The sequence below is a fragment of the Cibotium barometz genome, chromosome 8 (genome assembly GCF_041138505.1).
Source record: "Cibotium barometz isolate CiBa-2024 chromosome 8, ASM4113850v1, whole genome shotgun sequence".
Lineage (NCBI taxonomy): Eukaryota > Viridiplantae > Streptophyta > Polypodiopsida > Cyatheales > Cibotiaceae > Cibotium > Cibotium barometz.
The window spans coordinates 38,450,984-38,582,464 of NC_141053.1; the positions used below are offsets into that span (position 1 = coordinate 38,450,984).

At 43.5% G+C, this 131,481-nt stretch overlaps 2 protein-coding genes across 3 annotated transcripts; one reads left to right on the forward strand and one right to left on the reverse strand.

The window, feature by feature from the left end:
- Window positions 1–30,625: 30,625 nt before the first annotated feature.
- LOC147636229 (selenoprotein O) lies at window positions 30,626–109,424 on the reverse strand. Of its 2 annotated transcripts, XR_015266504.1 has the most exons (9): window positions 108,718–109,246; window positions 94,747–94,856; window positions 63,548–63,604; window positions 63,148–63,447; window positions 62,076–62,335; window positions 32,451–32,757; window positions 32,087–32,360; window positions 31,164–31,591; window positions 30,626–31,074 (listed from the first exon to the last, which is right to left on the reverse strand). XR_015266504.1 is itself a non-coding variant. In XM_086801661.1 (8 exons), the coding sequence occupies exons 1-8, from the start codon at window positions 109,144–109,146 to the stop codon at window positions 31,337–31,339; spliced, it is 1,992 nt and encodes a 663-aa protein (XP_086657787.1). In that variant the 5' UTR covers window positions 109,147–109,424; the 3' UTR covers window positions 30,626–31,336. The 2 variants fall into 2 exon arrangements, 1 of the variants encoding a protein (XP_086657787.1); XM_086801661.1 differs by having other exon boundaries at window positions 30,626–31,591; window positions 108,718–109,424.
- LOC147636230 (uncharacterized) lies at window positions 90,253–92,893 on the forward strand. The gene is made up of 4 exons (XM_086802023.1): window positions 90,253–91,160; window positions 91,312–92,115; window positions 92,155–92,343; window positions 92,465–92,893. The coding sequence occupies exons 1-4, from the start codon at window positions 90,321–90,323 to the stop codon at window positions 92,891–92,893; spliced, it is 2,262 nt and encodes a 753-aa protein (XP_086658149.1). The 5' UTR covers window positions 90,253–90,320.
- Window positions 109,425–131,481: the final 22,057 nt, after the last annotated feature.

Sequence of the window (131,481 nt, forward strand, 5' to 3'; positions counted from 1 at the left end):
AGGCGGAATGGTGGCGGTAGAGGGTGAAGAGGATGAATGGACGCCCGGACCTGTAGGCTCCTCCTGCGGCTCTCTCTGCAGATGACAAGTCGACGTGCCCTTCAAGGAGTCCCCAGTCGGCTCCTCCTGAAGGACACTAAATCTGTTCCCTGTGGGAACCCACTGCTGCTACGGGGCCTGCCGTCCTCGTGGGATAGCTGTCTCTCTCTCAACAGTAGGATGACGACGCCGAGTAACTCTCTGCCAATCAGGACGAGCCCGTGCTGTCTCTGGGTTGCCTGGCTGGCCTGAGAGCTCCTGCCAAGCCATCGGGGTATCTGTCGTCTCCGAGTCAGTGTCCCCCGACGTTTGCTGTGGGTCAGAAGCCTCCTGTGGTGTCACTCTAGCCTATCTGGACTCCTGTTGGGCCCGTCGCTGAGCCTGCCTCTGAGTGCACCTAGGGCAGGCCTTCGCTAGATGTCCTACCTGGTGGCAAATGAAGCACTGGTTCGGGAGGCCAAAGTATTCCACCTTCTGAGCCAGCCATTCACCTGCCAAGGTGGGAAGCTATATCTCCGTCGGTAGCTGCGCCGGGTCTGAAACAAGAACTCTCAGAGAAGGAAGACCCCTGCCTTGGCAACCATTGAGGCTGCCGTGTGAGGTGACTCGATGTACGTCTCTAGGGCCTTCCCAATTTGTGGCAAGAGGTGTAAGTACTCCCTGCAGAGTCCCAGCAGACAAGCTCACTGGAAAGCCCCTCTCCTCCTTCGGGATGAAAGAGGAGGAGGTCTCTGCTCTACTGGATCAAAACCATGGATCCACGGTCGAAAATGAGCCCTGGAGGAGCGCAAAGCCAATGGAGACATCTGTAGAATGCGTGCGGCTATCTCTTGGGACTCGAACTCAATCTGGTAAAAACCACGGCCAAGCAATTGTATATCAATGATTTTGCCCACATCAGTGAGCAAACGGCTCTGAAGAAGATCTCGAAGCTTGCCGCGCGGCTGGGTCTGCTTCCGACGACTTTTCCAATGACGGAATATTGCTGGAGTTGTTCAATCTCGGTGATGGAGCCCGCTCTCTCCTCGCCGGTGAGAGAGAGTTGAACAGCGGGGGCGGGCGAGGGGGCTTCAGTAGAGTCCCTCTGCGAAGATGATGCCTCCGCCATTCGTGTCTGCTGTGCTGAGAGAGAGAGGAGGCGAGAGGGAGGAAGAGCAGCGGGGGGAAAGAGGGGGGGATCGTCGCGAAGCAGCAGCGGGTGGTCGAATGCCTTCCTCATAGCAGCCCAACTCTTTACTTCATCATCAGTTCACATCGTTGGGACAACATCCCTCTTTGCTCATCAGTTCACATCGTCGGGACAACAGCCTTGTCCACTCATTATCATGATCGGGATGGTAGCCCTCTGCCCATTCGACACTGACCACCTCACAGAGTGCCTTTTCCTCACATCGACGTGAGCCTTCATCACCGACCGTGCTTCAGCTCTAACCTCATCTTTGCTTCTTCGTCGGTCTTCTACTCAAAGTCACCTCACATTAGAGGGCCTCTTGTATTGGATTTCATTCACCATGATACATACACTCATGCACCCATTTCATCCATTTCATGCTGTGTTGATTTTTTTTCTCTCTCTCATTCGTCTGGTCCCTTCGTCCTTTTGCCCTCACATAAGCTTCTATGCGTACCAGCCCAAATGTGAGCCTCTTATCATGGTATCGGGAAAATAAATCCCAACCATAAAATCAGTAGCTTTGTTTTTAAAGAATGCTCTATAGGATATTGACACATCAATGGGAATTTTCCTCAAATTAGTGAGAATTTTAAAAAATAAAAGGCCAATAAAACCTTGAGACATGAGCAAATGGAATGTTAAAAAAATAGAGAGCTAATAAAAATTTATGACATCAACAAGGAGAATTTAAAAAAATTATTCCACTCCCCAAGACCATGATGGTTGGGCAAGGCCATGGGTTGTTGGCCTTTCCCTAGAAAAATGGGTCACTGGCTCTAGCGCTAGCTCCCCATTTTCCTCTAGGGAAAGGCCTCCCCATGGCCTTTCCCTACACCTTCAATGCGAGCAAAGAAGAGACCGTGCATCTATAGCCCACGACAAAAAGGTAGATTTAACAACGCATAACCAGCCATCGTTAATGGGCTCAAACTGCACTAAAGGATTCTAGATGATCTATAGCAAAGCAAATGAGTTTGATTGTGCACACATCACAAGTTCAAACTAGTCTTAAGCATGGCCAACATGCCTAAATTCTTGACAATCTCGTAGCCTTGCATGCTCTGCAACTTTCCACACAATCCTCATGGCTCATACAAGGCAAAGCCTTTTTTACATGCTCATAACATAAGCTTGCACAATGACTGAAAAAGAAATTATTTTTTAAAAAAAGTAGAACCTTTGGATTGTTCAATGAAAGAGCTTGGATTCTAGATCCATGTAACATGGATCTTTTGTAATCTTATGATACAAGATCATAGATACTACTAGGGCTTTATTTCAAAAAAAGAGAGAAAAGTGAGGTTTACCTCTTTAAATAACTTAGGTATGATAGTATCTCATTTGAGTATTGTTTTATGTATAACAAGTGTATACATGGAGTATTATAATGGTTAAGTGCACATTTTATATTTCAATCATCTCTGGTAAAATATGGGTTCTCTTTTATTACTCTAATGGGAGATATTCAACATTATTATACTCTTGAAGCTTCTATGTGATAGTCTGATGAAGGACAACCAAAGGTTAGTGTATATTATTTGTTTAGAGATCTCTTTAAATGATATTTTTCTTCTACTTACTTTAGGGATTTCTTATCCTTATCTCACATTAATTTTTTGTTCTGGATGTCTTAAAGAAGAAACTCAAGATGTATATCCACACCATGGAGGTTTCGAACAAAAAAGGTGATGAGAGGGAGTGGAGTCCACAATATTACTCATGGGTGTTTATGCAACCAAGTGCCACTCATTTAGGGTTATGTCCCAAAAAAAACAATGATCTATCCAAGCATTAGAAAGGTAGAATCCTAGATCTTAGACGTTGAAGTAATGTTCCATGTACTACTATGGAGGCTCTTATTCAACATATTTACATGAACAGAGATAACCGCTTGCATTGTACCCAACAAATTAGCATGCATAAGCTAACCAAAGTGAGTACATATGTTATCTATTTTTTAGTGAAGGATTGTGAGGTTTTTTTAAAAAAATATTTGTGTAACGTATGTTTTTTATTTGTTCAACTCTATATCCCTTTAATTTAAAGAATGGGAACCATTAGAGTGCTTGACTAGAAAAATCACTATTTTTCATGCTCAAATCAATTCTCTCCCATATGAGAACAAGAATGCAAGTGCTTTGGCTACTTTTTTTTTCTTTCTATTATTCATAGCCAATGTTTTGCCTAGGGGAAGTAGTGATTTTGGCAGACTACAAAGTATACCACTACCATCATTGTCTAGTCTTGAGTGACAATAGGGAGAAGTGGTAGAGAAAGAACTTGCCCTTGACTAAAAAACCAACTAACAAAGGAAAGGAAGTAGTAAAAGAAGACAAGGGAAGAACTATAAGAACATAGCACAATGGAAAGATGGATAGCAAACAAAGTGCAATAGATAGAGAATGGAGAGAATTCTAAATTATGAGATAGGTGTGATGGTACTGTGATGTCCACTTGTGCACTCTCAAACAAGTAGAGCTTAGATGTGGCACTTCCACCATCTTAGACCTCATTTGCAAGACCTCATTGTCTAGTCTTGAGTGACCTATTCACCAGCTTAAACCTTGTTTGCGAGACCTCATTGCTGCCTAGGGAAAGTAGTGATTTTGGCACACTACAAGGGATACCTCTACCACCATCATTGTCTAGTCTTAAAGTAGCCTATCACCAACTTAGACCTCGTTGTTGTAAGACCTCATTACAACATGCAGCTTAAGCTTGTTCATAACGTGCAAGCCTCAATGAAACCAAGCATTGGCTCAAATAATGTTCACTTAAGCTTGCTTTTTTCTTTGTTGTGTTTTATGTTCCCAATTTTCTTCATGGGATAATATGTACAAAACAAGAATCACTTACTGCCATAGAAGTACAACTAAAGATTAGATGAAGCATTTCTTACACAGTGAAACTAATAATGATATCATAATTGAATGCCGAGTTACTAAGATACATGTTATGTTTTGGTGAGTGTATATCTTTTTTGTAATGAAAATAAAAAACAAATTGTATGGTATTAATGCAATCTATTTTATGAACATGTACTTCATGAAGTACATGTTTTATGAAGATGTACTTCATTGGCCCAACATTACGTGTGGTTTTTAAGTATAGAACATTGTCAAGGATATTGTACATGGAGATTTGATCATTCCAATTTACCATCACACAAGAGAATTCACTTCTTGGAATGGAATATCAAAAATTACTAGAACCAAACATATGCATAAGACATGAACATAATTAAAAATAACTTGACACACAACATTGGGTGCAATCTCCCCCTGAAATAAGTGGCTCTAACTCCCTCACGCGGTATTTTAATCATGTTATCAAAAATAGCCCTTACATCCATTAATAGAATAACTTTTTCAAAATTTGGCTTCTTTTATAAAAAGTAATCAATGTCCAAAGTATTAAAGTAAAAATAATAAATGCTTTGTCGAATAACTATGTACAATGGCCCTAACCATATTAATTCTAAAATGGTCCACACATGTACACTAAGCCAAAAATAATGGTGGTGCCTAGGTAGGAGTTCACATCCAGTGATGCCCATCATTGTCATCCTCATGATCATCGCCTATACTCATATAATCCACAATGTTAAGTCACAATTAAATTGGATTCACTCAAAAAAATGATATTAACATGTGGTAGCAATTAATTGGACTCACTTACAATCAAGTACTATCATGTGAATATGAAATTGTTTAGACTCACTTAACAAATGATCATCGCCTATGCTCATATATGATCATCGCCTATACTCATATAATCCACAATGTTAAGTCACAATTAAATTGGATTCACTCAAAAAAATGATACTAACATGTGGTAGCAATTAATTGGACTCACTTACAATCAAGTACTATCATGTGAATATGAAATTGTTTAGACTCACTTAACAAATGAGCGTTCACATGTATGGTACAAGCAAAAACAAAAAAACCTCAAAATCCACACAAGAATATATTTAACGTCAAGTATTAAATAGAATCACCTTATGACACTAAGCTAAATATAATGACACTAAGCTAAATATAATGACACTAGTCATCCCCAATGCACCATAGAGAGAGAGAGTACATATCACATGTTACAAAGATGGAGGCTTTTGAATAACCAATGGATCATCTTTGACCAAGTGTTAATCCTATTTAAGTATGCTCTTCCATTTGAGGACATTAATAAGTGTTATGCAAAGCACTATAAAAGTTGTACATTATGAGATGTTGGCCACCCAAGGCCTTAGTTAAGTAAGTTTTGGGCGCCCAAGTGTGAATAAAGGCCAATTGTAGGCATTTTCTCATAATGAATGGACGCAATCCCCCTTTGTGCTATTGAGATCTCTTGCTTTTGTCTTAAGAGAGAGAATTATAGCACTTGTGCCTCCTATATACTTGTATGTTGCATGCTTGTGTTCAGGAGTGAGAGAGAGTGATTGCCTTATGTGGTGGCGTGAGCGACTCTACGGTGACAATATAAAGGTGGAGCTTCTCAAGTGAGCTCAGAGACCTCAAGGGACACAAGTTCGAAGCATTGGTAAGTACCCTATGACTGTTGTGTTCTATTGCTCTTCCTAAGGTGAATGCATTGAGTTCCCTCTTGGAGGTGTGGTAGCCCATAAAATTTTTGGCACCACTGCTGGGGGAAAATTATGGTCTTCTTTATGAGTATGGTAAAGGCTTGGATATACATAGCTACACAGATGCAGATTGGGTAGGTGCGGCCGTATTGTCCACTTCTATGCAAATGCCATTGGGACAATTGCTACGCAGTTCACCAACATTATGGGCAGACATAAAGGAATGGGTAGAAGGTGAACTAAGACCAGCCGACACTACAGAGGATGTCCTGCCGCCTCTGGCAGAAAGAACCTTAAAACACACAAGGGAAAGAAGAACCAGAGTCGTTAAGATACCGGTTAATCAATTGGGGCGTTATTACAAAAGTGATGACACTAATGCTACAATCCCAATTCATCATAATGGGTACAAGGCATTGGCTATCCTAGATGGTGGGGCGAGGGTTAGCATTATCACAAAAAGATGTTGGGAGAACTGGGAAAAACCCAACCTAAAAAGAACAAATCTTATCGTTAAATTGGCAGACGGAACATCTTCAAGGCCCATTGGGCTTTTGGAGAATGTGAGACTCAAACTCTTTATGTTTCGCTACCATCATGCATTTGTAGTAATGGACTTTTTGTGTCAACCAGACTCATATGACATAATATTAGGGAGACCCTTCATGAGGGAATCCAAATTGGTACACGATTGGGCATTAGACCATGTGTATGTGCGTAGGGATTCGCAAATTCTAAACATAGATCTGAGAACGTGGAGAGCATACCCCATGGAAGGGCAACTGTTTGGTAATGATTCGATCACAACCGAGTGGACCACATCCGTAAAAATATGCCATCCCATGGTGGAAAATTCCAAAGGAAGAGGAAATGAAAATGTATACATCACTTCCTCCTCCGAATTTCAGTGAAAACTGGATGCATGTGCTAGCTACCCCATAGATGTGATGAAACCTCGAGGAACCCAATATGTGGAATCTAGAACTATTCCCACTACCTCTGTCTATATGGTAAATTGGCAAACCATTGATGAGGAATCAAAAGAGGAGGTCTATATGGTCCATAGATGTGATGCAACCTGGAGGAACCCAATATGTGGAATCTAGAACTGTTCCCACTACCTCTGTCTATATGGTCAATTGGCAAACCATTGATGAGGAATCAAAAGAGGAGGTCTCTAGCATAGAAGGGACTGTGTCAGAGGGCTGTACCAACGCCCAACGCTTTAGAAGATGGTGAAAGCAAAAATGATATATTGCTTGACAAATTGCCCTACTACGAAGAAAACCCACAAATGCCTAATGGTTGAGATACCTCGAAGCCACTAAGGTACACGACAAGTTTTCTAAGGATTGGGGTGAGGAATTGAGTAAGATATCACTTGAAGAGAAACATAGGGAGGAAGTCATCCTTTAAGAAACATAGGGAGGAAGTCATCCTTGAAGAACCGGAAACTTCTAAGCTTACAAAAGTTGGGCACCGAAAATGATACAAAACTTTGGCAGAAGCTGAGCGAGAGGCCATGAAAGTTATGGCTAAAGCAAAAAGTGAGAATGAGAAGATGGGTTGTTTACATCATACGATGGCCTAGCTGAACTCAAGAAAGTTGATATTGCGAGACCAGGGGATGAAGCCAAACTTGTTTATATCACTAGGACTTGACTTCGGTTTGAAGAAAATAAACCTGTTTATATCACTAGGACTTGACTTCGGTTTGAAGAAAATAAACTTGTTACTCTCCTTAAGGAGTTTAAGGATTGTTTCGCCTGGAACTACAAAGAGATGAAGGGTGTACCACACCTGAGATAGTGCAACATACGATCCCAATCATGGAAGGAGCAAGACCAACCAGGCAAAAATCATACCAGAGGAATCCTAAATATGCGGCAATTGTAAAGGAGGAAATCGATAAACTCCTATGGATTTCATTGATGAGATAGAACATATGGATTGGTTAGTGCTAAAGAAGAATGGGAAACTTAGGGTATGTGTCACTCTTAAAAGGGTCAACGCAGCTACTAGGAAGGACCATTATCCATTGCCCTATATGAAACACGTTTTGGAGAGAGTAGCTGGTGAAGAAGCTTACAGCTTCTTAGACGGATTTTCACGCTACAATCAGTGTCTATAGCACCATAAGGCAGCCTTCAATACAATGTGGGGGATGTTTGCTTACAAAGTCATGCCTTTCGGCCTCATCAATACCTTAGCAACATTCAAAGACTACTTACAGAAGTGGTTGGAGGTATTCATTGATGATCTGTGTGCACATTCTCAATGGATAGTCCATCTAGCATGCTTAAGGAAGGTGTTTGAACGATTTCGATTGTATTGGATATCCTTAAATCCTTTAAAGTGCCAATTTTGGGTCAAACACGGTGTGATATTGGACACATTGTCTCTAAGAATGGTATATCCACAGATGACAGCAAGGTCAAGTTGATCTTGGAACTGCCACCACCCACTAATTACAAAGGTGTGCAAAGATTTATGGACCATGTTGGGTATTACCGCCGCTTCATAATCTTCTATGCTGAAATCGCTAGGCCATTATATAGGATACTCATTGTGTCTTTGAATGGACTGAGGAATGCCATGAAGCATATGATAGATTGAAGCAAGTACTAACTAGCGCACCAATTCTAAGACCACCCAATTGGGACCTTATATTTCATGTGCATATCGATGCATTGAACTTTGCTATTGGATGCGTATTGGCACAGCCTGGGTGACTTCAAATAGGACTACCTAGTCTACTTTGCTAGTCGCCAATTGAATGATGCGAAGGTGAATTATACTACCACATAGAGCGAGAAGGGTTGGCCATGGTTTATTTAGTCAAGAAATATCGACATTACCTATTGGCCAGCAAATTCGTGTTCTTCATGGACCATTAGGCCTTATTAGATTTTGTGAACAAGCCTTGCACCATGGGAAGAATCACACGATGATTACTATTACTATTGGAATTTGACTTCATAGTTACGGTGAGAAAGGGGACATAGCATGTGTTGGCCGAGCATATGTCGAGAATTCCAAATGGGGAACCGATAATTGGTGTTGATGATGACCTCCTCAATGCTTGTTTGTTCAAACTGGACATGGTGCCCGAATGGAGCACAAAAATATCCGATTGTCTAGCTTATGGTTTTTTGCTAGAATGATCCTTGAACAAAGATAAAATGTGGTGGCTTATTAAGCTTACTGCACCTTATCAATTAATTGCGGGAGAACTATACAAGCTAGGTAAGGACAATGTCCTAAGAAGATGCGTGAGAGAAGATGAGTTCGTCCGATATTGGATGAAGCACATTCAAGGATAGCCGGAGGACATTTTGCTGGAGAGATTACGGCTCACAAGGTGCTTCAAGCAGGACTATGGTGGCCTACGTTGTTTGGCGAGAGGACGCCATAGAGTTTGTCAAAAGGTGCGAAGAATGTCAGCGATTTGATATCCCGGCAACAAAGGGACAGGATGCCACTCACCCCTGTTATTGTAAGAAAACCTTTAGAGAAATGGGGGATTAATTTTAATGGACCTATTGGTCCAGTGACACATCCATCACAAGCCCAATATGTAATCTTGGCCACATACTATTTCACAAAATGGGCAGAAGCCAGAGCCTCTAAACGAGCTGATGCACGAACAACAGCAAAGTTCTTATATGAGAAAATTATTTTGAGATTCGGCTGCCCATTAGAGTTAGTCAATGATTGTGGCTCACATTTCATTAATGAGGTGATTGATCACTTACTTGCTGGATTCCTAGTAGTCCACCAAAAGTCATCACCTTATTACCACAAGCTAACGCTCAAGCTGAGAGTACAAACAAGTACAAGCTGAGAGTACAAACAAGCTGCTCAAGCAGAGAGTACAAACAAGATTTTGTGTACTATCTTGACAAAAACATTGGAAGCAAGTCGAATGGATTGGGAGCATAAGCCAATAGCAGCCTTATGGGCATATCAAACATTAAATAAGGTAGCGACGTGATATACTCCCTTCCATCTAGTTTATGGTGTTAAGGAAATAATGCCTATGGAATACTTAGTTCCAAGCTTGAGAATTGTAGTGCAAGAATGTTTGACGAAAAATGCATTAGCTGAAAGGCTAATCGGTTTAGAGAAGCTTGATGAAACCAGAGTAATTGCATCGCATGGACTTATGGTCAACAAACTATGAAGAAAAATTAGTTCGACAATAAATTAAAACAAAAAGAACTGGAAACAGGGGACCTTGCCCTCATGTATGGTGTAGAGAGCACCAGAAAAAAGAAACTCAAGTACAGAGGTCTAGGATCCTTCCGAGTGTCCAAGATCACACCTCAAGGGTTGGTTAAAATTGAGACAATTGAGGGCATACAAACGGAGGGTTATGTCAATGGGAGCAAACTTAAAAAATATCTTGGACCACTGATCCAAGAGATGCTCTGGCAAGAACATCTTTTGAAACAACGAAAGGATCTCACAAAAGAAAAAATCTAGCAACCTCAAGAAGAGGCTAAGGCAAGGGAGGCTAAGGCCAAATAGATACTCCATATAAGAGGATGTTGCATGTGAACATGGCTTCACTAACTCTCCTAGACAAAGATGAACTAAACATTGAGCTAACACGAGTCAAGGTGGGACTCTCTACGGCTAAAGGCCATGCAACGAGCATTGCATTGATAGACATGGGATCAAGTCATAACCTAATCTCATATGAGACATGGGTAGCCTTAGATAAACCACACCTTGAAACCACCAATGCATAAGTACGGACTGTGCACTTAACAACTACGAAAGCTGAGGGATTTATACGTGTTAATTTTTTCATCAGAAATAATTCCTTGGTTGGAAAGGTGTTTGTCATGCCTGCGGGTTTGATGGAGGAGGAAATGATTCTAGGACAATCTTGATTTTGTGCTAGTAATTGTAATATCCAATGGGAGAAGAGGACAACACTACTGAGCGAGGGCAACAATGTTATTTATGTACCCTTATGGAGCCCGATAAACATAGGAAAGCACGCCATGATTGAGAATATAGAAGCACGAAGCATGGTGACATCAGCTCAGGTAAAAAGATATTAATTCCGCAATCCGTATGTAAAAAGTAGCCCAAGTCATAGGGTACACAGCAGTGGGTGCCTAAGGGTAAACTTGGAAACCAGATCTACAAGGATGAGAAGGGCGCAATGAGGAATCAACAAGAAAGATTCAAAGAGGAGACAAGAGACAGAAATGGTCTTCACAGGTAAGTTTGCAATACTCCAAACAAAACAACACTCCACAAAGCCTTTGTAAAAGAAATGGACTCGAAAGGACTTGCTAATGGCACAAGGTTATTACCAAGGCAATACAACAGTACGGGTGCCCAAACTCCACCCAATGGCCACCATTGCAAACACCTCCGAATACAAAGAAAAGGGAAGGAAAGGCATTCAAAAACAACTCCCAACTAAAACCAATGCTAGGAGTGCACAAACACTAGTGTGGAGGAAGAAGCCAACCCAACAAGATGGGTTAAATTATCGTTCTCGACAATGCCTTTCATTATCATCCTTGCACAAACCTCGCTCTGCGGTGGTTCAATAACATCATGCATTCATTAAAGCAAATTAATCAAAAATAAAACTTTACTAATGCATGGCTCAAAACCTGCAAGTTCACGGCTAAAAGCCAAACACCTGCAATTTTACGGGCTTAAGGCAATAACTACGATTTCATGGCTAAAAGCCAAAAACTTGCAAACTCACGGAATTCCATTTCACGGAGTTCCATCTCACGAAGTTCTCTCACGGAATTTCGCTTCACATAATTCCATCTCACGGGTTACCATTTCACGAAACTAACTTTCATGGAATTCCACCATTTCATGGAACTTGCTTTCATGGGTTTACCCCATTTCATTTCACAAGATTACCCTTCACGGCCTGCACTTTCATGGAATTCCATCTCACGGGTTACCATTTCATGAAACTAACTTTTATGGAATTCCACCATTTCACGGAACTTACTTTCTCCGGGTTTACCCCATTTCATGGGATTACCCTTCACGGCATGCACTTTCACGGAATTCCATTTCATGGAACTCCACCATTTCACATGACTAACTTTCACACAACTGAACTTCACTACCCCAGTTCACAGAACTGAACTTCATGGGTTTACCCCATTTCACGGGATTACCCTTCACGGCCTGCACTTTCACGAATCTCCTTTTCTCAACGGCCTTAACAACTACATTTTCACGGCGGTGCTTAACCCAATCACGAGAATTTGGACCCTGTCATGTCACAACACTTATACCCCGTTGATTGCTCACACCACTAACACACTTCCCATGAAAATCACCCTTGATTCTGCCCAAAAAAGAAGAAGAAAACAACAAGGCGTGGCACTTGCCCCCACCATTCTATGGACTGACCTTTTTCTCAATGTACAGATGTCGACCTCAGACCCGAAAGCCAAAAAGACCCCCGTGGTGATATAAGCCACTGCACAACGGGATCCCCAGTGAGCAGAAAGAAAATACCAACACGGGGCCCAAAGCTAAGCTACCTGGGTCAATACGCTCAGGCATTCCATGATGCAATAATCATCAGAGAACTCCACACGGTGCATGGAAAGGTGGCATTACAGTACCACAACCCTAAGTGCCTCTAAATTTTGGAAGATGTCGAAGTCAAAAACAAGCTGGAGAAGGTGGCTCGGGCGGATGGCACAGATTCTCCCCCAAAACATAGACACAGAGCTATGTGCGGAGTACATAAAGACATACGACAAAGCTATCAAGAGGGGGACAATGACTAAAGCTAATGGCACCACGGAGCAAGTGTTGATCATGGAGGACTTGATATGTGAGGCTCTGCAACTCCCACCACTAGTGAAAATACATACACATACCTTTGAAAAGATGCCCCTAGATGCAATGCTGAAGAAGAGCTTGTACAACTCTAATGGAGCAGAATATGAAAATATCAGGGATGAAGTCACATAAAAAGCATGCATGGCAATGTCACTAATAATGCAAGTGAAGCTAGTGGACAAGTACAACAGGGTGCCACTAAACAGAATAGCCAAGGTGGATGAGGAAAAGGAGGATGATTGGGCTTACTACATCCACATGGAGATGGAAAATTATTTCAAGGCCCATTAGTCGAAGACCTGCAACCCGTACCTGATGACACAGGTACTAAATCATGTGGCTCAGAGGCCTCTCCCAGATCCAAAACCAGAAGTAAGAATGCAACTGGCACTCCTGACATAACAACCAACACTGACTACTGTAGAAATGCAAGAAGGACAAGCTGTGCTCATGGAGACTAAGGAGATAATGAAGGAGATCAAGAGAGGACGGAAAAAGAAGATTGAAAAAAAGATGAGGAGATTCATACTAGATGTCACAGAGGGTTGAGGCCAAACTCGCTCAAGAAATAAAGTCGTACCAAGAAGTACTAGGGCAACAAGAAGCCAGTATCACAGCAGTGAGGCAACACATCAAGAGAGGATAGAAGTACAACACTTGACTCCTCCTCAAAGCGCCCAGCACAATTAATCTTCAAGAATCTGTCTCCCCTAAAGAATTCCACAATGTTAGACACACTTGCGGGGTTGCAAACAGAGCCTGAACCAGAAGCATTACCAGCAGCAGAGCCCTAAGGACTCAAAGAAACTACATCACTCCTAGTGCAACTCACAAAAGAGACACTGGGGATACAGGAAAATGACCACGGGCTGCTGAAGACACACCAAGTCCTAGCAGAGCAAAAGGAGACGTCTGGAGGATGAAGAGGTGATACCAGAAACATCCTACTGGATACAAGAAAATGACCATGCTAAAGACACACCAAGTCCCAGTAAAAGGAGAAATCTGGAGGATGAAGAGGTGATACCAGAAACATCCTTCCTACATAATTTGGATTATGAAAGATTCTTTCAAGAAATTATGGAGGGACTGGATGAGCTCCTGACTTTGCTACAAGCTAGACTAGAAGGGTTCGCAGAGCCACAAGTGCTTCCCTTTGGGAGCAAGAACAACGGCTATGGCGGTGCCATCTCCTCATGACCAACATGCTTCATGATCACAATGCCACACTGTGGAAGCAGGTTCAAGAGGCAACCAACCCGCTAACACTCTCGCCCCTAAGGAAATACCAGCACCTGACCCGTCTCCCCCCCACGGCAAACTCAAGAGGCACGTTACACTCTCCCACAAGACACCATTGAATCTTTTACTGATGATACTATTCTTGATTCCTTGTTTGTTGCAAAGTACGAAGGATTAATAAGAGCCGAGAATTCACTAACTAAAACCAAAACTCATGTTCAAGGTGTTAATGCAAATAACACCCCGTGAACCAACATGGCTGATTCTACCAAAAGCATACTCAGATGTCACACCAACAAAGCAACCCTATGTACCATAGCCCTCTCTGAGCACCTAGACCGGAATTAGAAGAGCTCCTGCCTTTGGCTGGAGACGGCACTTTATGGTCTAATGGGGCACGACACACCAAGCTAGCAAATCCACACTTGGAAGATCTGTTGGAAATAAGAATTGTGACATTTATGATCACTTACTGCTTCCACGGGTGGAGGAAGGCTCATCCAATCCACACAAGAGGGGGTTATATAGCAATTATCACAAATGATGGCAACCCCAAGCTGGAAGATTTCAGAATATAGCCAGATTGGAGAAAAGAGTACCTCACAATCCCAGAATATAGCCATGAATATGTGTGTGTGCCACCAACTTAAAGAGTAGATCCCTTGTACATGCCACTGAAGAGAAGATGGAAACCTTTGGAGTTTCAAGAGACAAAGCAACGGGATTCACATGTATGTTATAACTTCCCCATCTTCATGCCATCCACATTTACAGATATAGGAGAGAAAAGGAAGCAGATGCTAAATAGGATACAAGCATGGCATCGTATCCCGGACCCGGCAATAGTGGCCAGCGTGTTCGATTCTTAAAATTGCTCGTGGTCTTGATAAATAAACCCAAGGAAAGGTATGATGGATATGATACTGAACCAACTATAGTTTGACATGAATCAAGGACCATGTGATAGAGGCATGATGTATTATTATCATGGCCTAAGGTATCTACCATCCTATATGCATGTTACATTCAAAGACATGGTCGACACTGGATTCTGGAGATCACACGCTGCCTTTAGAAGAACCCTAAAAAAGCTTCAGTCACGTCATAACTTCTATCTTAACAAGTTTGGCGACCAGGTTTTTTGACCTCAATTAACAGGTTCTGAGGATAGAACCTACATCAGGTGGGGGGGTGTTAATCCCATTTTGGATTAACAAATATGCTCCTCCATTTGAGGACATTAATAAGTGTCATGCAAAGGCACTATAAAAGTTGTACATTATGAGATATTGGCCACCCAAGGTCTTAGTTGAGTAAGTTTTGGATGCCCAAGTGTGAATAAGGGTTAATTGTATATAAGGCATTTTCTCAATGAATGGACACAATCCCCCTTTGTGCTATTAATTGAGAGCTCGTGCGTGAGTGAGAGAGAGTGATTGCGTTATGTGGTGGTGTGAGTGACTCTACGGTGACAGCTTGGAGGTGGAGCTTGGAGAATTGGAGCTTATCAAGTGAGCTTGGAGACCTCAAGAGACACAAGTTCGAAGCATTGGTAAGTACCCTATGACAGTTATGTTCTATTGCTCCTCTTTCCTAAGGTGAATATATTGAGTTCCCTCTTAGAGGAGTGGTAGCCCATAACACCAAGACACTCGAGATGGTACACATTCTACACTACATAGTGACGTTCCAAAGTAGAGAGTGATTGGCCTCTTGCCTTTATCAGGAAAAAGGTTTCATTGATGATAATAAATCTTCCTACAAACTTTTATTTCAAGATGGATAGTAGAAAGATAAGGGATAGAAATGAAAGCTATGTAACTTGCAAGCAATGTTTAACCCCACACATCATAGACATGGTGGAGTCATTGTAATTCATGACACGAAACTCTAAAAGATTGCCTTTAATTAAAAATATTATTATTTTTTGTTGAAAAAAATGTGTTTCAAGTGAACTTTAAAGTGTGGGATTTTTTAATAAAATTGTTATAAGTACTTATAACTTATTTCAATTTCTACATTATTTCTCATTTGGTTATCCTTTCTCTCCACTCTCCCTAGTGTCCCTTGTGCTCTAGCCTCTTTGTTGTGCGTTCATTCCTCTCACGCATTACTATGGCTACTCGCACTACTTTTTGACGAGTGGATCAGCAAAGCAGCACTAGCTATGCTCATTTCAATATCCAAATTTATCCCACGTTTGCAAAACTATAGAGCTATAGTGTTTTTTGTGAATCCTAGAGCTAAACAATTCAATCATGGATGCATTTTTCTCTCTGTGTGACAGCATCACATTCTCTATAGTTAAGTCTACACTTACACTTAGGTGGGTCCCGCTAGACATCTTGGTTTCTATAAAGGCTGGGGATAGCCATAAGAAGGCCATCAGGAGAGCTCTATCTCTTTTGACCACCTCTATTCCACTATGGAGTTATGATTCATCTCATTGAATGGAATATCACATTAGCTATTTTCATCTTAGCTACGTGTATCCATTTATATGGTAGTGATGTGTAAACGTAGGCTAATAATGAGTTGGGACACTTTTTTCCTCCTTACGAGGTTTCTTCATCATTAGTGAGATCAACTAGTAGAGCCATCTTGGTTGCATTCAATGGACATTCATAGGACCTCTGCATGTTGTTGGGGTATTGCATTTTGTGTTCAAAAATCTTGATTTGCAAGCTTCGTATAAATCAAGGATATGTCAAAAGAGTTTCATACATATATGTTTGAAAAAGAGACATAAAAAATCAACGCACTTACACACCTCAACAAAACGGTGTGACTGAGAGAAAGAATAGATCTCTCATGGAGATGGCACGTTGCATGGTTAAAGGTCAGGATTTGCCTCATGTTTTTTGGTTGGAGGCAGTTATGTATGCCACTTGTGTGTTAAACATGTACCCCACCAATGCCTTATAGACTATTATCCCCTATAAACTTGGGATGGCATGAAGCCCTCTATGGCTCATTTGTGTGTTTTTGGTTGTCTTTCTTATGCTCTATTGTGCTTGAGCAACAACAAGGCAATAAGCTAGATGATGAGGTAATAAAAATCAATTTTGTGAGGTACAACTCAGAAAGCAAAGGGTATAGACTCTACCATCCAACCATAAGGCTAATTTTGGTGAGCAAAAATATTGTCTTTGTTGAGAATTTAGTTTAGCCCATGCTTTTATGCAAAAATTGTAAATGTATGCTCACATGAGACATCTCCTACCTTTATACAATGCCAGACATCTATATGTGGAGAAAACAAAATGCTCAATAAAATATTGGGGGGGTTCACTCAAAAATATATGTCTACTATGTGCAATCATTAGGAGGGGTTTTTAAAACCAAGATTTTAAGAAAAATTTACAAAAATCTACTCACATAAGAGGATTTTAAATGCCATTTTGAAAAAAAAAAACACGTTTCTAAAGAAAAAGGGATCATTTTACTAAGTCAAAATTCACAAAAAATGGTATTTTTAATACCCTACGTTATATGTAGGCCTTCCTAAAAGCACAATCCCTGAGATTAGGTGCCGCAAAACGTAGCCCGTAGTCTATTAATGAGGCAATTGTGGATGATGTAGTGGATGAGGAAAGGGCGGCCGTACATGCATCCAAGAGTATGCCAAAATGGGTGGTGCAAACATTACGGGATAGAAAATTAGTTACTCCTTTATCTAGCAAGACATGTGCAGGTTCTCACCATGCATCTTATTCTTTTGTGGATCATGCTCTCAATGTCAGTATATATAATGAAGAGGAACGTGTTTCCTTTGAGGAAGCACATGAGAGTAATCATTGGATGTCATACTCATCACGCAAGCCATTCAAGATGAGTACGTCTCAATCCTTAACACTAGTTTGGTAGCTCAGCAGTACATAAATGTCTTTTTAGGGGTTTGCTATAAAATTCATGTCTTGTGAATGGGAGCAATGTTTTAGCATTTCTCTTCTAAGGCATGTCTTCATGAATGTGGCAACCTTTGAAAATTATTAAAATGATAAAAATGATATTAAATACAATTGATAAATCACCATAAATAGAGATATATCCAACATTATAATCCAAACAGGTTACGAATTTACAAAGTAGGTTCCTACATTCAAGAAAAAAATGATCTCGACTCATTATAAATTTATCCTAAACCTTACATAGTATTTAGAAGATAAGAAATAGTTTTTTCATGATGAAAAAATATTACATTAATAATTAATTCAATTAAATTTCCTTCTTAGAATCTCTTTTTAGTTGTTGAGTCTTTGGCACCCAAAATACGACAATAGCGTGTGGCTTATATGGTGATTTACTTTAGTTATAATAATAAATCAATGTCTCCACTAAAGTAATCAGTGAAGAATTCATATCTCAACATGGTTTGAACTTTCAAAACTGGCATAGAAGTGTGTCTCAGCCTCATGGTTTTATTCACCAGGGGGTAAAAGTCTAAAGTATGCTAGTTAAGAAAAGCTTTACATAGCCTTAAGCAGGCTCCTAGAGCATGGAATGAGAAGATAAATACATAGTTGGTTGTTGCAAATGGTTTTTCCAAAATTTCAATTAAGATTACCCCCTCTATGTAAAGAGGAGTAAGAATTGTTCTTTGGTCACCGTTTTATACGTTGATGTCATGCTACTCACATAGGCCTTGATGAGGAGAAGATTTTAGCCCTCCCAAGGATAGGATGAATTATGTGTCATTTGAGATGGTAGATTTGTGCTCGTTACATTATTATTTGGGCACACAGTTTATGTAGCGTGATGATGGTATTGTGATGTTATAGCCAAAATATAGACTGCTTGCACGATTTGGTCTTGAAGATTATAAGTGTGTTGCTATACTAGTGGTTGGTGGAGGATACACACTCAGCCTCTAGGATACATGTGAACGATTTGATGCATCACTTTACTATAACAGGCTATTGAGCAGGTAGTTGGGTAGGTTTATGCACAATCCCAAAAGTAAGTATTTACATTTTTGCATCATCATTATTACGACGGGATTATGGCCATCTATATGGTAGTGATGGGTCGAGACACTTTTCCCTCCTTAGGAGATTTTTTCCCCATGTGTGCACACTCTTATAAGTGAGAGTGTAAGTGACCTTACCATGTCACTCACTTGTACTTTAGTGATTCTAGGAGTCCTGATTCCATATGCTATATTCCTCGCCTCACTTGTACTTTAGTGATTCTAGGAGTCCTGATTCCATATGCTATATTCCTCGCCTCACTTACCTAGATCAAAAGCCACTAGAGACACTAGTGGATTTTTAGTAAGAGGCTATGGAGAGTTCTTGCTTATTATCTATCCTTGCCTCACTTATCTAGATCAAAGGCCACTAGAGACACTAGTGGAATTTTAGTAAGAGGCTATGGAGAGTTCTTGCCTACTATTATCTATCCTCCTGTACCACCTCCATGAGCCGTTGCCTTATAGAAATCACATTAAGCCTACGCCATTGAGATCACTCCATGCCATTTTTAGGACCATATTGTCAAACTTATGTGGTTTGCACAGTAAGGGACATACACCTTTAAGACGATGTGTTGCATTGGAAAGTGTTAGCTTCATTGTACCAGTAGTAGATGAAATATAATAAAAAGAAGTCTTACTATGAAGTCCAAGCACAGTCCAAGATTCTACCATGGAATCATTAAAAATAGTGATAATTGAAATAAAATCTTTTGCATCTTCCTTCTGAACCTTCATCTTTTGCACTAATTGGTCAAGTGCAATCCACACATTTGCCTTGGATGACCTCTTTTGACCTCCATTGCTATAATCAAGAACAACCATATGTAACTTCTCTCCACCATGCACATCATACTTCTTTGGTTGTTGCTAAACTAATAGTTCATCACTCTTTGTACTAGCATGCAAAATTGTATGTTTTTTGGCCGAAGCCACCAAAGCTCCTCAATGAAGCTTGAATGTTGCTACACACCCTGCACAAATTTATTCAGCACTATGACCAGATGTTTACTAACCCTAACATCATTATCACCATCCGCTTCTTGAGGATCATGGTTAGTTGACAACATGGGTGATGATTTTGGCCCAAAGAATAATAATCTTGGGGGATGAAAGGATAGGGGGAGGGGTGTTGTAATATTTGTGCAAGTGTGTCGGTGCAAAAGCAGGTTTACATGATAAATTTAAACTTGCCCCTGATTGTTTTGCATCCTTATTTATCAGAGATCATATCACCCTTAATGAAATCCGATCTTTGATAAAACTTGTTCTACTTTTTTACATGTGGCTTCACATCTTATATAAGAAAATTCTACATATTCAAATACTAATTTCTCTAAAATTCTCACCATAGCATGCAAAGAGTATAAATAAACTCTTGACAAGGGTATGTCAAGTATAGGATCTGACTTTGGATCCACTCGTTCTATTTCACATCCTTCCAATACAAATTGGTTAAGTTGGGGCACCATTATTGCATGTCCCTTCAATCCAAATAATCTCTTGTGGGTCATGTTATAGAACTTTACCATTGCTTATTGTACCTTGCACACTTCCAGCATAAAGTTCAACTTAAAGAATATTTCCTTCGAGTATTTCTTATGTGTGTATAAGTACAGAGGCTCCCCAATGAGTTCCAAGGCCTCAACAAGCGACGTGATTTTGCTACATAATTTTGGGCTTGCAAGATGATATGTGGAATGTTAGGATCAATGACACTTAGAGGGAAAAAACACGAAAAAATCTCATCACTCCTAAATGAGTATAGGATGTATTTTCATGGAGTTATACTACCATGGAAGGCATCAATCCTAGTTTCTACCAACATCGGATCAATCTCAAGAAAGATGCATGCTAATATGATCACACAGGTATAGAAAGAAAGAACAACTACACCAAGCAAGGCAATGAAGAAATTGGCAATCCAATCGTAGAGGTACAAAAACAACCCCAACTATGCTAGTAAGCAAGTCAAGGAGGACATTGACAAACTGCTCAAGGTTGGATTCAGCTATCCAATCAAGAAGGCCACATGTATATTATCACTTATAGTAGTGCCAAAGAAAAATATGAAGATCGAAGTTTGTGTAGATTATAGGAAAATGATTTGTGCAACAATCTTGGATATGTTTCCTTTTTCCTTCATAGATTTATTGCTAGATGAGTTCTTAGATGGTTTCAATGGCTATAATCAAGTCCACATGGCACTAGAAGATAGGGAGAAGACTACAGTCACCACAAAATGGGGGGTATTTGCCTCCAACATAATGACATAGGTCTAAAGGGCATACCTTCAATATTCAAAAGAATGATCCAATAAATCTTTTATATATCTAATAGATTTCATGAAAGTATTTGTGGATGATTTTAGTGTGTTTGGGTAGAAGAACGATACACATCCCACCATTTGAGGCTATGCCTGCAAATGGACGATTTTAGTGTTTGGGTAGAAGAGCAATACACCTCCCACCATTTGAGGTTATGCATGTAGAGATGCAGATAGACCAAGATCAAACTAAATCCAATAAAGTCCTTATTAGGAACACTGATGTGGGCGATATTATGTCAAAAGAAGGGCTGACCATAAATCCATAAAAAGTGAAGTAATCTACACTATGATGTCACCAAAGAATTTGAAGATTCCTAGGGAAGGCAAAATGGCACACAAGATTTCTAAGATATTTGGCCTATGTGGCATATCCAATGACAAAGAATAATGCAATATACGAATGGTAATAGAGCATTCGGTTGGTTGAAGAAAATGCTAAATGCAGCACCCGTATTGATCATGTCAGATTGGAATAAACCATTTCATGTAATCGTGGATGCAATGTCTTAATGTAGAAATCAAAGGAAGATTGATATCAACCAATTCATTATGCAAGAAAAAATTCTCTCTAAAGTAGAATGCTAACTGTAGAGCAGGCAGTAGCCGTTTTTACTGATTGCCCTAGATTGGAATAAATTATTCCATATATTGGTGGATGCATCCAATGTGGCAATAGTAGGTAGTGTCTTAATGCAGAACTCAAAGGAAGGCTTAATGTAGAAATCAAAGGAAGACTGGTATCAACCAATTTACTACGCAAAGAAAATGCTCTCCAAGGCAGAACACAACTACAACATAACTAAAAGGGAATCCCTCAGACTATTCAGGCAATACCTAGTGGAAAGAAACAAATTCAAATTCCATATAAATCAAGCATTGTTGTAGCTTGTCAACAAGCCAAATTTGATGGACAAGTTGGCTAGGTGGTTGTCCTACAAAAGTTTGATTTCTACATTAAAAAATGAAAGGAAAACTTTATCTGCACAATCTCTCCAGTGGATGCGCAATTGAAGGACCTTCAATAGAAGATTTTATAGATGCAAGAAGAACAACAGAATGAAAAGGCAAGTACAAACTCAAGGAGGCTGATGTTGCAAGGAACAACACAATGAAAAGGCAAGTATAAGCTCAAGGCTAATGTTTGTAAGGAACAACGCAATGCAAAGGCAAGTACAAGCTCAAGGCTAATGTTTGTAAGGAACAACTTAGAATATGCAGCACAATGTCTAACAAAGCTAGCAAAAGATTATGACAAAGATGATTTGCCAATGGCAATTTTACCAAAGAGAACCCTCTAGAAATTTATTTAGATGTACAAACCCAACAATCATGCATAACAAGGTGCAATGTTGACACAAACGCATCAAAGCCATTCTGTACAATCCAACAGTCACATCTGGTGACCACCACATGACATTACCTTGGGTGTACAAAGTAGTACTACTTCTACAACAAACACACCAACAGAATACTATTGCATAAAAAAGCAGATGAACCCCACACTGCCTCAGTGGATCATGAACATGGCTCAAAGCCTAAAAGCATGTCTCAGAGGTTCATAAAGCATGGCCCAGTGTGCAAAGGACTCAAAGATCAAGTCTTGCCTACTGGGGGGCAAACACTACTTACATCAACATGCCAAAACAACCTACCCCCTGCCCCAAAGTAGGGAAAAAAGGGAATAATGAAGAGGAGTCTTTTATAGAACAAGGCATTACAAAGTCAAAAAGGATCCAAAAATATATAACTTAGATCTTGGGGGACTACCCGTGAGTAGAGAACCCAAGACTACAAAATAAAAAGGGACGAGAAGTAGGGGAAGAAGAGTCTTCCCTCGATGCCAATGATCCATTTGCATCATCGTTTTCCAAGATTTCGACACTTGATGGTCAAGTGTGGAATGTGTACTTGCAAGGAGAAGATGCTTCACGTGATGGTGCTTGGAGTACTTCTAGGTAAGTTCCTTTTCGGCGCATGAAGGTCAGGGTAGAGGACCCGAGGGAAAGGTTAAACTCCTCCATGATATTTTATCTCAATTAATGATATGAGCACTAAGTACCTTACTGACATATACTTCTAGGTAAGTTCCTTTTGGGCATGAAGGTCAGGGTAGAGGACCTTAGGGAAAGGTTAAACTCCTCCATGATATTTTATCTCAATTAATGATATGAGCACTAAGTACCTTACTGACATATGATGTTGCAAAAAGGAGTACCACCACAAGGTCAAAGTCGGGGCGGAGCTGAATAGAAGCCAGATGTTATAAAGACAGGCTAAAGCACATCACAGGTAAGGAGTCAATGGCGAGGCGGAGAAGCCATAGAAGGACAAGCAGGATGTCGCCAAGCAAAAATGTAGGAGGGCAAAAAAGGGCTTCCAAAGTCTCTAGCCCCAAACTGGCCATGCAAAAGCTAGTAGTCAAGGAGAGAGGTGGCGTAGTGGAGGAGCCTCCAGTGAGGTGCTGCCGGCCGACATGTTTTTGAAGGCCCGGAGTAGGGTAGGTAATCGCCTTATCCCATAGTAAAAGGATGTTCTCATGTGTAAAGAAACACACTTGTAAATCGTGAATTTTATATTCTCCTTGGGGGGCTTCGTAAATGATCCTTCAATATACTTTTCTAGTGAAGGAGAGAAAGGAGAAAAACAAGTTCTTTTCTAAACTATGGTGAAAGAAAGCACCACCTCTCTTGTGCAGTGTTGGTTGGACCGAGGCGAGCTTGCCAATGTGGGCTGCGATCTAGGTAGATTCTAGATAAAGGATGTCATCCATATACATGAGAAGAATGCAGGAGAGAGGGTGAGCTTGAGCTGCTTACAAAGCAAACACACACACACAAGCATAGAGAAACACACAACATAAGAGAGATGGGTCGATGAATTTTCTTCTTTTCTCTTATCTTATGTTCTCTACAACTATGACATAAAGAAAAGAGTACATACTATAACGAAAAATACTCTCCTACTAAAACATACAAAAGTAAGAGTACATACCATAAACTCTCCTACTAAAACATACAAAGGTCAGTCCATAAGGAAAGCACTCTCCTACTAAAACCTGACTATATGAGATGGCATTATATCTATGGCACCATAACTCTAGTAAATCAAAGTGGTTCACATAGCGTGTAAAATGTTGAAATCCATGGTACCTTCACTATTTCTAGTGGATTCATGCTAATGATGAGTGATTACACTAAGCTAAGGCGGATGGTGTCTAATTGCACCCATGATAATGTGTATGTGCAATAGACTCAAATCAATTAGGTTCCCAAATAGATTAGCTTTAACTCATAGAGAGACTTGAGAAATGTGGAAGTGCTTGTTATTTTCATTGCTTGAAAATGACCCATTTTATAAGGGTAGAGTACATCTTTGCTTGTTCCATACATGTGGGATAATCCAGTTTGCCATATCGCTTCATGCTCACCTGCTCACTTCCTGTCTCTACTACATGTGCTCTATGGCACCACGCTTCTCAACACCCCTCCCTTGGTGCCATATCTCTATGCTTCGCAAGGTGGTCGGATGAGAGTTACAACAAACATTCTCCCCTCTGGATGCTCAACTGGCTAGTCTTGGGTGGTCAAGTGGATATACACAGCAATAAACAAGATGAAATGATAAGATGGGTGTCTGCTTATATGGTGACCCCTCTTTTTCAAACAGATGGCTAGGGTAGTGGTGGTGTTTGCCTCCTTGCTCTTTAGAAAAGTTGATTCTAGGAATATCTTCGTACTGGGTGGTCACAATAGTCTCCATAAAGTTGCCTTTGCTTTTCTTCAATCTGCAATCTTCATCTTTGTGCAGCACGAACTTGTTGCAGTAGTTACACTTTGTCTTGTCTTTGAACCTGCATTCATTTTGAAAGTGTCTTTTCTTGCCACACACAATTGTGACACTTCACATTACTTTTGTTGAACAATGCACGCTCAACGATACTAAGATTGCTTCCTTTTAATTCTCTCTCCTTCTCCAAGAGGGAGGAGACACGTCCTAGCTCTGGCAAATTCTTCAAGGTTGTGACAAGTGCATTATATTCCTTTGGCATACAACTGCATCTTTATCTCCAATCTTAGCATCTATGCCATCTAACTAGGTCGTGATGCTTTTCATTTTGAGCCAAAGACTCATTAAAGTTCATTTGTAGACCACAGAATTCAATTTTTTAAGTGAATTTAGTGGTTCTTTGCCTTAGTTCCAAACACGAGGTTCAATGTATCCCATGCATCCTTTGCGTGCTACTTACAACCAATGTGATAAATAAGACTACTACCCAGGTACAAACCAATAACTGATAATTCTTGCTTATCTTTTCAACCCACAGTTCTTTGGTTCATCTGGCACATTTTCCTTAATGTTTTTCCACAATTTCTTATGCATTAGAAGGTACTTCATCCGTGTAGCCTATGTGTGGAACCCTTCCCCATTGAACTTCTCTATATGCAAAGTGATGCTTATGTTGATGTTGCCATAATGAGAAAGTCTTACCAATGAGCTTATGATGCTTCAATTATTAGCAGTGTCTATTCTCATACAACCGTGGGTGTTTTAAACAAGATGAAATGCAAGTAGTGCATGTGCTTCCAATGCTTCTAGAGCTTCTTGAGGGTAGCCCAAATACAAAGTTGTAAACACACTAAATGAAACCCTAATTTCTCAATTGTATCTCCAACTGCACCTAATTACTACTAATTGCTTGTTAATTATAGTGATGATTAGTGCCTAATATAGTGATTAGTAGGCTGAAAACTTGGAGTCTTCACTTGAGCTAATTGAATTAAAATTTTATGGGTCTTTTTGCATAGTCTTATTGCTCTTGATGAGGATTAAGGAATAGAGCCCAAGAATCAGGTCAAAACATGCAAAAATCGCTACGATTTAATAGAAAGGCCTCAACTCATAATGCGCTTGCTATGGCTCATTTGACATGAGACTTGGGCTATGGATAGCTCATATCCCCTAAGAGAAATTAGACCAATTGTGAGTAGAGAGAGAGGATGGATAAGAAGAAGTAAATTGCCATTTTCGGTTGTGCTGGCTTAATTGGGATTGAATCCTCGGAGGTGTGGCTTAGCAGCAATAGCATGAACAATGCTCCTAAAAGGTTTTGGCCAATGCTACAGACAATAGAGGGCAATCAGCTCTGCAAATTTGGGTCACAAGAGGTGAGAAGAGGATAAGATGAGATTAGTGTAACTAATGGAATATTAGTGCTAATATAAGCTGAGATTAATGTAATGAAAGGTTAGGGAAGCTCATGGAGTGAGGAAAAGCTCTGATACCATGTTAAAATCCATGGTATCTTCACTAATGTAAGTGAATTAAGCTAATCACATTCTAATTATGAGTGATTATACTAAGCGAAGGTGGGTGGTATCTAATTACACCCATGATGACGTGTATATGTAAGACTCAAATCAATTAGGTCCCAATATAGATTAGCCCGGACTCATAGAGAGACTTGAGATATGTGCAAATGCTTGTTCTTTTCATTGCTTGAAAATGACCCCTTTTATATGGGTAGAGTACATCTTTGCTTGTTCCATACATGTGGGATAATCCAATTTACCATATAGCTTCATGCTCACCTGCTCACTCCCTACCTTTACATGTGCTCTATGGCACCACACTTCTCAACATAAACCACTAGCGACATATTACCCATAATCTCACCAACCATGCCAGTGGCATAAGTGCGGAGCTGTCATCCTAGCGTGTCAGTCATATCCACACTAGTTGAGCTCGATATCTCAACACTCCCTCTCAAGCTCAACTACATACCTTGCACTCCAAGTAAGCTCTTGAATCTATGGAGCTTCTTTGTACCCAATGCCTTTGTGAAGATATCAACAGCTTGATCCTACGCGCTGACATAAACCAAATCCACATCATCTGCTAGAACCTTCTCTCTCACAAAATGATAATGCATATTAATGTGCTTCGTCCTAGCATGATACATTGGGTTACTTAATACTCATGTTGTTACAATAAATGACAACATTCTATCCTCCATAGACTCACCTATATCTACTAGTAGCTTCTGCAAACCAAGCTACCTCACATACTCTCATACCAGCTCCCTTATACTCCCAAAAGAAAACATACAGCTACTGGTAGATCTCATGTCTGAGACACCACCAATTCAATCTATATCTATATATCCATACACCAATACTTTTACTCCATCCTCATATAAAAGCCCATAGTATAGTGTGGACTTTATATACCTAAGTATCCGCCTAGACACATCCAAGTCCTCGAGGCTTGCATAAATACATACATACATACATATACACGTGTATATACATGCATACATACATACATATACATGTGTATATACATGTACATACATATTTATATATATGTAAATGTATAAACATATATATATATGTATGTATGTATGTATGTATGTATATGTGTATGTGTATGTGTATGTGTATGTGTGTGTATATATATATATATATATATATATATATATATATGTATGTATGTATGTATGTATGTATGTATGTATGTATGTATGTATGTATGTATGTATATATATATATATATGTATGTATATATGTATATATGTATATGTATATGTATATATATATATGTGTGTGCGTGTGTGAGTGTGTGTGTGTGTGTTCTATTCCCATGTGTATAAATACACACACACACATTTGTAGCAAACAAAGAACCAATCTTGTCCATATGGTGAAGATTTGAAATCGTTTTTAGATTTTCACCTACACTTTACCAATAATGGTCTCTCTCTCTCTCTCTCTCTCTCTCTCTCTCTCTCTCTCAATGGCCAATGTCACTATGTTGATTTTCACCTACACTTTACCAATAATGGTCTCTCTCTCTCTCTCTCTCTCTCTCTCTCTCTCTCTCTCTCTCTCTCTCGAAATGGCCAATGTCACTATGTTGGGTTATGACGATTTGTTGAGTGTTGTGGTTTCAAGATACATACAAACCCGTATGACACATGCCATGCATATTGTGAATGACCAGGATGTCTTCTCACTACCGCAAAGTGGAGTGCTATTGTTGATGATGCCCCACACAAGGATCGGTTTGCACAATATACACATGATAAGTGGAAGATAAGACTCACTACATGCTTAGTTGCCCAACACCTACTATGAGGTACATGAGAGATTCCACTACCTCTTCTGTGATGAGGGGTTTTGGTTAACTCACACAGGGGATGTAGTTTGATGATCGGAGATGCCTAGGCATGTACTCATTGGAGCTCAGACATCATAGGATGGATTACTGAGACAGCGCACCGAGAAGTAGACCCGATGTGATACTTCCTAGAGGGTCATCAATATTTCTTTAGTCGACATGCATCCACATGAGCCCCTTGGCCACAAGTGGTCCGGCCCTGCGCCCTAGAAGCATCCTTAGTGATTGAGCTTAGTCTATTTTGCTAGCCAAAAATCCACGACCCAAGCATCATGACTCCACGAGATAGATGTAGATCCAAGAGGTCCGTGCACACCATTATATGCTTCCATCACAAAGGCTAGTTATTCTCTCAACCATCAGATCCATATTGCTTGTGGAGGGTATCATTATTAGCTGATCATGGCTAGTTTCTCCCATAAATGGTCCCATGTTGATATCACATATGTATACACTAGTCATAATCATTTTTCATTTTCTCTCAATTACATTTTCCATGACTCAAATATCATGTGCATCGCTTATGGTTTGGTAGACCCTTCCTTGGGATCTTTTGTAGATGTTAATATGAGAGAGAGAGAGAGGTATTAACGTCGGTAGATTGAAACAAGGGCATATACGACCAACGGCCGGACTTGAACTCAGGTAGATCATGAGAGAGAGAGAGAGAGAGAGAAGTTAGCTCGGGCCGGGCCTTCGCACTCCAACGTGCCCAACGCCCCCAATCCCCCGACCGTCGGCCACGATCCCCTCATCAGCTTCAAATCGAGGACATGCTCCACCGCCATCAAGCTACCTTTCCACGTGGCATCGCTGAGGGAGACCTCTCGACCATACTCATTAGCCCCATGCTTGATATTTTGGAGTGGTATACCATCTACTGGGGGCGAATTCTCCTCTCATGTTTCTATGTTCCTCGCATTCCATGATGAGTTTCCATGGATAGTTTTGTATCACCCCAATGAGATATGTATGTTTTTATTTTATTTTCCATTCCACCATGAGATATGCCATGTACATTATGGTCTCATAGGCACATTGGCTCTTTAGTAGACAATCTCTCCCTCTCTCCCTCTCTCTCAACTCTCTGTCCAACAAACCTGAACTTAAGGATAAAAAGATCTAGATGGCTAAGAAACTCACCAATGCAACTCAACCATAAGAATATATATCATTAGAACAGGTTAGAAGAGATCCGAAAGAAGTAAAGTGGGTAGTTTCCATAAACCCTATAAGTGATCCAAAACCCAAAGAAACCCAATAATAGATTGGTTTTAGCGAATGAGATTAGGCCAACTTTGGCCTCTCGTAGACGTTAACATATCTTTCTCTCTCTCTCTCTCTCTCTCTCTCTCTCTCTCATATCTCAATTTCCAACAGCCTTTAAGGGTACAAAGATATGTATGGCTAAGGAACCTACACCATTGAACCTCAATCAGAAGAACACAACATTAGCCAAGGTTAGAGGAGCTCTGAAAGAAGGCAAGTGGGTGAATGTAGAGTTTTCATTGACATTTTCCCTAAACCCTATCAAAAAAGCGATCCAAAACCCAAAGAAAACCAATATTATATGATTTTTTGCCAATGTGATTGTACTTGATTCTTGACACATGTCAAAATTACTAGTTGATTAGTAGTATGTTTTCATGTAGGTTTTTGTTTTCGCGACCATAGATTTGACTCAATGTCGACATGGTCTATCAGCTATGTATTGTGTCTCATGCCATTTTTGGCTGGCGAACATTGATAATTATTTCTCTGAACACATGGTCACGATTCTTTAATTGGAGGCCACCTACTCAATGAATCAGCCGAAACAAGGTACATGTTCAAATTCACCTCCAAGGCAAAGACCTCAAGGTTGTGCATGTTAGCTATGGGAGACTAAGCCAATACCAAAATTCTGCACTTTTTGTCACGTGATGAGGGCCTTGATGCAAAGTGATGTCTCAAAGTGGTCCTCATACTGACCTCACACAAGCTTCTAGTCAATAATTCCAAAGCATGACAAAAGACAAACCATCAAGTGTAAACTATGTGGTGGGCATGAATAGTGAATACAATTGTGAAGATCGCCATTTCTCCCTTTCCAAAGAAGCCCCTCCAGATGGCAACACCCATATTACGAAATCAAATAAACCAAAAAACCTTCACGACTTGCAATTTGACACAATTAGGCTTCAATACCCCGCCAAAGTCCAACATAGAGCCTATAAGATTTTGCACCACCACAAAAGGAGGATACACCAGAGCACCTGGTTCACATTATAACTCTTATTATGTAGAATATTTTATGGCATTGAGCATGCCATCATAGGTCAGCACTGGCAGCACTTTTGAGAGACGGAAAGCATGTCCCTCTTTCATGTTGCATACACATCAACCTAAAAAATGTAGTCCCAGTCAAAACTCATAATTACAATTTCTGAAATTTTCTTGTTGTGAATTTTAATTTTTAAAAAAGAGAGCACGACTTGCTAACTTGAGAATAATACAATAAAAGGTTTCTCTTTGGGTCCTTTGAAAGGCATACCAAGTGCATTAGACACAACTCTGAAGTGTGTGTGTGGAGGTCTTGTGAAGCTCTCTCTGGAATCACTTGTCAAGATCACAAACACAGGCTTACATTTTTTTTCCCTTCTGAATGTGAAAGTCATTCAAAAGAAACTGCTTACTATAAGTTTGCTATTTAAATACAACCTCCGCACCTGTGATCAACCATTAACCGGACAACAATTGTGTCAGAAATGAGGGGTATGAATGCTTGCTCTATGGAAGGGGGCGCTTCAGTATTCACCTGCACACATGAAGTGACGCATTGCTGTTTGCAACAGTTTCTTTCTTGTTCAAGCTTTCACCTTCACTGGCCAGCTGCCGTGGTACACATCTGTTAAACTATTCATTGCCTCGGCCCAAGAGCCATTGTACAGTCTAACAAATAGTCTTAATAGTGATAAGCTTGGCACTTCTCTAGGAGGAGCAAGAAAGCATGCAGACTCCGGGGCGATATGCCCATGCTGGTGGGAGCCTTGCATATTTCTCCATCTCTGGTTGTTCATTATATGGATTTTCCATTACTTTCAGTAGCTTATTCACTTCACTGTAGTCCCCCTGCTCAGCTGCATCGATAGCCGTCTGGCATAGATAATTGCGTAGGATGTACTTTGGATTCACCAAATCCATGCTTGCTTTTCTAGCCTCGTCGGGCACGCCTTCAGCAGTCAGCTGCGTACATAAATTCTCTCAGAAGTGTTCAAGGAGACCAGCCTCATAAATTTGAGGCATGCAATGTAGCATCATAGTGTTGGATGGTGGTAAAAAAACAAGATCTAATCCCGATCATTGGCCACACAACACACCGCGCCCCCCCCCCCCCCCCCCCCCCCCGCCGCGGTCCACCTGCACCCGCCCATACCCCACACACAAAAAAAAGCAAGGTAGGCAAGACAGCAAATTCGATCCCTATGCTACTGGATGGTGGTAAAAAAGAAGCTAAGGAGGTGAGATCGCAAATTCGATCCCCACACTATTGAATGGTGGTCAAAAAGCAAGATCTACTCTTGATCATTGAATGGTAAGTGAATCAAACATATGAAGTCATAATTATAAAAATCATTTCTAAATGAATTGCTTTCATGCTTTGAACAGGCTATTACACTAGTTAATTTTTAGAGGCAATAAAAGGAAACAACACATGCAATAGGGGCTTGCTTGTCGTACCTGCTGAGTGTACAGCTTCATCCAGTCAATCCATGCTTTCTTGCGTTCTTTGCTCGTTTCCAACAAAACACATTTAATTGGCTTGAGAAGATCCTCATCAACAACATCCTGAGACGATTTGACATTCCCTAAAGCACGAAAGCAGTTTGTGTAGTCCACTTTATCAAAGGCCATGTTACTTAAAAGCTTGTTGATAAGTTCACGATTGTACTCCTTCAGACCAAGCTTTCTGCTCATTAGTTGCTTATATTCATCCATGAACCTCTCTCCGTACCTGCAAAAGAAGCACCCAGACGTGGAAATCAACTCTGAACTTGCACGTACGCAGAACTGTGCATTATGTCATGGTGGTCATGCCAGATACCTGTTGAGTCCAAACTGAGCTTCATCTTCAGAGATGAGTTCACCTTCCTTCAAAGTGGTTGCAAACTGCGTGAGATTCCATAATCCAATGTCCGGCTGATTTGCAAAACAGTACCTTCGTCCTGGCAAGTCTGTTGTATTCGGTGTAAACTTTGGATCAAAAGCATCCAAAAATCCAAAAGGACCATAATCGATAGTCAAACCAAGAACACTCATGTTGTCCGTGTTCAAAACACCATGAGTGAATCCAACACCCTGCCACTTAGCAATAACAGCAGCAGTCCTTTCGGCCACCTCGATAAACCATGCTGCAAAGGAGCAAGCAGTTTTCAATTTGAAATCAATCATCATTCGAACTTAATATGCAACAGCAGTTCTACAAAGACATAAGAAACATTCCATAGCATAGTCACAAGAAGCGTTTTGATATTTGACGTTTGAGGTTTGAATTTTTGTTTCAAGAGGCTTCGTCCCTCGGCTAAAAACCCACAAGACATTGAAAATATAATATTTTCAAATGGCATTACTATAAGTGATTGCCAATGGCTGTGGTGGTATGCTCGTCTATCTATCTTTCCCCAATAGTTGGTAATAGATCAAACTGATGTCCCCTATAGATAAAAGTGATAATGAATCATGATTCACTATTTACAATGTTGTCATGTGTAGGACAATAGATCAAGATGATCTCCTCTGCATGTAACTTCTCTCTGATATAGTGATAATGAATCTCTATATGCTTGGTGCGAGCATGGAAAATTGGATTCCTTGCCACAGCCATAGCACTCTGATTGTCGGTGAGAATGGGAGTGGGTGTCGCCTCAGTTGGTTGCTTTTTGCTCAACCAAGATATACATGAGCTGCCAAGGAAAAAAAAAATTCCCACTTAAAGACTCTAGTGTCATAATCACCAACCCAATCTGAGTGGACAAATCCCTCCTAGAGATGATGTGTCTGTTGGAATCCATGGTTGATTCTAAAGATGATTAATCACTAGGCAAAGGACAAGACCTATACATAGGCATGAGTACATGGATAAAAACAATGATTAACTCCTAATTGTCCACCACCCTCACCACCTTAGAATAGAGCACCATCAAAATGAGGACCTCCTGCCTAGAACTGAGTGTAAGTGGATCCTCCACTATGGAGATTCTCCACGAGTTGCATAAACTAACGGTTAACCTAGAAAGCTAACTAGACCGAAATCCTAACATAACTAAGGACATCCTGCCTAGAACCAAGTGTCAGTGGATCCTCCACTTGATTCTGCACGTATTGACCTAGAAAGCTAACTAGGCCAAAATCCTAACATATCTAAGTTGGTGTAAGATCCTTTGAACTCAATGCCCATAGCCCCAATGTCATATGCTATATATTTTGGTATATTTTAACACCCTACCTCAGCAAAATATCCATGGCTAAGCTGATGACAATGCTAGTCCCTAGTTACAACTTACAATGCCGGCTATGATGACCATCCTGAAGGGAGCTAAAGAAGCTCAGCTGAAACAGTTAGGGTTTCATGTGGGAGACACACACAGAGAAGAAGGGAGAGAGAGAGAGAGAGAGACGTGTGGGGATAAGTCAACTCACAAAGTATGAGTGTGTGACTCCCCTATCACACATGTATATTTGCTCTAGTGCACATAGTGCACTTAGTACATTAAAAGTACTAAGTGTACTATGTACTATAAAACTTATGGGCTTAAACACACTATAAGGGTGGGCATAATGCCTTTACCCCAACAACCTCCCACTTAAAGGCAATGTGCCCTTAAGTGAAGGAAAAGAAAAAATCAGCATGTACATGATAATATACAAGGCCATATCAAGGCTGAAACTGGCCTCATCCAATGCCCATCAAGTGTCTGCAATGAGCAAACCGCTCTGGAGGCAAACTCTTTGTCAACAAATCAGCCGGGTTGTCATCCGTATGAATCTTGACAAGCTGAATCAGCTTGTTCTCTATCACCTCTCTGATGAAGTGATACTTCACATCCACGTGCTTCGTCTTTGCATGAAAGACAGGGTTCTTTGCCAACTGGATGGCACTCTGACTGTCACAATGCAACAATGGAATATCCCCTGTATAACCCAAATCAACCACTAACCGAGATAGCCATAATGCCTCCTTGCAAGCCTCTGTGGCTGCAATATACTCGGCCTCTGTAGTAGATAAGGCAGTGCACTTCTGCATCCTGGATATCCACGACACAGCACCTCCTGTGAATGTAAACACATAGACTTCCGGTTATCTGGATGACCGGCATAATCCGAATCCGTGTAACCATGCACTAATGCATCCTGTTTGCCAAAGCAGATGCACATATCCTGTGTGCCCTTCAGGTATCTCATGACACCTTTCACTGCTTCCCAATGCTTCTTGCCAAGGTTGGCCGTGTATCTAGTAACCACTCCCACTGCAAATGCAATGTCCGGCCTGGTAGCAACCATGGCATACATGAGACTGCCACAAGCTGAAGCATACGGAATCTTGGCCATATCAGCCCTGTCACTATCCGACTGTAGGCTGTCCATAGCACTGAGTTTCACATATGGAGGCAACGGAGTACTAGTCTTCTTCCCCCCTTCCATATTGAACCTCTGCAAGACTTTGCCAATGTATTCCTTCTGAGACAAATACAACACATGCTGATTTCTGTCCCGAAGTATCCGCATACCCAAAATGTGATTTGCATCACCCAAACTACAAGATGAGGATCAATAGACTGCCATCCAAAGCTTTCTTGGTGTATAAGCAGTGATCTATGTCACTCCTCCTGAAATCCTGGGATTTCATGAATGTATCAAATTTATGATACCATTCCCTTGGTGCCTGTTTGAGCCCATAAAGACTCTTTTTCAGCTTGCATACAAGCTTCTCCTTTCCATTCACTGCACAACCCTCTGGCTGTTGCATATATATCTCCTCATGGAGATCACCGTGAAGAAAAGCAGTCTTCACATCCATCTGAATCAAATCCAGATCATCATGAGCAACCAAAGCTAATACAGCTCTAAGTGTGGTCATTTTGACCACTGGAGAGAAGATCTCATCAAAGTCCACACCATATTCCTGCTTGAAGCCCTTAACCACTAACCTAGCTTTGTATCTTGGCTTTGCATCAGGTGCAACTTTGAGCCTGTAAACCCACTTGCATGGCAAAACCTTCTTGCCTGTAGGCAAATGCACCAACTTCCATGTTCCATTTTTGTGCAGAGAATCCATCTCTGACTTCATAGCACGCTCCCAAAGAGCCTTATCTGCCCTCTGTAAAGCCTCCTTATAACATGAGGGCTCCCCACAGTCAGTGAGCATCAAGTAGTCAACCCCTGGAACAAACCTATCAGGGGGTCTGGAGGGTCTTGTGGACCTCCGTACCCAATGATCATCATTTGCAGGTTGCTGTCCAGCCTGCATATCACCTATCGGTGGCTCCTGTTCCATGCCATAAGGTTGAAAGATTATGCCCGGTATCTCCTCTAACTGTGGGATATCCATAGGGATATCTTCTGCCAACTCTGGCTGTCCATTTGGACCATTTTCAGCACCATTTAAGGGCTAGTTTTGTTGCTGTAATGGCTGATTTACAGCCCTTGGTTGTTGTCCATGATGTCCATCATCATCAAAGATGACTCTGCCAGGCTCCTGTTGCCTTGCAGGCTCCTTATACATGCATGTTTCCTCAAAAATGACATCATTGCTGCGTATAATCTTTCTATTCACTGGATCCCAAAGTCTATACCCCATTTCACCTCTGTCACCATATCCTAGGAATATGCATTTGTGAGACTTAGGATCAAGTTTGGTGCGTATTTCCCTGCGTACGTGCACGTACGCAACACAACCAAACACTCTCAAGTGCTTGTAGGACGGAGGCTTCCCTGTCCATACTTCCTCTGGCACTTTCCCACCAAGCCTCGTGTTAGGTGACCTGTTTATAAGATGAACGGCTGTCATAACAGCTTCAGCCCAAAAACCATGAGGTAACGCAGCATGTGACAACATGGAACGGACCTTCTCCTGAATGGTCCTGTTCATCCTCTCTGCTGTCCCGTTTTGTGGAGGATCACCTGGATCTCCTCTGGGAGACTGCAGAAAGCTTGCCAGTCTCCAAAACTGCGTGCTGGGCCTGCCACCAAGGTCCCCAGGCTAGACGAGGCCGAGAACCCAGCATATGACCCTACTCTGTGCGAACCGCTGGGCTCCAGATGAGCGGCTGTCTGGCTCGCTCCTCAACACAAGAAGGAGGTCGCTGAGAGAGCCCCGGTCTCAGCAGCTCCCAAGCTCTCAGGATGCTCAAAGCAAATCTGTCCTCCCATCCTCTACTGACTCTTGTCCTCCTCATCTCTATGAAGATCCATCGAATCTCTGGTGCCCAAGACTCAAGTGCCCCCTGCTGGGGGGGCCCGACCCTGCAGCCGCTACAAGAGAAGCTCTTTCCAAGGCTCAGCGCCTGGAAGCAGCCCCTGAACAATAAGCTTCCCCAATAAGACTCTACTCTAATCGACTGGATCTATAATGCCCAAGCCTCCCTGAGCCAGCGGAAGCGTAATAACTGCCCATGCAACCTTTGCCCGGGCTGGCTGACCGTCCCGCCCAGACCACAGAAAGTTCCTGATCAAACTCTGTACCTGGCTGATACAAGAGTTCGAGAAGATCCAGCAAGACGTAATGTACCACATGGTCGCTAACAGCACCTGATTTGCCACCACCACCCTCCCAGCCAAGGATAGTCGAGCTGTACTCCAATACAAAAGCTTCTTCCGAATGCTCAGAAGAAGCGGGGCAATCTGCTGCTCAGGTGACAAATCTAGTCTAATCTGGCATCCCAAATACCGCACTGCAGCGCCAGGAGGAATCCATCTAAAACCGGGGTCCGGGCTCCATGCCGGAGTGGGAGCGCTGCTGATCCAAAAGGCCACTGTCTTGCGCCAATTGATCAATGCTCCCGAAGCTGCACTAAAAACCTGGAGCGACTGCTCTGCCCGAAGAAGATTGGCCTCTTGGCCATGCAAAAATAACCCCGTGTCGTCAGCAAACTCAGCATTGAGCAGGTCCTCCCCCCGGACTGGGGGCTGGAGTCCTCTCAAACCAACCTCCTCTGCCGTCAAATACATGCTCATGGCCTCCGCAAAGAAGAGAAAAAGAAAAGGGGCCAAGGGACACCCCTGACGGACTGATCTGGTCAGCTCAAAACTCGGCCCCCGTCCTCCTGCAATCAACACCTAGCTACGAGCTGTGGAATACAGAGCCGCCACCCCTCTAATCCAGCTTGGCTCAAAGCCCAAGCGAAGCATAGTGCCCTCTAAGAAACCCCAATCGACTCTATCGTATGCCTTCTCAAAATCGAGAAGCATCACGACCAAGTCCTCACCAAGAAATCTAGCTCGGGCCGTCGCCTCCCAGAAGCTGAAGATGTTGTCAAGGATACTGCGCTCCTTGACAAATCCTCTCTGGGTAGCATGAATAACCTCCCCCAAGAAGGGCTCGATCCTCAAACTCAAGGCCTTTGCTAAGACCTTGTAGACAGTATTGAGGATCGTAATAGGTCTCCAATGCCGAATATCATCTGATACTCCCTCGCCCTTGGGGATAAGAAAGATCAAGCCCTCTGAAAAGCTCTGTGGCATCACCCCAGTGTCCAAAACATACTGAAAGCCCCTGCGGAGGCCTGGCCCCAAAAGGTCCCAATAGCGCATAAAAAAGACAGGCGTCAGTCCGTCCTCCCCTGGGCAACTATGTCGCGGCAGGACCCTCAAGGCCTCAGCAAGCTCAATCTCTGTGAGAGGCGCACCAAGAACAGTACGCATCCGATCTGTGACCCTCCTCTGCACATGGGCCCATACAGTCTGTCTGCAAGCATCCCGATCCTCAGTGGTTGGCTCCGCTGAAAGCAGGTCTCTATAGAATCCAATGGCAATGGCTCTGATCTCTCCAGGCTCAGTAGCTACCGATCCATCCGGCCTCCCAAGCTGACGGACTCCCGCTCGAGCATGGCGGGGTCCAGTAATCTCAAAGAACTCCCCAGTCACTCTATCACCAAGCTGCGTCCACTGAGAGACCTGACGACGATAGTAAAACTCATGTCTCTGCTCCTCTGCCTCTCTAACCTCCTGGCGTGCCTGGCTAAGCTGGGATGCCACCCACTCACATGCAGGCTGCTGCTCCTGAAGACGCTGAAGCGAAGCAAGGCTGCGTCTCAGCCGATGCTCACGCTCGCGAATCTCTCCCAGCCGTGTCAAAGCTGCAGCGTGCAGAAAAGAGCTAAGCTCGCAGAGTCCCTGGGCACACTGGCCTGCTGCATCCTGGTCAGAGCACTGACTATCATGCCAGATCCTCTCAATGTCCTCAGCGAGACTAGGATCTGTAAGTACCCTCTCTGGGATCCTCAACTGCAAGCTGGGCTCCCGTGTCCTCTCCTCCAATGTCAAGATAACTGGCGCATGATCTGAAAATGAGGTGCCAGCGAGAATGCCGACGGAGCCCCCTCGCTCCCCTAACCAGTCGCCCACATAAAAGCAATCAATCCGTGATAGATTAGTCCCTCCCTGCCGGCGATCCGACCGAGAGAAACTAAGACTGTCTTGAGAGCGGGAGAAGGCCCCATGCTGCCATGCATCAGTGATCCTCAGTGACATGCAAAACCGGTCCCAAGCTGCAAGCTCCGTGCCGTGCACTGTAACATGACTGCCTCCCACCCTATCGGCCGGGTCCTCAAGCATGTTGAAGTCTCCCCCGACACACCAATGTGCGGCCTTTGGCAATGCATCCGTAACCTGGGTCCAAAACTCTGCTCTGGCACTAGCATGGTTGGGCGCATAGACGTTGAGCACGCCCAATAGCTCATCATGCATCCTCAGAATGACATACTGTGCTCTACCAGGCACAATGATCCCTCGATCCACAATGGCCTGCCGCCATATATCTGCAATGACCATGCATACTCCTCCCTGTCCACCCAAAGGACCAAACCCTGCAGACCAAAAGGTGTCCCATCTACCAGGCATCACCGAACCATATCTCCGGATCCTGCTCTCACCCAAGTGGTGCTCCTGCATCATCAAAATATCAATGCTGCCACCAACCAGGCATCTCTAAAGCTCCTGCCTCAGGCAACCATGATAGCGTATAAAATGTGCTCCGCCGAGGCCCTGTACATTCCATGAGATGATCCTCATGGATGACCTGCTGAGGTGGATGCTGTCTCAGCCATACGGCGGGCCTTTGCAAGCGGCTTGGATGGAGAGTAGTCCCCATCCGAGCGGTTGCGAATCTGCCCACCCGGTGTAGTGCAAGAATCACGGATCAGGCGCCAGTGGCTGTGGCCCATGGCTACTGCCTCCCGCTCTGACAGAGCCACCTCGTGTATACATACATATCCAGGGTCGCGTGCTAAGTCTGCCACTATGCGAACGACCAAATGACGAATCCCTGAGGCGTCCACACTCTCGGGATCCAAGAAAAAATGAGCCAACTCCCATAGTCGGCCTATCACATCTGTCACCTCCAGATCGCTCACATGGTGAGAAAACTCAACTGCCTGAGTCTTCAAGGTGCTAAGAGCGAGCTCCAGAGTCCACTCCCGGTCACATGGGCCACAGAGAGGGAACGAGAAGGCCACCGCTGAATCAAGTGCCTCCTCCCCGCGGGCCGGAGGTATCACTACATGAACTCGGATGGGTGCTGGCTCATGGGGGTCCTCTGCTCCAAAAAGTCGTGTGAAGGAGTAATCAAAAGCCTCCGAGCGCTGTCTAGTGCCGAGGCGACTCGGCCGACTGCGGATAGATGATATCCGTGAAGCCCGAATCGGCATGGTAAGTCTCCTCTGCGGTGCTCGATCAAGATCGGTGCTCAAAGCTCTCCTGACTGCAGGTGAACGCTAGGGGACTGCCAGGGCCTCCCGAGGAGCTGAGGCGGGCGGGGGGAGGAGGAGGGGGCGAGGGAGGTGGGGAAGGAGCCGCTGCCGAATCCGGAGCGGGGACGGGAGGCGGCGAAGGTGGAAGCGAGGCAGTACAGGGGGATGGGGGTGGGGGGGTGAAGGAGGGGGTGCTGGCATCTCCTGGTCCTCAGTCGTCGCAGGGGTCTCCTCCTGGAGGGGAGCAAAGCTGTTCCTCACGGGAACCCAGTGATGCTGAGATTGTGGCTGCTGCTGCAACGGTCTCTGGGCGTGTTGCTGTGGCTGTCTCCCTCGACGGCGCCCCTGTCCAGGTTGCCACTCCGAGGTCTCTGTGGCCTGAGCAGGTGTCCCGGAGGCTGCCTGCCGAGCCGCATCTGTGGGCGGGCCATCAGGGGTCTGCTGCTGCGGTGAAGGTCGGGGTCTCCTGCGAGGGCAAGCCTTGGCCAGATGACCGACCTGCCTGCGAGTGAATGGACATCAAGTGAAGACATGAATAGGACTTCATCCTCACTGACACCTGCATGTGACACATTGACTTCTTCAATCTTGACTCCACTTTTGCCCTTTGGCTTTGCATCTTTGGCTTCATCTTTGTCTTTGTCTTTTCCTTTGCCCTTTTCCTTTTGATCATTCTTCCATTTGTAGCATTGCTTTTTGAAATGTCTCTTCTTGCCACAATAATGGCATTCCAAGTCCTTTTTGGAGCGGGACTTGCTCCTTCCCCGTTCTTGGCTTTTACCCCTTTGCTGGGATCTCCCACGTGCATTCATTGCATTGGACTTTCCAACAGAGTTGTTCTTCCTGTTCGTCTCCTCTTGAAGGAGAGCACCCTCCACATCTGCATATGACAGCATAGCATTTGAATTGCTAGTGGCTGTCCTGAATGTGTCCCAACTCTCTGGCAAAGTGCATAAGAGAAAGGTGGCTTTGAACTCATCGTCCATTGCCAACTTTTGATCGATGACCTGGCTGACAACACCATTAAAGTCATTTAGATGGGCTGTCATAGACGCCCCTTCCTTCATTTGAAGACCTATGAGTTTCTTTAACCAATACACTTTGCTTGAGGCACTTTGCTGGGCATACAAGTCCTGCAATCTTTGCCACATTCCCCAAGCTGTCTTCTCTTCACGTATGCTGAAAAGTAAAGGGTCTGACATAGACAACATGATGGTGGATCTTGCCAGCTCATCCATATCTTCCCATTCTTCAGCAGTAAGAGAAGCGGGCATTACACCCCTTTCTTTGATGGGCTTGTGCTGCTTCTTCTGGAGCAACACATTATAGCACTGGGTTTGCCAAATGTCATAATTATGTGAGCCTTTAAGCTTTTTGATGTGAAGCAATGAAGAGCTCTCACTTGTTCTTGCCATAGCAATATGCAACCTTTGACACAGTCAATGCCTGACTCCCTGCAAGATGTGCAAACACTGCACCAAAAGCACACAAAGTGCTCACAGTTGTTCTCCCAAAGTTTATCTCCCACTGCGGAAGCACGAATGCAACTCTCCTCCCACTGAATGTGATAAAACCACCAAAATCTGGTTACTGAACATTTATGACAGCACCTTAGATGTGCTCTGTTCCCCTTCCAAAATACTGTACAACAGTACTAAGTGCTCACCAATGATGTACCAAATCTGTACCGGCAAGTACAGCAGCTGAAAATGAGCCTTTTCCTCACTCAAATCAATGTACAGCCATGCCAAAACTTGTACAAAGTTGTACCAAATCTGTACCAGCAAGTACAATAGCAATAAATGCTCTCCTGGCTGTCTAAATGAGTGAAAATCAGAACTTGACAGTCCTCACCACTGCATACAACAGTCCCGGACAGAAATTGGGCAAAAGCCCCTTGACTGCAAGTGGATTACTGAGGGTTCAAGGCATAAAAGTCTTCCCTGCTGCTTTGCCAAGCTCAACAAACACAAAATCTTGAAAAGCCCCTTGATTCAAGATCAATTTTTGATCATGAATGGTACATTAATGCACATGAAAGGCATCCAGAGTCTTCACAATGCTTCCCCCTGGCCACATATACATCCAATACATAAAAGCCCCTTGATTTACTGGCACATTGAGTGCTTGATAGGCATCAACACATTGCCCAAAGCATCAAATGCCAGTGCCTGCATGCAAATCAACCCAATTGGCACAAAAGCCCTTTGATTTGCACTCCAATTTCCTGCAATTTAGCCCCGAATGTGAGATTGCTCACATCATACAGCATGTATGAATGCCCAATGGCACAATTACATCAAAAGCCCAAATGTTAACACCCAATTTCCTGCCAATTGACCCGGAATGTGACCAATGTCACCCAATGTTGCCAATTGTGCTCAAATCTGAGCCATTAGGACCTGTACCTGCTCAATTGATGACAAAGGACATGCAAATCCCAAAATTGAAGCAAACATCTCTGAAATCAGCTCGAGCAGCCGAATGTTAGCACTCAGTTGTCGCAATGATGAACTTAGCGAGCACAGAACCGAAGAGGGTGTCCTCCTGGATCGCTTGCCAGAGGTGATGATCGGGCATGAAAGAGGCCCACCAGCCAAAGAATGCCGGAGGACGAAGATCAGGACCTGCACAGCAGGACGTAGCCGCCCACCAGTGATGGCACCACCACCGCGTACTGCAGAGTCCTCGACTCCCCCGCCACCGTTAGACCCACGAACGGGTACGCCGCTACCAGCGACACGCATACCAGCACCAGACCCGCCACACCGCCCGCCGTCTTCGACAGATCCTCTACAAGCCGCTTCCTCTGTGCCGCTATGGAGACGAACCTGTTAACGTTCTGCAAAGAGAGATAATGCGACACGGAGACCAGGAGGCCTGCGATGCAACAAATCAAAGCCAAGCTATTGAAGAAGAAGAAGATATGCAGGGATGGTGAAAAAGATTGGGATTGAGGCTCTGATACCAGGTGAAGGGAGCTAAAGAAGCTCAGCTGAAACAGTTAGGGTTTCATGTGGGAGACACACACAGAGAAGAAGGGAGAGAGAAAGAAAGAAAGAAAGATTTTATTAACGTCTTCCAAAAGACCGAACTCGGCCTATGAGACAAATCGGAGTACCTATATGGGGTATCCTCTGTCATCCCAACAAAATGAAAAAGTACTGAACAAAAAAAAGCTGAATCTGGGTGTGCAGGGGATGGAGCTCTACCACTAGGAGAATGCAAAGCTACATGCATGGAGTATACAATCATGATATGCAACCTAGCTAGCTCCATCCTGTACCATACTGGGGGTATAAAATGGTATACATCAGTGAAGGGGGTGTCCACAGCTCCCTGAAGAACATGCCTGGGGATAAGTCAACTCACAAAGTATGAGTGTGTGACTCCCCTATCACACATGTATATTTGCTCTAGTGCACATAGTGCACTTAGTACATTAAAAGTACTAAGTGTACTATGTACTATAAAACTTATGGGCTTGTACACACTATAAGGGTGGGCATAATGCCTTTACCCCAACACATCCTGGTGACCATAAATCTTACTCCAGTAGGCTTATAGTGCCAGTTATGATGGTCAATACTGGAAAGCTAGTTGTGTTTACAACAAGCTTAGGATAGAGGGATGACCACAGGTGGGGAGGTTCTAGCTGGTCTAGAAAGCCCATCCATCATGAACAAAATTGGCCTCCTGACTTTATTCTGCTTCACCTGCAAGAAAAACCTTTTGACCTTTGTTTCTAAAGAAACCGTCTTTTTCGTCATGGTTTGGTTTTCCACTTAAGCTACAAGACTTCTTTGGAAATTCCTTCTTCCAATAAGCTCCTTTGTGTGGTGCCTTTGTCTTTAACCAGCTAAAGCCTCCTTTTCTATAGAAAGCACCATGAGTTTAATTTTGTTGAACTCATCCGGTAAAGATGCTTAAAAATCCATGAGTTTAGGTGCTGACAAGTTGGTAAGAGTAGTAACCATGTTACTATACTCCTCTTGAGGGAGACTCTTCAAAAGAGTTGCTATAATGATGTCTTCCTCAATGGTTTTCTTGATACTTGCAAGTTGTGTATGGATACTCTTCATGTAGTTAAGATAAGTTGGAAGAGACTCATCTAAATTCATCTTAAGTTCAAAAAACTTTATGAGCAGGCTGATCTTTGAGTTTTTGGATTGAGCTCCAAACAATGTATCAAGGGTATTCCACACCTCTAGGGAAGTTCCTTTTCCATCTATGTGATGGATATAAGTGTCACTAAGGCCCAAGGCAATGATTGCCAGTGCCTCTTCATCCTTGCTTACCCAAATGGCCTTATCCTCCCTAGAGGTGGGCATTCTCTCCTTCCCATTTGTGACACCCCATAGTCCCTTCCCCATCAGTGTAAACTTGATTTTGGTTTGCCACGCATGAAAACCAGAAAATAGGCTTCAATGGAGCATGCAATTGAAGACCTTCCAGTAAGCCATTCCAAAAATGCTTTCAGAGGCACTTATAGCACTGAGTGAAGATGAGATTAGAGCCTTTAAACACCTCATTAACCACAATAATCAAACATTAAAATGTGTCTCCATAGGATGTACAGAGCTGGACTGGTTGAATCATGCCATGACGCGAGGAATGAACCCCGTTGACGTGTTCACCATGCTGGAAAACCCCCGGGGTTGACTCGAATTAGACTCCTTTATGTCATGTGCACAGTGTGTATCTACCGTGTGCTACACGCACGCAAGACTAGCTTCGAGGTTTGGGGAAGCTTGGAGCTAGGCAGGCCGATTGGCGAGCTGAGTTAGGGATAGACTAACAGCCGGGTGCCCAAGTGTGGACGCCCGATGACCGGCCAAGAGCCTATAAAAGGATGGCCAAGGTTAGTCATTAGTCATATAGAGTCTCGCGAGATTTGTGAGAGCTCTATGGTCTGGAGCCTGGATCTAGTGCAGACGTGCACCTGCTTTGCGCAGCCGAGGCCGGCTGCAATCTCGAGGCCCGCAAGGGTAGCTTCGTGGCGGTATGGGACGTCAAGAGGTGGAGATTGGTCGGTACGTCAACCTAGTTAGCTCAGCTCGTGGCTCGGTGGGGACAGCCAAGACTGTGGGCTTGCCCACGGCTGTCATGGTTGGGAGGTGAGACAGGCCTGCACCCCCTTCTTGTTTATTTGTTTGTTTGCAGGTTTCGAGTCTCGAACCAGGAGCGTTCTACGAGGAGATCCTATGGGGATCTGACACTTTACAAGGTAGAGCCTGGCATTGCAAAAACCGCCAAATTTGAAGCCAATTATGAACCCCGTAGGCGTGTTCACCAAGCTGGAAAACCCCTGCGGTTGACTCGAATTAGACTCCTTTACAAGGTAGAGCCTGGCATTGCAAAAACCCCCAAATTTGAAGCCGATTCGGCTTCAAATTTGGGGGTTTCTGCAATGCCAGGTCTGTTAACAGGGAGCTCCCGGCGACTTCAAGCAATGACTGATGGGGAGAAACCTGAATTAGGGTTTAGAGTTCATTCATGGGAGACATACACAGAGAAGCAAGGGAGAGAGAGAGAGAGAGAGAGTTGTGGGGATAAGTCAACTCATGAAAAGCATGAGTGTGTGACTCCCCTATCACACATGTATATTGCACTAGTACACATAGTGCACTTAGTACATTAAAAGTACTAAGTGTACTATGTACTATAACTTATGGGCTTGTACACACTATAAGGGTGGGCATAACGCCTTTACCCCAACAACCTCCCACTTAAAGGCAAAGTGCCCTTAAGTAAAGGAAAAGAAAAAATCAGCATGTACATGATAATATACAAGGCCATATCAAGGCTGAAAATGGCCTCATCCAATGCCCATCAAGTGTCTGCAATGAGCAAACCGCTCCGGAGGCAAACTCTTCGTCAACAGATCAGCCGGGTTGTCATCCGTATGAATCTTAACAAGCTGAATTTGCTTGTTCACTATCACCTCTCTGATGAAGTGATACTTCACATCCACATGCTTCGTCTTTGCATGAAAGACAGGGTTCTTTGCCAACTGGATGGCACTCTGACTGTCACAATGCAACAATGGAATATCCCCTGTATAGCCCAAATCAACCACTAACCGAGATAGCCATAATGCCTCCTTGCAAGCCTCTGTGGCTGCAATATACTCGGCCTCTGTAGTAGATAAGGCTGTGCACTTCTGCATCCTGGATATCCATGACACAGCACCTCCTGTGAATGTAAAGACATAACCGGTAGTAGACTTCCGGTTATCTGGATGACCGGCATAATCCGAATCCGTGTAACCATGCACTAATGCATCCTGTTTGCCAAAGCAAATGCACAAATCCTGTGTGCCCTTCAGGTATCTCATGACACCTTTCACTGCTTCCCAATGCTTCTTGCCAGGGTTGGCCATATATCTAGAAACCACTCCCACTGCAAATGCAATGTCCGGCCTAGTAGCAACCATGGCATACATGAGACTGCCACAAGCTGAAGCATACGGAATCTTGGCCATATCAGCCCTGTCTCTATCTGACTGTGGGCTGTCCATAGCACTGAGTTTCACATATGGAGGCAAGGGAGTACTAGCTTTCTTCCCCTCGTCCATATTGAACCTCTGCAAGACTTTGCCAATGTATTCCTTCTGAGACAAATACAACACATGCTGATTTCTGTCCCGAAGTATCCGCATACCCAAGATGTGATTTGCATCACCCAGATCCTTCATATCAAAGGTCTCATGCAGCCTCTTCTTCAAGGCATCCATCTCTTTACGAGATTTCCCGGCAATCAACATATCATCAACATACAAAATGAGAATCAATAGACTACCATCCAAAGCTTTCTTGGTGTACAAGCAGTGATCTATGTCACTTCTCCTGAATTTCTGTGATTTCATGAATGTATCAAATTTATGATACCATTCTCTTGGTGCCTGTTTGAGCCCATAAAGACTCTTTTTCAGCTTGCATACAAGCTTCTCCTTTCCACTTATTGCATAACCCTCTGGCTGCTGCATATATACCTCCTCATGGAGATCACCGTGAAGAAAAGCAGTCTTCACATCCATCTGAATCAAGTCCAGATCATCATGCGCAACCAAAGCCAACACAGCTCTAAGTGTGGTCATTTTGACCACTGGAGAGAAGATCTCATCAAAGTCCACACCATATTCCTGCTTAAAGCCCTTAGCCACTAACCTGGCTTTGTATCTTGGCTTTGCATCTGGTGCAACTTTGAGCCTGTATACCCACTTGCATGGCAAAACCTTCTTGCCTGCAGGCAAATGCACCAACTTCCATGTTTCATTTTTATGCAGAGAATTCATCTCTGACTTCATGGCACGCTCCCAAAGAGCCTTGTCTGCCCTCTGTAAAGCCTCCTTATAACATGAGGGCTCCCCACAGTCAGTAAGCATCAAATAGTCAACCCCTGGAACAAACCTGTCAGGGGCTCTGGAGGGTCTAGTGGACCTCCGTACCCAATGACCATCATTTGCAGGTTGCTGTCCAGCCTGCATATCACCCATTGGTGGCTCCTGTTCCATGCCATAAGGCTGAAATATCATGCCCGGTATCTCCTCCAACTGTGGTATATCCATAGGGATATCTTCTGCCATATCTGGCTGTCCATTTGGACCATTTTCAGCACCATTTAAGGGCTGGTTTTCCTGCTGTAATGGCTGATTTACAGCCCTTTGTTGTTGTCCATGATGTCCATCATCATCAAAGATGACTCTGCCAGGCTCCTGTTGCCTTGCAGGCTCCTTATACATGCATGTTTCATCAAAAATGACATCATTGCTGCGTATGATCTTTCTATTTGTGGGATCCCAAAGTCTATACCCCATTTCACCTCTGTCACCATATCCTAGGAATATGCATTTGTGAGACTTAGGATCAAGTTTGGTGCGCATTTCCCTGCGTATGTGCACGTACGCAACGCAACCAAACACTCTCAAGTGCTTGTATGACGGAGGCTTCCCTGTCCATACTTCTTCTGGCACTTTCCCACCAAGCCTCGTGTTAGGTGACCTGTTTATAAGGTGAACGGCTGTCATAACAGCTTCAGCCCAAAAACCATGAGGTAATGCAGCATGTGACAACATAGAACGGACCTTCTCCTGAATGGTCCTGTTCATCCTCTCTGCTGTCCCGTTTTGTGGAGGATCATAAGGAGTAGAGAGCTCCCTCTTGATGCCTTTAGCATCACAAAAGTCCTGAAACTGTTTGGACGTATACTCTCCACCATTGTCGGAACGCAAAGCCTTCAGTGTTTTGCCAGTTTGATTCTCAACAAGAGCAACAAACTTCTCAAACACTGAGAATGTATCACTCTTCAAACGAAGAGGATAAACCCACACCTTGCGTGTGGCATCATCAATGAAAGACACAAAATATTTTGCCCCTCCCAAAGAAAGCTGAGGCATCTCACATACATCTGTATGCACAAGCTCTAACTGAGCATCTTTCTGTCCAAGAGCTTTCTTGTGGGGGCATTGTAGTTGCCTACCATATATACAATGCTCACAAAACTGAAAACTTGAAAACTTTAGAGAAGGCAAGTAACCCAAACGAGACAATTGCTCCATTCCCTTGACACTCATGTGTCCCAACCGGCTATGCCACATAGAAATTTCCGGCAGCTCGGTTGCATTTACATTAGCATGGTGACAAACACCTGCATGCATAAAATAAAGAGTGTCCACTTTAGAGCCTCTGGCAACAACCAGTGAGCCCTTACTAATCTTCCACTTTCCACTACCAAATGTGGTTACATAATCAGCATCATCAAGCTGTCCAGTAGAAAGCAGATTCTTCTTGATCTCAGGCACATGCCTGACATCATGGAGCATAAGCTGTGAGCCATCTGAAAACACAAGCCTCACATCACCTCTGCCAAGAATTTTGCATGCATGGTTATCACCCAAATAAACCACTCCTTCATTGCCAGCAGTATACCTGACAAACAAGTCTCTGCAACCTGTGACATGAAAGGAGGCACCTGAATCAATGATCCATGAGTGCATACCATGACCACCTGTAAGAAGTGAATGGGCATCAAGTGAAGACGTAAAGAGGATCTCATCCTCACTGCCACCTGCATGTGACACATTGATTTCTTCGATCTTGACTCCACTTTTGCCCTTTGGCTTTACATCTTTGGCTTCATCCTTCTCTTTGTCTTTGCCTTTTCCCTTTTCTTTTTGATCATTTTTCCATTTGTAGCATTGCTTTTTAAAGTGTCCCTTCTTGCCACAATAATGGCATTCCAAATCCTTTTTGGAGCGAGACTTGCTCCTTCCCCTTTCTTGGCTTTTCCCCCTTTGCTGGGATCTCCCACGTGCATTCATTGCATTTGACTTTCCAACAGAGTTGTTTTTCCTGTTCATCTCTTCTTGAAGAAGAGCACCCTCAACATCTGCATATGACAGCATAGCATTCGAATTGCTAGTGGTTGTCCTGAATGTGTCCCAACTTTCTGGCAAAGTGCATAACAAAAAAGTGGCTTTGAACTCATCGTCCATTGCCAACTTTTGATTGATAACCTGGCTGACAATACCATTAAACTCATTTAGATGGGCTGTCATAGAAGCCCCTTCCTTCATCTGAAGACCTATGAGTTTCTTCAACCAATACACTTTGCTTGAGGCACTTTGTTGGGCATACAAGTCCTGCAATCTCTGCCACATTCCCCAAGCTGTCTTCTCTTCACGAATGCTGAAAAGTAATGAGTCTGACACAGACAACATGATAGTAGATCTTGCCAGCTCATCCATATCTTCCCACTCTTCAGCTGTAAGAGAAGCGGGCATCACACCCCTTTCTTTGATAGGCTTGTGCTGCTTTTTCTGGAGCAACACATTGTAGCACTGGGTTTGCCAAATATCATAATTATGCGAGCCTTCAAGCTTCTTGATGTGAAGCAATGAAGAGCTCTCACCTGTGGTTGCCATAGCAAAATGTAACCTGTAATGCCTGACTCCCTGCAAATGTGCAAACACTGCACCAAAAGATGTGCAAACACTGCACCCAAAGCACACAAAGTGCTCACAAATGTTCTCCCAAGCTTTATCGCCCACTGCGGAAGCAAGAATGCAACTTTTCTCCCACTTTATGTGATGAAAACACCAAAATCTGGTTGCTGCAGATTTTGGACAGCACCTTAAATGTGCTCTTTTGCCCTTCCAAAGTACTGTACAACAGTACCAAGTGCTTACAAATGATGTACCAAACCTGTACCGGCAATTTCAGCAGCTGAATTTGAACCTTTTGATCACTCAAAACAGTATACAGCCATGCCAAAACATGCACAAAGCTGTGCCAAATCTGTACCAACAGGTACAATAGCAATAAATGCTCTCCTGGCTGTCCAAATGAGTGAAAATCAGACTTTTACAGTCCTGTACACTGCATAAAACAGTCCCGAACAGAAATTGGGCAAAAGCCCCTTGACTGCAAGCTGATTTTTGAGGATTCAAGGCATAAATGTCTTGCCTGCTGCTTTGCCAAGCTCAACAAGCATACAAACTTGAGAAGCCCCCCCCTTTCTGCAACGGCCATCCAACATCAGCTTCAGCCCAGCACCCGGCAGCAGCAGCCCAGAAGCTAGCCAGCAGCGTGGGTCTGCAGCATAGCAGGCGCATCTCCATCAACATCAGCAAGAGCCCTTAGGTTATCCCTCCTTCTTCCCTCTTCTCCTTGATAGCAGGCGTTGGCGCTCAGCAGCCAGTTGATGCAAGAGAGTCTCTCTGATCATCGACTGTGAGAGATCAACTGCTGGTCGCCCTTGTGCAACACTGGTTACGTGGAGCTTTTCGTGGGCAGCAGAAAGAGTCAAGTGCCGTGCGTGACAGGCTCCGTTTCAGTCGGTAGCTGCAGCTTGTTCCGGAGCCTAAGAAGGACACGTGCATCGCTTCCCTGTAGCGCCGTGTAACGCTGGCCACAAGGCGAATAGAGCAGTCGACTCCAAGTCGTCAGCTTGGCGCTAGGCGAAACAGGTGAATACACAAGGCCGGACAGCTCATAGCGAATACGTCTACACAACTGGTTTGAGAGAGGCGGCAGTAGGCTTTGGGGCAGCGGAGCTCACACAGAAGAAAACGCAGGATGATAATGGTGATGCGACCCAAGCTCTGATACCAGTTGATGGGAGAAGGAACCAGAATTAGGGTTTAGAGTTCATTCATGGGAGACATACACAGAGAAGCAAGGGAGAGAGAGAGAGAGAGAGAGTTGTGGGGATAAGTCAACTCATGAAAAGCATGAGTGTGTGACTCCCCTATCACACATGTATATTGCACTAGTACACATAGTGCACTTAGTACATTAAAAGTACTAAGTGTACTATGTACTATAACTTATGGGCTTGTACACACTATAAGGGTGGGCATAACGCCTTTACCCCAACAATGACCTGAGCCATTGAGGCTGCAGCAGGTGCACCTTTGTGTTGGGAAGAGGCCCCAAGAAGACCCACAGCCTTTGGTTGAGTGTTGAGGGAGAAATCAACACTCCATGAGGAGGCGGTTTCTCCAGAGCATGAGAAGAGGCTTAAAAAATGCTTTAAAATGAGATTAATGCTAATTATCATTAAGACTGGTTAATACTGGAGTTAATAGAGGCTTAGGGGCTGGAGACCCCAGCTCTAATACCATGTTGGAATCCATGGTTGATTCTAAAAGAGGATTAATCACTAGGCAAAGGCATTATGGCAAGCTAGAAATGAGATTAGTGATAATCACAAAGATTTGGCTAAAACACCAAAATAATGACAAGCTGAGAATACGAAAATAGAAGCATTAAGTTGCATTAGATCAGGGCCTATAGATAGGAATGAGTACATGGATAAAAATGATGATTAACTCCTAATAGGCTAATCCTCCACCCTAACCACCCTAGAATAAAGCACCATCAAAATGAGGCCTAGAACTGAGTGCAAGCACTATGTAGATTCTCCACGAGTTGCATAAACTGACCTAGAATGCTAACGTAACTAAGTTGGTGTAAAACCCTTTGAACCAAATGCCCATAGCCCCAATGTCATGCTAGATATTTTGGTGTTTTTTAACAGTGTCTAGAGGCCCTGCTATCAAAATACCATACAGCCTGTTTCTCATCCACACCGAGAGATTGAGAAGCATCCTAACTACATACAATGAAAGCCCAATCATCCTGCATATAATTTGCTGATGCATCATCTTTACCTGGAGGAGTAGTAAAAGAGTCACCCACAATCGTACCAGATTCTTTCTTCTTCTCTTTGGCTATCCTCTTCTGCATTTATCAATATAATGCCCTCACTTCTTGCAATAATGACACTTGCCAAGATCCTTGAGAGTAGAGATGTTGTATTTGCTGAAAATTCAGCACCACCACCGAATGAATTCAGTAGACATTTCCAAAATGGCTCACGGGATATGTTTGAAGGACTACTCCCATTGGGCATAGATGTCAGAGCAGACCAGCCACTAGAAATGCCCAAAATCAGCCCATTGCAGATCATGACATAGAGGAAGCACTTCATGAAGAACGAACAGCTTTGGAAGAGGCTAGAACACTGCCTCATTGGCTGGTCCATACTTTGCAAGAGAGTACACTCTCAGCTCATCTTCATAGGAGGACATGGGTTGGTTCCAAAAATGCTAGAGAACATGAAGAGGTGGCCTGCATGAGTAGTCTTTATGACACAGATAAGCCATAAGCCACACTCTTATGAGGAGGCTCAAGAGGATAAGCATTGGCAAGAAGTCATGCAACAGGAATTCAATGCTATTTAGAAAAATAGCACATGGGATCTAGTGGACTTGCCTCATGGCAAGAAGCCAATTGGTACAAAGTGGGTTTATAAAGTCAAGACAAAGTCTGATGGTAACCATTGACAGAAACAAGGCCAGACTTGTTGCCAAAGGTTATAACCAATAGAAGGCATAGATTATGATGAGACCTTTGCACATACTTCACGGCATAGATTATGATGAGACCTTTGCACCTACTTCACGGTTGTCCACTATCAGATGTGTTGTTGCTTTGGCTGCCCATCATGGATGGAAGATGCATCAATTGGACATTAAGACAGCCTTTCTCAATAGGGACTCGCAGGAAGAAGTTCATGTGAGTCAACCCATTGGTTTTGTTGTGCCTGGCCATGAAGGCAAAGTATATAAGCTCCGGAAGGCTCTTTATGGTCTCGAACAAGCTCCCAGATCTTGGTATGAGAAGATACACTCTTATTTGGTCAACCAAGATATCATAACAGTCCAATAGAGAGTACCCTCTATGTTAAAGAGGATTCATGTTTGTACTTTATGTTGACGACATGCCGCTAACTAAGAATAGTGAGGATGGAGTTTTAGCTTTCAATTGAATTAAAGACCTCATTTCAGGTGTCAAATCTCGGTCTCCTGTACTTCTGCTATCTTCAGAGCACCCTAGATCTTGGCTTGTTTTATCCCAAGGGAGGCATCTTGCAATTATATGCTTATAGTGATTCAAATTGGGCTAGAGACTATTGGCCATATCTTGGTTGAATAAGAAACAACCCACTGTTGCCACATCTACCTGCGTGGCTACGTACAAGGCAGCCTTCGATGGTACAGTAGGTTGTGTTGTTAGAAGTCATCTCCTGTCTATTTGTATACACCAGGGCCTCTGTTGTGGGTGTGCCCGCCCGTATATCATTTTTCCACACTCCCCGTATTTTTTCCCTATTTTTTCCCATTTTTCCTGGTGGAGGGAGGGCTGCCAGATGATGCCAGGAGCACCCCATTGCTGGCCGACTGGTGCTTGATCAGTCGTGGGCTTCAAGGTTGCTGGCCGACTGCTTTTCCATCAGTCGTGGGCATCAGGATGCTGGCCGACTGCATTTATGCAATCGTGGGAGTTTTCTCCAGTCGTGGGCACTCTCTGCTGCTGGCCGACTGCCCTCTAGGAGTTGTATATATAGCCCCTCAGCCCCCACCACTTTCTCATTCAGTTTTTCCGGGATCTTGTGTATAGAGAAGAGTTTACACACCTATCTCTCTGTGTTTCTTGTGCTGATTATTTTCTGCAGTCTACTTGCTCTTGTCTACCCAAGTTTGGTTATCATTTCCGCTGCATATTCTGACATGGTATCAGAGCCCTAGGCTCGTGATAGATCTTGGGAGTTTTCTGAGCAAGAGGGGGAGCAACAAGTTGCTGATTGGTGGACTGTTTCGGGCTGATCGGGAAGAGAAGGTGCAAGAGGAAGGCGGGCAAAGGTGCTGGACAGCCACTTGCAGATTTTCAGATTTTTTCCCACCCACCCACCCTTTCAGGTTACTCTCCGCGATGGCAGATTTACTAGAGATGGCTGAGAAGCACGTGAAGATTCCGACTCTCCCCACGTTCCCAGTGGATCGTCAGTTGGACGGGTCCAATTACGGCATCTGGAAGGTCATGATGGAGTCAGTTTTGGAGTCATATGACCTTGCTGATTTTATTATCATCCACGGCCGGAAGCTGAGGAAGGGGAGTTATTATCGACGAGGAAGGACCGCGAGGCACAGGCACACATGTGGGATCGTGTCAACGCCAGGGTCCGGTCGTTTATTTTCCTGAATTGCACACCACATGTGATCAACCATGTGAAGCACGACGCTGGCGAGAGGCATATGGGAGCACTTGGCTTCTTTGTACAACAGGGTGTCACCCATGAAGCGGATATCCTTGGAAGTGCAGATGCGGGTTATGAACCCTGCAAAGTCTTCGACGATGCGGGAACACATTAACAAGCTGCAGGCCCTTCAGCAGGAAGTCCTTCAAGCAGGGAAAGAGATATCATCTGAAGATATGGCCATCACGTTACTTTCCCACTTGCCTGGTCAGTATTCCGCTTTCTATTCCTCGTTGATCACGAGTGGCAGGCTCAGCACCATTACTTGGGAGGAGCTTGTGCCAATGGTCTTGGACCAAGAGGAACGTTTCACGAACCCTCCTCACGGCGGAGGTTCGGAGGCCTTATCTGGCCAACGGTCGAAAGGCCGTAATACCAACAAGGGCAAAGGGAAGGCTTCACCGGAGAAGTCTTCTGAGAAGAAGCCTGATCCAGAACGAGAGATGAATGTGGCGAGAAAGGCCACTACTAGAGGAAGTGCCCTAAGCGGACAGGGAAGAGTGCTGATTCCTCAGCCTCAGCTGCGGAGACTCCGGCATTTGTGCACTTGGAGATGGTGGACTCCGATGCTTCATCATCTTCGAGCGAGGAGGCAGTTTGGCTTCACCGCGAAGGATACCCGGGAATGGATTCTCGACAGTGGTGCTTCCAGGCACATGACTCCATCCCGTGACTTCTTTCTGGATCTGAAACAGCAGTCAAGTCGTATCTTTATTGGCGATAACTCCACTATTCCGATACATAGTGAGGGCCGGATGGAGATTATTCCCGACGGCAAGGGAGGCAAGCATGCTTCCCGTGTTCTTTATGTCCCTGCTCTGGGTTTTCATCTTCTGCCAGTGCATGAGGTATGCAAGACTGGCTTTCGGGTGGAATTTGAGGAGCATTCAGTTGCTCTAAGGGACCGTGAGACAGGCAAAGTTGTTTGGGAAGGCGTTGTGGAGAATGGCATCTACAAGCTCTCTGCACTCTCCTCATTGACACGCTCTCAGGTCGGAGATTTGTGGCACTTTCGTTTTGGCCACTTAAATGTGGATGCTTTGCGGCGCGCCTTCCGGGACCAGATGGTGGTTGGCTTGCCAGATGTTGGTAATAGGCAAGGACGTTGCAGTTCTTGCATACGTGGTAAGCAGCACAGGGAATCCTTTCCGAAGCAGGCTTCCAGGCGGGCTTCGAAACCATTGGAGTTGATTCACACTGACTTGTGTGGACCACAGCCGATACCATCCTCAAGAGGATCTCTCTACTTCATGCTGCTTGTTGATGATTGTACCAGATTCACGTGGGTCTACTTTCTTTCCCAAAAGGACCAGGCTTTTGCTCGGTTCAAGGATCGGCACGTGATGGTGGAGAAAGAGTCTGGATTTCAGGTCAAGACTCTCAGGGCTGACAAAGGAGGTGAATTCTCCTCGACTGTATTTTTCCGGTTTTGTGCAGATCATGGCATCAAGAGGGAATTGGCCAATACCGGATCGCCTTCGAAATGGAGTTGTTGAACGTAAGAACAGGATTGTGGTAGAGATGGCGAGGACCATGCTGGAGCATCGTGATCTTCCTCGTCCACTTTGGGGTGAGGCTGTGGCAACGGCTGTCCATACCATTAACCGCTCTCCGACGACTTCTGTACCCCATATGACTCCATTTGAGGCATATTTTGGCAGGAAACCCGATGTCTCGCACTTCCGTGTCTTTGGGAGTGACGTGTATGTACATATTCTGAAGAAGCAGAGGGGGAAGCTTGACTCCAAGTCCCGCAAGCTGGTATTTGTGGCGTATAACTCTCTTTCCAAGGGATACATAAAACCGGTCTATGGACACATAAAGCGGTAATTCATTCACAAATAACCTGGTCTTACTCAGACACACAATTACAGAATCCTCGCTCCCTCGCTCAACAACACATTGGCCCCAAAGTCCGGCGCCCCTTGCGGTATTTCTTTATTGTTAAAAGGTTGGAAATTACAAAGCACAAGTGCAACAAAGCACTCTACTTGCATCAGCTGAGTTTTACAAATTCTGGGAGAAATTTGCCAACATAACTGCACTAAAACTGTTCCATAACATCTCAGAATGAGCCCCAACTGACAGGCTCACTTCGATAGGCATCAAGCTACTCAATGGAGTCCAAAACATCACAATTCAGCTTGCTGTAATTTTCTGCACAGACCTGTTTTCAGCCCAAAATAACCCTTGTACTGTCGTGGAGGACTAAAGCAAGGTCCTACTGCATTTTGGCATCAACCGGGCAACATAACAGCCCAAAAACAGCACCTAAACAGTGCTGAAACAGCATTGTTTTGAAGAGGTTATTACCCTCTTCCGTCCCTGCTTTGGTGTAGGAACCAACTACACCTGTTCCTGTTCAAGGAGGCAACTAACCTTTGCATATAAGCATGAAATTCACACAACTGTACCTGATTTTATCTGATGAGAGCATTTCCATAGTCTGCAAGAGAGAGAAAGAGAGGGAGAGGCTGTGGGAAGCAAGCTCCACCCTCAATTCATGAGTTGTAGGGCAAGGGAGTGCACCACCATAGCTGTTTTTCCTTCAACAAAACCACACGATTGCTGCAAATGAGCCTCCTTTTCCCAAATTCCCACGCTTCCCTCTTCTCAATGAGGAAAATGCACCAAAATTTGACACTTGGCACATTTTTAAGCCTTTTCCACATGCAATCTTCCAGGCTAAAAATCTCCTGACTGGTTCACATTCTCACAACAGTCCTTTGTCAACTTTTGGTCCCCTTGACATTCCGCACAAACTGACGCGAACACTTTTCAATTCCGACACTGCCAAAAATAGCAGTTCCCTAGATTTTAGGGATGATGTCATCTGCATTCCTTCTGGTCTCCTGACCATCTTTGACCACTATGGTCACTTCAAAATTTGCTTAGAATTCAAGATACATTCACATTTCGGTGGCAGCCACTTACTAGTGTAAACTGGCCTATACCCTCATTCAGTGGCCATGTCCTGGACACTGTCTTTCATCTTTCAGTGCCCATGTCCTGGACACTGTCATTCATCTTTCAGTGCAGTTCTCAGGCTTAGCCAACCACTGGTCCAAAGTCCCACTGGCTGACCCATTCTGACATTGCAATGGCCCAAGCCCTTCCAAGAGATCCCGGGGGAAAGCAACAGCAACCAAAGAGAAAGAAAAGAAAAATATATATTTATAAAGAAATGTAAATAAAGAAAACAACTGCAAAAAGTTTCACCTCCTGGTGACAATACAGGTTGTATGATCCAGAGAGGAACGAGATTGTTGTCAGCCGGGATGTGGTCTTTGACGAGCATGTTCCAGCATCCACTGTCGAGGAGCCGCCACTTCTTGGAGATCCAGAGGAGTCTGATGATGATTCCCAGTCTACCACTCCAGTTGATCCACCTCAGTCATCAAAGGAGGTTGACCCCGCAGCTGGAGTTGAGCCCCCGCGACCACAGGAGGCTCCACGATCTGTTCGAGTACCTAGGTGGTTGTTAGACACCCTTCGAGAGTCAGGTGTCACGGAGCTACCCTCCGAGTGGACCACAGAGGACGGCCCTCGAAGATCACATCGAGTCCGAGATAAAAGCAACACGGTGGAGCTTCTTCAGGTGAACTATGCTTTGATGTCTCGTATCATGCGGGACAAAGAGCCCACTTCCGTAAAGGAAGCCCTTTCACAGGATACTTGGAGGGAAGCCATGCAGGTGGAACTTGATGCCATCGAGAAGAACAACACTTGGGAGTTGGTACCGAGGCCGTCGAAGCGGTCAGTCATTGGTGTCAAATGGGTCTTTAAGACCAAGTACGCGGCTGATGGGTCGGTGGACAAACACAAAGCCAGGCTTGTGGCTAAAGGTTATGCTCAGCGGCCAGGCATCGACTACGAGGATACCTTTGCACCGACAGCGCGGATGACCACGATTCGGACCGTTCTTGCCCTTGCTTCTTCTCAAAGGTGGCCCGTGTACCAGATGGATGTAAAATCTGCGTTCCTAAATAGTGACCTGCAGGAGGAGGTGTACGTTGAACAGCCTCCAGGCTTTATTGTTCCAGGATCGGAAGGGATGGTTTACAGGTTACGTAAGGCCTTGTATGGTCTTAAGCAGGCTCCTAGGGCTTGGAATCAGAAGATTGATTCCTTCTTTATTCGGACTGGATTTCAGAGATCGGCTGCAGATCCGAACCTGTATCTCTTTCAGGAATGCGGCATGGTCACACTTATCATCCTTTATGTGGATGATCTCATTCTCACCGGCGGTCATGTGGAGCACATTGGAGTGACGAAGGCTGCCTTGTCAAAGGAGTTTGAGATGATCGACTTAGGCTTACTCCACTTCTTCTTGGGATTGGAGATCTGGCAGACCCAGAGGGGGTTTTTCGTCTCTCAGCAGCGGTATGTTCATGAGTTGCTTGAGGCCTTTGGGATGGAGAACTGCAAGCCTATTACTTCGCCGATGGACCCGAACACAAAGTTAACCGTTACAGATCCTTGTGAGCCAGTTGATGCCTCGTAGTACCGGAAGTTGGTTGGTTCATTGATCTGGTTGCTGAACACCAAATTGGACTTGAGCTTCTCCGTGGGGCTGTTGAGCTCTTTTATGCAGACGCCATTGAAGACTCATTGGGACGCAGGATTGCGGATCTTGCGATATCTACAGAGTACGAAGGATCTGGGACTCTTTTACACAGGAGGGAATGGAGTCAAGCTCCAAGGTTGGAGTGACTCAGATTGGGGAGGAGATCCAGACACAAGGAGATCTACTTCAGGATACACTTTTACCCTCGGCTCAGGAGCAGTTTCTTGGAGCAGCAAGAGGCAGTCAACTATTGCCCTTTCTTCGACAGAGGCAAAGTATCGGGCTGCTTGTGGTGCTCCTTGTGAGGTTGTATGGCTGCGGAGGCTGCTAGGCGAGATTGGGTTTCCACAGAGGGAGCCCACAGTCATCCAGTGCGATAACCAGAGTTGTATAGCTATTGCTCAGAACCCGGTTTTCCATGCCCGGACCAAGCATATAGAGATACAGTATCACTTTGAACGTGAGAAGATCTTGGCGGGTGACATCTTGCTACTTTATTGTTCGACGGAGGACAATGCGGCGGACCTCTTCACGAAGTCTCTACCTCAGGCTACGCTCAGGCGGCACTCCAGCTCCCTTGGGTTGGTTTCAAGGCCAGGAGCTGAGAGGGGGTGTTAGAAGTCATCTCCTGTCTATTTATATACACCAGGGCCTCTGTTGTGGGTGTGCCCGCTCGTATATCATTTTTCCACACTCCCCGTATTTTTTCCCTATTTTTTCCCATTTTTCCTAGTGGAGGGAGGGCTGCCAGATGATGCCAGGAGCACCCCATTGCTGGCCAACTGGAGCTTGATCAGTCGTGGGCTTCAAGGTTGCTGGCCGACTGCTTTTCCATCAGTCGTGGGCATCAGGATGCTGGCCGACTGCATTTATGCAATCGTGGGAGTTTTCTCCAGTCGTGGGCACTCTCTGCTGCTGGCCGACTGCCCTCTAGGAGTTGTATATATAGCCCCTCAGCCCCCACCACTTTCTCATTCAGTTTTTCCGGGATCTTGTGTATAGAGAAGAGTTTACACACCTATCTCTCTGTGTTTCTTGTGCTGATTATTTTCTGCAGTCTACTTGCTCTTGTCTACCCAAGTTTGGTTATCATTTCCGCTGCATATTCTGACATGTGTATGGCTGTAGAGGTTACTTGCAGATCTTTGTGAGTGTCAGCAAACACCCACTACCAAACTCACTGACAGCAGAAAGCTATGGCCGTGGCATAGAATCCAATTTTCCATGCACATACAAAGCACATAGAGATACATTATCACTATGTCAAGGAGAGGCTCCAAGTAGGGGAGATCACTTTAACCTACTGCTCTACAGACGATAACATTTCTGATTTGTTTACAAAGGCATTGCCTCGAGAGAAGTTGAAGTTGCTTTAGGCTTACTCTCCTACAGAGAGTAATATGCATCCTTGTACATATTCACATAACCACTACATGGGGGATTTGAGGGAATATGCTTATATGTAGTGCTACCATGTGAACAGGCACTTTTGTCCTACAGGTTTATCCCCCTGGACATTTGGTGTAAAAGGACACCTAGACTAGGTTTGTTGTTATCACTTGTACTTCTCACACGGATCATTATTGTGTGAATATACGAGCAAGTACTTCTCCCTCTCTCTCTCAATCGACTTGCTTCATGTGTGTGTGTGTGTGTGTGTGTGTGTGTGTGTGAGAGAGAGAGAGAGAGAGCTTCCATTGCTCTACAAACCCGAACACTAGGTTCTTGTGTACCACCAACAATAGCATTCATCCCATGCTTTTCCCAAACACGCTTTTCGGAGAGCTAAAATTAACCCTCAGCTCTGTAGCTCCCTTTTTCTTTCTTAAAATAGAGAACAGATCCATAAATGCACAAAAATCAGGAGTTTGCTTTTGCTTTTTTCAGTGTATGCTTTTTTGATGAATATTATAAAATAACCCACACAATTGTCCAAGCCATGCCACTTTATGCTTTTAAGCACATTCACATGTCGTATACGATTTCCACAAAAAAAAAGCGTACCTGTCCATATACAAATCTCATGCATGTTTTTTTCTCATAGAAAACTTAATTTAGAACAGTATGTTTTTTTAACATACATGTACTTTTCACATGCACCCATCAAAATAGATGCATGTAAAAAAGAACCATCCTTTTTTCCGGTGCGTGTGCTGTTACATGTGCACCTTATCAAAAATAGGTGTGCAATTTTCACACGCAGGTGTGCTTTCATGTATGCACAATCTGCCCGCCCCCCCCCCTCCTCTCTACAGCTACTGTGGTCTTTTCTTAAGACCTCAAGAAAACTTTATGTTTACTTTCAATTTTTTCCTCTTTCAAAAATCTCACACAAGCCGGAAACCCAACACGTACAAGTAGACATGCATCACATCCTAGAAACTAGGTACCAATGGAAAGTCAAAGTTATTTCCCAAAGTTAAAAAAAACCAAAGTGTGATCTGGACTCCATGAGAGACTAACTCACAAAGTTTTGAATCATCAACTCAATCATGAGTAGCATAAACTATGGCATCCCCACTCACGTCATCAGCGCCCAAGAGTAGATGCAGGTTCATACATAAAGACTTATTCTAGAATTCTTTAGCCATACCTAAATACTTGTTCTTCTCCAACAAAACTTTGGAAGCATCTGCCATTTCTCCTGAATCTGAACCACTTTGATCTGTCTGCGGCCTTGCAGGTAGATTTTCCAAATGTTGAAAATGATGCCGGATCGCATAGTCCGCCAATGTGCGAACAATCTGTAAATCTTCCTTCGTTCTTGCTGCATGTATTTGATAAGACCCAATTCGGAGGAATGACTGAGCCACACGGCAGACTACAGCCCCTGGCTCCTCTTTGGGATTTCCACTACATAATAAGAAAAAATGAACGTTCATAAATGTATCATATCCAGGCATCACTTCTGTGCTAAAAATTGTTATAAGATAGCCTAAATTGCTGAATTAAAAAAGCATGTTTGGATGGTCCATGACAGATTTTATTTCCTAAGAGATACCCTTAGCTCTCATGACACAAAAGTCACATACTGCTCTTGACATGGGCATAATGTGCATGCCCAAGATAGTTGCATGATCTCAGACTATCTACTAGTTGTGTGAAGAAACTTTCAGCTGCCCCATCCAGATCTGAAGTGCATGGGACTTGTATTGCAGGTATGTCCATGGTTGAAAAAAACCTCCAAGTGGTAAAGGAATGACTTTTTTGTAGCTGCATCCTGATCCCATAAGTATGAGGTAGATGTTTCCATCTTCAGCTGCCTGTACCCCTTTTAACAACTCTGTGAAGAGTTGTCACCATCCCTTCTTGCAGGCAACATGATGGCATGTACTCTTGTCCTGTTATATCGTTGGCATGAACTGGCTATGGGGTATAGTTGATAACTCAAGGGTGACGGTAGATGTAATATAGGTTTGCAGATTGCTGAGAGGGAGTTAGTTAATAATCCCATGGAAGTAGCGCTATCAATAGGGCCTGGGCTATATCACCAAGTGTTGACTTTTGTACAGCAAGATCCAATATGATATCTATGAACTACATAGAGGAATGTAGTATTACGTAGTAACAAACTGAATACAAGCAGTTACAAACATTTCACAAATGATAACTCCAGAAAGTAATTAAAATTCTTATATGAAAAGAGGCTAAGACGAGGAACCTACTCATAAAACATGTCTCGTATAACACCATTGCCTGTAGTCACAAGGCAAAGAGCACGTGTGGTTGGAACCCCAAGGAAATGCATAGATTCACTGCACAAGAACTCCCGTACGCTACTGCGGAGAACTGCAAGCCCATCAGCTGAGCGACTATATGGAGTCCTTCCTGCACCTTTTAGTTGTAGCTCCCACCGCTCCCCTCTTTTATTTAGTAACTCTCCTATAGTAATCGCCCTTCCATCTCCAAGCTGTCCTGCCCAGAATCCAAACTGATGGCCACCATAGCATTGAGCATACGGCAAACTACACAAAGCAAAACCGTCAATATGGCAGTTACACAAAATACCACCATAAAAATACTTGCTTAAGAGTCGCATCTTATAAACCACAAGACCTCCCTTACCTGCCTTTCAACTGCGCGGCACCTGAAAAAATCACTGGCAAATCTGTTCTCTCGAACCTGTAGAAAAGAAAACATGGGCTTAACGAAATCATGCACAAGCCTCAGCCAAATAGCCAATTCACTAAGAAATTAATCATGCAACACACAGCACCAAAACCAGGGACAAGCCTTAATTGACAAGGCAATTCAACACTGAGACTGACCTACATCTGCCCTGTTGTCACTTTCTTGCATTGCAAACATAGAGGTTTTTTCTTGACAATATAGACAAAGCATGGGAAAAATCAACTTATCCGGTTCCTTTGCCATCTTCTTGCATCTTTCTTCTATGTGACCAAGCTTCTTGCAGTAACTGCATCTGATTGTCTTGCCCCCTTTCTTTCCTTTCCATTTGGTTGCCATAGCTCTGTTTGTATCAAATTACCTTTTCACCTTGCTCCTTAAGACAACGGTCTTCTTCTATTAACACTAAAAACATGTCATTAAAGGGTGTCTCTCCGGCCACTCTCAGAAATGTCAAATCTTTGAAAACATGGGGACTTCTATGGAAGAACAACCTTCTTATCGTCTTCTTCAACATTCACTCCTAGGCTTGAGAGTTGTTGCAGAATGGAGCCAAGTTTGCTCACGTGCTCTCCCAAGGTCTCTTCTTCATTCATTTTTAGACCTTCAATTTTTTCTTCAAAAAAACCTGAAGAGTTATTTATTTTGTTGCCAAACAAATTTTCCAATGTGTCCCATACCTCACTGGCACTCTTGTTGAAGTCCACATGGTGAACAAGATGGTGAGACAATGCAAGGCCACTGTAAACGGACCAAAAGTTGTCCTCATCGGATAAAGGCAAAGCTTTGTCTGCCAGGTTGAGAAGTGGATGCCATTAAACTTTTTTCTCCTAAAACTTCCCTTGATGCTCCTCATATTTCTGAAAAGCCCCAAATTTTTGCAGATCCACAAGCTTCGATGTTGCCCTAAAGCTGTAAGACTATTGTGCTATGAATGTGTGAACAGACTGCATAGAGGCAGCGGAAGGCTTAGAACACACTGTACACAACACACGTATCGTAACCCTAAACTACTTTGTATAATGTACAGATTCTGTAAATACATAATATTACAAAATAATCCTTGCAGAAGATGACCCAAAATATCAACTTCTACTTCCCAGCCCTTGATAAACACCCTTTTAAGTGTAAAGGATGGCTGAATTATGATCTACACAGTCTTCTCGTGCCTTTGCTCCTCTTCTAAGACTCCAAAATTCCAAATCTGTTAGACGAATTATAAGGGAACCCAACTAGTGCTTAAATATCTCTCTACATGCCCATTCAGCTGATTATAGAGCTGTCGGCCTGTTTTTATGCTCCACGACTGCTTCGTGTGAGCCCACGACTACCCAAGTGCTGCCTAGCCTATCATGTGCACAGTGTGTATCTTGTTAGAAGTCATCTCCTGTCTATATTTATACACCAGGGCCTCTGTTGTGGGTGTCATGGCCCTGTGAAAATGGAGCAGGACAAGTGTGGGCATGGTGGTTGCAGGGTCAGAATATTTTATGATTCACATGGGGGGTGCCCGGACAGTGTTTAAGATGTGTGGACATCCCTAGGTGTGAAGGGGGAAACTAAAAACATTAAGTTTTAATGTTTATTGAAGTTTGCCCCTAGGCCTTAGTGGCCCTAGGAACTTATTTAAGTTGGGGCCCTAGGGATTAAATTGGGGAGGAGTTTTCTCTCTCTTCTCTCTCTCTCTTCCCTTTTTGGGGAATCGTGTAGCAAAAGGAGAAGTTCCCTCATGCGCTTGAATCCTAGCGTGGAAAAGCTCAAGAGAAAGGAGAAGGCGGCTGATTTGCTGTGTGCGGGAGCTGTTTTTCTGAGTAGAATCAGCCGTACAGCACTGTACGGCCAGAACTGGGCACACTCTCTCTCTCTCTTTCTCCTCTGTTGCTGGCGGCGCACAGAACTGCTGCTGGTTTGGCTGCGCAGAAGCCCTGTACAGGCTGTACAGTCTGTTTTCCAGCAAGTACACATTGTACAGCTGCCGTACAGTGTACGGGCAGCAAGGTACAACAAGTACAGTCGCTGCAGAGGTGCTGACAGGTGGCTGGACAGACCTGAATACACAGATTCAGGCAGGTACAGAAGTGGACAGCAGGCTGTTTGTGCAAGTACAACTCCTGGCACGTATCCCGAGGCGGTACAGACGGGTACTGTGCTGAATTTCAGATCTGTATTTTCAAGGACAGCATAGGAGTGAGCATCAGGAGGAGGATACAGGCAAGTGCAAGCACACGTGTGAAGCAGGGTTGTGGATTCAAGTGCCTGCAGGCACAGATTGGTGCTGTTGCTTCCTCCAGTGTTGTTTCAAGAGCTGAACTTGGTAAGCTCTGTTTCTGTTCATCCATCTCTCTTTCTACTGCTTGATGTCTGCTACAGGTATGTGTTATCTGGCTCCTTGTGAGAGGAGGGGTATGGCAGATTGACAAGGGATTAAGACAGAGATTGGACAGCACATGTATGTTTGAGCTGAGAAGATGTATCATGCTCTTGAGTTATGCCAGATGTATGCCCATGGCTGGCCTGTTTTGTGATCTTGGCCGATCAGAGGGAGGCACAGTGTGTTGCTTGAGGACACAGATCTGTGTGCATAGATCCTCTGTGCTGAGAAGGATTTGTGGGCCATCAGATTGGACTTACAGGTGTAAACTCTTGGCTGGTCTTTGTGTTGTACTCAGCCATACATATTATTTTAATTGAATAAAGAAATACCGCAAGGGGCGCCAAGCTTTGGGGCCAACAGGTGTCGTTGTGTTTTCAGATTTGGGCACTCTAGCTCCAATCTGTGTTTTGTTTCTCATTTAGACTACAAGTGGACGGGTGATTGCTCCTACCGCACTCTGGTTTTCTATCAGAGGCCGGTTTCAAGGTTCCGTCCCCGGGACCAATCATCAACTTTCTGAAGGGGGTGAGCTCGTGGTTGCTTTGAAGAAAGCCATCGCTGAAAATTCAGCAATCGTGTCTGATACAGAGGAAGAGTACTTCTATCATGAAGAAGAAGAGCAAGAGACTTCTCCTGAGAGAGATGTATCTGAGGATATCTTTGCAGGAGAACAGGCTGCAGATGTTGAGCCTTATGAGGATGTAACACAGCCAGAAGATGTGCATGGTAAAGAGGATGATGATGCTCGGTTCAAAGATCGATTGGCTAGTGTTATGGATACTTTTATGCAGCTCACACAAAGCGAGAGATTTGCTGAATTTTTGAGATCTCGCACAGAGCCCCGCACAGAGCCCCAGAAAAAGAAGAAGAAGGTTCGTTCAAAGAATCTTTCTCAGGGTCATAGTGGTACCACTCCACAGGATCCATCTCCTGCCCAGTTTCCGAACATGCAGCATGCTTTTGGTGCTAACCCACAGAGTTCCTTCTATGGACAGCCACCTATTCCTCAGCAGAACATGCATCCAGGGTACTTTGGTGGTGGCTCGGTGTTCCAATCCATGACTGGGGGTTATCCTCAGGGAGGCATGGGTATGTGTGGGCCTTTTGGAGCCAATTTTCAGCCTGGCATGCAAGGGAATATGTATGGTGGTATGCAGTCCGGTATGGCTGGAAATATGTTTGCAGGCATGCAACCTGGGATGCAAGGCAATATGTTTGGTGGCATGCAGCCAGGTATGCATAATGGAATGTATGGAAACATGGCTGGAATGTATGGTATGCCTGGCATGGGAATGGGAAATGTTGACCCAATGATGGGTATGAATGTTGGGGGCAGCAATCTCACGAAACCACTTCCATATGATAATCTAACGCCTATGGGAAAGGCGAAGGATTACAAGGAAGGGGGAGCTGCAGTGAAGTTTGACACTTTCAGTGGGGCCAAGGATAAATTGAAGGCACTTACCTTTTTACAGCAGTTTGATGCTGCTTTTTCTGGTGGGAATTACACAGAGTCCTCAAAGGTGAGGAAAGCTCCCACTTTTCTCAAGGGCAATGCTTTGCAGTGGTGGTCTACTCTTCTTTTGCAGGGCATAGCACCCACCACATGGGTTCAATTCAAACAGGTTTTCTCTTCCGTATGGCTCACATCTACATTTGAGGTGGATGTTATGACAGCATGGCACAAGCTGGATGCTTCAAAGTGTGATAGTTTGGAGGATTATAACAAGAAGTTTTGGGAAGCTCTACTCCCAGTGACTTCTTATCGTGCCGTGCCATTATCTGAGCAGGTTGAGAAATATTGTTGTGGGCTGCCCAAGGAGGTACGAGATTACTGTATAAAGACAAGAGTAACGAACATGTCACAGATGATTGAAAATGCCATGACAGCTAATGCGTTACTCACAGGTGGTTCATCTGGGTTTAAAGGCAGTAAGAAATTGGGCAAGAAAGCTGAAAAATTTGGGCATGCTTCTCGTGATGCTAAAGGGTCTACAGAGACAAAGTATAAGAAGTTGCCAATGCCCAAGAGGACTTCTGAGGAAAGACAGGCTTTGAGAGATGCTCAAAAGTGTTTTTACTGTACTGAAGAGGGACATATGTCATTCAATTGTCCCAAAAGAACGTCCAAGAAGGACCCTGACAATAAAGGAGAGCCCAAGCCAAAGAAACAAAAGCCTTCTGCAGGCTTAGTTCCTGATCTTGTGGGGGAGCAGCTAAGTGGTGAAGCTACAGAGTTGTGCAGGGCATGGGGCAAAGTGAGAGATCAGAATGCTTTGATCTTCTTTGACACAGGTGCTCGAGCCAACTTCATTTCACCAGATTTGGCTGGCCGATTGGGGATTCGCGCAGAGGAGATGGGGCCGTTACATGAGGCTAATATGGCTTGTCCAGGGTATGCAGAACCCGTTACTCCTATCATTGGGAAGCTTCGGCTTCATTTGCAGGGTTATGTGGACAGCGAGGAGTTCTTCATCATGCCTTTGGATGGCTGTGATGTTTTGTTGGGGATGCCATGGTGCCACAGGGTACATGTGGTGGTGGATACTTACAATAGGAAAATTACTCTAACTCATAGAGGAAAAGAGCATGTATTGGATGTAAAACTCAAAGGGGAATCTGTTCCTATTGTATCCGCTTCGGCGATTTCATCAATAATCAAAAAGCATCTTTCCGCGTACTTGATTTATGTAAAGGATGCACAGGATGATGAGTCTAAGTCTAATTTGTCAATGTTAGATAAGGACAGGGCTGATTTCTTAAGTGGGTTTCAAGACTGTTTTTCCGAGTCATTGCCAGGAGAATTACCTCCTGAGAGGCCAGAAGATCATGCCATAGATCTGATTCCTGGTAGTACTCCACCGAATAGACCGCCGTATCGTGTTAGTGCAGCCCAACAGGAAGAGATTATGAGTCAGGTGCAGGAGCTATTGAATAAGGGGTTGATTCAGCCTAGCTCATCACCCTTTTGCTCACCTGTGCTCTTAGTGCAGAAGAAGGATGGTTCTTGGCGCATGTGTATAGATTACAGGGCGCTGAATAAGAATACCATCAAGAATCGATTCCCCATACCGAGGATCGATGACATCTTGGACCGCTTACAGGGCTCCACAGTTTTTAGTCGTATTGACTTGAAAAGCGGGTATCATCAGATACGCATTAGACCCGAGGATGTGCATAAGACAGCATTCCGAACCACGTTTGGGTTGTATGAGTTCTTGGTTATGCCCTTTGGTTTAACGAATGCGCCTGCCACATTTAACAGAATGATGGACAGGATTTTCAAGCCTCATAGAGAGTTTGTGGGCACATTCTTTGATGATATGATTGTGCATTCACGAACTGAGGAAGAGCATAGAAGGCATTTGGCCATTGTGTTTGCAGAACTCAGAAACCATAGATTGGTGGTTAATGGCAAGAAGAGTGAGTTTTTCTTGCAGGAGATACATTTCTTGGGGCATATTGTGTCTGGTCATGGAGTCCGTATGGATCCAGCAAAGGTGGAAGCAATACTTAATTGGCCAGCTTTGAGGACCGTGCATGATGTACGCAGCTTTTTAGGATTGTGTTCCTATTACAGGCGTTACATACGGCACTTTGCCGAAATTGCTTCGCCTCTTCATGCTTTGACGAAGAAAGCAACTCCGTTTAGATGGGCTGATCGGGAAATTACAGCATTCAAAAGGCTCAAAGAAAAGCTTACTTCGGACCCAGTATTGGTGTTACCGGATCTCCGAAAGGCTTTTGTTGTCCAGTGTGATGCATGTGGAAGTAGCATTGGTGCAGTTCTCATGCAAGAGGGACATGTGATAGCCTATGAGAGTAGAGTTTTGCAAGATGCTGAGAAGCATTTACAGGTGTATGAGAAAGAGATGTTGGCTGTAATTCACGCTCTTTCTACATGGAAACACTACTTGCTTGGGGCTGATTTTACTGTACAGACAGATCATCAGACCTTGCGTTACTTCCTCACGCAGACTAAGCTTTCAGAGAAGCATATGCGTTGGGCAAACTTTTTGTCAATGTTTCACTTCCAGATTGTGCATGTGGAAGGCAAAAAGAATGTAGTGGCAGATGCTTTGTCACGCAAGCCACAGGTCTCTGCAGTTTCACTTGCTTATCATCATGAGCTTGATGAAATGAAAGAGCAGTATGTCCATGATGAGGATTTTGAAAGGTTGTATGATCAGATGTCTGAGGGTCAGCGGCATGAGCATTACACTCTCAGAGATGGGTTTTTATTGATGCATGGCAGACTGTGTGTTACCAGGCCATTGCGACTCAAGGTTATGATTGAAAGTCATGCTCCACCGTATGCAGGTCATAGAGGCGGTCAAAGCAGTGGAGACTTTCTTTTATTGGCCAACCTTGAGAAGAGATGTTGATGCCTTTGTGAGGCAATGCATCGTATGTCAGAAGGTAAAGTTTGACCGTCAGAAGACACCAGGGTTATTACAGCCTTTACCTATTCCGGATAGACCTTGGGAGAGCATTGCCATGGATTTTGTATTTGATCTTCCACGGACACAAACGGGAAATGATGGCATCTGGACTATCATATGCAGGTTCAGTAAGCAGGCACATTTCATTCCCGTGAGGAAGACAATTAAAGTGGATCATATGGTGAAGTTGTTCATGGCGAACATCTTCAAGTATCATGGCTTGCCTACGTCTATCATTAGTGACCGTGATCCACGGATGACGAGTTTGTTTTGGAGAGGGTTGTTCGACAACATGGGTACAACTCTCAAGTTTTCATCGTCATTTCATCCACAGACAGATGGTCAGTCAGAAGAGGCTAACTCTACAGTGTTGGATCTTCTCAAGTGTTATGTGTCAGAGCACAAGCAACAATGGGAAAAGTATCTTCCTCTAGTGGAGTTTGCATATAACAACACTGTACATAGCTCGACAGGCAAGGCGCCTTTTGAGATTGTAGAAGGAGGGAAGAAGATACCACCCATTTTGCATACAAAGGATAAGATCTTTGAGGCTGATCAGTATGTGGAGAGCTTGGATGAAGCTTATCGGAGAGTTAAGTTGGCCCTCCAGAAAACTCAGCAAAAGCAAAAGAAAGCCGCAGACCGTCACAGACGTGATTTACAGTTTGCATTGGGTGATTGGGTTCTTTTGCGTTTTGAAAAGGCTAGACTCAAGAAGATGAAGGGTAAAGAGCGCTTATTCCCTAAGTTGAGTATGCGATATTATGGGCCTTTTCAGGTTTTGGAAAAGATTGGTGAGGTAACCTATCGTTTGAAGTTACCAGATCACTGGAGGATTCACAATGCTTTTCACGTGAGTCTTCTTAGACCTTTCCGTGGGGATGTGCCTGAGGATGTATCAGATGAGGCTCAGCCGGAAGTTGAGGAACTTGATGAGGTTCTGATTCCAGAGCAGATACTGGCACATAAAGAAAGGAAGGTACGAGGTAAAGTTTCCCGTCGCTATCTTGTGAAGTTCAAGAACTATTCACCGATGGATGCGAAGTGGATGGAGGAAGGTGACTTAACAGATTCACCTCAGGTTTTGCAGCTTTATCTCGATGCCTTTGAGTTAGAGCCGACTCTTATTGTGGCTCATTCAGGTTCAGCAGAGCATGGGTCTGGAGCATTACCTGATGCTCAAGAGGGGGGTAGCACCTCCACTCCCTTGATACAGACAGGCTCAGATGACATCTAGAGGTCGCTTGGTGCAGATTTTCTCTCACCCGAAGGTACTGAGGCTGACAGTACATCTGTTTATGGGACTTCTATGATATATGTGTACTAGTCACATGAGATTTTTGTGGATATGTATGGTTCACAGTGGTATACAACTTGGACTATTACTATGCCATTGGATTGCAGTGAATGATGATACATGTGTATGGCTCAGAGAGATTGGGACGCTGATCTTGCCATATTGTATATTTCACTTTGGATATTTTGATGCATCACCAGAATGCAATCGAGGACGCTTGCCATTTTTCAAGAGGGGGGTATGTCATGGCCCTGTGAAAATGGAGCAGGACAAGTGTGGGCATGGTGGTTGCAGGGTCAGAATATTTTATGATTCACATGGGGGGTGCCCGGACAGTGTTTAAGATGTGTGGACATCCCTAGGTGTGAAGGGGGAAACTAAAAACATTAAGTTTTAATGTTTATTGAAGTTTGCCCCTAGGCCTTAGTGGCCCTAGGAACTTATTTAAGTTGGGGCCCTAGGGATTAAATTGGGGAGGAGTTTTCTCTCTCTTCTCTCTCTCTCTTCCCTTTTTGGGGAATCGTGTAGCAAAAGGAGAAGTTCCCTCATGCGCTTGAATCCTAGCGTGGAAAAGCTCAAGAGAAAGGAGAAGGCGGCTGATTTGCTGTGTGCGGTAGCTGTTTTTCTGAGTAGAATCAGCCGTACAGCACTGTACGGCCAGAACTGGGCACACACTCTCTCTCTCTTTCTCCTCTGTTGCTGGCGGCGCACAGAACTGCTGCTGGTTTGGCTGCGCAGAAGCCCTGTACAGGCTGTACAGTCTGTTTTCCAGCAAGTACACATTGTACAGCTGCCGTACAGTGTACGGGCAGCAAGGTACAACAAGTACAGTCGCTGCAGAGGTGCTGACAGGTGGCTGGACAGACCTGAATACACAGATTCAGGCAGGTACAGAAGTGGACAGCAGGCTGTTTGTGCAAGTACAACTCTTGGCACGTATCCCGAGGCGGTACAGACGGGTACTGTGCTGAATTTCAGATCTGTATTTTCAAGGACAGCATAGGAGTGAGCATCAGGAGGAGGATACAGGCAAGTGCAAGCACACGTGTGAAGCAGGGTTGTGGATTCAAGTGCCTGCAGGCACAGATTGGTGCTGTTGCTTCCTCCAGTGTTGTTTCAAGAGCTGAACTTGGTAAGCTCTGTTTCTGTTCATCCATCTCTCTTTCTACTGCTTGATGTCTGCTGCAGGTATGTGTTATCTGGCTCCTTGTGAGAGGAGGGGTATGGCAGATTGACAAGGGATTAAGACAGAGATTGGACAGCACATGTATGTTTGAGCTGAGAAGATGTATCATGCTCTTGAGTTATGCCAGATGTATGCCCATGGCTGGCCTGTTTTGTGATCTTGGCTGATCAGAGGGAGGCACAGTGTGTTGCTTGAGGACACAGATCTGTGTGCATAGATCCTCTGTGCTGAGAAGGATTTGTGGGCCGTCAGATTGGACTTACAGGTGTAAACTCTTGGCTGGTCTTTGTGTTGTACTCAGCCATACATATTATTTTAATTGAATAAAGAAATACCGCAAGGGGCGCCAAGCTTTGGGGCCAACAGGTGTCGTTGTGTTTTCAGATTTGGGCACTCTAGCTCCAATCTGTGTTTTGTTTCTCATTTAGACTACAAGTGGACGGGTGATTGCTCCTACCGCACTCTGGTTTTCTATCAGAGGCCGGTTTCAGTGGGTGTGCCCGCCCTGTATAAGGTGTTTTATCATTTTTCCTCACTACTCGTATTTTTCCCCTATTTTTCCCATTTTTTCCATGGTGTGGATGGATGCCAAATGGTTGGCAGGAGCACCTAGTGGCTGGCCAACTGCATATTCAGCAGTCGTGGAGGTGCTGGTGGCTGGCCGACTTACTCCTACAGTCATGGAGGCCATTTACTGCTGGCCGACTGCTGTATGCAGCCGTGGAGAGCTTTTACAGCACGCCGACTACATGCATGGGGCATATAAATAGGCCCCATGCCCCCCACCATTGTATCATTCAGTTATCTGCGGGATCTTGTGTATAGAGAAGAGTTTACACACCGATCTCTCTGTGTTTCTTGTGCTGTCTATTTTCTGCATTCTACTTGCTCTTGTCAACCCAAGTTTGGTTATCATTTCCGCTGCATATTCTGACATGGTATCAGAGCCCTAGGCTCGTGATAGATCTTGGGAGTTTTCTGAGCAAGAGGGGGATCGTTAGGTTGCTAATTGGTGGACTGTTTTGGACGCTTTGGGAAGAGAAGGTGCAAGAGAAAGGCGGGCTAAGGTGCTGGACAGCCACTTGCAAGTTTTACAGATTTTTTTCCCCACCCACCTACCCTTTCAGTTTACTCCCCGCGATGGCAGATTTACTAGAGATGGCTGAGAAGCACGTGAAGATTCCGACTCTCCCCACGTTCCCACTGGACCGTCAATTGGACGGGTCCAATTACGGCATCTGGAAGGTCATGATGGAGTCTGTGCTGGAGTCATATGACCTTGCTGATTTCATCATCATCGGGGTTCCACGGCCGGAAGCAGAGGAAGGGGAGTTACTGTCGATGAGGAAGGACCGAGAGGCACAGGCACACATGTGGGATCCTGTCAACGCCAGGGTCCGGTCATTTATTTTCCTCAATTGCACACCACATGTGATCAATCATGTAAAGCATATGACGCTGGCAAGAGGCATATGGGGGAAAGAGATATCATCTGAAGACATGGCTATCACTTGCTGTCCCACTTGCCTGCTCAGTATTCTGCTTTCTATTCCTCGTTGATTACGAGTGGCAGGCTCAGCACCATTACCTGGGAGGAGCTTGTGCCAATGGTCTTGGACCAAGAGGAACGTTTCACGAACCCTCCTCACAGCAGTGGTTCGGAGGCCTTAACTGGCCAACGGTCGAAAGGCACGAATGACAACAGGGGCAAAGGGAAGGCTTCACCGGAGAAGTCTTCTGAGAAGAAGCCTGACTCAGAACGAGAGAAGCTGAAGGCCGAAAGATTCTGCAATGATTGTGGCGAGAAAGGCCACTATTGGAGGAAGTGCCCTAAGTGGACAAGGAAGAGCGCTGATTTCTCAGCCTCAGCTGCAAAGACTCCGGCATTTGTGCACTTAGAGATGATGGACTCCGACGCTTCATCATCTTCGAGCGAGGAGGCAGTTGGCTTCACCGCAAAGGATACCCGAGAATGGATTCTTGACAGTGGTGCTTCCATGCACATAACTCCATCCCGTGACTTCTTTCTAGATCTGACACGACAGTCAGGTCGCATCTTTATTGGCGACAACTCCACTATTCTGATACGTAGTGAGGGCCGAATGGAGATTATTCCCGACGGCAAGGGGGGCACTTGCCAAATGTTGGTAGTAGGCAAGGGAGTTGCAGTTCTTGCATACGTGGTAAGCAGCACAGGGAATCCTTTCCGAAGTAGGCTTCCAGGCGGGCTTCGAAACCATTGGAGTTGATTCACACTGACTTGTGTGGACCTCAGCAGACACCATCTTTGGGAGGATCTCTCTACTTTATGCTGCTTGTTGATGATTGTACCATATTCACGTGGGTCTACTTTCTTTCCCAGAAGGACCAAGCTTTTGCACGGTTCAAGGATTGGCACGTGATGGTGGAGACAGAGTCTGGATTTCAGGTCAAGACTCTCAGGGCTGATAAAGGAGGTGAATTCTCCTCGACTGTATTTCTCAAATTTTGTGCAGATCATGGCATCAAAAGGGAACTGGCCAATACAAGATCGCCTTCAGAGAATGGAGTTGTCGAATGCAAGAACAGGACTGTGGTGGAGATGGCGAGGACCATGCTGGAGCATCGTGATCTTCCTCGTCCACTTTGGGAAGAGGCTGTGGCAACGGCTGTCCATAGATCTCCGACGTCCTCAGTACTCCATTTGAGGCATACTTTGGCAGGAAACCTGATGTCTCGCACTTCCGTGTCTTTGGGAGTGACGGATATGTACATATTCCAAAGAAGCAGAGGGGGAAGCTTGACTCCAAGTCCCGCAAGCTTGTATTTGTGGGGTATAATTCTCTTTCCAAGGGATATAGATTGTATGATCCAGACAGGAACGAGATTGTTGTCAGCCGGGATGTGGTCTTTGACGAGCATGTTCCAGTATCCACTGTCAAGGAGCCGCCACTTCTTGGAGATCCAAAGGAGTCTGATGATGATTCCCAGACCATCATTCCAGTTGATCAACCTCAATCAGCACAGGAGGTTGAGCCCGCACCTGGAGTAGAGCCCACGCGAACACAAGAGGCTCCACGATCTGTTCGAGTATCTAGGTGGTTGTTAGACACCCTTCGGGAGTCAGGTGTCACGAAGCTACCCTCCGTGTGGACCACTGAGGATGGCCCTCGAAGATCACACGGAGTCCGAGATAAAAGCAATACAGCGGAGCTTCTTCAGGTGAACTACGCTTTGATGTCTCATATTATGCGGGACAAAGAGCCCACTTCCGTAAAGGAAGCCCTTTCACAGGATACTTGGAGGAAAGCCATGCAGGTGGAACTTGATGCCATCGAGAAGAACAACACTTGGGAGATGGTGCCGAGGCCGTCGAAGCGGTCAGTCATTGGTGTCAAATGGGTCTTTAAGACCAAATATGCGTCTGATGGGTCGGTGGACAAACACAAAGCCAGACTTGTGGCTAAAGGTTATGCTCAGCGGCCAGGCATCGACTACGAGGATACCTTTGCACCGACAGCACGGATGTCCACACTATTGTATCTAGTGGATGATTTACTTGTGCTAAGACTGTAGACTCTCCAACTATGAGTCAGCAAGACGAGACTTGCAAAGCATAGGGCCCAAGAGGAGCCACCTTCCTCTATGGAGATGACGCTTTCCAACCCGTTGGCAAAAAGCACACTTTTCCTAAAAGCTCATTGGCAGGCAATGGTGCAGCAACAAGCCCACTTGCAAGCGATGATGCAATAATCGTTGCCTACAACAGAATTTGCAGCCAATGCTCTAGTTTGCCAATTGTAAAAAACCTCACAGGCCTATCTAATCAAGATCTCCTATACACAATCCAAACAAAATTAGAGAAACCAAATAAAAGGGTTGCAGGTAAACTCACCACCCAACCATAGGATCAGTACTTCGATCCTCCCCCGAGCCAAAGGCTAAGGCTCCACTCCACATAAACATGCTAGTCAGCATTGGTGTCCCATACCACCAATGCTTGCCCACAAGGGCCCTCGGCAAGACTATATATGATCTACCATGTCCACGGCAGGAGTAGAAACTCTCGTCTAGGCACAGACCCATCATAGGTGCACCACAGGACTGACTAAACAATAATAACCCAAGGCATCACTTATATAGTGATAATTGCCACTATAAATTGAAGGTATGCAGATATATAGTGAAACTGGCCTTTAGTAGAAACCAAAGTGCGGTAGACTAGCAGTCACCCAAACACAACTGTAAATCAGCAAATAGGACAGAAAAAAGGGCACTAGAGTGCTCCTACACGAAAACAACGACACCTGTTGGCCCCAAAGCTTGGCGCCCCTTTCGGTATTTCTTTATTCACATTCATGGAAGAGTTTAGTTGAATACATCATGGCCATTCATGGCTTATACATATGCATGTACAATCTGCCAGTCCTCTTGTCCTCTAAGCATAGAGGTTTCACACAGCCCTGTGCCTATGCACATAGCCAAAAACACAACCATACATCAGCCCGTAGCCTCTTCCAAAAACATGCTAGATATGCTCGTGTTTCTGCCCTCTTAGGCTGCAAATCCCTCCTCTCACAAGGGACCAAGAGTAGCACTCCCGAACAGCCCACGAGCCGAGAAAGAAGAGCTAAGAACTCCTTAGTTGAGTCGCCGTCGAAGCGACGCTCGCATGCCTATGATCAGAGCAGCCATCGTCCCTGTCTCCGTTTGTTATGTCCGCCTCCTACAGCCCTGTGTGCGCCTGCGCATGAAAGAACCCTGCAACCTGCCACTTGTGAAGAGAGAGAAAGAGAAATCAAGAGTGGTCGACTGTCCCTGTTGCGCCTCAGCACACCTGCAATCCTACGCCTCCGTGGCCGCCTACAGTCCTCAACTTCTTCCAAAATAAAGAGAAATGTTCGACTGTGTGCTTCTGTGACCGCCTGCAAGCTGCCCGCCTGCGTGTGAGTTGCAGCCCAGCTAGTCGCCTAGAGAGAGAAGGAAAGCGTGCAGCTGCAGCCCACGTACAGTGTTCAGCCCTGCTCTCTGTCCAACCAACGTACAGTCCAGCCCTGCTCTCTATCCAGCCTACATACAGTTCTGCCCCCCTATAACCAGGAGAGAGAGAGAGAGTAAGAACTCTTGCACGTGTACCTACAGCCAGCCTCTTGCAAGGAGATAAAAAGCCCCTGCGCACCACCTTCCAACAGCCCACAGTTGCCAAAAAGAGAGAGCAAAATTTACACATATGGTGCAGCCCAATTTTTCCCAAAGAAAAAGAGTCCTCCAAAAATAATGTGGAGCCTTCCAAAAGGACCACGACTCTCTAAAAAGAGTATTCTTTTATTTTAAAGGTTTTTAACCCTTTGTTCCCTCTTGTGGTTTTAATAAAACCTTAGTCCCCTCTTGTTAATCCCATTTTGGATTAACAAACATGATCCTCAATTGAGGACATTAATAAGTGTCATGAAACGACACTATAAAAGTGTCACGTGCCCACCAGTCAAGTGTACAGTGACATGGCATCATCATATGGCATCATTAGCATCATAGATCAGGCATTTAATCAGCATTTTACAGGCATTTTTAGGCATTTATGAGGCAGCCGACTGGTTATATTGGGATTTGATGGGAATATGTACTGGCCGACTGCAGTCCACCTGGCCGACCAGCATCCTCTCACCCATATATATATCCAGGCGCCTCATCCATTCAGTCATCAAGAGGCTCATCAGTGAAGCGCATCCTCCTCAGGATCATGTGGCGTTTCAGCATATTAGCATTAGCCCTCATCATCAGCAGCAGCAGATAAGTTAACGCATCACTCTCAGCATCATCTACAGTTAACGCATCAACCTCAGCAGCATCCACAGTTAACGCATCATCATCAGCCATCATCATCAGCAAACGCAGCCAGTTCAGCCCAACAGGTCAGCGTTTCAGCATATCCTCAGCATTCAGCATCTGTTCCCTAAGCTTCCCTTCAGCGTTTCCCTCCAGGAGACAAGGGAGAGAGTGGACAGCAGTTCAGCCCGCATTTACAGCATATAGGCAGCATATTCAGCTTTACAGATCCATTTGGATCATCATTGTAACATCTTTCATTCATCTAATATAGCTGCATTGCATTGACACATATCTGTTTGTCTCCTAAACATCATTAAGTGCAGTTAAGTATAGACTAAGGTTGTGATTACTACGGTCTTAACCTCTCACATGTCACATTGGTATCAGAGCGTTACAGGGTAACCAACCTTAGAGCATGTTCCGTTCATCAGTCATTCAATCAGTCATCATTTTTATCGCTTCCGCACAGTTAAACCCAGTTCTGAAAATTTTGCAAGCTACCCTTAGGGATTTTCCCTTAGGTCTGCATCAGTAACCCATCCATCTGCATTCTTGCACAGCATATAGGGTTGCACATGGTTTGTATAGCAGTCATCTTAGCAGTCAGTCTTGCATACATGTTACCCATGATCTATCAGGAAAGAAGGACATCCATCATCAAAGGAGCACATAAGTTTTGGCTTCAAACAACTGGCAGCAGCAGGGAGTTTCTCTTCCAAAGAAGCCGGAAGTTTGCTCCAACATCGCCTCAGGAGGTTCAGAGCTTCAGGTACGACGGAGATGGTAGGTGAAAGGTTTCCGGGAACAGGTCAGGGTGACTCAGGTATTTGCCATTCAGTTCCCGCAGTACATAGCGTCTTGGCTCAAGGATTTCACTCCTGCAGACGGCCTCAGTCCCAGCAGAAGACAGAAGGGGGCAGTGGTTTGGAGGAGAAGGATCGCAGAAGAGTCGAAGGTTGCCAGGTTTATCACCCAGCAACAGTTTAGCAGCGGGGAATGTCACGTGCACACCAATCAGGTGTACAGTGACATCATATGGCATCATTAGCATCATAGATATGATCAGGCATTTAATCAGCATTTTACAGGCATTTTTAGGCATTTATGAGGCAGCCGACTGGTTATATTGGGATTTGATGGGAATATGTACTGGCCGACTGCAGTCCACCTAGCCGACCAGCATCCTCTCACCCATATATATATCCAGGCGCCTCATCCATTCAGTCATCAAGAGGCTCATCAGTGAAGCGCATCCTCCTCAGGATCATGTGGCGTTTCAGCATATTAGCATCAGCCCTCATCATCAGCAGCAGATAAGTTAACGCATCACTCTCAGCATCATCTACAGTGAACGCATCAACCTCAGCAGCATCCACAGTTAACGCATCATCATCAGCCATCATCATCAGCAAACGCAGCCAGTTCAGCCCAACAGGTCAGCGTTTCAGCATATCATCAACATTCAGCATCTGTTCCCTAAGCTTCCGCATTGACACATATCTGTTTGTCTCCTAAACATCATTAAGTGCAGTTAAGTATAGACTAAGGTTGTGATTACTACGGTCTTAACCTCTCACATGTCACATTGGTATCAGAGCACATAAGTTTTGGCTTCAACTGGCAGCAGCAGGGAGTTTCTCTTCCACAGAAGCCGGAAGTTTGCTCACCCATATATATATCCAGGCGCCTCATCCATTATATCCTCTCACCCATATATATATCCAGGCGCCTCATCCATTCAGTCATCACGAGGCTCATCAGTGAAGCGCATCCTCCTCAGGATCATGTGGCGTTTCAGCATATTAGCATCAGCCCTCATCATCAGCAGCAGATAAGTTAACGCATCACTCTCAGCATCATCTACAGTTAACGCATCAACCTCAGCAGCATCCACAGTTAACGCATCATCATCAGCCATCATCATCAGCAAACGCAGCCAGTTCAGCCCAACAGGTCAGCGTTTCAGCATATCCTCAGCATTCAGCATCTGTTCCCTAAGCTTCCCTTCAGCGTTTCCCTCCAGGAGACAAGGGAGAGAGTGGACAGCAGTTCAGCCCGCATTTACAGCATATAGGCAGCATATTCAGCTTTACAGATCCATTTGGATCATCATTGTAACATCTTTCATTCATCTAATATAGCTGCATTGCATTGACACATATCTGTTTGTCTCCTAAACATCATTAAGTGCAGTTAAGTATAGACTAAGGTTGTGATTACTACGGTCTTAACCTCTCACATGTCACAAAAAGTTGTACATTATGAGATATTGGCCACCCAAGGCCTCGTAAGTAAGTTTTGGGTGCCCAAGTGTGAATAAGGGCCAATTGTATATAAGGCATTTTCTCATAATGAAGAGACACAATCCCCTTTGTGCTATTGAGAGTTCTCCCTTTGTGTCTTGAGAAAGATTGAAGGAGTGAGAGCATTCTAGCATTGTGCCTCTCTTACGCTTGTATGAGAGAGTGAGAAAGAGAGTGATTGTCCTACGCAACGGTGTGAGCAACTCCATGGTGATAGCGTGGAAGTGGAGCTTGGAGTTTGGAGCTTAGCAAAGCGAGGTTGGAGGCCTCAAGGGACTCAAGATCGAAGCATTGGTAAGTACCCTACGATGGTTGTGATCTATTACTCACTCATTAGGTGAATGTCTAGAGTTCTCTCTTGGAGGTGTGGTAGCCCATAACATTTTTGGTGCCGTTGCCGGGGAAACACCTTTGTTTCTTCCAACCTCTTAGAGTCTTAGCTTATTGCATAGGATTCATTATTGCCTTTGCATTCTGGTAGTGCATTGTGTGGAAAATAAATGGATAAGATGTGTGGTAGAAAAAAAATTGTGAGAAATTGGTTGTGATGTTGTGGGTATTTGTAGTGGAGTGTTTCTAAGATAAGGCTTCACTGTTTGTTCTTGTTAATTTTTATATTTGCATCTTTCAAACCACCAGCGTGAATGAGCAGGTTGGTGTGTTGTTTTCTTTCTGTTTCAAAAAATTCATAAAAATCAAAAACATAAGGGACCATTGAGAGTGCCAAGAACTTGCATTTCGTTCTTTAGGAGTGGCACTGTCGATTTGCTATCAATTGGATAAGTATTACACACCCAAAGTCACCAAATTCGACGCGGAAAGTTTCACGTAAAAGTGCAGGAAAGTTGTTCACGTCGTGAAACGATTTCCTGCAGTTTCACGCCGCTAATCGTTCACGAAATCAGTGCCGTAATTAACGTCGAAAATCACGGGATTCCCCATCTTGATTTTTACTTTTTTACCAAGAAAAATCAAAATGCAAAGCTAACTTGTATACTAATAAAGCCTTGCATCTATCCTTTTCTAATCTATAGGCAAAACCTCTTGTCATAAGGGATCTAATCCTTACACGTAAGTCTTCTAAGTCTAGTTTGATGTATAAGGTTGTGAAGTCGAAGGTTTGTAGGCATAAAGGAGACAACTTTTCAGCCAGGCTCCGAGAGGAGTTTAAGTATTTCAAGACGGGAAATACTCCTACAAAGTCTTTTATCTGTAGGCACGTCAATATCTTTAAGAAGATTTTTCCAAAGGTCATGGACACTAGGTAAAATGGCTCTAAAGCAATGATTAAGCCATTTAGAATCATCCGTCAAAGATGTATTGCAAGAAGCAGCTATAAACCTGGCCTTTATAGGATTCTTATGAAACTTCCAAACTCTATACAAAAAAGGCAAAGTAGGGTTGCACTTGAAACCAAACGATTTACAAAAATCTTGGTGTTTCAAGATAACGCCTTGAGAAGAAAGTGAACTGCTAGAATAAGTCTGAGAGGAAGAATTCACTTCACTTAACAAACATTCTAAGTAAAACTTTTTACAAGTAAAAACAAAATTGTTAGAACACTTGTCTACATAGGAAATAACAAAATCTTGATGAAATTTCTTGAGAGCAACTAAATCGCTAGAAGATAAAGAATGGCTAACAGAGGGAGTACTCTTTGAACAGAATTTCGTGAGTTTCTCAGAGGCCTTTCTCAAAATAGTAGCTTTCCAATGAGAAAAAATGTCTTGAACTCCTAAAGATTTTTCTAGCTTGACTACAAAACTAGATATGCCCTTTTCTATGGCCTTAAGAAGACAAGAGTCAACTGAAGAAGAAAGTCTAAATTTAGTGCCTTTAGAAAAGAGCTCTTTGAGCGAATGAGAAGGAAGAATGGAGCAATCTGCAGTGACCACATGTCCTAAAGATTCCTCTACAAACGAAAAGAAGAATGGAGCAATCTGCAGTGACCACATGTCCTAAAGATTCCTCTACAAACGAAGAGAAGACGGCCTTTCTACAAGGGCATTCAATTCTAAGAATGGCTAATTTATTGTGCTCTTTCAAGTTTCTCCCAATATCACTATAATTGAAAGCTTTTTGACCTAAGGTTTTTACATATTTGAAAGCTACTAAAGGATGATTCCAAACTTTTCTAACACAAGGGGGAAGAGCTCCCATAACCTCAGGGGATTGTAAAATAGAGCTCAATCCTATTTTATCTAGATCAGGAGAGGTAAAGATAGTAATCAACAAAACTTTTCTTAAAACTAAGGAATGACTTAAGACTTCAAAAACTGACCTAACAGTAATCTTAATTGGATACTATGAGAACTACTAATATCTAGATCAATAAAAGAAAAATTTTTGAGGATATAAAAGAGTTTAAAAAGAATTTTGACATTATACATGTCAAAAACTCGAAAAGAGAACTTGCCCAAACTCATGAGCTTGTCTAAGAACACCAATCTCTGTTTATAGTCTCTATAGGCAAAAATTCTATTGTTAGATGACCTAATCTCGCCTATCCTAGAGTTAGAAGTGTTTGCTATTTCTATGCTAGGAGTATTGACTTGTTCTAAGGTTGACATGCTAGGAAAGGTCAAGGAAGGAAAGGGATGAGAAGGGGTTTAGAATGCCTTCTCCACAACATAGGAGTTTTATGAGAGGCTTCCTTACTTTTTCATAAAGAAGACTTGCCGTCCAAATTATACCCTTTCGGAAAGAAGGTATGCAAAGTTCTCATCCAAAAAAGCTCTTGAGGCCAAGCTACTTTGTAAAACTCTCTAGAGTTTCTAAAAAAGCCTTCAATATGCTCAATAGGAAAGCAAGGGAAAGATTCAAACCCAAATTTAGCAATGGCTGCATAAAGCTGTCCATGATCTCCAACCCTTTTTGGACTCTATATTGATGAGAAGGCTGCTTTTATTCACTTCACTCTTGAATGGCAGACTTTAAACATTAGTTACTTAAAGCTCCGTTTTTAATTTCTTAAGCAACATGTCAAATGCAAACTCAAGATTATATCATAGTAACAAAAAAAACCTGTTTCTAGCTTTCAAAACCTCGAAATGGTTTTTAAAAACCTCGAAACAATTTTTAAACGACAGTTTCACCCAAATTTCAAGTTTCATTTTTTTTTCTCCGATTTTTTTGGGTTTTTTACATTTTTGTTTTTCTTCCATATCCTCCTCATCACCTTCCTTCCCTCTTCTTCTCCTACCTCCCTCCTTCCCTTTTCCATCTTCCGCTACTTCTTTCACCTCTACTCCTTCATTCTCTTCTTCTCTCCTCTTCTTCTTCATTTCTCTTCTTCTCTCCTCTTCTTCTCCCTTGCTCTTCTTCTCCTTTTCTCTTCTTCTCCTCTCTTCTTTCCCCTTTTTCTTCATGCACCATCCTTCAATGTCTTAAATCTTTCCTAATTTCTACCTTCTCTTCTTCAATTTCTTAAGAGTCCTTGATTGAACCACTTGTGGCATCTAATCAACCAAAATCGCCATAATGCCTCACCAAAATAAGGATGGTTTCCCAAGATGTGTGAGAAGACACCATTTGTGTGAGAAGACACCATTTTTTCATCAATACACTATGTTTTTAGATGGCTACTATAAGTTCTTTAAGTATTTATACTTTATGAAATTATTGATTTTTCGAAACCTTGCGGCTTCTTAGCCAAGGGACGAAACCTTTCAAAACAAAATCCAAAAAACCTCGAAACGAAAAAAACCTCGAAACGTTTCTTGTGACTATGGATTATATGTCATACAAATTTATCAGGTTCAAACCCCTTATCCCTTCTTTAAAACCCTTAGCCGATTGCTGATGCATCAATCCCCCATGTTGCCACATCAAGAACATCATTTCCCAGTCTCCCGTAATTATGCAAAAATTGTTTGCAGCAGTTTATATGCCCCATCTAAGCTGTAATGTGACATCTTGGAAGGCTGTTTTCCTCATCTTAAGTGTTACATAACACTTTGCAGTGTTATTTTCTCTCCACCCATATGCAGGTTGTGGTCCACTTAGTTTGTGTGTGCTTGGTTGGTTTTCTGTACAGCATCCCCTGGTGAACTTTAGGACATCTTGGTAAAATCATTATTTTGCCAAAACAAGATTTCAGTCACTATTTCCTCTCACTGCCGACAATCTCTCCTTTGCTTCTTATGTTTAGATGCTCCTGTGATTCTTAAATCATCGACCTCATGATCAGCCTTCAGATCACCTGCAAAAACTCACTTCTGCATCTTCTTTACAAGTGCCTACTTCAACAAATTGCTTTTTTGAGGCCAAGACTGTCATCTTCGCTTCCAATTTACTAAGTTGTTTATTCCTTCACCGGCTTTGCATCTCATCTTGTTCTTGGGAAACTCCACCCCATGCAAAGACTGCGCTTAGCAACAAGATGCTAGTGCACAATAGGTAGGTATAACAGTGCTATCCAGTAGGTCACAGAAGGACATTGCTTTTTCCTGTCTATGTTATTTTTGGGACAAAAAGAAGTGAGAGCATTGATGTTGGGTTTTATGCTACGTATGCACCCAGAGGAGTGCTAGTGATCATCAGTAGATTACTGGGGCACTTTTTACTTCAGTTAGTGGAGGTTTTTTTCCCCAGTTTAGCTTAGTTTCACTTATAACAGTTTATAAGTGTTTTGGTCCACCTGGCACACTTTATGGCCGGACATGTGAACACATCTTTTAGGTCACTTCATTATGCGGCTATTGTACTTCACTTTTATTACAACTGAATACAAGAAGAGTCGTGTTCTCTCTCTGCCTTCTACGTTTTCTATTTGCAGTACCTCCAAACCCTAACCCTAACTGCAAAGAGCCTTCATTTGGTATCAGAGCTTCCAGGTTGGTCTGCCCTGCCCGTACTGTTCCACCCCACCAGCCCTTGCCGTCAACTGTCCGTACACACCTGCGCAGCCAGTCAACTGTGTCCGTACAGACAGCGCCGCCTTCAGTCGTACATTCAGTACGGGCACCTGTCTTCTTCCGTACTCTGCTCCGTACAGTACCAGTCAACTGCATACAATCGACTGAATACTGTACCTGCTCGCTCTGCTCAGTACTGTGATCCGTACAGTACCACGACTACAGCTACTGTGTACCTGCTCGCTCTGCTCAGTACTGTGATCCGTACAGTACCACGACTGCAGCTGCTGTGTACCTGCTCGCTCTGCTCAGTACAGTGCTCCGCACAGTACCACGATTGCAGCTCTGTACATCCGCCGTACAATCATCGTACCTGCAGTCTGCTCCGTACAATAATCCGTACCTGCACAGTACAGTCGACCTGTACCTGTTGAAATCACAGTTGTGGTAAGCTTTACAAGTTTTGAAAATTGGGCATTTTTCTCTGTGACAATTATCTGGCAGATACAGGCAGATTTCCTTGCAAAGAAATCTTTACAAGTTTTTTGCAAGGTTTTGGGTGCAGTAATTTTGGTACATTTCTGGGCATTTTGGCAGTGTAAGCCATTTGTGCTCTCTACTCAGTCAGTGGTGCATTGTGTTGCACGTTCAGAGGATTGAGAGTGCAGGCATATTTGGATTAGCTGTATTCAGTGGAGTACAGTTGCTTTCAGGGTTGTTGCTTGGGTTTTTTGATACACAGGTACAACATTGTGCAGTGGCATAATGGCAAATCAACAGCAGAGTGATGTATTCACGTATTTGTCTAAGGAAGACAAGTTGGACGGCATGAACTACTCCTTGTGGAGTTTTATGCTGAGAAATGTGCTCGTAGCAAAAGGTCTTTGGAATTTTGTTAGTGGTGATGAACCACGTCCAGGTCCATTGGCTCCAGAGACTCGTCCCCAAGGGGGTGCTCGTGGACGAGAACAACAGGTACAGGCACCAGGTCAGCCATTGCCTGTTCAAAGAACAAATGCTCAAAAGACATGGGATGCCAGAGACGCACAAGCCTTGTCACTCATTGCATTGTCAGTACAGAGGTCTATTATACCTCATATTCGTTCAGCTGGCTCTTCACGGAATGCATGGGTGACTTTGGAGCAGATGTATGCTGCCCGTAATGAGGCTCGAATCTCGTTTTTGAAAAGAGAGCTGGAAAATCAGAAAATGCATGAAGGAGATGATATGTCTAGCCACTTGAACAAGCTGCAGGATTTGAGAGAGCAACTCATCAATGTGGATGAGATTATTCCTGAGACACAGCTTGTGTCCACCATCTTGAACTCTTTGCCAAGATCTTACTTGGCTTTTCATACCTCTTTGAACCTCAGCATGAGGAATGCTGTTGAAGCCTTTAAGTATCAGGAACTTGTTGCTCTCTTGCTACAAGAAGAGCAAATCAGGAAGAATATGAATATGAACACAAGTGCTGAACAAGCATTTACTACAAGTCAAAAAGAAAAAGGCAAATCTCAGCCAAAGAGTTCAAATCAGAATTCAAGTGATGGTGGTTCATCTCAGGATACCAAGAAAGGTGATGGACAGCCCAAGAAGAAGGGCAAATGCCATTACTGTAAGAAGCCAGGTCACTACATCACAGAGTGTAGAAAGAGGATTGCCAAAGAGAAGGCAAAGGAATCTGGGATGTCTGTAAATGATGCCTCTAAAGCTCCTCCAGAGACTGCTTCTTTTGTTGAGGACAGGGATTACTGTTTCTATACATGCAGCTATGATGCCTCTTGGTCTTCACAGGCACTCAGTATGACAGAGCATGCATGTACTTGGTATTTTGATAGTGGTGCTTCAAAGCATATCACATCTCGCAGGGATTTGTTTTGTCATGTAGGCCCTGCCCCTGTTGGCAAAACTGTTCAGAGTGCCAATAATGCTTCATATCCAGTTCGTGGCATTGGGGAGATTCAGCTCACAGCCATTGATGGCTCTATTCTTCGCCTTACAGATGCCTTATATGTACCAGGGATAAAGAAGAATTTGTTGTCCATTTCTTCTTTAGCACACTGTGGTATGCAAGTCCACTTTGATGATGACAAGTGCATGGTCAAAGACAAAGCTAATGCTTTGACCTTGATGCTTACTGGTACATTATGTCATGGACTTTATCAGTTGGATGCATTTCAGCCAGTGGATCAATCTGCTTATAATGCATTCACTCTTACTCCAGCTATGGTTGATGCGGAGTTATGGCATGCTCGCATGGGGCATGTGAATTTTGGTAGTCTTATGCTTATGCAGCGACATAACATGTTTACAGACCTACCTCTTATGGAGAAGCCTCCAGATCACATATGTGAAGGATGTATTTTGGGAAAAATACATCGGTTTTCCTTCCCACGTGATCAGGCTCTACGAGCAACTGCAAAGTTGCAGCTTATACACAGTGATCTTTGTGGTCCCATGCAGACGAAGTCATTAGGAGGTTGCTTCTATTTTGCTACATTTATTGATGACTTCTCTCGTATATGCTGGGTCCATCCGTTGACACAGAAATCACAGGTATATGATGCATTTTTGGCCTTTGTAGCACTTGCTGAAACAGAGTCAGGATGCAAGGTTAAGACTCTCCGTTCTAGGGGAATATATGTCACACATGTTGAATTCCTTTCTTGAGAGTAGAGGTATCAAACATCAGTATACTACTCCTTATACTCCACAGCAGAATGGGGTTGCAGAAAGGAAGAATCGGTCACTCATGGAGATGGCCAGATGTATGCTAAAGGCAAAGAAGCTACCACATATCTTTTGGGTGGAAGCTGTCATGTGTGCTTGTCATATTTTGAATCGATGTCCCACAAAGGCATTGGTTTCCATTACTCCTTTTGAGGCTTGGCATGGTCGCAAGCCTTCGGTATCACATTTTCGTACTTTTGGGTGTCTTGCATATGCACACATACCCAAAGAGTTGAGGAGGAAGTTGGATGATAAAGCCACAAAATGCATTTTTGTTGGGTATAGCCGTGAGAGCAAGGGCTACCGGTTATACGACCCACTATCCAAGAAGATATTCACTAGTCGGGATGTCATTTTTGATGAAAAATCAGAAATATCCATGGCTGGTTATGATGCAAATCAGGCTGAAAATGATGTGTTTGAAGGTCTACTACCTATGGAGTTTCATTCCACAGTTGGTGATCCAACTCATGAGGGTACAGGACAGCCAGCCAATCATGAAGGTGGTGCAGAAATTCAGCAGCAAATTGAGCCAGAAGTTGAGCCAAATATGGGGCCGCAGGCACCACGGGTCAGACACATACCTAGATGGTATTTGAGAACATTACAGGACAGCCATCTAGAGGGTCCTCTTGCTGGTCGTACTCGTAGGGAGACAAGGACCAATGAGCATGCACACATCATGGATTTGAATATGGTTATGGCAGCCAGTTTACAGGATGATGATGAGCCTGATTCATTTGTGGATGCACGAGACAATGTGCATTGGAATAAAGCCATGCAGGATAAGCTTGATTCTATTAAAAGGAATCAAACATGGGATTTGGTTGATCTGCCCAAAGGCAAGAAAGCCATTGGTACTAAGTGGGTCTATAAGTTGAAAAGACATGCAGATGGATCCATTGAAGGTACAAAGCCCGTCTAGTTGCAAAGGGCTATGCACAGAAGAAGGGAATTGATTATGAGGAGACATTTGCTCCTACATCCCGTATGTCGACACTTAGGTGTGTCATTGCATTGGCTGCACATCGTGGTTGGGTTGTTCACCAGTTGGACATTAAGACTGCTTTCCTACATGGGGACCTCGAGGAGGAAGTTTATGTATATCAGCCATGGTTGTTTCTCGTACGCGTACGAACCTGTTCGTACGGTACGGTTCATACGGTACGATACCATAGGAATTCGTACGATATCGTACGGTACGATATGCAGGATCTGCCTATTTTTAGCCGTTGCGCCGCCGCCGACTGCGCCGTTTCTTTCACAGTTTTGTAGCCATTTTATAGCCGTTGTTGTAGCCGTTTGCTAGCCGTTTTGGGCATGCTTTGTGGCCCATGTGTTTGCTTGGCCCATTGGACATGCTACATGCCCTTATAAAATGCCCACCCCCTAAGCTTCTCTCAAAGCTCTAGCCTCTCATTACTCAAGTGAGTCGTAACCATCAAGCCCCCCCTCTCTTGAGTCTTGCTCAAGTGACCATCAAGCCCCCCTCTCTCTCTCTCTCTCTCTCTCTCTCTCTCTCTCTCTCAACTTTCAAGCCACTCTCTCCCCCATAGGCCCTCTCTCAAGCCTCTCTCTCTCTCAAGCCTTTAGGCTCTCTCTCTCTCTCAAGAGTCAAGACTCAAGCCTCACTCTCTCATTTTCTCAAGCCTCTCTCTCTCCCTCTCTCTCTCTCTCTCTCTCAAGCCTATCCATCTCTTGAATCTTTATTACAATGACAAGGGAGAAGAATGAAGCCTTCAATGTGCATGCTATCCATGTAGAGAAAGCCGATGGAAAGTCCAAGTCATATAGGTGGACTTGTAAGTATTGTGGCAAACAATACACAAGTGGAGTTACTAGGCTTCTCCAACATGTTGGAAAGGTGGGGGGGCAAGTTGCGCCATGCAAGGAAGCCCCCCTTGCTATATCCGATGAGATCTTCAACAAGATCAAGGGTGGATTGGGTGCTCACTATGATAGTGGTAGAAGCTCAAGGGCGGATGATGAGGTCATTTCCCCGCCTTGTGATACATCCTCCCCCGCCGCCTCCATCGGTGCCGCCTCCGCCTCCTCAAAGAGACAAAGGCTTGAGTCTCCCATGAGGCAAGCCACTCTAGCCCAAGCCACCGGGGGGTTCTCTTCTTCTCTATCACATCTCCGAGAACGGCAACGGCTAGCGGATATAGAGATTGCACGCACCATTATTGAGTGCAATCTCTCATTCCATGTGCTCAAGGTAGATCAATGGAAGTCAATGGTGAAAGCCATTGCAAATGTGGGCCCATGTGAAGGATGGACCGGCGTCTCCTATCATGACATGCGCATGAAGAGGCTTGTGGATGAGAGGGAAAGAATCGATAGATCTCTCAATCCGGTGCGGGCAGCATGGTCCAAGTATGGGTGTAGCATCCTCTCCGACGGATGGAGTGACCGGAAGAAGAGAGGCATCATCAATATACTTGTCTCTTGCCCTCTTGGTACATACTTTGTGCGGGGCGTGGATTCTGGACAGGCGGGGAGGAAAACATCGGGTGCATTCATATATCGCCATATCAAGCAAGCCATCATGGAGGTAAGTTTCAACTTTCAAATTGCACTAAAGTCTTTAAAGTTTAGGCTTTAGTATATGTGATATGATCATATGTGGCTATATCATGAGTCATGACTCAAGTCTCATACCGCATACGCTCATTGCATCCATTCATGTGCATTGTGACATGTAGGTTGGATCGAAGAACGTGGTGCAAGTCATCACCAACAACGCTTCAAATTGCCGTCGGATGGGGAAGTTGCTCGAGGAGGACTATCCCTCCATAGTATGGACGCCTTGTGCCTCCCATTGCATTGACTTGCTCATGGAGGATATGGGCAAGTTAGTGTGGATGAAGGAAGTAATGACCGAAGCTATCTCTATTGTCACCTTCTTCACCACAAAGGTGAAGGTGCTTGCCATGTTCCGCGAACATAGCAAGTTGGAATTGAAGAAGCCTTCATCTACACGCTTCGCCTACATGTGGCTCCTCTTGGAGCGCCTCCACGATGTGAAATCCTCCCTTCGCCAAACAGTGGTCTCCACAATGTGGAATGAGTGGGATGAGCGAGAATCGGCGGAGGCCAAAGCCATGCAACGGCTTTGCCTAAAGGAGGAGTTTTGGCAGTCGGTCCGCACTATTGTCATTGCGGTCACGCCCTTCTATAGGATATTGCGGATGACCGACATGGAGGGAGCCACCATGGGCCTTCTTGTTCACTTCATGAGAGAGGCCATAGCAGAGTTACGCGTTTCTCCTTCCATCGACGAGGAGAAGCGCGATGGTATGTTGGCCATTGTGGAGAAGAGATGGAAGTGGATGCGAAGATCTATCCATGGTCTTGCCGCTTTATTGCATCCGGCTTACAAATCACCCGTCCTCTTCACCAACGTGGAGCTACTTGAAGCCCGAGATGCTTACTTGCCCAAAGCATTGCCGGAGGATCGCCATGGGAAGTTCCTTGAGGAGCTCATAAGCTACAATGACCAAAGGGGAGGAGCCGCGTTTGCATCTACTACCTGTTCAAGCCTCCAAAAGGTGGCTTTGAGAATCCTAGCTCAGGATTGCTCTTCAGGTGCATGTGAGAGGAACTGGAGTTCCTACTCACTTGTACACACGAAGTTATGTAATCGCTTGAGCACGCAACAGTTAGAGCGGCTAGTGTATTGCCGCGCTAACTTGCGCATGCTGCGCGCAATGCAAAAGATGGAATCGGCAAGACAGGTATAAGTTACAACTTATAAGTTATAAGTTATAAGCATTCAAATTTCAAACTTCAATGTTTATTGAAATTTGGAACCAAATTCTAATACATTGCTTGTCACTTGATCATTGTACAATGTAGGTGAATGTGGATGCATTCAAGCTCGCAGGGGGCACTCTTCAGAGTGTAAACAAAGTGCAGGATGAGGAGGAGGAGAGGATCTATGCAAAGATCTATCGACAGCTCGAGTCGTTTGATCGACGACCTACTCGCACTCGTCGTGGGCGTGGAGGTAGTGGCAGAGGAGTGCAAGTAGGAAGCCGTGGATGCACGGTTCGTGGTGCTCCCAGGGACATAGTGCATACCTATGTGCGGCGTGGATCGGGTAGCTCCACACTCGCTCTTGCAGATGAGGATGCTCCCTTTGGCTTCTCACATGAGCTTAGAGAGCCCGAGTTCGATGATGAGGGCAACCTTCTTAGCGATGGCGACTTCGGCGAGGCCACTGATGTGTCCTATTCTCATGAGGATGATTTCAACGAGAGCTCTGATAGTGATGCCGTTGTCTAGTCTCTCCTTGGGCCTTGGCTCTAGCCTCTCTTTTTGTACTCGCGCCTAGCGCGCATGATCACATCGCACCTCTATACTTTATGTACTTTTGTTTGTCACTTCAAACTTGTTTAGTTGTTTTTAATGATATTTTGGTTTGAAACAACTTCTCTAGACTCTACCCTTCCAAATTGAAAATGTCTATGTTTGTAGGTGTTCTTTAATTTAAAAAACCGTATTTTATCGTACCGTATCCCAAAATTTCATATCGTGCCGAACGTACCGTACAGTATCGTATTTTCGCACCGTGACAACTATGATATCAGCCCATAGGTTTTGCAGAACATGGTCATGAAGGGAAAGTATGTAGGCTAAAAAAGGCCTTGTATGGTTTGAAACAAGCTCCACAAGCTTGGTATGCAAAGATAGATGCTTTCCTACTCACTCAAGGATTTGTGAACAGTCCGTCAGAAGCCACTTTGTATGTAAAGAAAGAAGAGAAAGATCTGCTGGTCATCAGTCTTTATGTAGATGATCTTTTGCTCATGGGATCAAATGATGACAAAATTGCAGCTTTTAAAGACATACTGCAACAAACATTTGACATGTCTGATTTGGGGCTCGTACAATACTATTTGGGCATACAGTTTGTGCAGGATAACAGAGGCATTGGGTTGTTGCAATCTCGGTATGTTGCTAAACTTCTGGAGAAGTTTAAATTTCAGGATTGCAAGCCTATTAGCACTCCTATAGAGCCTGAGATAAAACTGTCACTACAAGATGACAATATTCCTTTAGATGCCACTACATATGCTCAGGCTATTGGGTGCCTTATTTATTTGTGTACTACACGGCCAGATATTCAGTATGTCGTATCTCAGTTGAGCAGATTCATGCACAGCCCGCAATTATCACATTGGCAAGCTGTGAAGCGTGTATTCCAGTATTTGCAGGGTACCTTGTCTCTTGGATTGCTTTATCCTGAGGGGGGTGACATGCAGTTATACGCTTACAGTGATTCAGATTGGGCTGGTGATTTTGATACCAGACATTCCACTAGTGGAAATTGTTTCTTTCTTGGCTCTTCATGCATTTCTTGGCTAAGCAAGAAACAAACCACAGTGGCCACTTCGTCTTGTGAGGCAGAGTACAGAGCAGTCTACACTACTACTGTTGAGTGTGTTTGGCTGCGTCGTCTCATGACTGATATGGATATTTCAGTGGAGGAGCCTACACCTATCTATACTAATAGTCAGAGTGCCATTGTTGTGGCCAAGAATCCTGTGTTTCATGCTCACACGAAACACATTGAGATTCACTATCATTTTGTTCGGGAGAGACTCCAGGCAGGTGATATCAGTCTGATCTACTGTCCTACAGATCAGAATGTGGCAGACATCTTCACCAAGGCATTAACACGTCCGAAATTCGAAGCATTCCGCACTGCTTTGAATTTGTTTCCTTTTGGTGGATGATGTACAGTAATCACATATCACTCCAGGGGGGTTTGTTGGGTTTTATGCTATGTATGCACCCAGAGGAGTGCTAGTGATCATCAGTAGATTACTGGGGCACTTTTTACTTCAGTTAGTGGAGGTTTTTTCCCCCAGTTTAGCTTAGTTTCACTTATAACAGTTTATAAGTGTTTTGGTCCACCTGGCACACTTTATGGCCGGACATGTGAACACATCTTTTAGGTCACTTCATTATGTGGCTATTGTACTTCACTTTTATTACAACTGAATACAAGAAGAGTCGTGTTCTCTCTCTGCCTTCTACGTTTTCTGTTTGCAGTACCTCCAAACCCTAACCCTAACTGCTAAGAGCCTTCAATTGATACATAATCACAATACAGAGAAGGTTTGAAAACATACTCGTGTATATCCAGATCCAATAACTCAGCACAGCTCTCTGACCATGCAACAAGTTCTGGTTTATTCACTTTCACTGATGGAGCAACCTTTGTGTAGCAAGCATGTAAAACCTGTTTATCAAGATGATCAAAAGAATCAGACCAACTACAATGCAAAAAAAAAAAAAAAAGGTTTAACACATGATCCAAATAAAACATGGAGAAAAAAAACTTGGTATCAGATAAAAGCTGCTTAAAATTAAACAGCAAATAACTACATTAGTGTAGGTTGCCATCCAAGGCTCCACATGGCAAGACCCTGCCCCCTCCCCAAAAAAAAATCCCAAACCCTTGACCCCAGGCTCCTCCAGGGGAGGGGTAAGAGAGGGCATTGTATGCACTGTAATATTTGAAGTCTCACATCATGATGCCAAAATGCTCCTATGGCCCATTCCCTAACAAGAATGGTGCATTGTTGTGAATTCTTAAATAAATCACTGTCCTTCTGAAACCCTATCTTCTTGTCATCAACCTCAGCCAGCATAAGCAGACGTCCCTAAAGGTAAGTTTAGGATGCTCTCCATCATGAAAGCCATTGGTAAAGATATCATGAAGATTCATTATGAAAGAGATGTCTTCATCCATCAGTATTACCGGTGGAATAAAGAGACTCTCCCTCTCTCTCTCTCTCTTAAGAAGTGTCATATCAAGCAACAGAACAGCATAAGTCTTTCTCCCAATTAATCTCCTGCAGTGTACTCAATACTCTCACACAAAATACTCCCAAGACTAACCTGCAAAAAAAATTTACCTAAAGGAGACCACCATCATGAGTGGCTACAATAACAATGCTTACAAGAAGCCCAGTGAGATGACATAATAGCAGGAATGAATAAATTTGTGATGTGTACATGAGACTTATAAACCAATGGAAAGTTCAGCAAGTGCGATTCTGACTCCATGAGAGTCTACTCACAAAGCTTCAAATCATCAAATCCATCATGCATAGCATAGACTACGTGCTATGACATCCCCACCCACGTCATCAGCGGCCAATAGTACATGCAGGTTCATGCATACAGATATGTCACTGCAGTAGACAAATTTTCATAGATTAAACATCCAACTGAGTTTCTATCACTTCTCCAGAGATCAAGAAAAGAATCAGACACGATGCAGGCTACCACCAAGAGAACACACACACACACACACACACGGTAGCTGGTTGGGCAATTGCACCGCTTTGGATAGAAAGAACTGAGATAAACCACCTGGTCAAAACTTAAATGAAGATTCTGGTGGTACCAATTTAGACTTCCCAAGCCATTTTCTTTTACATTCTAATAAACATTTCATTGAGAGCTAGTCTTCTTCGTGGTTCTCATTGATGTCTATTGTGATTTTCTTTAACTAATGTCAACATTCCATGAAGTTAGTCCACAAGCTCTCTATTGAGCTCTCATTTGTGGCTTTTGTGGAAGGAAAACTTTGATGACTTTAAATATAAAGATTAATGCATAGTTGAAAAACTCGCAGAAATAATAAGGTTCCTCTTGCTTGAAATCTCTATGTTGACTGGAGTAGGAGATAATTGAGGTTGTGATAACGGATAGAGAAACTACACCACAAAAAAAAGCACGGATTAATGTGTTTGCTAGACTGAAATCTCCATTGTGGGGAAAATTCCTTATTTTGTTCACCATTGTGAAGCACGTGATGCAATTATATGGTTGGTGTAGGTATAGGGTTGGCGGACCAGCAGCTATGGACGCTCACACAGATACATGGTGATGTGTGTAGTGATGAGAGAGTGGGAGATGTAACAAATGTAATGTAAGAGAGGAACAATGATTGCTCGACTCAATGATCCTTTGATTAATCTGTTAACCTTGTATCAAATACATGCCTTTATAGGCTAGAAAGCCTCGTCTTTGACACATCACATAAAAGGGCGCAATGACACATGAATAATGCCTATGACATCACTACTTATCACATTCACACATAAACAGCTATAAGAGGTTGTGTAACGTGCGGAAGCTTCGTGGTCGAATCGGTAACTTCAACGCTCATAATTCAGCAATCTTTCACGACGAATATAATGCACAAAACTGAAGTAGATGTGCAAAAAAAATAGAGACGGAGAGAGAGAAAAGAATAGGCCCCTTCTCTACATGCAAACCTACATGCCTACAGAGGTCTGGCATCCAATTGCAAACCAAAAACACAAAATATCAAACATCATTCCAATGGGACACTCACAGCACGGACTGGTGCTGCTTCATGTGCACAATGCACACCTAACCTCAGACGCACAGAGCCGAACTCTGGCTGACTCGTCCCAGACTAGTTTCCACTCCAAGTCCTACACCTTCTTGTTCAGATATGTCTACGTGGCATCCAAGTGCAGGGTGCACGTGACATCCCCTTCTGCTTAACTTGACGGAAGCTATAGCGATGAGAGAGTGAGAGATGTAACAAATGTAATGTAACAGAGGAACAATGATTGCACGACTCAATGATCCTTTGATTAATGTGTTAACCTTGTATCAAGTACATGCTTTTATAGGCTAGAAAGCCTCATCTTTGACACATCACACAAAAGGGCGCAATGACACATGGCTAATGCCTATGACATCACTGCTTATCACATTCACACATAAATAGCTATAAGAGGTTGTGTAACATGCAGAAGCTTCGTGGTCGAATCGGTAACTTCAATGCTCACAATTCAGCAATCTTTCACGACGAATATAACGCACAAACTAAAGTAGATGTGCAGAAAATAGAGAGAGAGAAAGAGAGAGAGAGAGAGAGAGAGAGAAGAGGACACAGTATTGAGTCCCAAATACCCTTTGTAGGGCCCCCACTACTGAAGTCGGCTGGCAAAAATTCCTCACGACTTGAACAAAATAGCATTAAATGCTAGTTACTCCAGCCGCTTTCACATCTATGCAATGCTGGCCACCACGCACCTATGCAATGCTGGTCACCACGCACACCTGCTGGACTACTGGACAGTCCATGTGCTGGTTGTGTGGGCTGCTCCACACCTGGCCAATAGGCTGTCCAGGGCCTGGGGCCCTGTCTGTTGCCTGTCGAGAAGCCCTGGGGCTGGCCGACTGAAACCGGCCTGACATGCGGTGAAACAACTTCAACACCATTGAGGACCTAGAAAAGGAAAACAAACAAGGGGAGCTAGAGTGCTCCTGCAAACAGCACACGGACACCGATTGGCCCCAAAACGCAGTGGCGCCCCTTGCGGTATTTCTTTAATTGATTATAAGATCTTTGATTACAATAAGGCTGGAAACTCAGCCGTCACAGTAGAACTCCTGAGGCCTGCAAGTACCCTGCATCATGGCTTCAAATCCACTCGGCATCCACAAACAAGTCCAACCATTGTTCACATCAAAAGACTCACACATTGAGTCTGCATACAGAAGCTTTCTCCCATGATCAGGACTGCCACAACCATCCATAGCCTCTCACCCTATGAACAGCATCACACCCTGACACATCCAGTGCTTCTGCATCACAACACAGACTCCCAAACTGTCTCTCAAAAGAGAACTCACATTTCACATCACAGCATACCATACAGTCGACACACCTGTACCAACCGTCTCTACCTTCCAAGGGTACTATCCATCTCTCTCATGGATTCCCTGTCCCCTGCCCAATCAGTAGCAAGGCTGTACCAAACATGTGTCCATTCATGTACCTTCTGCCTGCATGTGACCTATCTCCTGGAGAAACCCAAATACATGTTTCCTCGAGAAACCTACGACCTGTTTCCACATGAAACCCTTAGGCCTGTTTCCCTTTGAAACTTCTGTCCTGTTTCCATACAGAACCATTCATGGCACCATTCAACAACAGTGCCAACAACGGCATACATCTAGTTACCTGTTCCCTCATGAAACATCTGGAAACATAGAGATGCCCATAACTGTAGGTCCCTCTGTTCCTTTCTAGCAGGAAGAAAATGATCTGCTCCATGAGCATGCAGCCATGCGAGCTTGCTTCACTCCCATGCCAAGAAACACGTTCAAGTGGCCTGTACTTGTAGCCGGAAACCCAAGTACAAAGCTGAATTTGCAGCCAAACAAAAACAGCCCATAAACAGTCTCAAAACAGTCCTCAACGGGTCTCAAAACAACCCTGTTGCAAGGAGGACCAACACACTTGTGCACCTCTGTCCCAACAGCCACCTATGGGTGAAAGGACCTATACACTACAGTCCAACTGGAGTCTCCTATGCGCTACCAAAGGCGTGCATGGTCTTCTGCGGTGTTATCCTCCTGCAGACCAGCCCTATGACCTGCGCAAGCAATCCCTGCTGCGTGTATCTCTGCAGTCCTAGCTGCGAGTAAACTCCCCGACCAGTCTTCCAAAGGTGTGTGGAGGCCCCCAGCGTACAGCTGACTTTGGCAAGCGAAGAAAGCCCCATGTGCTGTTCAGAAGGTGGCCTGTCTTTTCAGCCGCCAGCCCCTCCATAAGCATGTGTGCCCCTTCAGCACTCAGCCGAACTTGTAGCAAGTAAGGGAGAACCTCCACGTGCAGTTCAGCTTCTGTGCGCCACCTGCAAACAGCCCGACAACCTAAAGTTCGACCCTCTGTTCAGTCCACGTGCAGTCCAAGCTGACAGTCGCGAGAGAGAGAGAGAGAGAGAGAGAGAGAGAGAGAGAGATTCAGTCGGCCCTGTATGTACTACAGCGCAGCCTCTTTCCACAGAGAGAAAGCGCACAACCTCCTCTGCTGCAATCCTGATGCACACGCAGGTCGACTCCCTCTAAAAAGAGTATATGCCCCCATAATAGCATAAAGGCCACGATCCCTCCATAAAAGGCATTATAAAGATTTTAAAGGTTTTTAAACCTTTGTCCCCTCCAAACCCCTTTGTCCCCATGGGTTATGAGAAAAGACTTTAATCACTTGGCCCCCTTCACACTCTGAGTTGCCCACACATGGGTTTACTTTTTGACTCCAATCTGATGTGCCATTCACACTGTCTCCATGTCCCTGTGCACACCTGCATCCAATCCAGAGAAAAACACAGGGTCGTGACATACCCCCCTCTTGAAAAATAGCAAGCGTCCTCGATTGCACTCAATGGCACAATAAGGCATCTTATGAGCAAAGACTCCCCATACGACAAAAGCAATGGCGAAGTGCATCTGGGTGATGAAAAAAAAATCATCCTCCACAATAAGGTCACACTGTCACGCCAAAGTGACGAACAACTCTTGCTTGTTCCTTTAGAACCTGCAGCAAAAGTCTAAAACCAAGTGGAAACACGTTAACTGTGTTAACCAAAAACAAAACCATGCATCATTCTACATATGACACACATATGCATGACACATATATGCATTCGCAAACAATATGCTCCTCAAGATGCTCTACCTACTCTAAAGTAACAGTCTAAGGGCTGCTCGCAAGCCTTACGCCCATGGGCATCCCGCAGGACCCACGACTGATGGTACAACATGAGCATATGAAAGCACTCAATGCATCCAAACACTACATCCACTAAGTACTTCCCACATATGTCTCATGGCCATCCCACAGGAGTCACACCCAGTGGTGCATCCATGAACATAATAAAGCACTTGATGTAGCATACCAATATACATGCAGCACACGACACAATCCAGAGTATTACCCAATGTATTCTCAATGGTACCAGGATCCAATGGCACCAGAATACAATAATACCACAAAAAGTGTATGCATACATACACAAATAGAGTTCGATCCATATAGCAATGAACAAAACCAACTCTAGGACTGCTCGCAAGACTTATGCCCTCCATAGAGTTATCCATAGTTGCAGTTATAGTTCAAGGTGCGGCCAACTGTGAACCATACCCAACTTTACCATCTCATGTGACTAGTACACAATATCATAGAAGTCCCATAAGCAGATGTACTGTCAGCCTCAGTACCTTCGGGTGAATACACCAAGCGACTCCTAGATGACAACTGAGCCTGTCTGTAACAAGGGAGCGGAGGTGCTACCCCCCTCTTGAGCATCAGGCAATGCTCCAGACCTATGCTCTGCTGAACCTGAATGAGCCGTAACAAGAGTCGACTCCAACTCAAAGGCATCAAGATAAAGCTGCAAATCCGGAGGTGAATCTGCTAAGTCACCCTCCTCCATCCACTTCGCATCCATCAGTGAACAGTTCTTGAACTTCACAAGATAGCGACGGGAAACTTTACCTTCTACCTTTCTTTCGTTATGTGCCAGTATCTGCTCGAGAACAAGAACCTCATCAAGTTTCTCCGCTTCCGTCTGAGCCTCATCTGATACATCCTCAGGCACCCAAAACCTGCTTGCACTCCACCCAAGTGGTAAGCACAAGTCCTCGATGAAGCATAGTAGATCACCACTGCTAAACATAGAAAGAAACTGTCTTCCGAACCCATGAAGCCTCTATGAAGATACGACCGGTGACAAACTGTCGAATGTTTTGCCCATAACACTTCAACTGCTTCTTGTTCTCCTCGCTGACTACTTCTTGTCCGTGGTGTCTTTTCTCCTGAGCTTCATCTTCAGCTCTTGCTCTTCACCTCATATAGGGAAAGACACACAACCCTGCACTGTCTCCTGCACTTCCTTTTCACTTTCCTCATGTTGAAGCTTTTGATGTGAAACCACGGGCTTGCCTCCTTGAGAAAGTCGACGATGTCCCAGCAACGGAACCTTGAAACCGGCCTGACGGGCGGTGAAACAAACACTCGCAGATAAAACACTTCAACACCATTGAGGACCTAGAAAAGAAAAACAAACAAGGGGAGCTAGAGTGCTCCTGCAAACAGCACACGGACACCGATTGGCCCCAAAACGCAGTGGCGCCCCTTGCGGTATTTCTTTAATTGATAATAAGAGCTTTGATTACAATAAGACTGGAAACTCAGCCGTCACAGTAGAACTCTTGAAGCCTGCAAAGTACCCTGCATCATGGCTTCAAATCCACTCGGCATCCACAAACAAGTCCAACCATTGTTCACATCAAAAGACTCTCACACATTGAGTCTGCATACAGAAGCTTTCTCCCATGATCAGGACTGCCACAACCATCCATAGCCTCACCCTATGAACAGCATCACACCCTGACACATCCAGTGCTTCTGCATCACAACACAGACTCCCAAACTGTCTCTCAAAAGAGAACTCACATCACATCACAGCATACCATACCGTCGACACACCTGTACCAACCGTCTCTACCTTCCAAGGGTACTATCCATCTTTGTCATGGATTCCTTGTCCCCTGCCCAATCAGTAGCAAGGTTGTACCAAACATGTGTCCATTCCTGTACCTTCTGCCTGCATGTGACCTATCTACTGGAGAAACCCAAATACATGTTTCCTTGAGAAACCTACGACCTGTTTCCACATGAAACCCTTAGGCCTGTTTCCCTTTGAAACTTCTGTCCTGTTTCCATACAGAACCATTCATGGCACCATTCAACAACAGTGCCAACAACGGCATACATCTAGTTACCTGTTCCCTCATGAAACATCTGGAAACATAGAGATGCCCATAACTGTAGGTCCCTCTGTTCCTTTCTAGCAGGAAGAAAACAATCTGCTCCATGAGCATGCAGCCATGCGAGCTTGCTTCACTCCCATGCCAAGAAACACATTCAAGTGACCTGTACTTGCAGCCGGAAACCCAAGTACAAAGCTGAATTTGCAGCCAAACAAAAACAGCCCATAGACAGTCTCAAAACAGTCCTCAACGGGTCTCAAAACAACCCTGTTGCAAGGAGGACCAGCACACTTGTGCACCTCTGTCCAACAGCCACCTATGGGTGAAAGGACCTGTACACTACGGTCCAACTGGAGTCTCCTATGCGCTGCCAAAGGCCTGCATGGTCTTCTGCAGTGTTATCCTCCTACGGACCAGCCCTATGACCTGCACAAGCAATCCCTGCTGCGTGTATCTCTGCAGTCCTAGCCGCCAGTAAACTCCCCGACCAGTCTTTCAAAGGTGTGTGGAGGCCCCCAGCATACAGCTGACTTTGGCAAGCGAAGAAAGCCCCATGTGCTGTTCAGCAGGTGGCCTGTCTTTTCAGCCGCCAGCCCCTCCGTAAGCATGTGTGCCCCTTCAGCACTCAGCCCAACTTGTAGCAAGTAAGGGAGAACCTCCACGTGCAGTTCAGCTTCTGTGCGCCACCTGCAAACAGCCCGACAACCTGATGTTCGACCCTCTGTTCAGTCCACGTGCAATCCAAGCTGACAGTCGCGAGAGAGAGAGAGAGAGAGAGAGAGAGAGAGATTCACTCGGCCCTGTATGTACTGCAGCACAGCCTCTTTCCAGAGAGAGAAAGCGCACAACCTCCTCTGCTGCAGTCCTGAAGCACACCACTGAAGCTGCAGGTCGACTCCCTCTAAAAAGAGTATATGCCCCCATAATAGCATAAAGGCCACGATCCCTCCATAAAAGGCATTATAAAGATTTTAAAGGTTTTTAAACCTTTGTCCCCTCCAAACCCCTTTGTCCCCATGGGTTATGAGAAAAGACTTTAATCACATGGCCCCCTTCACACTTGGGGTTGCCCACACATGGGTTTACTTTTTGACTTCAATCTGATGCCATTTGCACTGTCCTCCATGTCCCTGTGCACACCTGCATCCTGTCCGGAGAAAAACACAGGGTTGTGACACCGACAGCCCTTCCAGCCCAAGCCAAGGCTGGTGGGCACAGCCTGGGGCCCTCCTAGCCCTTTGGAGTTGGTTCTATACCTTCCCCATGCCCAGTGCAAGAGCTCTAAGCTCTGATTTGGAGTAGCCCTATGGGCTGTGCATCCAGTTGCAAACCAAATACACAGAACATCTGACATCATTCTAGAGGGAGACTCCAAGCACGTCCTGGCACTGCTTCAAGTGCAGGACAATGCACACCTGACCTCGGACGCATAGAGTGGAATCCTGGCAGACTAGTCCCGAACTGGGCTCACATGGGATCATTTTTCACTCCAGGTCCTGCACCTTCTTGTTCAAATATGTCTACGTGGCATCCAAGTGCGGGATGCACCTGACATCCCCTTCTGCTTAACTTGACGGAAGCTACATAGCCTCCAAATAGTCTGTCACTAAAGTCGGATGGTCGTCGTCAAAGAACTCTTTGTCAAGCCCATACCACTTCGTAGGTCCCTCGGTCCTGAAACCAAGTGAGGAACTGTCTTTGTCTTCGACTAGAGCCATGCTTGAAGCGGTGCAAAAGGATTTGTTCTAGAACCATCACTTCAGCTTCGTCAACTATATCTAGTTCCTCTTTATCTTTCACTTCTCAAGGGATACGGTTTTAGCCAATTGGCATGGAACACATCATGCAGAGTCCATCTCGGAAGTAGCTTCAACTTCCTTGAAACCTCGTTAATCTTTCTTTGGATGGGAAAAGGTCCGAAGCTAGATTTGGGTATCGCTTGCCCACCTGTTTCAACCTTTGCTTCATGATAAACCCAATCTCCTTCAGCCAATGAGGTGATAGTAGCTGAAGTGGTGAAGGTGTTTGCCTAGGACCACGAGGTCCTGGGTTCAATACTCCCCTTCGTACTTCCTCAGCGGCATCGCCTACGGGTGGTTGTCTACGGACGGTGAAATTTGGTAACTATGGGAGGATCTTGATCCAAAGTCCAGTTGGAAAAAAAAAAAAAAAAGGAACCAATCTCCTTCTGAGAACTTCACATCCCTTTGGTCTTTATTGGCTTGTCGAGTGTAGGCCTCCTGCGCTTTAGCCAACCTATCTTTCACTAACTCCAAAATCTCCTGGTAAGACTCCATCATTCTGTTCGCTTCAAGTACTGAAGACAATGCTTTGGTCAATAGCGACTGGAATGGTCTTCCAAACGTTACTTCATATGGAGTCCTACCAATAGCTGAAGAAAAGGAATCATTCAAAACAGCTTGAACTAAAATCAAATACGATTCCCACTTACCTTGCTGATCGTAGACATAACACTTCAACACATCAAAGGCTAACTGGTTGTAGATTTCTATCTGGCCATCAGTTTATGGATGAAATGCACTGGAAAAAATCAATTAACTTATCAAACAATGCCCTCCAAAAATGACTGGTAAACTTGGCATCTCGGTCTGACACTATGGTCCTAGGGATCCCGCCAATCGGGTATCAATGTCAAATGAACAAATGGGCAACATCCTCGGTGGTCACATTGTCCCTGCATGGGATAAACATAACAAATTTGGTAAATCTATCAACAATAGTCGAGCACTGAGTATTACGCTTACCTGGACTGGGAGGTAGATTCATGACAAAATCCATGGATATAACTTGGAAAGGTCCTTCGAGAATCGATAAAGGCTGTAACAACCCTATCTCCTTCCCATGAGGAGCTTTCATTTTTTGACAAATGTCACATTGTTGCACATATGCAAACACATCCCACCTCATTCTTGGCCAATAATATTGCCTTTCTAACTTCTCTCTAGTCAAATTCAAGCCCCAATGACCACCAATGATGGCGTCATGGAGAAGAGGTGCCCTGAACGACTTCATGACCCAAAGTCAGCCTTTGTAGAAAAGCCAATCATTGCTTATCAAAAAGTGGCATGGTTCTATGGCATCCAAATGTCTGTTCCCACTATGTACCAAATTCCTCGGAATCCGCGTACGTGTGCTTCATGTCATCTAGTCCCGTACCAAAAAGATCGAGTCTAGTGGTCTGAATCAAAGTCACTTATCCCTTCTTGCTCAAAGCATCAGTTCCACTAGGTTGGCCTTTCCTAGAAGATACTCAATCATACCACCAAATTGCTGGAAGATTTGGCTCCAACGGTGTTGTCGATCACTCCACTGCGCACTTGGCATTGCCTGAATCCAACGGAATACCTAATGGTCAGTGCGAACCTCAAATTCACATCCATAAAGGAAATGTTTCCAATGTTTCAAGGTCTAAATGACTGCTAGGAGTTCTCGATCGTAGACCAAGTAATTCTTTTCTACAGGCAGTAACTTACGAGACATGTAAACTAGTAGATGGTCATTCTGTTGTAATACACCTCCAATTGCGATGTTACTCGCATCAGTGATCACCTAGAACGGCTCATCCCACAAGGCAAGCGCTTGTAACAAAGCCACCTTGAGGTTCTTGAATCCCTCCAACGCCCGTAGAGTCATTCGAATCCGCTGCCTTCTAGTCTTGACACCCTTTAGCAGATCGGTGAGATCCATCAAGAGGTGAGAAAACTTGTCTATGTTGGTGGAGTATGCCTGGCATATACCCACAAAGGATCTAATGTCAAAAAGCAATCTGTGGTACTTCCCAATTAACAATCTTGACCACCTTGGCCGGATCAAGTTGGATGCCCTTGGCATTGAATGCATATTATGCAAGATACAGAGTGCTTTCTGATGCAAACCCTAAGGCTTCTACTGACTCTACATGCATGAATGATTCTCTCCAAGTGGGTTAAGAGACTTGACTGACTGACTGACCCGCTAAGGCTGAGGAATGACCTACGTAGCTCGTACCTAACTTATCCTGGACTGAGGATGTACAATGGGGTCACAGCGTACAACAAATATCATACTACTGGTTCTAATAATGTACAAATGTTGCACTGCTGATGATGAGCCAGTTTGTCACCATGCACGGAGTGCAGAGTGCATGTGACATGTGTCTACACATGCCAATATAGCAAATGGGTTTACAAAGCCTCTTTCAAGGGAAAAGTTTGAAGCTTTCCGCAAAGCTTTGAGCTTATAGCCTCTACCAGGGTAGTTTGCTACACCCTGTCTCCGTTCATACCATTCACTTGAGGGGGGGTTTGTTGGTCATGACCACTCCCGGCTAGTTCAGGTGTGAACAAAGCTTACTCACGGGCACTTTTTCCTTGTGACTGGACACAAGTTTTTTCCCCGTGTGAACATACTTATGTGTGTTGGGCACTTTGCCCTAGGCTATATCTTGTACTCCTAGTACTTTTGTACTCATCATTATCATAAGAGTACTTTCTAGCAACTAGCTCTCTCTCACATGTGTGGTTCAAGCTATGTGTGGTGGTGTATAGGCAAGCTCTCCGCAACCCCAACAATGACAGTATATGATGGAAGTATTATCATAATTCATCCATCATTGTGTTGTGCAATCTCTTTCCATTATGCTCCCTTCCTCTCTCTCTCTCTCTCTCTCTCTCTCTCTCTCTCAAGCACCATGTAATCTCGAGACAAAGATGAGGCGCACTATATGCTTAGCTGCTCAACCTACTATGAGATAGGGGGGAGATTTCATTGCCTCTTTCGAGAGGGGGTTTGGTCCACTCACATGGGTGACACTCGACATGTACTTAATGGAGCTCAAACGTCATAGGAATGCAGTACTGAGAAAGCATATCGAGAGCACAGCCATTACAAATTTCTTTAGTCTACATGCACCCACACTAACAGTCTAGCCCCGTGTGCCCCAAAGGAGTCCTTCATCATTGCGCAATGGAGGAAGGGTGGGTGTAGGCTGTAGCCAATTGGCTCGGGCAGGGAAGCCGCGTATTCTCAGACATAAAGCACTGCCCTGTCTGCTCCCTCTAATCTACGAATTGGCTGGCCTGTAGAACCCCCTTGGAGGCACCCTTATGCTACATTTTGCTGTAGGTCTGCGTTTTTGTTGAATCTGGCTGCCCTTGTGCTTTCTGATCCGGCCTTTGAGTGCCCACCACTGGACCCTGATGCACCTTCTTCCACCTTTGCCTAGCTGCGTTTGAAGCACCAATAGGCCGTCTTGCTTGCTTGCTCTAACCCCCCCTAAACTTGTTCCGTTTGGCCCTCTCTCACCCTTTGGCTGAGCGCCCCTTGCACACAAGATCTATCTAGTACAGAAATCGCAAAACGCAGACTTGACGGAAAAAAAAAACCCCAAACCTCAGTGAAAACGCCAATGATCATGGGGTTCTTCACAATGGACTTCCACGCCCTTACAAGAGAAAAAAAAATTGCAAACTTTCAACCTAACGCTCTCACGAAAGCATGTTTGATTGTGATTAGCATCTAATCAGAGACTTAAACACATGCAAAGACTGCTTCTTCTTTATGCTCAATACACAGTAGAGAGAGATGACCTAATCTACTTTATATTCCAAAACATGAATATGTACAATAATCTTGGATCTAGATCCAGTTCATGCATGCTAATCTAAGTGCATACAAAAGCTTGTTGCTTCCACAACTTGGTCGTGCTCTCCATATGCTAACCTTTGTGCCTAGAACTGCCTCAGGCTGCCTTTATGCGGCGGTGGGATGGGGGGAAGATATCTACCTTTCCATGCCCTTTGACCTCCTTTATATAGGAAATCGTATTCAAGTCGGTTATAGCATTTTGACCTACATAATAATGTTCAAAAAGTCATATGCTTGCCTTTGTGCCTAGAACTGCCTCAGGCTGCCTCTATGCGGCGGTGGGGTGGGGGGAAGATATCTACCTTTCCATGCCCTTTGACCTCCTTTATATAGGAAATCGTGTTCAGGTCGGTTATAGCATTTTGACCTACATAATAATGTTCAAAAAGTCATATTTCACCTCCAAACTATGCCCAGAAGGTGTTCCATCCATGGGCCTATGTTCCATCAAAAAGTCATATTTCACCTCCAAGCTATGCCCAAAAGGTGTTCCATCCATGGACCTATGTTCCAGGCACGGTAGGGCCTTAAAATTAGGTCCAAATCTACCCCCATACACTTGCTAGCGAGGATAATCATGCCCATGAGCATTGGGATTAATGGATAAACATGACAGCAGGGTTTGCATGCTGCCAGTGACTGCTCAGCATCTGCTTTACTCCTGTTTGGCTCATATCTTCCCTATTCAATCTACAATTAGCCAAAAACTAGCGATTCTGAACATGGAAAACCAGAAATTCAATATAAACAATGAGCTTACAGATCAATTAGATGTGAGTAAGCACACAGGCAGGCAGATGATGATGATGATGATGACAACGGTGGCGGTTAAAGACCCTAACCTGGCGCACAGGACCACCTTCCCTAGTATCGCCAGGAAGCTCGCGGACAAAAGAGTGGTCCCAATTGATCTCTTCAAGCTTGATCCGTGAAGATGATGCGCCAGCAGGCGAAGAATCCGTGGCGCCATTGGAGCTCTGAGAGCAAAGCTGTGCTTGCTGCTGATGAGGAGGAGGAGGGTTTTCGCTCCGCATCTTCTGCTGTTGCTGCTGCTGCAGAGACCTGGCGTAGGGTTTGACAAGGGGAGGAGAGAACGGATGAGAAGATCGGCTATGGCGGAACAACGGCTGTTTTGTGCAGGAGGGAAATAGGGTATGGCGAAACGACGGTTTATTAATAATGAGGGATGGGATTTGGCTATGGCGTAAGGGAAGCAGGACGGTGTAGAGTGTTGAGGAGGAGCTTGATGTCCAGCAAGAGCAGGCGGCCATAATGACGCTTATTAGAGACGAGGACCTTTTTTTTTCTTTGTTGTTGGAAAGCTTTCCACAAGAAGAAGTCCACTTCCTCTAGTAAAAAACTCCATAATTTTCCACAAGTAGAACCTTAGGAAGAGTAAAACGAGAGAAGAACACCATGGCTGTCTGACACCTTTTTTTTATTGAAAGGATTTTTTATTAAACCTCATCCTTTACTGATGGGGTGGAGGGGAGGGGAGGGGAGGATGGAACTCACACCCCCTCTATAAAGCAAGAACACTCTCTCACTTGTCACATTTGTTTATAAGTTGGGCAAGGGTGGCATGTTTAGTCATTGCTCTTGTTTAGGAACAACGTTTTGCCACATGAATGGTGCTTTTCTAGAGCTTCACCCTTAATGATTTTGCACCAAGTAGAACTTTAGAAGGAACCATTTTAGGGTAGATGAGGTACTTCAAGAGTCTCACTCAGTTCTATAAGATACATAGGGGAAGTACTGAGGACTAGCATGTTTTCCTCAATAATTGGTGATGGACAAACACATTTCTGCAATAATGAACAAGTTCTCTCTCTCTCTCTCTCTCTCTCTCTCTCTCTCTCTCTCTCTCTCTCTCTCTCTCTCTCTCTCTCACACACACACACACTCACAAACTTACAAACATGAAAGTTGAAATGTTAAGTTGAGGTCAGATAGCGATAGAGCTCTCTCTCTCTCTCTCTCTCTCTCTCTCTCTCTCTCTCCCCCCCCCCACACACACGTGCACACTCACAAACTTACAACCATGAAAAGTTGAAAAGTTAATTTGAGGTCAGATAGTGATAGAGAGAGGGGGGGGGAGGCCATAAAGAACATGTAGAAAAAGTGAAAGATGTTTTTTTTCCCTTGCTAGTATCACCAAGGAGGTATGGGTCCTAGGGGAGAGGTATTGAAATAGTATAGATTCAAAACTTTCCTTTCAAGGATATCCAATTATTATAACATCAACTCACCCATTTTGTCTTTACAACTTACCCATACATGATGTAGAGTTGCAAGGCTTATTTCATGTGTAAGTTGAGATAAAAATTCTATGTGTGGTTGCAACACTTATTTCATGTGCAAGTTGAGATAAAATTTCTATGATCCATGTAAATAGGAGAAAGAAAGTCCATGGTAATACAATCTAACAAGCTAGTAACTTTTGAACAATATAGAAAAGCCTAGAACCATCAATGTACATTTTAGTAAATTTGAAAGAAAATCCTTTCACGGATTTTTGCTAAGAAGGGATGAGATGCGAAAATATTTTTTATGAAGAAAATGCTCATTGTCCACAAAGCAAGAACACGTACTTATTAGTCATGTTATCATTAGTTGATCTATCAAACTCAAAGCTTATGGGAACGATGGGGAAACTGTTGGTTAGAGGGTGATGAGCTCCAAAGCTATTCTAGTCATTTATCTTTTTTACAAAATTGTTTTTATATTAGATACATGGATTAGGTGGCCAATGTTATTTTGTTTGCCAATATTAGATACATTGTCTTACAAGGAATGTAAGACAATGTAAATAATGTAAGGGAATAATTTTGAACCTGTATATAATGTAAGGGAATAATTTTCAACCTGTGCATAATGTATTTAATTTAATCAAGCATGAGTTATCCCTTCTCATTTTAGGGAGTCTTGAAATCTTGGATTAGCAATAGCAAGACTCTGTTACACAATGGGAGAGTATATTACATTATGAGATAAAGTGACTTATATACCATGCCATAAGTGCTCGCACACTTAAACCACGTGCCCAAGGCTCCTAAGTGGCCTATTTCTTATACAAGGCTTAATCTCTTAATACATACATGAAGTACATTCACAAGGAATCCATTCTAGCTTGTTGCCACATACTCTTGGAGTGGGATCACCACCATAAGGCTTCTAGTGCTACACATTATTCTCTATTTCATGGACAAGGCCAAATCAACTTCTTTCCCATCATGAAGTCCAACTCCACTCATTTGTTATTAGGAACTTGTTTTTGGTTGATGTAGATACGGGATCCACCGTAGTTGTATTAAGTCTACATTAACATGTCTCCATATGAGCACCCGTTCCCAAGGTGTGATGGTGTCCATGTGCTTCAATCATCATCAATTGACCTTGGAATTAGGAACTCGTCTTTGGTTAAGTCTACAACAATGCATCTTGACAACCACCCGTCTCCATGGTGTGATGGCGCCAATCACCATCAATTTGGTCCAAAATTTGACCATGCAATCAATACCCTTGGCATCCTCGACACTTGTGTGTCCAACCATAAATCCACTTACAATTTATAAAAACTACTTATTTTGGCAAGTGATCAAATTCCAACCAAATTGGTGATTTTGACCCCAAACTATGTATGATGTGAAACCTTTGACCTTTAACACAACTAACATTGACTACGGTAACATGCTTTCTTTTTACTAATGCAAGATATGCAAAGAAGGTGATGCACCCAAGGCAAGGATAAGTGGGGTGCTTGTTAGTGTGTACTTACTTTTTTGGTCCATTCTTACTTACACACAGGTATCCCAACTTGTCTTTGGTAATCTATTTTCCCTTAATTGAGTAAAATACTTAAAGGAATCCATTGTGCCAATGGACAAGGTTCATTTATGGTGCTTATAAATACTTACCCTTGATTATTAAGATAATATTATAGGCTTTTTCCACCATGGTGATCCTTTACAACCTTCAGATCACTTAGTGCGAGGCCAAGCAAGTGCGTGTGCGCCTCTCTTGAAGTTTTGGCACCACGGGTGGCTCTTCTTTAATTCAAGCTGACGGAGGCCATTGTACATGGGCTTAGTGAAACGTCCACAAATGCTTCTAGCTCATGGGATGGTGGTGTCAACACAAGTCAAGAAAGAAGCCACTGCCCTCTACTCATGCTTAAAATTTGGGTGTAGCATCGGAGGCATGGCTTTAGGCCTCCACTCCATCTTTGATTTGATGTTTGATGGTGTATTTATAGAGACATGGGGTAAGGTTTCTTTGACCTTGGAATTGAGATGTAGGCAAAAGACACAAATGAGACCATCAATTACAAGATGAACATTAAGAAAAACACTTGCAACCCTTTCACTGGGGAAAAAGCAAAAAATGATACCATCAAACACACCTGAAAAAAACAATTCTAGCCCTTTCACCTAGTAAAAGCTATAAAAAGTGAATATTATCTTTTTCACCTGTTTGATTTTTCCTTAATTTTGGCATTAAAGCGTGTTCTCTCTTTTCACACCACCAACAAGATGATAAAGATGAAAGGAAATTCCTACTTAAGCAGATGCAACCCTCTTCCTTCTTAGGTGGAATTTATTTATGCCTCTGCATCTTTAGCCACATCTTTTCCTTCTTGTGGCTAAAGATGCAGAGCCCATGACCGACTATTTCTCTCTTGTCGGTACTAACGAAGCCAACTAATCTATGTTGGCCTGTTTTTAACTAATTGGGGATGCTAAGCTATGGTGGAAGGAGTGGTGTTGAGAAAAAGATGTCTAAGAAAGCACTCTCACCTGGGAACAAATCAAGGGAGCTATCAAGGAAAGGTACTTGCCCTTAGACTTTGAAACCCTAAAGATGAATGAGTTCTATAGCCTAACCCAAAAGAACTCATCAGTGAATGCTAACTACTCCTAGATTGTTAAACTCTAGTATGCTCCAACTATGACCTTGACTCAATCCAATAGAGCCGATTTGTGCAAGGCTTAAACCCTCCCCTCAAACATTGGCTAAAATCCATGCGGCCGACCAACCCCCTTCAAGATGTAGTTTTTCGAGCTAAACCTTTAGAAGAAGAACTAAAAGGATAAAAATAGCAACAACTATAGGAAGAGACCTTACCTTGAATCATCCAATTCAGGGTGACCCTCTGGATCACCCTTCAATCGACCGATCTCAGTGCTCAAAATTCATACAACCACTCTTGCCCCGCTCGAAAACCCTACAAAATGACCTAGCATGGCGAAGTGGAGTATGCTATAATTTCCATCAACCAAGTCATCACCATGCTGAATGCCCTCATCCACCCAAGGCTCTTAACCTTTCAGAATTACCTCATCCAAACTTTCCCAAGAACCCACAAACTAATTGTAAAGGAAGAACTGCTTCCATTCAACAACCCAGTCAAGTAAGAAACGGAGTTTTAAGGCCCCAGAGGTGGATATCATGGATCATGAGGTTGTGGAAGAGGAAGAGTTGCTATGATCCAAGCTAAAGAATCAACCCTTGAAGATAAAGAGGAGGCTAGAGCCCGGGTTCATGCTGCAATAGAGCACCAAGGTGAAAATCGATAATTTTCAACAGTGATCTAGACACCAGCATCTCATCATGGTAAACATTTTAAATTGCTAATTGATTCTAGAAGTACTCTTTCATTTCTTTCACCAAAGTGCATCAGACAATTAGGTCTTAATAAAAAACCATCCACCAGGAAAATGGTCATCAAGCTAGCTAGTGTTGGCAAGGAAGTGATTTCCCAACATACCATAGGGGATCTAGAGTTTGATCTTGGCAAACCAACCAATTGCTACTTCCACACGATGCCCTTGGGTATTTATGATAGTATTCTTAGAATGGATTAGCTAAAAGCAAAAAAAGCCACCATCCACTATGAGAGAGAACAAATCTCATGCCAAAAACGAAGTAGTGGCTTCAAGTAGGACTGGTAGACCCAACTTACAGCTAGTAAAGGGTAGTAAGTTACTAAAGTGTCTTTGGAAGAATCAAAGGGTGTTTGTAGCAAAACTCAACAAGGTAGAGAAAGATGCTATAGTGAGTGAACCTGATTGGCTACTACACGACTACAATGATCTCTTCCCAGAGGAACTTACCCAGATGCTTCTAGAAAGGGAAATTGACCATGAGATTGAGCTTATTCATGGAGCACAACCTGTGGCAAAAAGGGCATATAAAATGTCGGTTCCAGAATCTATAGAACTCAAGAAACAACTCCGATTGATGTTAGAGTAAGGATTCATCAGGTGGAGTGTATCACCTTGGGGAGCCCCTGTCCTATTTTAGAAGAAGAAGGATGGAACCTTACAGTTATGCATTGACTATAGGGGCCCTAAATCAACTCACCTGTGAAGAATAAGTATCCAATCCCTAGGATTGATGAACTTCTAGATCGACTTCACAGAGTCCAAGTCCTTACAAAGATTGATTTGAAGTCTAGATACTATCAGATTAGGGTCAAGGAAGAAGATATCCCAAAGACAACATTCAACTCTAGATATGGACATTATGAATACACTGTGATGCCATTTGGGTTGACTAATGCCCCAACAACATTCAACATGCTCATGCAAGATATATTCAGGAAGCAGCTTAACAATCATGTCTTGGTATTCTTTAATGATATTCTGATCTACTCTAAGGATGAGAAAGAGCACGAAGTCCAAGTTAGAGAAGTTCTAAAAATCCTAAGGGAGAACCAACTATTTACTAAAAACAGCAAGTGTACCTTCTTTGCAGATAAAATTGAATATTTGGAATTCATTGTCTCCAAGGATGGAATTTCAGTAGACCCAGCAAAGGTACAAGATATAGTGGAATGGCCTCAACCATCACATCAAGAAGATTCGAGGATTTCTCAAAATCACACGGTGGTACCGTATCTTTATTCAAGATTATGCAAAGATAGCCACACCTTTAACCAGGCTACTTAAAAAGAAGTTTGGACTAAGTACCATCAACAACGTTTTGATAAACTCAAGGTGGCTCTCACAACTGCACCCATCCTTCAACTGCCAAATTTTGATGTAGATTTTGAAGTAGTCACTGATGCTAGTGGATTGGTTATTGGTGGATTTCTCACACAAGAAGTGAAGTAGCTTACACTTTAAGGAAACTCAAAGATTGGTTATTTGTGGAGTACTCACACAAGAAGGGAAACCACTAGCTTACACTTCAAGGAAACTCAAAGATTATGACAGAAACTATGTTACTCAATCATGATCTAGAACTTTTGGTTGTTATTCATGCTCTTAAGTTATTGTGACACTACCTACTAAGCAGAAGGTTCATGCTTACTACAAATAATAAGAGCTTAAAGTGGATTTTTACCTAGTCAGATCTCAACATTAGACAAAGGTGTTGGATAGAGATCTTATCAGAATTTGACTTTGAAATCTAATACAAATAGGGCAAAGATAATGTAGTTATAGATGCATTGAGTAGGAAGTCCTTTATGGCTGCAATCTCTATGCTAGGTAACCCTTTGTTTATGGAAATGAAGGATAAAGTAGCCTTAGATGAGTACTTTGGGTATATTTTACAACTCATGGCACAAACAACTCACTCTGAGAAAGAGAGTAAGGATAATCAAAGATTATACTCCTAGTGATGGATGCTTATTCTGAATCAACTAAGGGTGTGCATACTAAACATTAAGGAGCTAAAAGATCAAATCCTATGTGAAGCTCATGATGCACCATCTGCCGGATATCCAGGATACGTGAATGTTCTACAAAGGAGTTTCTTTTGGTGGCCAAGATTGAAGAAGGATGTACTCAAGTATGTCACACAATGCTTAGCTTGTCAAAGAAACAAGACTAAAATAGTAAAGATGCCAAGCAAGTTGTACCCTCGAGAAATTCCTCAAATGAAGTGGAAATGTATTGGTATGGATTTTGTCACAAGTCTTTCTTTTGTGCGAGGGGGGTTATGACTCTATCATGGTGGTGGTGGATAGGCTAACGAAAGTAGCCCATTAATTCATGTAAAAAATATCTTCAAGGCAATGAACATTACAAGAATATTCATGAAAAGAGATATTCAAACTGCATGGCTTGCCAAAAAGGATTTCCAGTGTGACAAGGATACAAAGTTTACCTCTTGGTTTTGGATCGCTCTTTTTCAAGGGATTGGAACTCCATTAAACTTCAACATAGCCTATCATCCAGAAATAGATGGTTAGACTAAAAGGGTAAATCAAGTCATTGAAGACATACTCATGGCTTATCGCGAGTCAAAGCTATGGCTTCATTATGTGTGATTGGTAGAATTTGCCTATAACTCAGCCTATCACAGAGGAGTATATGTATGCCCCCTTTTTCAAGGCTTTATATGGTCAAGATTGTGTAATACCATTAAATTGGTATGATCCAATGAATAGAGTAGAACCTCTAAACAAATGCTGGATAACATGGATCAACAAATAAAAGCTGTTCGAAAGGAGATCAAGGCTACCCGGGAAAGACAAAAGCATTATGCTAATTCTAGAAGAACTCAACGATTATTCAAAGAAGGAGATATGGTATTCCTGAGGATACGTCTAAAAAGAAACTCTATATCTTTAGGGAAGCATAAAAAGCTTAGCCTTCGCTACTGTGGACCTTATGTCATCACCAAAAGAGTCAATGACCAAGCCTATGAACTATTGGTACCCCTCATCTAAAAGTCCATAATGTATCCCATGTAAGCCTTTTGAAAGCCTATGTATCTAGTCCTGGCCATATCCTAGATGATGAGAAAATTGTTATGCCTTCCCAAAGCACTTTGGAGATTCAACTAGACACAATCCTTAGCTCTAGAGAAAGGACTCTAAAAAATAGAGTCATTAGTAGGGAACATCTAATTCAGTGGAAAGGCTTCCTAGCAGAATATGCTACTTGGTGGAAGATGAACCTAAGTTGTATCAAGATTTTCCCTACCTATTTTCAAGATAAAAAAATCTCGATTTCTTTAGGAGAGAAGGATGTGAAAACGCCATCATTTCAATTTTGGGGTTATTATTTTTAATTTTGAAGGGGAGGGAGGGAGGAAGGGCAACCAACGCCTCCCCAATCTCCTTCTCAGCGCGGCATTACATGGACTTCCCGCCTTGTCGTACTACTGCGCTGTCTTACCACGGCCACGTAGCGCGCGCATATTGTCGAGTAAGCGCTCTTTATCTTCTACTCCCCTCTGGCTAGCTTTGTTGGCATCCTTTGTCTCCTTGCATTGTCGGTGCTGGCACTTTCCGCCCCACCCCACCTCCGTCTCTCAAAAACCACCCCACCTCCGTCTCTCGAAGAAACAGCAATCCCCTTACGGCTCCTCACCACTCCCTTGCAAGCAATAGAAAACCCCCTCACCACCTCTCTCACCCTCCCTTGCTCTAGTGAACCCCCTTGCCACCTCTTACCCCCTTGTAGCCCTCCGCCACACTCACCAAAGCCACCACCCTCTTGCCAACAATATAGCCAACCCCCTTACCACCCTCGCCACCGCCCACCCCCACCCCCACCCCCTCTCCCTCCCCCTCCCCCTCCCCTCCTTTCTCAAACCTTCAACCCATACTCCCTCACCCCCTCGCATTCCCTTTCTTTCTTCCCACCCACCTCACTCACCCCTCTTAACCCTAATTTCTTCCATGATAATCACACTACTCTCCCAATCCCATTCTCCCATAGAGTCAGTCCTAATCCCATGATAATCCTCCTCTTCCTTTGAATTCATTTATATCCATTACTCTATCACCACTAATATACCCTAAGAGCTTGTAAGCTCAAGTTTAAGTACATCCCAAAATAGAATTCAGAACCAAGTACCAACCATAACACTATGATCTTCCCTTCTCTTCCAGTTGTACCACGTTATTATCTTGCTATCTAGGCATGCTTCCCATATCTAATTCTTCTAAAGTTCATCCTACCAATCATATAAAACTATGGCCTTGCTATGCACATGTTCCATGAAAGTAAATGAGTGGTTAGCCAAGCATTGCCTTTATACGCAAACGGGAGTAAGTTACTTCTTGACAAGCAAAGGCTCAACTGCAAGACATGGGATAATGACTTGTAGAGGGCGTGTGAAACACGGAAGATGTGGGCGCCCAAGGGTGGCTAGTCGTGATGATGAGGTTACAATGAAAACTCAAATAACGATAGATACTACAAATGTTTCCCAAGGAAGTGGAGGACCGACTCACCTCCCCGACTGTTAACCGCGATTATTGGGCCTCCACCTCGTTGTGTAAGTGGGACCAAATCCTATAAGTTTTAAATTAAGAAAAGGGATTGTCATATGCATTTAACTATGGATTTTTTCTTCAAGAAAATAGAAAAGGTTCTCTCTCTCATGTGAGTATGTTTGTTGCATGGATTGCTACGTGAAATGTGGATGCAAGATTACGAAAAGACTGGTAATATATTCTAAAGTTGTTGTAAAATAAAGCAAGGGACATGTTCTCTTGGGAATAACCATTCCAAAGTGATCGGCTAAGGGCAACTAGGTGTTCCCCCACCTAGGGCAACCAACTCTTGAGTATTTACGGAGTTGGGGCAGCTGCTTATGATGGTTAACCCACACAAAGCAGGGAGAGGGTTCCTTCCAGGATTGCAAACTCGAGCTTGATAGGTTTCATGTTAGTGTAGGTGAGTGAGGGGACATTTCACCTTGCTAATATGTGATAAATTATAACCCATGGTTGTAATGCCTAGATTGTATGTAACTTAGTGCGAGGAGGGATGTTTTCACATTGTCTTGTAATGCCTAGATTGTATGTAACTTAGTGCGACGAGGGATGTTTTCACATTGTGTTGTAATTCAAGTTTATGATTATATATGTATTATTTTTAAAATGATTTGTTGGCATTAAGGGATAAAGGAACTCGTGAAGGGAATTGAATTAAGGAATTCTATTATGTGATGCATTTGTACCAACAATGTGCTTAGTACTTAAAAACCTCATAGTTGACCTTATCTCGACCGAATCTGGAAAGTGGGCAGTAAGGTGGACTCGATTAGTCGGGTACTTTCCAAAGAAAAAAATATAGATAAATATTAGGTAAGACCCCCAAGACCATGAATGTATTTGTATATCGAATAGTCAAGAATTGGCTCTCAATTGGGTGATCTTCATAGAAAGATTGGGGTGTTACTTGTGCTAGTGAGATCCCTCTCTATCTAGAAGGAAGGAAGGAAGGATACGGGAGGTAGCTTACATGTATTCTTACAATTGATGTATGCTTTATTCTTGCAATTGCTTGATTAAAGAGAAGCTTGATGCACTTTATGCCTATCTAGAAATGAAACTCACATGTAGCTATTGCTTGCCCTCTCGGCTTACACTCTTTCAAATGATGATTCCTTTTCCTCAATAAACATTTAAAAATAAACTATGGTTATATAAATAACTTTTTTAACGTGGTTAGTTTATTAATTTAGTTAACTAGATTTTTTCTTAATGGTTTTCTATATGCAAAGTCTCTTTAACATATTCTGATGGAGTGCCATGATTGGGCGATGAAGGGTGCAAGTTTGCAAGTGAATTTGTGGTGGACAAGGGATAGATGATCGCTACCTCTTTACCAAATCACCTTCCTATATTAGATAGAGCGGCATGGATTTACTCTTATTTGTATGATGATGGTCTACTTGGATGTTGTCTAGGTGTATGTATATCCATAAGAGGTGGTTTATGTGTATGTAGATTTATAAGAGGTGGTGTGGCATGTCTAGCCTAAAAATTTGTTTAATTAATAGGTAGAAAAATGCAAGTGTAGGATGTAACTATTAACTTTCTTTAATGTGGTGATTTTGAAGATTCAATGGCTAGTGCTTTGCTCTTACTTGCGAGATGAGTGTGAGCTATTGGTCTACCGCAAAGATGAAGCATTTAATCAAGTGGATAGAGATACATGCATGTTATGTTCTAATTGGATGGTGGCAGAGTGTGAAAATGGAAAGGCAAAATTGCCACATCATCATTCTTGGTGTAGAGCCATAGATAAACGTGAACAACTAAGCTCTCATATAATAAATATGGGAACTTACTTGTCCCATATAAACGTGAACACTTAAGTTCCCATATAAACATGAACAAGTAAGTTCCCATATAAATATTATAAGGACAAGTATCAACCTTTAGTACCATGAGTGTTTACTTTATAAGGTATGCTTTGGAGGTTTTTATACTATGAATGTTTACTTTAGAAGAAGGTACACTTTGTAGGTTTTTGCTCAGACATTCACATGGATAGGAGATAAAATCATTGACATATTTTCCTCAACAAGAAACATGGCAAAGGATTGTGTAGAACTTTGTAGGAATTGCATCTCTATAGAGAAGGATGATGTAATGCTTGATGCATTATTAGGCCAAGTGTGTGTGGAGGTGAAGTAGGAAAAGATAGCTAAGCTTCAACTAAGTTTCAAACTTCTACTAGTTTGTTTTGAGACATTGTTTTTATAATGGCTTTGGGTTTTTTGTTAAAATGATCACGTTCATCTCAATGCTACGGTGGTTTTTGATCGATTACCTTCATCTCAATGCTATGGTGGTTTTTGAGTGAATTGTAATGTCTTTGGCCTCTTATTGGTGGTTTTTAATTGATCGATTTGTAAAGTCTTTGACCTCTAAATGGTGGTTTGTGATTGATCAAATTGTATAGTCTTTAACCTCTCAATGCATGGATTGTGTATATTATGATGAAATAAAAATGTTTATTAACTAGCTAAATGCATGAACTTTCTTATGCATAGATTGTGTATATTATGATGAAACAGAGATATTTATTGGCTAGCAAAATGCATGAAATTTCTTATTTATTTTTGAAGTGACCATGCATTTTTCTTATACATAAGCACGTACTCCTTCACAATGGTTATAATATGTTGCCATATTTTGTATTTGGTAGTCTTATTTATTGCACAAATTATGTGAAAATGATTTCTTAGTTTTCCATTGTCCTTGTGTGGTTCATATGTTGCGATAGTTTATATTTGTAGTTTTATTTATTGCATAATTTATGTCAAAATGATTTCCATTGTCCTTGTGTGGTTCATAATGTGATGAAACATAAAATTATCTATTTACTAGTAAAATACATGAAGTTTCGTAAGAATACATATTTGAATTTTTAATTTGTAAGTGTTTGTAGTTACACAAGGCATCAAACAGAGGGTCCCTGGATGTTAATTAATAATGGCAATCAAACATTGCATGGTTTATGTTAAAATGAATTACTTACTATTTGTAATCTCAAATATTACATGGTTTATCTTGGAGAACGAATTGCTTAGTTTCTCATTGTCCTTGCATGGTTTTATTGTATCCTTGTATGGTTCTTATTGATAGCTTTCACACTAATGCCACTGGTAGGGCTGGTGAGATTATGGTTGATATGCTACCAGTGGTGGATGATAGGCTGTGTGACAACCACTAGAGTATGGAATAGTTATAACGTCAGCTCATATAGTTGAGTTCACACTATGGACCAACCATTGTATATTATATAGTAGGAGAATAATGGTTGTAGAAGATAGAAGATAGAAGATAGAAAAAATTTAGCCATCCATCTCTCTCTTGTTTCTTGCTCTCTTGTGTGTGGTGTGTGTGCGTGTGTTTACTTGCAAAGGAACTCAAATTGTGTGTAGTTAAATAACTTTTTACGTATTTTGGTGCGATTTGGGTAGAACATAAGGTGCAAAGAATCTAAGTGCTACGATTGTTGTGGATATTTGTTTATGTGATTGGTTCACATACTGGCATTATAACAGGTTTACAGTACCGCTATTGAAGGTTATGGATTTGTGCAGAAGGTTTTTTTCAAGCACTGTTTGGTAAGTTGCTGTAAGTAAAGATGTCTAAGAGTCTATCATAGATTGTGAGCAAGCTATATACAAGAATAACTTCTAGCTATAGAAGCTCAGGATGACCAATTTCCTTATGGGAAAAGGATATTGGGAGTTCATCACATGTGATGAAAAGGAGTCAGAGATTGCTGAAGAAAATTCGATCCCACAATAGGTGCAGGTATATAAAGAATATAGCATGAGCCAGAAAGGAGCTATACTAATTGTCTATCAGTGTGACAGATTCTATAATTGTGCATATACAAGATGCATAAACATCTAAGGAGGCTTGGGACACCTTGGTGAAGATGTATAGCACAAATACCCAAGCTCGAAAGATGTAGCTAAAGTATGAGAAGCATAATGTAAGCAGAGAAAAGTCGAGTACAAATAAAATGTATACATTTGGATGTATGGGAACTGACTAAGATTGCAATAATTTCACGCTGGAGGTATTATGTTACATTAATTGATGATCATGGGTTTATTTCATGTAGGAGAAAAGTGAGGTGTTTGCTCACTTTCAGAGATTTAAAGCCTTGCCTCATGTTGAGCTCTGCTTGGGTGAAGATCACCTTAAATAGCCTATTAAAATCAAGAAACATTAATACTAGATAGCAGGCAAGAGCAATCTTAAGCTTTGGCACTCTAGGTTCCATTAAAAGGGCATATTCTTTTTAAGCTGAGAGATGAGGGAAGAGGCAATCTTGGCATATGCTTTGATAAAGATTAAAACCCAGGAAACTATGATTTTCCTTAGTTGACGTAGGAGTAGGCCAGTTAATAATTGTCTAGATCTTCGTCTCGCGGGGTCTAGAGACAAGCGTTCTCATGAGAGAATACAAAGCCAAGATAATTCACCTTATCATCAGAAAACAAAGGTGCACTTACTTTTTTTGGCATAGAAATTGTGCTTGCAGAGAGTGTCAAGAACTCACCTTTCATGACTCTCATGCTCTTTCTTATCCTTAGAATACACAAGGATGTCATCAAAGAACACAATGACAAACTCATCAAGTCGTTCTTTGAAAATATTAGACATTAATCTATTAAAAGTGGCAGGATCATTAGTTAAACCAAAGGGAAAGCCAAAGGGCATTACCTTGAATTCATAAAGTCTATAGTGGGAATTGAAGGCAATCTTCAGGATATTTTCTTCCTGAATGTGAATTTTATAGTAGCTAGTCTTTAGATCAATCTTTATGAATTATTTGGCTCCATAGAACCTATGCAAGAGCTCATCAATGTGGGGAATAGGATACTTATTCTTAATGGTGTCTTAAGGTACTATCTCAAGGTGTCATCGTTCTTTTTCTGAAAGGGAATGGGAGCACCCCTTGGAGAAACATTTGTTCAGATAAACCCTTGTTCCATAAGTTGAGAGAGTTGCTCATGGAGCAACTCTCTCAAGGCATCGTCTTTCTTTTTCTGAAAGAGAATGGGAGCACCCCTTGGAGAAACACTCGTTTGGATAAACCCTTGTTCCATAGGCTGAGAAAGCTACTCCTCGAGGAGTTGAATTACTTCAAAAAACATACATATTATAAGCTCTTCTTGCTAGGGTTTGCGAACCTAGTTCAAGCTTAATCTCATTTAGTAACTTCTCAAGGAGGTGACATCTGTGTGAGCTCCTTTGGAAATACATTAGCATACTCCTTAAGCCAAGCTAGGGTGGTTTAAAACCTTTGGGTTCCACCTCAGATTTATTAAACAAGATTGCATAAAGAGTAAGCCCCTTACGAAGCCCTTTGATAAGCCAAGAAACTTTTGGAAAACTATTATTTAGGGAGGTGCTTGGGAAGTATCTTACACAAACGATTGAGAGGAGTACATACCCATTTATGGGAAATGTTGTCTCTTTTGGGAAACCATTGAAACTCCTCATTTGGGTAGTACTATGACCTAAGATAAAGGAAAGAGATTTAAAACCTATTTTGGAGGGAAACAACACCTAACGGAGTTGGGGCTACCGTAGGGACCTATAGATTTACATACTTACCAATAGTGGAGACTGTGTCTCTTGATGTGTAAAGAGTTGCAAAAACAACAAAACTGAGACAAATGACCATAGTAAAGGTGATCAAAATGAGGGTGAGAATACTCAAGGTGGTGATAATGAGGATGAAGGTGAGAATACTGAGGATACTGGGAGAGAGATAGAGGGGGAAGAGAACACACATCCACTAGAGGATCAAGAAGAAACAGTTGTAACAACCCAAACTGAAGGAAGCAAGCAGAAAAAAAATAAGGTTGATATTTTTGGGAAGATTCTTGAGACATCTACTCCACAAGCCTTTTTAGATAGGATAGGAGTCAAATTTAGGTCTCCACCTCCACGTGTTCCTCTCTGTAGGATGATCCAGACGGAGGCAATCCGAAAGGTTTCTCCCTCAACAGATAAGTCTCTTACTCGAAGCTTCAAAAAACTAGGTGGGTACATTGTGAGAGCATGGGAGCTTTCACAGTATCAATTATGGACTTGGAAGGGGAGGAGACACCATTGACACAAGAGAGGGAGGAATCTTGGGATGAGCATTGGAGGACTGTGAATCAACAGTTTGAGGAAACTCTTGCACTTGACCCCGATTGGGGTCCGTACTTGAGCCGAAAAATGGTGCATATTCTTGATGGTAATAATCGACACAATGCTTGGAATTGCCCCCACTACATTTTGTCCATCCTCCTCATTTCTTTCATCACTATGTAGATGCTGCCTATCCATATCCACCTCTAGGTTAGTGTCATCTATGATATGTACCGCATGCTCCGTAGTAGGGTTTGAGGAGGCGGCTTGCTCCAAAGTGCTGGAAAATTCAGCTTGCCTCCTTGTGTGTCTCGATGAGCTCTCACCTGGGCCAACCTGCACACTCTTTTTCCGCTTAGCAAGAGGTAACTCATCCATTTTTGCACAACAAGAACCTTTCAAGCAAGATGCTCTAGTGAAATGACTCGAACTCATTTGAAAACCAGATAGCCATGCAAAAATACAAGAACAAATCTTCAAATAGTATTCTACTCGTATTGTATAATTAATTGATTATTTTAACAGCAAATTCAGTAATACGACACAAACTTAAAGAAAAGGTGGCACATTCACTAAAGAGATTAAATTCAGTACTGCAACACAATCATCAAACAAAGGTGGCACATTCACTATCCAACAAAACGGCCAACTCATTAACAAACAGAATATCTTTGAGATTATCATATGGAGTGCTTTGGCCCAAATTCCAAGGCATTCAAAGCCGTATTGAATATTTTAAAAAAATCTTCATTGGAAAATATTTACGGAGCCCTTTTCAGGTGTTCAATTCAAGGCATTCAAATTTATTGGAAAATATATAAAGATTCGGTAGCCCAAATCTGAAGGCATTCAATATTGAGTACTAATAAACTTTAGAAGTGATATTTTGCAATCCAACACTTTTTTAAGGACAAACTTTTTTCTTTTTGTGCTATTGTTCTTTAGATGCACATGTTTGCTGGTCTCCTCTCTCGACTGTGTGAGCCGTTTCTCAACCAAGAAGACATCAAATGTGAGTTTTTTGAGCTTCTTGTATACTCAAAGTCTGCATAATATAGACAGTAGTAAGAGAGACAGTCTATGCAATGTGTTTGAGACAGCACCATATAGATAGCATGTTCTTACACTACTCTCTCCAAATTTCTGCCGCCGGGGGGATCCAAGGGGGGCCGGCGGCAGAAATTTAGGCCCCCCTTGGCGGGGGAGTTCGGGGGCAGCACCCCCGAAGCTTGAAACGAACTCAAAATCGTGATGATTTTTTCAATGCTCGGTAGCAAAACATCCTATTATTTTGTGCGCTAAGCGCACAAATTAATTCAAGAAAAATAGCAAGAAGTAACGTCGCACATCTCATACTGTGTGTGGAGTGTGGCAGCAGCAAAACATCCTATTATTTTGTGCGCTGAGCGCACAAATTCATTCAAGAAAAATAGCAAGAAGTAACGCCGCACATCTCATACTACTGTGTGTGGAGTGTGATGGCAGCAAAACATCCTATTATTTTGTGCGCTGAGCGCACAAATTCATTCAGGCAAAATAGCATAAATTCATGGATGATGATACCTTTCTGTGTCTCTTTGTTGGGGAGAAAGATTGGAGTGGGGAGAGGGCCCTGCGCATGAGATCATCGTTTCTTTGCTGGGGAGACGTATGATGCTTCATGATCGCTTCTCTGCATGTGTGTTCGAGGGAAGATGCTTCTGTGCGGAGGACGACTAAAAGCCTTAAGTAATTGCTTCATAAGAAGTAGCCGACTACTAAAAACCCTAAGTTAGGCACTGGACAAATTTTTTTATCCTAACATTAATGAATTTCAACACTAAAATTTAAGGGTTTGGTCAATATTTTTTCGATTTTTTTAAATCTATAGCACAGTTATGCTATAGCATCCAACTGGTAGAGTTTTTGAAATCTAACAGGAGATTATGAAAAAGCGCAAGAACTAACACAAAGCAAATATATGTGTGTGTGTGTGTGTGCGCGTGTGTGTGTGTGTATACATACACACACACACACACAAACATACATACATATATACATGTACTCTTTTTGATACCCTTCATTATGACTGTTTTTGCAATAAATATTTTTATTTGCTTCTACCCATAGTCTTAAAATGAGCCTGGTAAAATTGTATTATGGCTAGTATATGCTATTGATTAGAGCAAGAACATCTAGTATTAAAATATTTTTGGCTAATATTCAATGTAAATTCCTTAATTGTTGTTGTGATTGCATTATGCAGGGAGGCTCGTGTTTTCCTCCATTCTACAATGGGTGCATGCATCCGAGTCCCCTTCTCGAATGGCAAATGTCTTGTGTCAATCAACATGATCCGGGGGAAGCTTGGAACTATTGGTGGGATAAATGTGGAGGCCTTACTTGAAATTGGAGGAGAGTATGAGCCCATTTGTCCTTTACACTTGTATGCAGGGATTGGAGATGAGGCATATTTTATCCTGGAGCATTCATTGTCCTCTGTATATATTGCCAAATCAGAGAATTATTTTGAGACCCCAGAACAAGGCCCCTCAACTATATTTCCTCCCGGTTCTCGAAAGAGTACTCCAATGTAAGTGGCATTAACTTTGACTTTGACATTTTTTGTTTTGCATTGTGCATTGAATTAGAGAGCATTGTGCTTTGCAGTGACTTGGACACTGAAGAGATAGAAGAAATCAATGTCCAAGCACATGGGTCATTGCAAGAGGAGATAGAGGTCTCTCCTGTGGAAAAGTGCTTCCAACATTTGGAAGAGGAAGATGTTCAGTTTGATACTGCGGTCTCTTGCTTTCAAATAATCCGCATGTTACCTCCTACTGATGTCTTGCACGCTTTAATCCATGATTGTGATTACAAAGGCAAGGTAAAAGAGCTTCCCAAGGTGTACCCAGAGTTCAGTACATATGAGCTTGAAGGTGGGAAAGGTATGGAAGGGATGGAGCAAAAATACGAGGGCAACATTTGGACAAAGCCACAAACGCAAACTAGGGCCAATAAAACTTTTGTTCTTAGGAAGAGCTTCTGCGGGGGAACCTTCCAGTGCATGAATGAGCACTGCTCCTTTAGGACACGTATGAATCAACCAAACAAACTCCATTGGAATGGGCAGCTGATAAAATCTCCAAAATATGGGAATTTAGCAATTGGGAGCTTCGGGAACCTTGAGTGTTTTTTCTGCAAGCATGTGCCAATGTGTCTTAAAGAATGTCCTGCTTGTGTCTATTATTTTATGCCAAAAGAATCAATGCACAGCAGACTTTTTATTCATTATGGCAAACATACAGACATGGTTTCCAAGGGAATGTGCCGAGCATCGATACGAAATATCAAGGCCTTTGTAGCACGTGCAGTGGGCATCGACCACAACGCTGGGCCCAGAAAGGTACAAATGATTGTGGCAAGGGAGGTGTTTCTAAGAGCATTCACTGATGATGACAAGGCACAGGGAGAATTCATGACAGAGAGGGAGCTACAGGAGATGTCGCAAGAGTTGCAAAGTTTGATAAATGTTAAAAAGTACGTAGGAAGTGCAATTTAGCAAAGAATAGTATGCAATTATCATCTTTAATACACTAAGTATGCTTTATGAATGCAGGGTGAAGCAGATGGTAATGCAAACACGAAAAACAACACGGCCTCTGGGTGAAGGATATGAAGTCATTCTTAATCTAAAAAGAACATGCCATTTTGAGTTCTTCCATGGTTCTCGATTTCCATTGCAAGCCACCACTACTACTGAGCGTTGCTTTATCTTTAAGATGTCTACTACTGGACCTGGTTCTGGGATTGACATTGTTCGGCGAATGGACAAGGATGGTAATGGGGATCTTAATCAAGCATGGGTCTGCTTTGATTATGTGCATCGATGGATGGCATACAATGGGAGCACATGTTTATGACCACATGTAAGTTACAAGCGGTAGAGAGCATTGCTTAATTTGTGTCTTTAATATAACTCTGTTTCCATTTGTGACATGCAGGATTGATGAGCTATTGACAATAGCAACTTGTGAATTTAGAGAAGAGGATGAGGATGCTCAAGTCATGTTTTGGGAAAATATGAATTTGGTAATGGTGGAGCACACAGGGAAGGTAGCAAATTTTTTTGGGTTTATGGCGGATGAGGCTGGCGCTAACTGGAATGCAGTGAGACGTGTCTTCAACGACGGAAAGGAGATGATTGAAAGGGAAAGGTCATGTTTATGGCATTGGGAAGACAACCTTCGTGTCCACACGCAGAGGTACATCTATAGCCCACATCAAGAAAAGCACAGGGAGATGTGTGAGAAGTGGAGGACTGTCCCAAACAAAGAAAGTGCCCTTCAACAATTTCGCAGGATACGAGCATGGTGGGCAACTGGGAAGGCAGCTGATAGAAACATCCCTAAGCTTCTTAGCTGGTTAAGTTGGTGGCACTATAGGGTTAGTCGATGGGGTCATTTCATTTTAAAGGTAATGTTTGTAAGAGATTATTCATTGTATTATTGTGTGCCTCCTACTTATGTGCACTGCATTGTTTTTAATCAATTTCTACCACTCTTGTAGGATGGAGAGCCTATTGTCAATGCTCTTGTCCCAAGGACAAATATGTCAGAGACCAAGCATGCAAGCTGGTTGGCAGGGGAGGGGTATAGGCAAAAGATTAGTCTTTATGATGCTTGTGTGACAGATCTAATCAATGCTTACTTCCAATGTGCCAGACAACTGGCTTTCTTGGAAGGAAAATACACAGGTTGTGGGCCTACATTGGAGATTTTGGTTGAGAGAGCTCTTTCTCGACAGAAAGCAAGTCCATCCCCAATAGCTACCTCACGAGCAGTGGATGAGGCAGTGGCGGGGACCCCTATGTTTTCAAATAGGGTAAAATTCAAGGGTGAGAATAAAACTATTCGAGCCAAAAGGCCACTACACGACTCGACAGAAGAAAACTTTGGCAACTCTAGCCATAGGCCTGAGTTTAACTATGTGACAAGAGAGAGGTTAGAGCCTGCAAATAGAGGTCGATGAGCAATGCAAAGTTTTAGAGAGCCTTGAAAGTGATGTGCATGATACAAAGTGGGCCTTGCGGAGGATACCAACAGTGAATCGAGTTGATGAGTGCAACCACTGGGCATCGGGGAAAAAGTGTAGCTCAAGGTTGCGAGGGGGTGATGTCAGTCCTTGTTTTTGGAGTGATTGTCAACTATCCTCCTGGAAAAAGGAGAAGTATTGCTATTTTTGTAATACAGATGTTAGGCACACTTGGAAAATTACAAAGACAATATTACATCCACCAGAGGATGTCCCTTGTGTTTGGCCCATTGCTAAAGGTACCAAGTTACAAGTGAAAGAAGCCTGCAAGCTTATTAGAGCAGGATATGACATTGGTATTCCTCTTGAGTTTTTTCTAGAAAAGGAGCTTGCAAAAGGCACTAGCGAGACAAACAAGGAGGTGAAACAATTTCCATATCGACGAGGAATTTCAAAGGCTGCATTCGGTCAAATCACTGCGGCCTTAGATATGCATGCAGAAGTTGTAGGCAGCCATATACATATAGAAGGGGTAAAGGAAACATTTAGTATTAATCCATTGACCAATGGGAGCCAAGACACACCTCTGATAGAGGTCACTATTCAGAAGAATCCAATGTGTTCATGTGTGGAGTTCAGAGATAGAGTGGCCAAGAAAAGACCATATCTTGCATGCAAGCACATATACTTTGTGTTCTTAATGATTCTTGGACAGGATGTGAACAACAATATGCATATTCATCAAGTTTGTATTTCTGAGAGAATTGTAAAAGACATGCTAACTAAGTCTATTAGAAGTCATCCTCAACAGCTTTAGGAACCTGCAACCCACTTTAGTTGAAATATGTATGGGGGTCATGTCATACCAGCTGAACCGTAGTCGGAGTTTATTAGATATTGTTTTGGAAATGTTTTGGTTATTTTATAAATTTTCCTATCTATTGTCTTTTGTTTGCTAATGGCTCTCCAACATTGTGAATACTATAGATTCAACATCTTTTTAGCGAGCCAAGCAATATGGGTTTAATAGTGATTTTTTGTATCTGCACCATTGGTTCGAAAAAAAATTATTGCAATGGTCATTTTAGAACATTTCATGTCTTCTTTGTTTGATTGCTACAGAATTGCACTGTGGTTCCACTCTTCTCTTTAACATTTCATGCTCGCTTAACATCATACCATGCCCCTACCTGCTCACTTTCACAAGAACATGAGCTCTACTCATTGCTTTGTGCTCGCTGCTCTTGGCTCGCTTTTTGACCATCCCCGAACATTGACACTGTAAGAAATGTCGGGCCTAGTGTCGTTAAATAAATAAGAGAACCAACAAGCCTTTAGTACTATGTACTTTCCTTGAAGAGGGGAGAGGGATCATCGTGTGTGAGAGCTTGGAATTAGGATCCATTGGACAAGAAATTGGATGGCATTGGTCATCCCAAATGTCTCTACGAGCTACCTACAAATATCTATATTGGCTGCCCGTTCCTTAGGAAGAGCAAGAGCCTCTTTAGCTGTAGTACAATATCACTGTAATCATGAGGCGAGGTTACAAGAATGATGAAGCTGCTGTAATCTCCGTGGTCGTGTCAAAGATTGTGCTGAAGAATCAGCAAGCTGATGAAGTTCCATATTGAAGAGATGAGAATCACGAACAATGGTTTCCAGCCATTGTGGAATCTTGGGGGCAATTCTTTGTTGCATAGGAGCAGCAGGAGGAGGAGAAGCCACGGAAGGAGGAAATGGGAGTGGAGAGGCAAGGGGTAAAGAAAGTGGAGAAGCTGGTGGTGGAGTTGGGGTGGCCGAGGAAGGTGGAGGGATCTCGATGGTAAGCTTGTGATGAGAGTGAGAATCATCTGAGGGTTCAACATCGCGAGAAATCACCAAGGAGGATCATGACTCCGGATCCCATAATCTGTAAGCTTTGGAATGAGAGCTATATCCAAGGAATTTGCACTTCTTGGACTTGGGATTAAATTTGGATCTATCAGAATCAAGGATATGAACATAGGCATCACAACTTAAAACCTTGAAATGAGAGATGGAAGGTTTCTGTCCAGTAAAGCCTCCTTTGGAGTCATATGAGAAACCACATTTGTAGGAGAGAATGGTTGATGATGTAAACAACAATGCTCACAACTTCTCCCTAGAAAGAGGGAGGAAGATCAAAATAAGAAAGCATGGTATGGGCCATCTCTTGAATAGTCATGTTCTTGTGTTCAACCACACC

Excerpts from the sequence above, each read along its gene's own strand:
- LOC147636230 (XM_086802023.1), top strand. The coding sequence starts at position 90,321 with ATGACAAGGGAGAAGAATGAAGCCTTCAATGTGCATGCTATCCATGTA. Across the intron at positions 91,161-91,311 it reads TCAAGCAAGCCATCATGGAG|GTTGGATCGAAGAACGTGGT; the intron begins GTAAGTTTCAAC and ends TGTGACATGTAG. Across the intron at positions 92,344-92,464 it reads AGATGGAATCGGCAAGACAG|GTGAATGTGGATGCATTCAA; the intron begins GTATAAGTTACA and ends TGTACAATGTAG.
- LOC147636229 (XM_086801661.1), bottom strand. The coding sequence starts at position 109,146 with ATGGCCGCCTGCTCTTGCTGGACATCAAGCTCCTCCTCAACACTCTAC. Across the intron at positions 94,857-108,717 it reads AAGGTGGTCCTGTGCGCCAG|GTTTTACATGCTTGCTACAC; the intron begins GTTAGGGTCTTT and ends CTTGATAAACAG. Across the intron at positions 63,448-63,547 it reads GCCGCGCAGTTGAAAGGCAG|TTTGCCGTATGCTCAATGCT; the intron begins GTAAGGGAGGTC and ends TGCTTTGTGTAG.